Source organism: Citrus sinensis, chromosome 5 (genome assembly GCF_022201045.2).
Source record: "Citrus sinensis cultivar Valencia sweet orange chromosome 5, DVS_A1.0, whole genome shotgun sequence".
NCBI classification, from domain to species: domain Eukaryota; kingdom Viridiplantae; phylum Streptophyta; class Magnoliopsida; order Sapindales; family Rutaceae; genus Citrus; species Citrus sinensis.
The window spans coordinates 1,535,844-1,675,106 of record NC_068560.1 but is presented as its reverse complement, the minus strand read 5'-3'; the positions used below and the strand labels follow the sequence as shown (position 1 = coordinate 1,675,106).

Genomic DNA, 139,263 nt, shown 5'->3' with positions numbered 1-139,263 from the left:
TCAATTCTTGTTCTTTCTTATTAAATCATATTCACATTTTTAATTGGTACTGAATATATGTATATCTCTAATCTAATTTGGATAGTTTATCTTTTCAAAGATTTCAAGTAAAAAATATTCATAAAATTAATTTTCGATATATGGTGGGTGTTGTTACTTTCAATTCTTGATGGCCGCCTATAAAGAAACCAACCGATATTTGCCCAATTTGTGAGGTAAGATGCAAGCATTTGATGACATTCAGCAGCCTTTTACTGCCCTCTTCAACAATGTCAATAATCAAAATAGAGTGAAACCAAATCCTAGGAATAAAAATCTAAAAAAAAAAAAAAGAGTAAACTGCATTCTTAAGCTGATGCTAGTGATCCTTTTACAAATGATTACATGATTAGTTCGCTAATTAATTAACAAAGTGAAAACAAAAACAAATAGACAACCACAGCAATAATTTTGCAAACAACCAAACCCCACCATCCCTTTTAGAAAAGGAAAAAATACTATCAGAGAATTACCATTTTTCTATTTATTTCACTGTTACTTGATTCGACAACATGTTTCAAAAGGAAAGGAAATCATTTTGTATTGCTTTTTTGTAAATAAGTGTAATTTGAAAACTATCTGAAAATTAGTCCCGTTACCTGTACAATTACAAAAAAAAAAAAAAAAAGGTATAGTTTCCATTTTGTTTTGTGAGATTCTTTCATGATCCTTTGGTTAATTCACCGATGGCCGATGTCCAGTTCCTAAAACACGAGGACGGAAGCTTGCTAAACTATCTGTGGTGGGTACTGTTTTTTATTTCATTTAATGTAATAATCGCATTATGTTAATTCTGCTATCAGCTTGTTAAATTTATACCTTTAACAAATGAGTCACATTTGTGTTATCTAATTCTGTAAACGTATAAGCTATTTCTTCTTCCCATCAATTAAACCCCAAAGAATAGAACTCCCACTATAAATATCTCCTTCTTCAAATTGGTTCCTTTTTTTCTTTCCTTAATACCTTTTGAGCAGGTTTCTTCCTTTTTACGATAGCAAACAACTAACATAAACATCTATATCTCTAAGCAAAAAAATATTTGTTCACAAAATAAAAAACCACTGCAGAAAGGAAATGACACATACCCAGTTGAAATAGAGGCTTCATCTCTCGCCTATTCTTGCCACATGGCAGGAGTCAATGGAAAAATCTCATTCATCTATCTCACCCATTTTTCTTAAAACCTTTATGTACTGAAAAAAAAAAACCATTTTTTTCGCAATCCAAGAAAGAACAAGCAAATTGTATCCTCAAAATCACTCAATAAATATGCGTATTGAAATTACTTGGACATGGATGTTGTAATTGGAAGGTTCATTGGATAGCTGATACTCTTAAGGTTTGAAGCTCCATGTTCTATTTTGCTTCGACCTCTGAGTCAGAATCCGAGTCAGCGTCAGAGGCATCGCTCGAGTCCGAAGAGCTGCCCTTTGTTTTTATTTTACAGTTGTTCTTAACGTTAGGCATGGCCGTGCCTTCATCATCATCTTCCTCTTCTTCAGGGATTGTTGCTAGCGTTTCTTCTTCGGGTTCCATCTTTTGAAGTTTGAACTCTTCTTACTCTGTTTCTCTTTCAGTGACTACTGGTTTCTTTATTTTATGCAATTTAGGGACAATTTTGTTTATATCCCTCGATTTTGATTAAAATACAAATAAATTCATATATTTTTGGTCAAATTAATGAATGCCACACATATATTTGAATAAGCACTTGCATGAGTTTTTATCATTGCAACAATCAATCTAATTTTCTTCTTAATTTCTCCTTTCTCCTAGTTTATTATATTCCCATTGAATAATGGAGTAAAGAAGAAGAAAAGTTAACTATATGATTTTTCTCTTTTTTGTTTTTTGGTGACCATTTCGGTGAAATTTATTAGTATCTAAATGAAAGAACTGATAAAGGTAATTTGTGCATCACATGATTAAATTAGACTGAAATTTAGAAATACTTATAATAATCCAGAGTAATGGCAAAACCCAAGGTCGGGCTCCAATATGGCAATGCCTGGATCTAATATGGACATGTTTTGAACACAATGGCCGGGGTTTTTGTTCGGGCTTAAAAAGCTTGGATGCTATATTTTATAATGTCATGTATGTATTTTTTAATTTATGTCATAATTTTATAATTGGGCATGAAAATATAAATATAAATATTTAAAATTTTAAATATATGTAATAGATGAGCTAAATAGATATAATTATTTACTATAATATATATATTTTATAATTTTTTTTAATAAAATTGAGGTTCTTGGCCAGACCACAGACTTATCAGGTGATGCCCGAGATTAGATCGACTCATCCCTGGACTAGGTCTGATCCAGTCCGAATCTAGTTTAGATGGATGATTTTTACATCCTTAAGTTACACCCTATTGATTTTGAGATGGAACTGTTTTAACTTGTTTTAATTTTTTTTTTAACTTCAGCGATTAGTAAAGATTAATGTGAAGCCGAAGTTAGTTATAATCTATTATGAACTTGCTGAGGTGGCAGGTGAGTTGGCATAAGTGGGATCCAAATCGAGAGTTGGTTAGTTAGTTAATAACAGACTGATTCATTGCAAGTGGATACACACGTGAGAAGCATACATATATATAAGCTGTCTCTAAGCTAGTTTCCAATTTACAGAGCAGAGAGAAACACTTAAGCATTACAGAGAGAAAACGCTAAAGATTAGAAAGGTTTTAATCTGTAATTGGTGACTCAGTTCTAATCCATCATCTTCTTGTTCAATAAAGCTTCTGCCCTTGCTAGCTTTTACAGCCGTGGATGTAGGTTCCTTTGTGGAGCTTAACCACATTAGTTTCTTGGTGTGTTGAGAATCTTTGATTGCTCTGTTCTTCTTTGTTCTTTTTCGTAATCTTGTTTTTTATCAATTCTGGTTTCGTGGGTTGCTTAATTCTTGTTTAAGAGAGTAAAATAAACTCGTTTGCCATAACAAACTGGTATAAGAGCTTGGTGTTGGTTGGGATCAGACTCAAAAATGGCAAGCACCAGAGTTGAACTTGAAAAGTTCAATGGAGATAATGATTTCTATCTCTGGAGTTTGAAGATGAGAGCAATTCTGATTCAACAAGGGCTTGACAGTGCCCTCGATGATGGAGAAAATCCGACGGCCAAGAAAGAAAAGGCAGAAGGTTTTTAAAGCTTTGGTGCAGACCAGAGGATCATAAACAATAAGGCCCATAGCACCATTATCTTGCATCTCTTTGATGAAGTCTTGAGAGAAGTATCCAAAGAAAGAACTGCAGCTGGTTTGTGGGCAAAGCTAGAAGAAATGTTTATGAAGAAATCATTAGCAAAGAGGCTGTACATGAAGAGGAGATTATACACATTCTCAATGAAAGATGGAGTAGCCATGAAAGATCATGTGGATGAGTTTAATAAACTCATTCTTGATCTTGAGAATGTCAACATAATTCTTGAAGATGAAGACAGGGCACTCATCCTTCTAAGTTCCCTTCCAGAATCTTATGAACATTTTATAGATACTCTCCTCTATGGCAGACAGATCCTATCTTTGAAAGATGTCAAAGATGCACTAGAATCCAAGGATTTGAAGAAAAGATCAGAGGTGAAAGATCAAACCAATGCAGAAGGTTTAGTTGCCAAAGGAAAGCCATAGAGGAAACACAACAAGCAGAAAAAGAATAATAACCAGAAAGATAAAGCTGAAAAAAAGAAGAAGAAGAGGAAGTGTTACTTCTGTCAGAAAGAGGGACACTACATCAAGGATTGCTTTGAGAAAAAGAAACTAGAAGAGCTACAGAAGAAGTCAAATGAGAAGGCTGCTGTAGCTTCAGAGGATGAAGGTGATTATGATGAAGCTGATGTCCTAGTGGCTGCAGAGAGACATCCAACTGGTGAGTGGATATTAGATTCAGGCTGCTCTTTCCATATGTGTCCAAACAAAAACCTCTTTAAGACCTTTGAAAGTGTGAATGGAGGGAAGGTGTTGTTAAGGAACAATTTTGCTTGCAAGGTTGCTGGAATAGGAACCATTAATTTAAAAATGCATGATGGTTTCATTAGAGATTTGCACCATGTAAGATATGTCCCTGAACTAAAAAGAAATCTAATATCCCTAGGAATGATTGACCAATCAGGGTGTACCATTAAAGCTGAGAATGGAGAAATATAGGTTTCTAATCAAGGTAAAATTGTAATGAAAGGGGCTAGGAAAAATGGGATGTACATACTTTTGGATCCTCACTTGGGCATGGAATCTCAGCAAGTGTTGTCAGAGATAAAACTAAGCTCTGGCATATGAGACTAGCTCATATAAGTGAGAGAGGTCTCAGGGAGCTAAGCCATCAAGGTTTTCTTGGTGATGACAAAGTTACTTCCTTAAAATTCTGTGAGAAATGTGTATTTGGGAAGGCCACAAGATTGAAATTCAGTTTGGGGAGAAAAGAAACCAAGCAGACCTTAGATTACATTCACTCAGACTTTTGGGGGCCTTCACAAGTGCCATCTTTAGGTGGAGTAAGGTACTTTGTGTTCTTCATAGATGACTTCTCTAGGAAAGTTTGAATTTTTGTGTTAAAACACAAAAATGAAACACTAGGAAAGTTTAAAGAGTGGATAACTCTCATTGAGAATCAAACTGAAAAGAAGATAAAGAGGCTTAGATCAGACAATGGGCTGGAGTATTGCAGCAAAGAATTTGAAGACTTCTGTAAATCAAAGGGCATTGCAAGGCATAGAACTGTCACCTACACTCCACAACAAAATGGGCTAGCAGAAAGAATGAACAGAACCATAATAGAAAGGGTAAGATGTATGCTGCTGAATGCAAACTTATCAAAAGGTTTTTGGGCTGAAACAGTTACTACAATTGCCTATTTGATAAATAGAAGTCCATCCTCAACTCTAGGTTTCAAGACACCTCAGGAGCTTTGGTCAGGAAAGCCACCAGACTTGAGCAATCTAAGGATCTTTGGGTGTCCAGCTTATGCACACATAAAACAAGGAAAGCTTGAACCAAGGGCTGTCAAAGGGTATTTTTTAGGTTATCCAGAGGGCATAAAAGGATTCAAAATATGGACCCTCAATGGGAAACCATCCAGAATACTAATCACCAGAGATGTCACCTTTGATGAAGAGCAAATGCTTCAATCAAAGGTAGAAATTGAGATTGAAGCTACTGAAATAGAGGAAGAAGAAAGTGCTGGACAGAAGGTGGAGCATTCTGATAGTTGTAAGACTTCTGAGCAGCCATCAGACCAATCCAAGGAAAGAAAGAATCCATCAGAACTGGAAACATATCAACTTGCTAGGGATAGGGAGAGGAGAGCCATCAAAATGCCAAAGAAGCATAGCACAGCTGACCTCATTTCCTATGCATTGACAGTAGCTGATGAAGTAAATGGTGGAGAGCCTTTGAGCTATAAAGAAGCTATGTGTTGTAGTGATAAGCTGAAATGGTATGCTGCAATGCAGGATGAAATAATCTCTCTAAAGAAGAATAATACCTGGATCTTAGTGAACAAACCACTTAACAAGAAACTAGTTGGCAGCAAGTGGATTTTCAAATTGAAGGCTGGAGCTTCAGAAAATGAACCACCAAGACATAAGGCCATACTTGTGGCAAAGGGATTCACACAAAGAGAAAGAGTTGACTTCAATGAAGTGTTCTCACCTGTAGTTAAATACAGCTCCATTAGGTTGCTGTTGGGCCTCTCTACATATCATGACCTGGACCTGGAGCAGATGGATGTTAAAACTGCCTTCTTACATGGCAGCCTTGATGAAGAAATTTTCATGGCACAGGCAGAAGGGTTAATTGAGAAAGGATCAGAGGACAATGTGTGCTTATTGAAGAAGAGCTTATATGGCCTCAAACAATCCCCAAGGCAATGGTATTTGAAGTTTGATGAGTTCATGATAAGCCATGGGTACTGCAGAAGCAAATTTGATAACTGTGTGTATTATAAACTCTTATCAAGTGGTGGAGGCATCTATTTGCTTCTTTATGTGGATGACATGCTTATTGCATGCAATCAAAAGGAAGAAATAAAGAAACTTAAGGTGGAGCTCAGCACTGAATTTGAAATGAAGGATTTGGGTGCAGCTACAAAAATTCTGGGTATGCAGATAATAAGAGATAGGGAATCCAAAGTTTTGTATCTATCTCAAGCTGATTATGTGAAGAGGGTGTTAACCAGGTTCAATATGGAAGATTCAAAACCTGTTTCAACACCTCTGTCAGCTCACTTCCAGTTATCTAAGTCACTGGAACCTACAACTGATGATGATTTTAACTATATGAGGGAGATACCTTACTCCAGTGCAGTTGGCAGCATCATGTATGCCATGGTATGCACCAGACCTGACATGGCTCATGCAGTTGGAGTCATCAGTAGGTTTATAGGAAATCCAGGGAAGGATCACTGGAATGCAGTGAAATGGGTACTAAGGTATCTTCGAGGAACTGCTGTCACTGCCATCATGTTTGGAAAAATAAGTGGAGCATCACCTGAAGTTGCTGGGTTTGTGGACTCTGACTATGCAGCAGATAAGGATAGAAGAAGGTCTATAACATGCTTTGTGTTTACTATATGTGGAGGTGCTATAAGTTGGAAGTCTTTCCTGCAATCAGTGGTTGCCCTCTCAACAACAGAAGCTGAATATATTGCACTTACAGAAGTTGTCAAGGAGGCAATATGGCTGAGAGGGCTGGTCTCTGAATTGGGGTTTAAACAAGAAGTGGTTATAGTTGGCTGTGATAGCTTAAGTGATATTCAGCTAAGTAAAAATCCAAAGTATCATGAGAGAACTAAACATATTGATGTTAGAATGCATTTCATAAGGGATGAAATCAGCAAAGGAGTAGTGAATGTGGCTAAGGTGCCATCTGAAGTCAATCCAGCCGACATGTTAACCAAGCCTTTGCCATCAGTTAGGTTCAGGGACTTACTGAATCTGATTGGGAGTGTTAGCTTGTGAAACAAGCTTACTGGTGCTGTGTTGTAGTGAAGGGAGAGGCATAAACAGATTAGAACTAAGGTGGAGATTTGTGAAGCCGAAGTTAGTTATAATCTGTTATGAACTTGCTGAGGTGGCAGGTGAGCTGGCATAAGTGGGATCCAAATCGAGAGTTGGTTAGTTAGTTAATAACAGACTAATTCATTGCAAGTGGATACACACGTGAAAAGCATACATATATATAAGCTGTCTCTAAGCTAGTTTCCAATTTACAGAGCAGAGAGAAACACTTAAGCATTACAGAGAGAAAACGCTAAAGATTATAAAGGTTTTAATCTGTAATTGGTGACTCAGTTCTAATCCATCATCTTCTTGTTCAATAAAGCTTCTGCCCTTGCTGGCTTTTACAGCCGTGGATGTAGGTTCCTTTGTGGAGCTGAACCACGTTAGTTTCTTGGTGTGTTGAGAATCTTTGATTGCTCTGTTCTTCTTTATTCTTTTTCGTAATCTTGTTTTTTATCAATTCTTGTTTAAGAGAGTGAAATAAACTCGTTTGCCATAACAATTAATATAAGAGAAAGTAATTTATTTTGGCTAACTCCTTCTCCTACATTTGCTAAGCCATTAACCAAAATGATAAAGAATATTAATAAAGTAAGTTTTATGGATACACAAGTACTATTTCTTTGAATCAACAAATATGCAACATAAAAAAGGAAGTGGCCAATGTGGTACACACCACATAATTAAATTTGCTTAGCCATAAACCATGTGATGATAATGATATTACCATCTTTGGGTCCGGGATTATGACAACTGGTGATTCAAGTGGATTATGTGTTGATGCTAATTTTGATCAGTCTTCATCTGTGGCAGAGAATGTTGGGGGAATACCAGTATATTTGAGTGCAATACAGGAATGGATGATCAAATTTGGATATTCGTTCGTTACCATATCAGTTCGGACAGATATTTCCTGGTATGCATCTATATCCATATACTATCAAGAGGTTTGGTGGTGGTACTAGTGCTTAAGCTTGCCTTTTTGTACTCTTTATCTTCTGTCAGTGTTAGTTCTTATCAAATTTGCGATTTTGTTTTCAGGTATAGGCTTGGAAGGCCATCAAAGCAGTATGCAGCATGGTACAAACCAGTTCTAAAAACTGTGAGGCTTGCTATTGCCCTCATTACAATGTTGAACAATCAGAGTCGAGCATCTCGACTCTCGTTTGCAGATGTAATAAAAAAAGTGTCCAAGTTCAGTAAGACTAATCCTGCTTATATTTCTTCCAATCCCACAGAAGTTGAAAGGTATGTGGTGGTTCATGGACATATCATACTCCAACAATTTGCAGAGCTTCCTAATAAAAGGATCAGCAAGTGTGCATTTGTGTCTGGTCTTTTTGAAAAAATGGAGGAAAGACACCACACCAGGTCTTTGGTGAAGAAAAGGTGGTGCTGAAGAAGGAAATAAATTCAAATCTGAGAGCATCAAAAAACAAGGTAATGCAAGCAACAACCACAAGATTGATAAAGAGGATTTGGGAAGAGTTTTACTCAAATTATTTGCCTGAAGATACAAAGGAGGCATATATCCATGAAGTGAAAGTGGATGAAGAACTCGATGAAGAACATGGAGAAAATAGTGAGGAATATCCCGAAGACATTAAAGTGGAACAGATGCAAGTTGATGAGAATATGGAGAAATTTTGTTTCTCTGCAAAAAGTGTTAAGCCACCTTGCTCTTCGAAGGCTACCAAATGGGATGGGGAGTTAATAAGAAAAACATGTTTCGGTGAGTCTCTTTACAAACGTGCCATTGTTTGTGGCAATGTGGTTAATATTGGTGGTTGCGTGCTGGTTGAAACTGCAGATTCAGATCATTTGCCTTCAATATATTTTGTGGAGTTTATGTTTGAAAAGTCAGATTCAAGAAAGATGGTTCATGGCAGACACATGCTAAGAGGCTCTGAAACATTTCTTGGTAATACTGCAGATGCTAATGAGGTTTTTTTTGACAAATGATTGCCTGGAAATTGAACTGGAAGATGTTAAAGAAGTTGTGGCAGTTGAAATCTTATTGATTCCTTGGGGGCATCAACATCGGAAGTCTAATGCTTGCAAGGACAAGATTGTTCGTGAAAGAGCAGAGGATCAAAGAATTGATCAATTCCCCTTGGAATATTATTGTAAAAGCTTGTACTGGCCTGAGAGAGGTGCTTTCTTTAAGCTTCCAAAAGATACCATGGGACTTGGAACAGGAGTTTGCCATTCTTGTAAAATAGAGGAAACTGAGAGGGAGAAGGATGTTTTCAAGGTAAATTTGAACAGAAATGGTTTCACTCTCAAAGGAACGGAGTTCCATGTTCATGATTATGTCTAAGTAGCTCATCATCATTTTGCTGATAAAGATAGGAACCGAGATACATTTAGAAACGAAGGGATGAAAGCATATGTTGTTTGTCAGTTGCTAGGTATTGAAGTACCAGAGACTTCCACAAAAGCTTGCCCTGAATCCACTAAGGTTAAAGTTCGGAGATTTTTCAGACCCGAGGACATATCAGAGGAGAAAGCATACTACTCTGACATTAGAGAAGTAAGTCTGTTCTAGGAACCGATCTAAACATTTCTTTTTTATTGAATGGAGTAAAATCTAAACATTTTACGTATTCTTTTGTCTTATATTTTCTGTGATACAAAGTTTCTATTTGACTTTTTGGTGTTATTATGTTATTGTGGATCTTATACACAGTGTCTTTGCTATTGAATCTTTAGGTTTATTACAGTAAACTAGTATTCACAGTTCCTGTTACTGGAGTAGAAGGCAAATGCGACATTAGAAAGAAGCATGATCTTGCCCCTTCGGATAGCCCCACCATCTTTGAGCATATTTTCTTCTGCGAACATTTATACGATCCTGATAAAGGAACCATCAAGCCGGTAGTTTATATTTACTCATTTTCCCTTTAATTCATTTCCTTAACTAGATTCATGTGAATTATGTTTATTAAACTGTGGTTTCTTCTTATGCCGACTGTAATGACTGCATAATGGCCAGTTGCCGCCTCACATCAAGACTAGTGTGCTAAAAGAGAGGGTGTCTGATGATACTGCTTATAGAAAGATAAATGGGAAATGTAAAGAGGAAAAGCATGATGGTGCTGTTGACAAACAGACGGATGCTGTGAATAAGAATCGCTTCGCTACCTTAGATATTTTCGCAGGTTGTGGTGGCTTATCTCATGGCCTACAGCAAGCAGGTAACTTTCAAAGTTCCGTGAGCAAGTAAACCGATTTTGGTCTATTGTGACTGACAAATATGCAACTAAAGGTGTGTCGATAACCAACTGGGCAATAGAGTATGAGCAACCAGCAAGAGAAACATTCAAGGTTAATCATCCAGAAGCTTTGGTGTTTATTAACAACTGCAATGTGATCCTGAGGTTGATGTTTGCTTTCATTTAAGTACAATAATTCATGGCTTTATGTTCGATTCGGTGATAATTTCTTTGTAATCAACTCTTATATCTTCAGTAAATCAATGAATCAAATGCAGGGCTATCATGTCAGCATGTGGGGATGCTGATGACTGTATTTCAACTCCTGAAGCTGCTGAGCTAGCAGCAGAACTTGATGAAGAGACAATTAAGAATTTGCCTCGGCCTGGACAAGTGGATTTCATCAGTGGAGGGCCTCCTTGTCAGGTACATCGATCAATCCTCCAGTCTACTTCTAGGATTTATTTTGTAAGCAATTCTAACAGTAATTGTGTACAATAGACCTATAAAGTTTAGCTATTGGTTCTTTGTTATTTCCAGGGATTTTCTGGAATGAATAGGTTTAATCAAGGCTCTTGGAGCAAAGTTCAATGTGAAATGATCTTAGCATCGTTGTCTTCTGCTGATTATTTCCGCCCCAGATTTTTCCTTCTGGAGAATGTAAGGAACTTTACATCATTTAACAAAGGGCAAACATTTCGCTTAACTATGGCTTCTCTCCTCCAGATGGGTTATCAGGTAGATACCATTTTTGATTTACTCACTCATAACTTTATAGAGGGGTACCTATCAAAATTCCCTGAATTTGTTTCTCCATTTAATTAGTCAATTCAATCGGAAAATTGTGAAAGTATCATGTAGCTTATATAAATTATTCATCTAATTTGTTGTTGTAGGTGAGATTTGGTGTCCTGCAAGCAGGAGCATATGGCATGTCTCAGTCTCGTAAACGTGCATTCATATGGGAAGCATCACCTGAGGAAACCCTTCCAGAATGGCCTGAGCCCCCTGAGCTAAAGATTCCCATTATGCTGCTGTTCGAAGCACCGCAAATGGTGCTCCTTTTCGTGCAATAACAGTTAGAGATACAATTGGAGACCTCCCAGCTGTTGGCAATGGGGCTTCTGTAACAACCATGGAAGTGGGATTTTCTTCACCTGTCTGTGATGCTCATTTTATCTTTATTGTTGTTCCTTCTACCAAAGGTCTTGTTTCTTGTATTTTCCTACCGTGCAGTATAAAAGTGAACCTGTGTCATGGTTTCAAAAGAAAATCAGAGCAGATATGCTGGTCTTAAATGATCATATATCAAAGGCAATGAGTGAGCTGAACCTTATTAGGTGTCAAAAGATCCCAAAACAGCCTGGTTCTGATTGGCGTGTTCTTCCTAGTGAGAAGGTGTATAGTTTTTTCTTTTAGATCTAACTGAAATTATCATTTCATAATTGCTTTGGTTTTAAACATTTTCCTTTTCAAATTCCCCCTCCAGGTTCGATTGTCTAACGGACAGGTTGTAGATTTAATACCCTGGTGCTTACCCATTACAGCTGAAAAGCACAATCAATGGAAGGGTCTGTTCGGAAGGTTGGACTGGGAAGGAAATTTTCCAACCTCCGTTACTGATCCTCATCCGATGGGTATGGTCGGAACCTGTTTTCACCCAGATCAGGATAGAATAATCACAGTTCGTGAGTGTGCTCGATCACAAGTAAGTCTTTTTGGCTATATATGTAAATATCTGCAGTTAGTTGGAATGATGAAAAACCAGAATGACCAAAAATAATTTTTGATGCAGCACCGGTGACACTTTTAACTTGACAAGCTAATTATTGAATCAAACAAGATAAATTTTGCCAACTGTTTCTGCTGTCATCTTACCCTGCTCTCTTGATTCCCGCAGGGTTTCTCCGATAGTTATAAATTTGTTGGTGACATCCAACACAAGCATCGGCAGATTGGAAATGCTGTTCCACCTCCTCTGGCGTTTGCACCGGGGAGAAAACTAAAGGAAGCTGTAGAAATGAAAGCATCAACATCACAGAGATATTCATGTGTTCTGTGAAATAACTGTTCTTTGTTAATATGAAAACCTACTGTTTTTATTTTTTATTTTTACTTCGGCCTATTTCTTAGTAACACACCAACACTAACCCATCTGAAGACATTGAGTCACATTTTCTGAAGTAACTAGATTGATGATATGCAACCTCTTCAATTTATCTCCCTAGCTCCTATTTGTAAGAAAAGTTTCATAGTTTAAAAAATATATTTTCTCTTTAAAATATAGTTCATATAATTCTTTATTATAAGTTTTATCCTTTTCATATTCACACTCATATCAACGTGATTAGCCAACAATAAAATTCACCGCAAAATGTATTTGGAAGAGTAAAGGTCTGTGTGTCTTTGCTTGAAGAGTGGAACTAATAGCACCTTATATATATTTTTTCCCAAGCCCCCCCCCCCCCTCAAAACCTATTATAAGTTTTCAAAAACTCTGTTTTAAAATTTCAGTTTCTTTTTTATTAAAAAAATATTTAACTTCTTCCACAAACCTCATATTAGGGATATTGTTTTTACAAAATTTTGAAAGTTTAAATCATATATATGTAATTAAAAAGAAAATTCTATATACTTGAATTGAGTAGAACTAAAAATGGGCTTAAATAGTTATTATGTAATATACAAAGTGTTTGAGAGAAAATAAAAAAATATAAAAGACTTTGGTGTAGTTGTGTGGGAGTAATGAACTAGAAAAAGAAACTTATAGAGAGAGAGAAAAAAAAATATATGAATTAAATAGATTTATTTGTCTTTTAATATAATTAGAGAACTGTTTAAAAGGATTATACAGATCTGCCAACAGCTATAACTCTTGCTTGAATTTGGGGCATTACACTTCTCCATTCACTATTGGGTCTATGAAAACTTAACACTTCTTAAGAACATATGGGCATTTACACTTATGTAAAGCTAATTAAGACTAGGTTTGGGCGAATGGGCTTTTACAATTTTAAATGGTAAAAAAGATGATGTAAATTATAAAATTAAATTTAAATTTATTCACATTTTTATTAGTATAATAAGTTTGAATCAATTTTGTATTTGGAGTAATGTAATAATATTTTTATTTAAAGATCAATTACTCAACTCTACGTATGTTTGATTTTAATTGTAATGTGCACGTATTTAACTCTTAAAATTTATAATAAGTATAAATAATTCTTACAAAAACATAAATGTTAAATAATCATACTTTGGATGTTTTTGATTTATAAAAAAAAAGATGCCACTTATATTTGGATATCGAAAAAGAGAAAAAAATATGTTATTTAAACACATGCAATTTAAAGATATTTATATTTCAGCCAAATTCAGATCCCACTCAGATTTTAGATTAAAAAGTAAACGCTATCTTACATCATGAATTCAAAATTCGTAATTAACTTTATTCAAATGTCTTTATAGAGTTTTTTTATTAGTTCAATAGAAAGATATCTTCCAATATTGAAATTAATAGTTAAAATCAAATAACATAACAAAATAACTATATATTTAAATATTGATTTACTGGCATCAAACAAGGGATTGGATAAACTTTGTAAAAATAATCCAGTCATACAAAATAATGATATTGTCATACATGTGCCTTTGTTTTCCAGATTTTGTCAGATCATACAACGGATTATTCGAGATTTGTATTTGATTTTTTATTAAATAATAAACTTTATTTAATTTCTTTGGATAAAAAGTTGTAAAAATAATCCATAATGATATTGCCATACATGTGCCTCCGTTTTTCAGATTCTGTCAGATTATACAACGGATTTTTCGGGATTTGTATTTGACTTTTTATTAAATAATAAACTTTATTTAGTTTCTTTGGATAAAAATTTATAAAAATAATCCAGTCGTACAAAGTAATGATATTACCATGCATGCGCCTCAGTTTTCTAGATTTTGTCAGTACAACGTATTCTTTGGGATTTGTATTTGACTTTTTATTAAATAATAAACTTTATTTAGTTTCTTTGGATAAAAATTTATAAAAATAATCCAGTCATACAAAGTAATGATATTGCCATGCATGTGCTTCGATTTTCTAGATCCTGTCAGATTATACAGCGGATTCTTCGGGATTTGTATTTGACTTTTTATTAAATAATAAACTTTATTTAGTTTCTTTAGATAAAAATTTATAAAAATAATCCAGTCTTACAAAGTAATGATATTGCCATGCATGTGCCTCCGTTTTCCAAATCATGTCAGATTATACAGCGGATTTTTCGGGATTTATATTTGACTTTTAATTAAATAATAAACTTTATTTAGTTTCTTTAAAACCACCACTAGACTCTTTCAAACCATCACATTGTTTCTTATAAATACTGACATGTACTCTATCCTTCATGTACATATCACATAAGGTCTCATTTCCAAGTTGTAAACTTTAGAAATACTCTTCTCACAATGATATTTCTGTCAAAATCTTCAACGAAAGTTGTTAAAAGAGGAAGAAAATGTGGAGAAACATCAGAAATAGGAACATCGGAAGGCGAAGACCAAGAAGAAGATGATGATCATAAAGAAAGTTTGACCTTATCGAATCAGCGATTTACCAGAAATTATTCGAGGTGAGAAATATAAATTTCAAATTAACTTCATACTGCAACTTCTCCTGTAACTAACAACTATATATTCGTGAAGACCGCGTATATGAATCACTCTCCATATTCAGTAGGATCAGATTTAACATTCTACGATTTAGCTAAAGGCACTATGTTTCCACTCTTATCAGACATGCAGCCATGCAGGCCGAAATTGAGCAAGCCTCGTTAGTGCCGCCATTTGCTCTCAAGACGAGATTTCTAACAGATAAATGGGGTAATTTAGCTTATGTCTTTGCTGAATAATATAATTTCATTCTCAATGATTTAATCACCTTCAGGTAATTACTTAATTAAGCCATGATCTGTTATTTACACTATTGTAGCTTTGTGAACACTGATCAAAATATAATTGTATGTGCCCTGCAGGCGCTGTCAGCTAGTTCTGCTACGACTGATGGATTGCATGTCCATAAAGAAGTTGTGGTATGTTATTGCTGTCTATTATTATAAATCTCACCCACCGATATTAATTTAACTTAACAAAGGGGTGCCTATATCAAGATGCCCTGACTTTTAAAGTGAATATGTTTGAATAAATAGTAAGTTGTGGGGTGGTGCAAAAAGCCTGAATCAATTTCTTAGGTTCATACCACTTACAGGGTTTAAACTTGAGTGACTAGCCAAAGAAAGTTGATTGAAAACACTCGATCAAGTCCTGGCCAAGATCAAATAGAATTTCATCAAACAATTGTGGACGAAAATTATCTTTAACTTCCAAATCATAATTGAGAGTCCTTATGAAACACTTTTTAATTGCGGAACCAGTCTGAAATTGAGCCTTAATCTGGGAATTAGTTGTGCAATTGTGTCATAGTTAAAATAAACCCTATTGTCGGTATATGTACAATCACCTCCGATTAGATTATTCATCTATTTATTATTGTTATTATAGGCGAGGTCTGATGCATTGGAAGCAGCAGCAGACGATGTGTTTCCATGTCGTAAACAAGCATTCATATGGGCAGCTTCACCTGAGGAAAAAATGCCGGAATGGCCAGAACCAATGCACGTCTTTGCCGGTCCTGAGCTTAATGCCAAGTTACCAAATGGCGCTCATTTCCGTGCAATAACAGTTAGAGATACAATCGGTGAAAGTTCGTGAATGTGCGATTGATCTCAAGTAAGTCTTATCGCTATTTTGATATCTGCTATTGAGATTTGGATTTAGTGCTGATATAAGATTTGTGCGTATCTTCTTACAAGATTGTGATCAGCACTGGATCAAGGTTCGTGCAACTGTTTAAATGAAAAATTTGGCTAGAACCAATGCACATTGGAAATGTTGTTCCACCTATCCTGGCATTTGCATTGAGAAGAAACTAAAGGACGAGTAGAAATGAAAGCATCAACATATAATGTGGAGATAAGATGAATACATAAATCCATTTTTGGTTTACAGATCTTTAACTAATTACCCAGTTTATCCATGTATTGTAAACAATGATTTAGAACATTGTTATTCTCTTCTTTTAAAGAGAAAAAAAATTAAAAAAGCTATTTTTTATTTTTTTTTATTTTTTTTTAAAAGAAAGTATACATTTCAATATATTAACTGGAAAGAATAAACATGATGTCTGTTGGAAATTCATCCAACCAAATTACAGTTTCGTTCCTTTGCAGGGCTAACTTAGCCAAAGCATGAGCTATACCATTCCAAGTTCTAAGGACATGCTGAGCTTTGAAATTCTGAAAAGTCTTCTGCTTTTCCAGAATTTCAGAGAGCTCAACAAACTTCAGGCATATTACTTGACTTCTTGTTAATGAGCTCAACAACTTCTAAAGAGTTAGATTCAACAACTCCATTAGTAACTCCAATGCTTGATGTAACCTGCAAACCCCACTCCATGGCTGCAGCTTCAGCCATTACTACACTTTCAAAAAACTTAGAGGTCTTAACAGCGGCAACTTTACACTTGCCCTCCGAGTCTCTAATCACCACCCCAAGGCCTGTCACTTGTTTCTCAGCATCCACTGCAGCATCCACATTAATTTTTAGCCAGTCTCTTGGGGGAGGGCACCACTGTTTCTGCTCCCCTGCCCTCTGTCTTGCAACATAATTTGTTTCAGGCTATTTGACTTTCCTAAACGACTCTACAACAGATTCTGCCCGAGCCACTGCTCTGGTTGGATTCTCTTTTTGGCCCTTAAACAACCATTTGTTTCTCGCATTCCAAATAGCCCAAAGTAATACAGCCACTAAGGTCCCTTCTATATTGGCATTCAGTTGAGGCAAGACTTGTAATAACCCAATTATGTCCTGGTTGTGCTCCAGTTGTGAATCAACTGTTATTTGAGAAGCTTTCCAAATCTTCTTTGCCATTTTGCACTCTAGCAGAGCATGAGAAATGGATTCCATCTTGCAGCAGCAAATTTGGCAAGTTGACTCCTGAAGAATTCTCCTCTTCCATAGGTTTCCAGCAGTTGGTAAAAGGTCATGTGTTGCTCTCCACAAGAAAATTTTAATCTTTTTTGGTATTGCAAGTTTCCAGATAACATTCCATTGGGACCTGGTTGAGCAACTTGGCTTGTCTGGGAACTTAATCTTCATAGCCACTTGGTAGCCACTTTTGACCGAATATTGGCCTCTTTTATCGTAGTGCCATATCAGCTGATCATCATGTGGCCTTCTCGGCAAAGGGATTTGAGAGATAGCTTTTGCATCTTCTGCTCTGAAGTGATCACAAATCAGCTTTTCTTTCCAATGTTGCTCGCTGTCAATTAGCTCTGCCACTGTAGTGTCTGGAGCCATTGTTGGGGCTGAAATTGGCCTGAAGGTTGAGGGTCTGGGTATCCAATTACTTTTGTACACCTTTACATTTTCCCCATTGCCAATTCTCCACCTAGACCCTTTCTGGATCACTTGCCTCCCCCACAACACACTTCTCCAAATAAAGGATGGTTTTGACCCCAACCTTGCATTCATGAAATCATCATGCTTAAAGTACCTAGCTTTCAAGACTTTTGCCACCAGCGAGTTTAGGGACTGCATAATTCTCCACCCTTGTTTAGCAACTAAAGGTTGATTGAAACTTGATAAGTCTCGGAACCCCAATCCACCCCTCACATTTGCATAACTCATTCTCTCCCATTTCGCCCAGTGAATACATTTCTTTTACCGATCAGCTCCCCACCAGAATTTGGCCACTGCTCTTTGGATATCCTCACAAATCCCTATGGGGATTTTAAAAACACTCATGGCATACGATGGGATTGCTTGAGCAACGACTTTAATTAGTACCTCCTTGCCTCCACTTGAGAAATGCTTGTGTTGCCAGCTGCATATTTTGTTCAAAACCTTGAGTTTGGTCTCCTTAAAAAAGCTCTTTGTCATCCTCCCTATCATTGATGGTAGACCTAAGTACTTTTCATGTCGAAACACCACTTGCAGCTGAAAAATATCTTTAATGGCTGAAATTTGCTCATCTTTAGTGCTCTGTCATTCAGAATGTGGAGGCAGGTAGTGATGACCCCTTGTTTTATCGAGCTCCAGTGCTTCTGAAAGAAAGCCGCTGGCAGTCCATCAGGTCCTGGAGCTTTTGTTGGGCACATCTGAGAGAGTGAAGTTGCTACCTCCTCCGCGGTGAAAGGCATATTCAGATGGTTATTAATCTCTGAGTCAACTTTCGGCTTCACTCCTACAAGGGCAGCTTCTATGTGCATCTCCGAAGGGCTGGATGTTGCAAAAAGATCTTCAAAATATTCACAGAAAACCTTTTCGATCTTCTCACTATCTTCAATCCATTCATCCTGCGAATTTTTGATCCCCCATATGCGATTCTTCCTTTCCTGGATGACGCCTTTAAGTGGAAAAACTTCGTGTTTTTATCACTTTCCTTCAACCAGTCGGCTCGAGATCTTTGCTTCCAGTACACTTCCTCATCCAACAGCAGCCTCTCAATCTGTTCTTTCATACTTCTAAGCTCATTCACTTCCTCAAATTGCTTAAATTGGCCTTTCATGCTTGATAGCTTACTCTTCAACTGATTCAGCTTCTCTTTTCTGCCATTAAATTCCTTCTTGCTCCAAACCAGCAGCTGGGCCATTGAATTGTTAGCTGCTTTCTTGAAAGAATTAACAGGGTCTCTGTCCCTCCAGCTTATACAGTTCATCCACTCCTGCTTCACAATGCTTTTACAAGTTTCATATGGACTCCACATATCCTCATAGTGGAATCTTCGGCGTGATTTCTTCTTATGCCAAGTGAGCTGTGTCCTCTTTTGCATCTCCAGCATAACGAGGCTATGGTCTGAGCACCAGGAATTCAAATTGGAAACACTAAGTTCATAAGAGGATTGCTCCCATCCCTTACTCCCTAAAAACCTATCCAGTCATTCTTCGATCAAATGGGGTCCATATCGCTTGTTGGACCACGTAAAAGGGTAACCTTTACATCTTAAATCTACCAAACTACAATCGTTGACTGCTTCTCTAAACTCAGCCACCATATTCAAGCATCTATCGTTGCCCCCCAGCTTTTCCTTCAAGTTCAGAATTTCGTTGAAATCACCAAAGCATAACCAGGGATAGTTGAATAAACCAGCCAGCCTCCTTAGTAACGTCCAGGTATGCCTTTTTTGCATTGATTCCGGGTGGCCATATATGCCAGTGCATCTCCATTTCTTCCCATTTACCTCGTTAACCACAGCATCTATATGATGATTGCTGTACGAAACAATGCTAATATTACTTTCATGATTCCAAAGCAGAGCCAAACCACCCCCCATTCCGTTTCTTCCTACACTTAAACAGTTATCAAACCCTAGAGATTTCCCCATATTAGACATCTGCACCTGTTTCAACTTTGTTTCACAAACAAAAAGAATATGAGGCTTGTGCTCTCGGAGAATGTCCTTAACAGCTAGGAATGTCCGGGTATTTCCCAAGCCCCGGACATTCCAACTTATTATTTTCATTGTTTCCGGCGGGGCTGGTATCCAGCCTCCGCCGATATCTCTTTCATTGTGACCTCCATCATCTCCATCATTTCCATTGCTGCACTATCCCCACTTAGCTTGATCTTAGCTGAGGGAGAATGTTTTGGGGCTCGAATTGATGTGCCTTCAGTTAGACTTTCTAGCTTTGGTCTTTTGTTTTTTGGGTTTGTCATTCTTGTGTCGCAGCTTGTCCGATTGACATTGCTGGGTTCTACTTGGTTACTCCTCATCTTATTCGAAGTTCGGGCTTGATTCTTCCATCGCCTCCATTTACCCTTAGACTTTTTTGGATATGACTCAGCATTCACCACATCTTCATCCGAACTCATTTGGGCCTCCTCTGTGGTATTGGGCTGGTTAATTGTTGGATCCATTTTAGAGAGCCTCTTTAACTCCTTTCCCTCCAAATTTTCTGTTCCTTTTTGGTTTCCCGCTCTTGGACTCGAGTTTTTAGGATCTTCCTTTTCTTCTGCTGCACCAGCCTGACGTTTGCTATCAGTTTGACGCCATTTCGGTTCCTGCCCCTGAATCATTAATATTTCCCCATGCCCCTCTACCACGTGTTTAAATCCCATTTGCAAGCTACCTTCTTCTTCCTGGTTCTGGGTTAACCCTACCCTATTTTCACCTGTCGGGTTTGGATGTTTGGGATTGTGGTTGCTTGTGTTCTCTGATTCCACCACTTCTTGTTGTGATCTTTTTTGCTCCCTGTTTTCTGTCTCTTTATTCCTCTGACTTCTCATTCGGTCTATCAGTGGGGCTGCTTTTAACCAAGCCCCATATGCCATCTCCTCTTTTGGTTGTCCCCCATATTTTGCACACTCTCTGTACTGATGCCCAATGAGGCCGCAACAAAAGCAATAATCTGGTAACTTCTCATAAATCACTCCAATTGGGATTTCTCCCCCATCTTCTTGCTAAATTTTGATAATATTCTTTAGTCGCTTTGTAATATCTATTGAAATTCTGACTCAGACATATTCGCCGAAGCAATCTCCAGTGGCATCCGTTGCTACATCTTCCAGTTTCCCCATTTTAGAGCCAATTTCACGAATTGTACTAGTATCCATACACATCAGAGGTACATTATGCAGCTGTACCCAAAAAGAGACATGTGAAAATGGCTGTTCTGTTACATTGCCTATCCCCTTTGGTTCCTGGAGTACAATAAGGACACGATCATAATGCCATGGTCCTCCTGCTAGCACTCTTCGTTTGTCTTCTTCTAAGGAAAACATGAACATAAAGATTTTATTCCGCAAGCTTTCAACTTTGACTACCCCTGCTGGACGCCAAGCTTGTTGTAATGCTGCCCTTACACCTTCATAACTAGTGCTCCTAGTAGTAAGGATTTTGCCTACTAGGCAGCCTGCCACAATCTTAGCTCTTTTCCCCTTCATTTTACCCCCAAAAATTACCTTGTCTTCGTCTTCTTCTTCAAGCGTTATGGCACTGCACTTCTTAATTAATTCGTCTGTTTCCATTCTTTTAAGAAGTCTATAAAGGCTTTAATGAAGTGCACCCACCCAAACCACTTGATTTCTCTCCCTAGCTTGACTATCCACCCTTATGTCTAGCAAACTCTCCACACCTCTTCGGAAAGAGCTCTCTCCCACCTACCAAACTCTACTTAAGCCTTCAGACCCTACTTAAATTTGGATTTCTATTGGAAGGAAAGAAAAGAAAGATAAAAGGAAAATTACGCCCAACTAGTGAGCAGTTTCTCGGACCATAAAAGTCCAGCGTCCTCCCCTCTGTTAAGAGAGAGAGAGAGAGAGAGGTCCCCTAAGTTTGTTATTAAAAGCTAATTTTTATTGACATAAAAGAAAGTGACAAAATTTTTTTTTGACCATGACAAAGATTTAAAGGTACTATTATTTAATAAAATCATGTCATGTGTTTCGTAATTTTACTCTCGTAATAATATCATTATCACCATTGATTTATTTCAAATTGGATGTATATGGGAGAAAATTTTATTGGATAGAGACATACAGACGCGCGTTACGTTCGTCTCACTTAAAATTATACGTGGGAGATATGTATTTTTATTGAAGGAAAAAAGAGATTTCATATATTATTAAACCTTTAAATATGGGTACTTCACTCTAAACATAAAGTTGTATGTTAGATCATATCATTATTCATGCTTAGCGATTAAACCGCCAATTAAATTTGTAAGGGTAATAATTGCTGTACATACAGTAAAAACTTGTAAAATTCAAACAACAGGGAATGAAACATCTGTTTTAAATTAAATCGGGATAACTTATACATAAAGCAAATGAGATCATCACCTTATTGCATTATTAGGTTAAAATATCAAGGCCACGACAATGCAGTTGGACAAGCCAAACATTGCTTACTCGCCAACCATTTTGAGACATGATTGATGAAAAAAGAGATTTCATATATTATTAAAAGTTCTTTATCAATTCGGCCTAATAATCACTCAATTGATAATTAAACAAACTTAAGTTAATAATAATCACTCAATTGTCAACACATTAAAACGAGTTAATTTTAACATTATTTTTGTCAGCATTCTGACATTATTTTGTCTCTTTAGCAGTTTTTTTTTAATTTTTCTCTGTATTATTTTTTTTAAATAATTTTTTTCTCATAAGTTAGAAAACTGTTGAAGGTATAAAAAATTTACCAGCAAATTTATATTTTATAAAAGTGAGCAAATATCAAGGATAAAGATATTGAAACAATCATTGGAGGAGTAAATGTTTATGTTTGTGTCTGTATTTATTTTCATGTCAAGTCCCATGTCTATCCTTTGGTGGATTAGATGCTTCTATATTTGTCTTGTTTGTCCAGATTTAACTTATTGTGCTGTGACACATCAAATTCAATCCCTTGTTTCCTTGCTTGTTGAAGATATATATAGGTCATGCTTGGTCCCTTGTTATATCTGTTTCATTACGCCCAATCAAACAAAAGGACAAAACAGAAAAAGTGGAAGGGAAAAAGAAAAAAAAAAGCTCTCTAATAATGTTATCATGATTTTCATCAGTAACACGAACAATTTTTAATTTGGTATGAAAGGATAGATCAATGAAGGGATATCTCATATATATCATCATATCTCATCATACTGCATACATAAAATAGTTTTTAAAGGACAAAAGCACCTAAATACATGATCCAAAGCTTCTATGTGCACTCAGACTGGCTCAAAGGCCTCTATCTTATTTGTATCTTGAATCTCTTTTATTATCCTACAGCATGCATAAGCTTCCAAAAGGTAAAAACACTAAAAAAAAACACAACCTATTAACCTCTCTATGTGTTCAGAGGGGTCCCAAAGGGCTCTCATCTAAGTTGTATCATTGTAACTAGAGGGAGAGGGTTTTGTCTCACGATTTTTAATACCAAATTTTTATACACGTACATAACACATTTTTAATCGTACATTAAGTCTTCTTTTCTTTCCATTAACATACTTTAAATTTACTTTTATTTTCTTCAAAATACTATTATACTTTACTCAAAATCGATAGGGAAAACCAATATTCATAAAATTTTAATAATGTACCAATACGTAAATCAAATTTATTCTAGAAATCATTAAATTAGAGCATTAAAATCTTATTTTGCAAATATGGTTTACTACACTCTAAAATCATAATAAAATATGAAAATGAGTTTGCATATTTCACTCATAGTGACAATGCTTAAACTCGACTATCGTTCATATTCGCTGTTTGGTTCTCACTCGCAGTTTCTCCTAATCAAGGAAACGACATAGTTACTTTTCATAAATGTGAAATACGACTAACTGCACGCAATGTAGTTCAAAACGAACATCTATCCACAACACACAACTCTTGTGTCCATAAAATTACCAAAATACCCTCACATTCATAAAAATAAATGTCAATTAGACATGAATAAAATGATCCTACACCATTTTTTTCTAGTCCTCTTTCTTCAAAAGAATTTCATCAATTAACATTTATTTTTTATGCATCAAATATCCAACATATTATTTTTTTGTAAGAATAATATATTAATTCTCGGTAGGCTTATAACATTCAAGAATATTCATGTTTGCTTTCATTGATATACAACGTAAACAAACAAATTATCGCTTTATTGTATCCTAGATGAATATTTGCTTAATCCATAAGCATAACTTAATCGGTGGGAGCAAATAACGTATTAAGAAAAGTGATATTTAAAACGTACTTTGAAATAAACATTAATTTACTGCAGTTTATACTTTTTTATTATATTAGATTTGTACCATTTTTACCGCCATTTTCTATAACCATAAATATATGTCCCCCACATAATTATCGCATCTTAGAAATTTATAAATATCAATAATATCATTATTCAATCATTTAGAAACATCTAAGTATTTATGTTTAATTTATCTCTCAATTAAAATTAGACACACACACGTGCGTGTGTTTGTGTGAACTCTAGTTAAATATTGATACGTGTATTGCATATGAGCCATAAAGTGAGTTCCAATTTCTACTTCTATTTTCTAAATGTTAGACAGATGTGCGTATCAATGGATTCTCTTTGCTGGGCACTGATTTTCTTTTTTAATTTTTTTCGAATTGCTCAATGATGCTTGGTCCACCCATGCGCAGTTCGTCAAGCAGACAAGCACAAGCATTTGAAGCTTGCTAAATTATTGATGGTGGTAGCTGTTGTTTTTGTTTTCACTTGTAGTGTAATAAAGTGAAGCTTGCTAAATTGTTGGTGGTGGGACAGTTTTTGTTTTCACATTAGAGTTTTTATTTGATTGATAACATATTAATTGTGTTATTATTTTATTATATATATATATATATATATTTAATAAATAAGTGGAATTTACTATATTCGGCTAAAATTTTATTATAATTTATTTTGACATGACATTAATATAACATGATAATTGAAATTATCATTGTGTGATTATAAAAATATTGTAGGACTTTGAAGACAGAGAGAGAAACGTTTTGATAGTTTATGACTTTGAAGACTTGTAAAGCGAAGGTTCGTAGTAGATACATTCCATTTTCCTCTTTATTCAGTATTTACCCGGACACTGGATTAATGTTGCTTGACCCTACAAATATCAACTTGCGATTTTATATTTATTGAATCTGGCAACGAGTGGTGGTGACTGGTGACTGGTGATTGGTGATTGGTGAATTGCTAAATTATTAATGGGTGGTGGGCTCTATTCTGGAATAAACAGCAAGTGGAAGACTTGTTACCTGCATTTTGCTTGACCCTTCACACTTTCTGTTCAATTTTCTCATTTTGCTTTTCAAAACTCAAAATTCTGCTTCTTTCTTTGCGAAAAAAAAAGAGAGAAGAAAGAAAAAAAAATGTCAATCATCGGAGAGGCAATCCTTACGGCGTCCGTTGATTTGCTGGTCAATAAGTTAGCTTCAGAGGGGATTCTGTTTTTTGCACGCCAAGAGCAAATCAAGGCCGATCTGATGAAGTGGGTGAATATGTTGGAGATGATCAAGGCGGTGCTTGATGATGCTGAGGAGAAGAAGACGACTAATCAGTTTGTGAAGAAGTGGCTTGGCAAGCTTCAGGACTTGGCATATGATGTTGAAGACTTGTTGGATGAGTTTCAAACTGAGGCTTTCCGGAGGAAGTTGCTGCTTGGAAATGGAGATCCAGCTGCGGCTCAGGATCAACCCAGTAGCAGTCGTACAAGAACAAGTAAGTTGCGGAAGCTCATTCCTACTTGCTGCACCACTTTTACTCCACAATCGATTCAGTTCGATTATGCCTTGATGTCCAAAATCAAAGAGATCAACGACAGATTTCAAGAAATTGTGACACAGAAAGACTCGCTGGGTTTGAACGTAAGTTCAGCTGGAGGGTCCAAAAAAGCCAGTCAAAGGCTAGAGACAACCTCTTTAGTGACTGGAGCCAACGTCTATGGCAGGGAAACAGAAAAGAAGGATGTTGTTGAACTGCTGTTGAGGGATGATTTAAGCAACGATGGTGGATTCTCTGTTATTCCTATTATAGGTATGGGCGGGCTGGGCAAAACTACTCTTGCTCAGCTTGTCTACAATGATAAGCGAGTGCAGGATCATTTTGATCCCAAGGCATGGACTTGTGTCTCTGAGGATTTCGATGTTAAGGGGCTAACAAAAACAATTCTAAGATCCGTTACCAAGCAGACTATTGATGACAGTGATTTAAATTTGCTTCAAGAGGAGCTGAAGAAGAAGTTATCTGGAAAGAAATTTTTGCTTGTTTTAGACGACGTTTGGAATGAGAATTACAATGATTGGGTTCGCCTCAGCCGTCCGTTTGAAGCTGGAGCGAAGGGAAGTAAGATTATTGTCACAACTCGTAATCAAGAGGTTGCAGACATCATGGGAACTGCCTCAGCTTATCAATTAAAAAAGTTGTCAATTGATGATTGTCTAGCTGTATTTGCTCAACATTCTTTGGCGTCAGATAAGTTATTGGAGGAAATTGGCAAGAAGATAGTGGCCAAATGCGATGGCTTGCCCTTGGCAGCGCAAACACTTGGAGGACTTTTGCGAGGAAAAGATGATAGGTGTGATTGGGAGAGAGTGCTTAGTACCAAGATATGGGAATTGCAAGAAGAGAGATGTGACATTATGCCGGCGCTTAGAGTGAGCTACTATTATCTTTCGGCACCTTTGAAACAATGCTTTGCGTATTGCTCATTGTTTCCAAAGGATTATGAATTTGAAGAGGGGGAGATAATTTTATTATGGAGTGCTGTGGGTTTCTTGGATCACGGAGAGAGTGGGAATCCTAGTGAAGATCTCGGTCGAAAGTTCTTTCAAGAGCTACGTGGAAGATCTTTTTTCCAGCAATCGAGCAACAGTATATCACGATTTGTTATGCACGATCTTATCAACGACCTTGCCCGTTGGGCTGCAGGGGAGACATACTTCACACTGGAGTATACCTCGGAGGTTAACAAGCAACAATGTTTTTCTAGAAATCTTCGTCATCTATCATACATTCGTGGAGATTTTGATGGTGTTCAAAGGTTTGAGAAATTGTATGATATCCAACATTTGAGAACTTTTTTACCAGTGATGTTACATAGTCGGCATGGAGTCTTGGCTCGTAGCATTCTTCCTATGTTGTTCAAACTCCAAAGCTTAAGGGTCTTCTCTCTGCGTGGATATTGCATCGCCGAGCTGCCGGATTCAGTTGGTGATTTGAGGTATTTAAGGCACCTTAACCTGTCTGGAACTGAGATTAAAACTCTGCCTGAATCAGTCAGCAAGCTTTACAACTTGCACACCCTTCTGTTGGAGGGCTGTCGACGACTGAAGAAATTGTGTGCAGACATGGGAAATCTCATCAAATTGCATCATCTCAATAATTCAAATACAGATTCCTTGGAGGAAATGCCACTGGGAATTGGTAAGCTGACTTGTCTTCAAACGCTGGGTAATTTTGCTGTGGGAAAAGACAATGGTTCTGGGTTACGAGAGCTAAAGTCATTGATACATCTTCACGGGACACTTAAAATTTCAAAATTAGAGAATGTAAAAGACGTTGGTGATGCAAAGGAGGCTCGGTTGGATGGAAAGAAGAATCTTAGAGAATTATCGCTTAATTGGACTTGCAGCACCGATGGTTCATCTTCAAGGGAGGCAGAAACTGAAATGGGTGTGCTTGACATGCTCAAACCCCATAAAAATCTGGAACAATTTGGTATCTGTGGCTATGGAGGTACAAAATTTCCAACATGGTTAGGAGATTCCTCATTCTTAAATTTAGTAACACTTAAATTTGAAGATTGCGGCATGTGCACTGCCCTGCCGTCAGTCGGGCAACTGCCCTCTCTAAAGCATCTTACAGTTCATGGAATGAGTAGAGTAAAGAGATTGGGTTTAGAGTTCTATGGGGATGACTCTCCAATTCCATTTCCATGCTTGGAGACTCTTCGTTTTGAAGACCTGCAAGAGTGGGAAGAGTGGATTCCTCATGGATCCAGTCAGGGAGTTGAACGGTTTCCTAAATTAAGAGAGCTTCACATTTTAAGATGTTCTAAACTGCAAGGAACATTTCCAGAGCACCTTCCTGCATTGGAGATGCTTGTTATTGGAGAATGTGAAGAATTGTCAATTTCAATGACGAGTCTTCCAGCTCTTTGCAAAATGGAAATTGGTGGATGTAAAAAGGTTGTGTGGAGAAGTGCAACTGATCATCTCGGCTCACAGAATTCAGTGGTTTGTAGAGATACATCAAATCAAGTGTTTCTCGCAGGGCCATTGAAGCCGCGAATACCAAAACTGGAAGAATTGGAGATAAAAGATATTAAAAATGAAACATATATATGGAAGAGTCATAACGAATTACTGCAAGACATTTGCTCTCTCAAAAGACTGACGATTAGACGGTGTCCCAAAATTCAATCCTTGGTGGCGGAGGAAGAGAAAGACCAACAACAGCAGCTCTGCGAGTTGTCATGCAGACTTGAATATCTAAAATTGAGTAATTGCGAAGGCCTTGTGAAGCTGCCACAATCATCGCTCAGCCTGAGTTCCTTGAGAGAGATAGAAATCTGCAAGTGCAGTTCCCTTGTTTCCTTTCCTGAGGTTGCTCTGCCTTCCAAGTTGAGGAGAATTAAGATTAGAGAATGTGATGCACTGAAATCGTTACCAGAGGCATGGATGTGCGACACCAATTCGTCTCTCGAGATCTTGAAGATTGAGGATTGCCGATCGTTGACATATATTGCTGCTGTCCAGCTACCATCGAGCCTTAAGAAGTTGCAGATCCGCCGTTGCGATAATATAAGGACTTTGACAGTGGAAGAGGGCATCCAGAGTAGCAGCAGCAGAAGTTACACATCATCTCTTCTTGAGAAGTTAGAAATTGAGAGTTGTCCATCTCTGACATGTATATTTTCAAAAAACGAGTTACGTGCCACGCTTGAGTCCGTTGAAGTTGGCAATCTAACTCAGTCTCTTAAGTCCCTTTATGTTTGGGATTGTCCAAAGCTGGAGTCAATAGCAGAAAGGTTGGACAACACATCTCTTGAAACAATCAGTATTTCTAATTGTGAAAATCTGAAAATTTTACCGAGTGGTTTACATAATCTCCGCCAGCTTCGAGAGATTAGCATAGAGGAATGTGGAAATCTGGTGTCCTTTCCCGAAGGGGGATTGCCTTGTGCGAAACTCACGGGGCTGGTGATATTTAATTGTGAGAGACTAGAGGCCTTACCCAAGGGATTGCACAATCTGACCTCTCTTCAAGAATTAAGAATAAAAGGAGGTGACCTTCCAAGCCTTGAAGAAGATGATGGCCTTCCCACCAACCTTCATTCACTTCATATTCGGGGTAATATGGAGATTTGGAAGTCAATGATTGAGCGGGGACGGGGATTTCACAGATTCTCCTCTCTGCGAGAACTCATAATCGACGGATGCGATGACGACATGGTGTCATTTCCACTAGAGGACAAAAGATTAGGGACCGTGCTTCCTCTTCCTGCCACTCTAACATCTCTGCGGATTGAAGATTTTCCAAATCTGGAACGCCTATCTTCTTCAATTGTTGATCTTCGAAACCTCACTGAATTGGTTCTCCGGGGATGTCCCAAGCTCAAATACTTTCCGGAGAAGGGCCTGCCTTCCTCACTTTTGCAATTATACATCTGGAGTTGTCCGTTGATAACAGAGAAGTGCAGAAAGGATGGAGGACAATATTGGGACTTGTTAACCCATATACCTTTTGTTGCTATTAGATGACAAATGAGTTTTTGGTGATTGAACAGAGGACGGCTGAAATATTTTATTGTTAGAGTTATTATTATTTTTTTAAATCGGGTGTGTATGTGTATGTAATTTTAAAATTCAAATCTCAATTGAAAACTATTTTAAATTAATATGGTTTGGTGTCGGTGGGCTTTTTGTATTGTATATAATGGGTTTTTGAATTTTTTTATTAAATGGTGGAATGCTTTAAATTTAAGAAACGGTAGAATAACGTAACGGGTTTGCATTATTCAGCAGAGGAGGACTGTATTAATGTATGAATTAATTAGCCGAGGAGGAGAGGACTTTGGCAAAAATTGTTTTGAAATAGATGACAAATTGGTTTTTGGTGAAATTTTTGATTTGTGAAAGGATGGACGACTGGAATATTTTATTATTATTAGTATTTTCTTTTTTCAAATTAGGCGTTGAAATGGATGGTAAATTGGTTTTTGGTGACTGAACAGTGGACGACTGAAATGGATGGTAAAAGGAGTTTTTGATAATTGAACAGAGGATGACTGCCTTCCTCACTTTTGCGATTATGGATCTGGAGTTGTCCGTTGATAGCAGAGAAGTGCAGAAAGGCTGGAGGACAATATTGGGACTTGTTAAATGAAATATTTTTCACTTTTGCGATTAATATTTTTCACTGTTGTAATAGATGAAAAATGTAACTTGTGAATTGTTGTTTGGTGATTATTTTAAATATTGTGCATATGAAAGTTAATTATTTACACCAAAGGAATTACTAGCTGCCTCATCAGCAACAATATTAACGCACGAGGACTGGACTGTATTACAAAATTGTTTAATTTAACTTAATAGTTTCTGTGCCATTGCTATTAATATTTATAAATATAATTTAATAGTTTTAATTTTTGTTAATAAAAACCAAGCTCATTAATTCTTTTACTATTGTAGGATCAAGATTTATAAAACGCACTTTATTGTTGTTAGCATTATTTCGTCTGCGTATAATCTAAATTGTAAATTGTTAATATGCTGACTATTTTAATATTTGAAAATTATTTTCATTTTGTGTATGCGAGCGTGTGTCTATATACACACACATATTGACATATACAAACGATGAAATTGAAATTATTTTGATCGTGTACAAGAGTAATCTCATTAATTTGCTGGAAGATCTTGGGATGTTGGGTGCTCTTTCTATTGTTATACAGGGTCAGCTTATAATAACAATGATGCACTTTATTACAGCCAAAGTAAATTAAATTTGATTAATTAATAGTAAACCGACCATGATTTACTAAAAGCACTTTATTACTTTATATGAGAAAACAAAAAATGAAAAGAGAAAATAGTACCCCGCTACAAAGCCAATTAAATATGAAAAACAAAAAGCAATCTAAGTAAAGCATTGGCCATACAAATATGGAAAAGGAAAAGGAAAAGCAAACTAAGCAAACACATTATATTTCTCTCATTACGTTTCAGCTTTAGTGGCCTTAATGTCTGCACCAAAAGAATTACCAGCTGTCTCGTCAGCAACAACGTTATTATGTTATGCAGTTTTCAATTGCTAATTAAACACATAAGGACTGGACTGCATTAAAAAATTATTTTAAATTAATGCACTGTAGGCGAGTTCTTGAATTAATTGTTTCTGTGCCATTACTATTAATTTTAATAAATACAATTGATCAGTTATTGAATATCCAGATTCATCAAAACTGTTATAATTCCAAAAGACCTTCGTATTAACACATTAATATGACACGAGGATTATCCTTATGAATTGGAGTGTGATTATTATTATTTTTTTAATGCATAACATATGCCAAAGAAAAAGACTTTATATATATATATATATATATATTTATTAACAATAAACTAAGGATGGCAAAAATCCCTACGGGGACGGGTACTCTCGGAGATTTTTCCCATTCGGGGAGGGTACGGGGAAAATTTTTTACCCAATTTTTTATTCGGGGAGGGGACGGGGATGAGGTGGAATCCCCATCCCCTACCCATTTCCCCATTTTAATTTTTAATTTTAATTTTAATTTTAAAATTACTAATAAATAAATAACAAAATTATAAATATTGTTAAAAATAATAAATATTAAAATAGTTATATTATTAAACTTTTAAACTTAATAAACTAATTAAAGTCTTAAATTTTTAATCCAAACCACAATAATACAGGAGAGAGCTGCCTAATTATAATTTACAGTAGTTCTAATCCTAATTTGTATCCTACATTAGCTCGAATTGCTAGAGATATTTTGGCAATTCCAATTACAATAGTTGCTTCTGAATCAGCTTTTAACACCAGTGGTAGAATTGTGAACCCACACCGTAACAAACTTCATCCAAGCACATTGGAGGCCTTAAGGTGCTGTCAAAGTTGGTTACGAGCTTACAATAGCAGTATGAGTTTATTTTATATTGTAATTATATTATACAGTTATTAATATTTGCGTTTATAAGTTACGTTACTTATATCATTTTCATTGTTTTAGGTTTGAAATCTGAGGCTAGCTCTCAATTTGCCACATTTCTCGAGGAAGAACAGGAAGAGTAGGAGGTAAATAGTTTTATTAAAAATATTAATTAAGTATCTACATTTATTTTATTGCCGATATAAAAATAATTTTTTTTCTTTTTATTGTAGGATTATGAAGATTGAGTCATTGACAAAGATAATTATTTTAATAATTTATATTTTGAATGTGACTTTGAAATGGATCATTATTAATGCAAGGTATATTTTGAACTTTATTTTTATCTGAATTTTTTATTTTAATATGATTAATTTAAAATCGAAAATAAAAAAAATGTATTAGACTATTAATTATTCGGGGACCGGAGACCCTCAGGGATCCCCTGTTATTATTCGGGGAGGGAATGGGGATTCACTTAAACAATTCTGACGGGGACGGGGAGGGGACGGGGACGGGGAGATAACAAAATATCGGGGATGGGTATGGGGAGATTGGTCCCCTCCCCTCCCCTCCCGTCCCCATTGCCATCCTACAATAAACCAAGCGTATTAATTTCTTTTAGTGCTGTAGGACTAGGGATTTATAAAAAGCACTTTATTGTTGTTAATACATACAAGCCATCCTCACAAAAACCCATCAAAGTACAATAAACAGAACATCCAAAGAGAAACGTCTCAAAACAAAACGAGGAAAAATCATAAACGAATAGCACATCAAGCAAAGCAAGCACTTCTTCCTTTAATCAATTACATTTGAGCTTTCAGGGCGTTAATATCTTCACCGGAAGAATTACTAGCCTCTTCTTCAATGTTGATGACCTTAGGCTGCAAGCTTTGGCACTGTGATCCTCAGAACCCCATTTTCCAAATGAGCATTAACATGTTCCAACTCAGCACTCATTGTATTACTTCGACTTTTGTCCATCTCCCCCTTCAATGTCAACACAAAAGTCTGGCTGCCCAGTAATTTTCATTAAATATATCATCTACTGCAGATGCAGATCTCAAAAAGTTCTTCATTTTACATGTACATCAATAAGTAGGTCAGGTGCAAATATCTCGGGTCCAGTATATATACGAGTACATCCAAACACGTATGTTTACATAAAAGGACTAGATGAATAACAAGCACGTGCAGCGTAACTCACATCAACAACACATTCCATGGTCAAGTTGGATAAACAGATAGATAACATGAGAATCAAGATTTCATCAAATCAAATAAATTGACAAATCCAAAAATACATTTAACTACTAGCGGGGACAGGATGCAAAATGAATAAAGGACAGCATTAGATAAAATTTCATATTACAGTATTTGTCCAACAGACAAAAGAAAGACCACAAAAACAATACAACTTATCACAAATAGCATGAAGTGGAAGTAGTCTAAAGAAATTCTAATGAGGATAACAGAAGACAAGCAATTGGTCCATAGATCTCTACATATTGAGAACAAAAAATAACAAGATTGTTTCATACGTTATTTGTTACAAACAAGTAAATGACCAATAAATTCACTCCTAAAATAATATGAATGCTCCAAGTTCACATGCAAAGAAATTGAAATAATGCATCAGGGGAAACAGATCCTAGGACTTCACGTGCAAAGAAATTGAAATAATGCATCAAGGAAAACAGAATCTAGGACAGACAATACAAAAATTACTTGTCTAGAGAAGTAAAAAAACAGATGAGTGGTGAAGGTTTTCTCACATGAGCATTTAGTGGAATATGGTGGTACATTTTCATGAAGTCAGCAATCAGATTCCTGAATCTTTTGCTTCCAGCTGGTGGCTCATATGGGAAAAAGGAATGCTCCTTTAGAACACTGGCAAGATAAGCTAGGAATGGAATTTTCTCATCAGCAACCAAATCATATTCGAAAGATAAATCCAAAGAACTGCTGATCTCATGGAAGCCATTTTTCAGGAACTCAAAAATTTTCTTAACCTGTCCATAAATAAAAGTTGATATCATTTTAGCTCACTTCCCTCGTCAAAGCAATTACCAAGAACAAGCTACAAACATTAAGGAGTTACAAGCTTTTCATATGGCTCAACTATAGCCTCTAAGACTATATATACAGATCATGAAGAAGCTAGAAACATCTCCCACTCACCAGCTGCCTTCTGGGTTTGTTGTAAGAAACCCAGAATTTTCCCGCCTTACAACGGTCAGTCAATAAGTGACCAAAACAACTGCTAAATCCGTATTAAGTATGTCAAATCATGTGAAGAACATGTGATTCACTTACTGCAAGTAAAAGACAATACACAGATGTCATATTCTCCTGTTTCATCCAGAAACCAACAGGGCATGCACAATCAAGGATACAAACCGACATGTCAGAAACTTCTAAAACTCATTTTTAAGCTCACAATTCAACACATCTCTTTTAGGATCCTTTTCGATAATTTTCAGTTTTCTGACAAATGCAACATAATATGGTCATGTCCTACAGTAACACAAAGCAAAAATGCAGCTTTTATATTTTTCATACTCAGCCAAAGTTGTTGAACATATAAATACTCATGTATTCCGTGTTCTTTATTAAATTAGCATGATTGGACATAATTAAAATGAAAATCGGATAATTATGATGATTGTATTAGTTAGCCAGATTGGTGTTATTTTGACCAATTATCAAGGAGAACATTCAATTATATATAATATGTCCTTTGCATTTTCTCTTTTAATTAAAATCATAAAAAGACTTGCAATATAGACCATGTATCTATTATGTTGTTTATGGGAGTGAATTGTTGTTGTTTTCGTGATTGTCAAATATTTTCTCTCTCACAAATGAAAGTGCACATGCATTACCTAGATGATAATTAAAAGACCAAGATTATATTGCCATCATAATTAACAACTAACAATCCAATTTGATCCAGTGTCAATTAATTTTCAGTTTCTTATATTAATTTCTTTTTCAATATATATAATGGCAATCTCATGAGCTGAATATGTTAATTTCACTGTATTAGGCACCTTTGTGATATTTTATTAGGCACATTCTCGTATAGATGGATCATATTCTTGCGCAAATTTCAAATAAACACACCAAAGAGGGACAGACTGCATCAGAAAAAGCAATACTCAGCTGTCTTCACTTTCAATGAACTACTATGATGAAAATCTCCAGATATGAAATTAACAACTTCTTCTGTGATTCTTATTGTCATCATCAAGGACTTTATTTACCACAAAGGAGATGGAAACAGATGATATAAGATGCAATTGAACTTTGATATAAACGAAAATGCTGCTCTTCAGCACATTTCTTTGGTTGAAAATGATTCAACTATTAAATTTATGTATCTAGCAAGAAGATTTCTTTTTTTCCCCACCTCTTTTTGTGCATGATGAACTGTTAACACCTCTTGGTAGTAAATCAAAACAAGGTGAATCCAGTGAACTCAAATTCTGTAGGCATAAAGAGAACAAACCAGCTAATCAGAAACTCCTCTTTCGTAAATCTTCCCAACTCCCAAAAGAGCCTCAGGTCTACAAATTAAAGCCAAATATAAGCAAGAAGCCGATTATGTAATTATCAAAGTATACATTAAGTTTTAGGTCACGGTTATGAAAAACCAGAAAAAAGTATGAAATCTTAACAATTAGCTGAGGCCAACAGAAACAACATCAAACATTGTGTTAGAGTGCAATTTATGCACTAGTTTTGCATTATTTACTTCCCTTAATATCAATGTTTTGCACTTAATAATAGTGATTTACTTGTGTTTTACTTTTGTAGGTGCAATTCTATTGATTGATGATAAAATTGAGCTATAAGATGATGTTTAAGGATGATTGTTCTCTTGGAGAAATTATGAGCGTCAGAAGAACTTTGTTGATAAGGCGTGGGCGCGTGCTGTCAACTGCGGACCTGCAGTTTTTAGTTTAACGTGTTTTGTATTTTTGGTTATTTTTGTAATTACGAATTTAATATTTCAGATATTAGGATTTTATTTTAAATAGAATTCTAAAAGAGAAGAGAGAGAAAGTATTTAAGGGAGGAATCTATTGTGAAAAAGAGGGAATTTTGGATTGGAGAAAAAGAAAGAAACCCTAGATCTAATTTTTCTCTTCTCTCTATGAAGAGCTAAACCTATTTTTCTGGTTGAAGGAATATGTAGACTTGGAGGTAAATTTTGAATTAAAGTCTGGTCTTATTCACTTATTACCCAAGTTTCATGGTTTTGCAGGTGAAGATCCTCATAAACATCTTAAGGAGTTTCATGTTGTGTGCTCAAGTATGAGGCCACAAGGCGTGACTGAAGAGCAGATTAAGCTGCGTGCTTTTCCGTTCTCTGTAGATGGGCTAGCTAAAGATTGGTTGTACTACTTGCCTCCTGGATCGATTACAACGTGGAATGGTTTGAAGAAGCAGTTCCTCGAGAAGTACTTTCCTGCTTCAAGAGCTGCCAACATCAGAAAAGATATTTGTGGGATCAGACAACTTCCTGGGGAGACTTTGTATGAGTATTGGGAGCGATTCAAACAATTGTGTGCCAGTTGTCCTCAGCATCAGATTTCTGATCAACTTCTTATTCAATATTTTTACGAAGGACTATCATTGATTGCTAGGAGTATGATAGATGCTGCTAGTGGAGGTGTGTTGGTGAACAAGACTCCTACTCAAGCAAGGGAGTTGATATCAAATATGGCTGCCAATGCACAACAATTTGGCAGCAGACAAGATGCCACCTTAAGGAATGTGAATGAGGTAAATATTTCTTCTGTTGAACAACGTTTAGATAAACTCACTTCTCTTGTGGAAAAGTTTGTTGTAGGTAATGTGCAACAGGTGAAGACTTGTGGTATTTGTTACAATATGGGTCATTCAACTGATATGTGTCCTACACTTCAAGAAGAACCCGTTGAACAAGCCAATGCAGTTGGAGGATTTCCAGGCATGCCTCAGAGGAGGTATGATCCTTATGCACAAACATACAATCCGGGATGGAAGGATCATCCGAACTTCAGCTATGGCGTTAGGCCGCCAGGATTCCCACAACAGCATCCACCAAGACAACCAACACCTCCACAGTCAAACTCTAAGTCAGGTATATCTCTTGAAGAAATTGTTAAATCACTTGCAACTAACACTCAACAATTTCAGCAGGCAACTACAGTAAGCATTCAGAACTTGGAGAACCAAATGAGTCAATTGGCGACTACAGTGAGCCGTCTGGAGTCTCAAGTATTAGGGAGATTGCCTTCACAATCTGAGGTGAATCCAAAGCAAAACGTTAGTGCTGTCATCGTTAGAAGTGGGACGGAGTTGCAAGAGCCTAGTAAGAAAGTGACAAAGCATGTAGAGGATGAGCTTGAGAAGAATGAATTGATGCCTAAATCTCAAGATGCACAACCCACCAGAGCGAAACCCCTACCTATTGTGATACCTCCTCCTTTTCCAAGCCGGTTTACAAAATCCAAGAAGGAGGAACAAGAGAAAGACATCCTTGAGACATTTCGCAAGGTTGAGGTAAATATTCCTTTATTAGATGCTATAAAACAAATACCTCGATATGCTAAAGTCCTTAAGGAACTGTGCACCTCCAAAAGAAAATTAAGAGGAGATGAAAAAGTTCACATGGGGGAGAATGTTTCAGCAGTTCTCCAAAAGAAACTACCTCCTAAGTGCAAGGATCCAGGTATGTTTACTATCCCTTGTAAAATTGGTAGTGTTAGAGTTGAAAAGGCTATGTTAGATCTAGGAGCTTCTATTAATGTCATGCCTCGTTCCATTTATTCATCTTTGAATATTGGTCCATTAAAAGAAACTGGTGTGATAATTCAACTAGCTGACAGGTCTAATGCATATCCTGATGGGGTATTAGAAGATGTCTTAGTACAAGTTAATGAGTTGGTTTTTCCTGCTGATTTTTATGTACTTGATATGGAAGATGATAACTCCTCTAATTCTGTCCCAATTTTACTAGGAAGACCTTTTCTTAAGACTGCTAGGACTAAAATGGATATACATAAAGGGACTCTCACTATGGAGTTTGATGGAGAGGTTATAGAATTCAATATGAATGATGCCATGAAATATCCTAGTGAGGAACATTCGGTATTTTCTGTGGATGTTATTAACCTTATAGCGCAGGAAATTTTTTACAAGGAAAAGACGAAGACATTTCATGATAGAATGATTTTGAGAAAGGAGTTCTCTGTTGGTCAAAAAGTTCTTCTTTTTCATTCTAAACTTAAACTTTTTCCGGGTAAATTACGTTCTTGTTGGGTTGGACCTTTTATTGTTACTAATGTTTTTCCTCATGGTGCAGTTGAGATTCGGAGCCCGACCTCTGACAGAGTTCTTAAGGTTAATGGTCATCGCTTAAAACCTTTTTATGAAGGTTTTTCGGTGAATATTGTGGAGGATGTGGCTCTCGAAAGTCCAAATTATGGAGATTGATGCATAAATGTGTCTAGCCAAAGACATAAAACAAAGGCGCTTTTTGGGAGGCAACCCAAGTGATTTATTTATTTTGGTTTTTGTTATATCTTCTTTTAATTTTGATTCAAATTTTTTTAAATAATGTGTTTGCTTATTTTGGTCAGAAGAAAATTTTTGATAAGGCGTGCCCACGTCTTAACTAATAAGTACTTCTGTAATTTTTAAAGTAAAATAGTTTTAAGGCGTGCCCACGTGCTTATTAGAAAAGTACTTCTGAAATTTTTAGTGTCTCAAAGTGATTCATCACTAAAAAAAAAAAAAAAAAAAATTTAATTTTAATTGATTTTATTTCATTTTATTTTATTTATTTATTTCTTTTGTTCTTTCTTTTATATATATATATATATATATATATATATATATATATATATATTTAAAAAAAATCAAAAAAAAAATCATTGTTAAAAAAAAAAAAATTTATTGTTCACAAAATCCCTAATTTTCCAGAAATTGTTTTCTTCTCCAGCCGTTTGCAGCACGCCAGCAGCAAACCAGCCAGCCGGAGAATGCAGCATCAGTCGCGCGCAACGCAAGCACCAGCAACGAGCACGCCCCGCAACGCAACTCAGAACCAGCTCTCGCGCGCAACAGTCCCGCAGCAACACAGCCACGCAGCAGCTCTCGCGCGCAACGCAGCCACGCAGACAGCATCCTGCACGCAACCAGCAGTGCGCAACCAGCCCCAAGCCGCGTAGCAAGCTCCAGTCGAGCAGCAATAGTCCGCAACCAGCCTACGACCTACATTCCAGCCGCGTGAATCGAAATCCGTGACAAGATGGAGCATAATTTGGCCGCATACTTCAAGAGTGTGGGATTTATCCCACCATTCCCGCCAAGCCCATAGACGTTATGAGGATCAAAGCTCACAATTCAGGGAAGTTTTTGCCTTTAATCTTTTATCCTTACGCTTTAATTTTTATGTGAGCTTTGATTATCTTACATTGGGGACAATGTAAGTTATTGGTGTGGGGGAGGGATTTTTGCATTATTGATGCCTGGAATTATTATTTTCACTCTACTCATCTATTTTCATTCTACTCATCCTTAAATGATTTTGGAGTTAGTATGCTTCATATATTATTATTTTTCTTTTCTTTTCTTTCTCATTACTTTTTTCCCATCTATCTCAAATTATTTACATCTATTTTTATTCTATCATACTCTCTCATCACTCACATTTTATCTTTCACTTTTCATATTACTACATACATCTTTCTCACTTCTTATCATTTTTACCTTTCCTTCACTCATACCTTCTTCCCATTCTACACCACTATTGATGGTTGATTCATTTGAAGAGTGTACATGATTTGATGGCAAATTTACCAACCTTGTGAGGATTTGAGCCTATGAGCAACCACTTTGCTCTAATTATTTTTATTATGTGAATATCAATCTTAGTTTGTTTATTCTAGAACTTGCTTTGTTATGCATGTTGAAGCCACATTACGGGATTTTTTTCATTAAAATGATAAGGGCAAACCATTTACCATTTTTCTATTCTTGCATTTTCTTTTTTTTTTCTCTACCCGAAGACCTTGATTTACTATCTTTGTTTGAGCCTTAACCATTACCCATCTAATTCTCTCCGTCTACTTAACCATTTTTCTTCTTTTTGAGCCTCAATTTAAGGAGATTTTTGGACTCATTGTGTGGATATATTTTGTATATATTTTGTTGCTCTTTCTACCTTGTATTAAAGTTTCTCAATTAGATCAACAAGCATTATGCTTGAATTAAATTGTGCAAGGTTCATTTCTTTTGTTTGATTCAAAAAAAAAAAAAGGAAAAAGAGAAAAAAAAATAGAAAAAGAAAAATCAAAAAAAAAAAATCAAAAAAAAAGAGAAAAAGAAGAAAAAAAAATGTTTACATTCGTGGTGACTTGAGTAGAAATAAGCATTTTGATATCATAAGTTCATTCAATGAGTTCATTCTTCTCATTTTGATCTTTTTTTCTTTCATAGACCTTTCTTTTTCATTTAACCTATTTAACCCCATTACAACCCTTTTAAGACCCTTAGATTTTTGCATTTTATTCATGTTTTGTGGATTGAGATGTGATATATGAGCAAGCTTATGGTAATAGCATTCTTTGATTTGATTTGAGTGCATAAATGATACCCTAAACACTTTGAGTGCATGGAGTGAAGTCATTGAGAGGGTTATTAAATCTTGTTGCACTTGAATTTTGAATGGATCTTCTTGGTCGTTGAATGTTCTTATTCTATCTTATGAGATTCTATGCTTTAAAAATCCTTGTCTCTCGAATGTTGATCGACTTAATTTCTTGAGGTATGCTTGCTTAAAATTGTTTTTGGATGAGTTGAGATGAGAATTTAGTGGAGATTTGAGATTAGTCTTGAGTTATATGCTTGAGGACAAGCATCATCTTGGTGTGGGGGAATTTGTTAGAGTGCAATTTATGCACTAGTTTTGCATTATTTACTTCCCTTAATATCAATGTTTTGCACTTAATAATAGTGATTTACTTGTGTTTTACTTTTGTAGGTGCAATTCTATTGATTGATGATAAAATTGAGCTATAAGATGATGTTTAAGGATGATTGTTCTCTTGGAGAAATTATGAGCGTCAGAAGAACTTTGTTGATAAGGCGTGGGCGCGTGCTGTCAACTGCGGACCTGCAGTTTTTAGTTTAACGTGTTTTGTATTTTTGGTTATTTTTGTAATTACGAATTTAATATTTCAGATATTAGGATTTTATTTTAAATAGAATTCTAAAAGAGAAGAGAGAGAAAGTATTTAAGGGAGGAATCTATTGTGAAAAAGAGGGAATTTTGGATTGGAGAAAAAGAAAGAAACCCTAGATCTAATTTTTCTCTTCTCTCTATGAAGAGCTAAACCTATTTTTCTGGTTGAAGGATAACGAAGCTTTGATTCATCACTACTGTGAGATCTTTCTTATGCTTTAATTGTTTTATTACTTTTTGGGTATTTGTTTATTCTCTGAATTAGTTTTATGATTATATTTGTTAATTAGGTAATTGGCCACTATTTAATTATCAACTTAATCTATTGTCAATTAAAGGATTCATCGTATGAAGAATTTAATGTTTGTGACAAATAACATAGCAGAGAGTTGTGTTGTGAGAATAAACAATCTAATTTAAATGAATCATCATATGTGTTGATTAGGATTTGGGTCTCTCTGGTTTTTCAGGCTGTCAATTGATTAAATCCTATGATCGTATCTAGGGTTGTCTATTGATTAGGGAAATATCCAACGGTCGTACCTTGGTTATCAACTAATTAAGGAGAGATTGGCTATTAGAGGGTCTCAGTAGCTATAACCGGTCTATTCATAAGTAATAATAATATATATTTGAATCAATGATCAGTAGTCGAATCAAGCTGAGTTAATTCCTTCAACCAGAGCTTTCTCCAATTTGAATTAAAACTTTAATTTGCATTCTTGTTATTTTAATTTGATTTTTATTATTGTCAACAATTCCCCCATTTTACGTTTTACGTTTCAAAAGGATTTAAATAATTACCGATCTCTGTGGACACGACCCTGCTCAATCACTATACACAATTTATTTAGAGTAGGAATTTATTTTTGTTGGCTTCGACACCCATCACATTGTGAATAATTATCTTCCTCAGCTAACTCAGCAATCAAATGTCTATGTCTGTAAACATATAAGCTGTTTCTTCTCCCATCAATTAAACCCCAAAGAATAGAACTCCCACTATAAGGATTCCCTTCTCCAAATTGGTTCTCTTTATCTTTCTTTAATACCTTTAAGCAGGTTTTCTTCCTTTTCACATTAGCAAATCTTAACATCAATTATTAAAATACTCCAAAGTACAGAGCAAGATTAGTGTTTCTTACAGAACTCGAATTAACTAAGAGAAGTTCATCCATTGAACTTTGTCCATGCACTGATGACAAATTTTCAGGAAACAAAACCATTAAAATCTTCGACTTATTATCGAATGATGTACGAACTTATTGAAATAAATTAACAGCGGTAATTATTTGTCTTACCTAAAATGCAAATTCTATCTACCATAATAGCATATTTTTACTAACACACATTCCACTCCCAAGTTAGCTTCAGATATTAATTCACTTCCTATTTTGATAGCACTAAAACTATGTATTATTCGAGTTAGGGTGAATAATTACACCAAAAGTAAACACTTAATCCTGATCTGCTTGATTGTCAAGAAACAACAGGAAAAGGAGGGAAAGAAGCAAAAGAGAACAAAGTGAAAACAAAAGCTCACTGGGCTCACAGAAAAAGACAAAAACATAAATTAATTTAAACTACGACTCCGACTTCGTTTTTGCTTTCTTGGAAACTGAATCCTGAAAATGATCCACACTCCACCCAAGTTTTCTCAAGACACTCATTGGTTCCTCAGAACACCCAACTAAGGTGGACCCAACCAAAGTCTATTGCATTGTTGAATGAAAGTATGAAATCTTAACAATTAGCTGAGGCCAACACAAACAACATCATACATTGTGATTAAATATCTTCCTCAACTAACTCAACGATCGAATGTCTAATTCTGTAAACATATAAAGGTGTTTCTTCTCCCATCAATTAAACCCCAAAGAATAGAACTCCCACTATAAGTATCCCCTTCTTCAAATTGGTTCTCTTTTTCTTTCTTTAATACCTTTTAAGCAGGTTTTGTTCCTTTTTACATTAGCAAATAATGAACATAAACATCTATATCTCTAAGCGAAAAAAATATTTGTTCAAAAAATCGAAAACCACTGCAAAAAGGAAATGACAGATACCCAGTTGAAATAGAGGCTTCATCTCTCGCCCATTCTTGCCACCTAGCAGGAGTCAATGGAAAAAATCTCTTTCATCGCTTCCCTAGCTTGTCTCAGCTTCTCTATCTCACCCAGTTTTCTCAAAACCTTTATATACTGAAGAAAAAAAAGCCATTTTTATCGCAACCCAATTAAGAAACAACAAGCAAATGAGTATCCACAAAATCACTGAATAAGTATGCGAATTGAAGTTACTTGAACATGGGTGTCGTAATTGGAAGGTTCATTGGACAGCTGATACTCTAGTTTTGAAGCTCAATGTTCTGTTTTGCTTCGTCTTCTGAGTTAGAATCCGAGTCGGAGTCAGAGGCATCGCTCGGGTCCAAAGAGTTGTCTTTTGTTTTTGTTTTAGGGTTGTGCTTAACGTTGGGCATGGCCGTATCTTCATCATCATATTCTTCTTCTTCTAGGATTGTTGCTAGGGTTTCTTCTTCACTCTGTTTCTCCCGTTCAGTGACTACTGGTTTCTTAATTTTATGCAATTTTTTTTTCTTAACGAGAAAATGATAAATACCTGGAGTGGAAAAATTTTGTTGATGTCCCTCAATTTTGATTAAAATACAAATAAATTCATTTATTTTTGGTCAAATTAATGAATGCCACGCATGTATCTGAAATAAGCACTTGCCTGAGTTCTTTTCATTGCAGTAATCACCCTAATTTTCTCCTTAATTTCTCTTTTCTCCTAGTTTATTATACTCCTATTGAATAATGGAGTAAAGAAGAAGAAAAATTAACTATATGATTTTTTTCTTCTTTTTTTTTTGATAATTTAGGTAAAATTTATGAGTATTTATATGAAAGAAGTGATAAAGGTAATTTGTGCATCATATGAAAGAATGCTATTGATGTTACCAATAGCATTCCTTTTATTATCTTTATTTTTCTTAGTACACCCATAAAAATATTCGTCGCACCAATATTAACCGCCTTTGCTTTCCCTATTTGTTGATAATATCATTTTCCTAATCTTATTTTCCATAGTTATCCAACATAAAAAATTTATATTCGTTAAAATTTGAAAAAAAAAAATTGGACAATTGAGATTGCTTCTACATATTCGTAGAGCAGTTATTTGTGTATATATGCAGGCCATGTTTGTGCAAAAAATTAAAATTTAATGAGAATATTCTACACATGTATTTGGTTTTTTTATTTGTTTTTCAGCAGTTGGTTATTCTCATAGAACCTCCTCGAAATCTAAGTCAAAGAAATAGGCTTTTAAATGAATTTTGATGAAGAGTGTTCTATACATTAAGGTTTAAGAATTTTACATGAATGTGTGCGCTCTACATGAATGTCAAAAGTATTATTGTCCTATTTACTTATATTGAATCGTCCTTATTATTATTTTTTTTTGAAAGGAATTTCATTAAGCAAAAATCGAATTACAAATTATTTAGCAACCATGGAGGTGGAACAAAACTCCACACTCGAGAATCTGTCATAGAATATCCTGCCCTCAGAACAGAGTGAGCAGCAACATTCGCAGATCTACGAACAAACGAGAATTTCACTTCTCCTATAGCTCGAGATAACTCTCTGCAATCCTCAATGATGAGGTCAAAGCCATTGGGTCCATAAAAACCCTCTGTCGGAGTTTGAAAAACTTGAAGGCAGTTCATCTCAACAATAACACATGGAAGCTGGTACTCCTTTAGCCAGCTAAGAGCCTCCCGGATACCAAGAGCTTCAGCCTCCCTCGGACCAAATGTTCCAAACCTGCCAACACATCTTGCAGCCAAAAATCCACCATCTGATTTGTGAATGACACAGCCAAGCCTAATCCTTCCCTGAGATGCAAAGACAGCAGTGTCTACATTGCCAATTTGTGAGATGAGATACAAGCCTTTGATGAAATTTAACTAGCTTTTATTGCCCTCTTCAACAACATCAATAATCGAAACTGAGCAAAATGAAATCCTAAGAATTAAAATCTTAAAAAGTAAATATATATATATATATATATATATTCCATAAATTGATTGCATTCATTCTAAATTGATTGCACTTCATTCTTAATTGAAGACTATGACAAGTTAAATAAATTAATCATCATCATTAGTAAATATTAATACCTCAAGTTAATGAATTCATAACTTAATAACGCTACATTTTCATCTAAATTAATATGTCTAAGCTGGTGCTAGTGATCCTTTTTCAAATGATTACATGTTTGCTTCGCTAATTAATTGATAAAGTGAAACAAAAAGAAGTAGACCCCCGCACCAATAATTTTGCAAACAAAGCAATCAGACCATCCCTTTTTTTTCTCTTTGTATCACTGTTATTCTGATTCCATATTCTTGCAATGCCATTCCCTAAGTTTTCTTTTTGAATGAGTCCTAAAAAGACTTGCAATATAGAGACCATGTATTTATTACGAGATTTATTGGAGTGAGTTGTTGTGTTTGTCATTATCAAATAACATATTTGAGAGCTGTTTATTTTTGTATATATAAAACTGAAATTATTATAATTGCGTAGAAGAGTTTGAGGGTCACTAGGAGGATTTGCTGATTAATGGTTAGTGAAGTAGTAAACCGACGAGGCGAATTTATCAAAAGCACTTTATTACATCATCTCCAAATGTAAGCCATTAGATACAAGTTTTGTATATTAAAGTCATTCTTTCCATTGAACTTCTCGAGATCAATCTTTGATGTAGCCATACTTGGATCTTGATCTGAAGAACTAGTTCTGATACCAATTGTACTGTCAAGATAGCCGCTAATCAAGCCATCAAAACACTGCCCAAGACCCTGTTCAAGATCAAACCAGCTACATATGAACAATTGAATGACCTCGATGAACTCAATAGATGACTTGAGAACTTAAAGCAAGATTTCAGCCATTAGGAAAAAAGAAATAAGCAAGATTAACAAACAATCACACACAGAAACCAGCACTGTTTACGTGGTTCAACTGTGCAATGAGGCACAACTTACATCCAAGGGAGAATCGACCAAAATGAGTTTTATTTATGATTCAAAGTAATTTTACAGAGCTCACACGGAGAAACTAACAAGGAATAAGATGATACTTTCTCTCTCTCGTTATTTTCAGAACTACTCATGCGTTACAGAGAACAAAGAGAAAAAAATCACAAAACCAATTTGATGCAATGGGCTCAGATAGTAGCCGAACATCACTTCATTATTCATTTACAAATCCCAACCGTTAGATTAGCGTAATTAAAACCTAACAGCTGAGCAGCATAACGGCAAAAAAAAAAGGGGAATGGAGCTGGATACAGGAGTGAAGAAGAAGAAAAATTAACTACTGTATATGATTTTTTTTTTAAAACATTTTGAGACAATTTGAATATTCTTTTTGTTAAGTTAGATTGTGCATCAACATAAAATAAGGTTGAAATTTATGGGTATCAATATAAAAGAAGTGATAAAGCTAGTTTGTGCATACACAATTAAACAATTCAACTTAGACTGAAATTCAGAAATATTTAAAACAACCCAATTGCGTACTATTGATTTTGAGTTGGAACTGCTTTTACTTGTTCAAAAATTTTTTTAACTTCGACGGCTAGCAAAGGTTAATACAAGAGAAGGTGTTTTATTTTGGGTGACCCTTACTCATGTATTTGCTAAGCCATTAACCATAATGCTGAAGAATATTAATGAAGTAAGTTTGATTGACACAAAAGTTCTATTTCTTTGAATTAACAGATGCAACGTAATTCCGAAGTGCCCAATGTGGTGCACGACACAAAATTAAAAAAAAAGGAAGGAGTGGAATTAATTAATTAATTTTCAGCAACAAAAAATTAATATTAACATATGATATGCCTGCATGCATGCAGATTTTTATAATCTAATTTTCTCTCTTTGGGACACTCTCAATTCTTGTTCTCTCTTATTAAATTAATCATACTCGCGTTTTAAACGGGTACCAAATTTATGTATATCTCTAATCTAATCTGGTTAATTTTTCTTTTCTAAGATTTCAAGTAAAAAAGATTCGTAAAATTAATTCTTGAAGAAAGATTTGAAGAAACATTTTGCAGAATGCTCTGCAGGAAAATGGAAACTTTTCTATTTGAGTTAAAAGTCTGTATTGAAGCGCACTACGATAGAATATGTCACATGTTAAAATAGTTTTGTATTAATATTGAGCCAATTACTCATTATAAAACACTACAATGATTGTTCAGAGAAAACAAAATTTCATCATCATTATATATATCTAAAGTGGAACTGTTTACACTTAGGTTGCGTTTACTTTTTAGATTAGAGTGGGAATCCTCAGGAGTGGGAGTGTGGAGTGGGATTGAGAGTAGATTGTTTATTTGCACTGGAATGGAAGCATGAAATGAAGATCAGAATTCAATTTATGTGTTTATTTTGTCTTGGATTGGGAGTAAATAGTTTCAAATTACAATTTTATCTTTATTTTAAAGAATTATAGTTTTTAATTACAAAGTTAATAAAAAATATATTTTAATGAATAAACATTTATTTTATTATATTTGTAAATTTATAATAACTATTAATATTCTTAATTATGAACATCACAATTTTTTATTAATTTTAATTTTAATTATATAAATTAAAAATTGTTGATAAGGGCAATATAAATGAAATATTTTTACTATTAACATAGTATGAAATTAATATTTTCTTAGAATAAATTATTTATTAGTATTAATTATTAATATTAAATAAATATAATACTATTATTTTTAAATAAATATAATAATATTATATTTTCAAATAAAGATGGTATATAGTAATATTATTAATTCTCTATTAATATAATAATATTATTTTTAAGTAAATTAAACTTAGAGTCAAACCCAATTATTATTTAGTTAAATATAATAATATTATTTAAATATTTGTTAAATATAATTATAGTAAATTTAATAAAAAGAAGGGTAAATATAAAATGAAACATTATTTTATTTTATTTAATATAATTATATTAAATTTATTATTTATTTATATAATATTATTTAGTGCAAAATTAATATTTTCTTAGAATAAACTATTTATTATTATTAATTATTAATATTAAATAAATATGGTACCATTATTTTTAAAATAAATATAATAATATTATATTATTAAATAAAGATAGCATATAGTAATTTTTATTAATTCTCTATTAATATAATAATATTATTTTTAAGTAATTTTAACTTATGATTAATGCAAATTATTATTTAGTTAAATATAATAATATTATTTATTTTATTTTATTTAATATAAAATATTAAATTAAATTTAAAAAGAATTGCAATATAGAATGTAATATGATTTACTGGAGTGAATTGTTATTTTTGTGATTATCAAATAGTATATTTGAGAGTTTCTTATTTTTGTATATATAAAATTGAAATTATTTTAATTGTGCACAAGAGTTTGAGGGTCATTGGGAGAATTTGCTTGTTGAGGTTAGTGAAGTAAACCGACCAGGGAAATTTATCAAAAGCACTTTATTACATCATCTTCATACATATCCCATAGAATCTTGGTTGCATTCATTCTAGCAAAAATACTTAATGTCTGATTTCAGTTTGGACTAAAAGCAAACATGCAGCTCAATCTGATTGATTAAAAATATAAAACAGTACCCAAAAGAAAGAAAGAAGAAAGTGTCAAGCAGCTCTAACGAACGCAGGGGGATGCATGCATATTAATATTTCTCATCAAATCATCACGCATTGTGCTCCAAGACTAAGAAAATCTAAGTTAATTGATTTATATTGATTTTTCAAAACAGAACTATCTTATATCATTTAGTGATTAGTGATGCTAATATTTGATAGAATGAATCAGGTGTCTGCTGAAATTTCTCGAGGAAGAACCCTTGAGTATTCATCATCTCAATAAGCAACTCAGCATAAGAGAATGAAATTTATATTGCGGAACTTTTATTGCTGAGATTAATAATCAAACCATTGTTGGGATATTGGTTTGGTAATTGTTGAATTAATGGCCCTGAACTTATTCTATGGTGAACGGAAATTATAATATAAGGTGTTTCCATGCTCAATAAGGCACGTATAAGAGGTAGCTGGTATTGACAGTTGGCAATCATGAAAATTTTGTCATAGTAGTAGTATTATGTATTTGCTTCATTTTCATTAGGAGCATTTATAATATGGAAATACCATACGACTATATACAATTGGCCATTGCAAAATCATACCTTGTGTCAAATTAACCGTAGATTAATGGATTTCTTGTTGGGGTGGATGGCTGCAATATGTAAGTAATGGCTAGCTTTCTCAGGTGCTGAAACTTCATATTCAAAGTACATACGATATTTATTTTGTGTAGATGAAATCATTGGGAGTTTCACTCTAATGGACGGATGTTGCCGGGTACTAAGAACTGATATTCGTATTGATTAATTAGTATAAGTTAGATGAATGGTCAATGTTCATGCACTTTTGAGCTACATGTGGCAATGAAAATCGAGTGAGTTTAATTTTGTGATGTAATATGACACTATTCAACCAAGCAACATTACTCTTCAGTGATAGACATAAATGAAACTAGTGCACATGCATTAGTTAGATGATAATTAAAAGACCCAGATTATAACAGAGTAAAGGATTTTGAGTTTGAATGAGTAAATTAGATATGTCTGCAGATTCTCCTCCTAATATATGGGAACTATCTAGTTTATCACTCAAATTCATTCAAATGTAAAATATATTTTTCTGTTATCTAATCTCTTAAAATAGGCAAGGTTGTTATGTATATTGCTGTATATAAAGTCTTACAATCAATGGAAAAGTATTCACTCAAAATCCTTTACTCTGTTGTGGTATCAGGGCATTAAAGCTCTCCATTTTTCTTTTCTCTTCTCCCTCTTTCTACTGAATTCTTGCAATGGCAAGCAATCATTCAAACACTACTATCTGAAACACCAATGATTCCAACAACACACTCATCACCATCAATGTCGCAGCTCAAACTCCTCTCAAATTAACTACCACCAATTACCTATCTTGGAAGTTACAGTTCCAAACACTTTTCGTTGGCTATGATCTCCTCGGATATATAGATGGCTCTAAACCATGCCCTTCTACAACTGTAATAGCCAACAACAGCACATCCCCAAATCTTGCATATACTCTCTGGATCCGACAAGACCAATTGATTTTAAATGCAATCATTGGATCAATCTCTCCCTCTATAATCCCGTTTATTGCTAATACCAAAACATCACAAGAAGCTTGGACCACACTTGCCAACACATATGCCAAACCCTCACGTGGTCGAATCAAGCAAGTCAAAAATCAAATCAAACAAATGACTGAAGGACCTGAATCAATCACTGAATTTCTGCAAAATGTAAAGGCACGAGCTGATGAGTTAGCTCTACTTGGGTCACCATTTGATAATGATGACCTCATCGATGAGATCCTAGAGACACTTGGTGATGACTACAAAAAGTTAGTCAGAGTTGTTCAAGCAAGAGATACTCCAATCTCCTTTGAAGAACTCCATGAGAAACTCCTCAACTTTGAAGCCACGCTCAACATCACGAGACCACAAACTGCCTTCCCCATCACTGCTCATGTTTCAACTCGCACCAATAACAACTGGCGCAATAGTAACAACTATGCCAATCAAAGTTCAACCAACACCAATCAGAATCCAGGACAATCTCAAAACAACAATTTGAATCGACAGCAACGTCCCTACCTTGGCTTTTGCCAACTCTGCAGGATTCAAGGACACACTGCCAAAAAGTGTACATCTTACAAGTTGCAACCAATCCAACCTACCAACACCAGCACAACCACTCTATGGCAGCCCAAAGCCAATTATGCAGCAGCAACAAACAACAGTCAACTTCATGAGCCAAAAAAAAGGCGATGACACTTTTGTAAATACCAAAATACTTCTCAATAACTTTCCTTCTATTATCTTTGTTTTTTTTCTTAGTACACCCATGAAAATATTTTTTTTTTTTTTTGGTTTTGACCACGAGGTATCCTGGGGAGGGCCCCAACTGTGGGAGACACCTTTAAGCCCGTACCACAACCCAGACTAGAAGTCCCTGCTCGAACCGAGAGGCACAGGTTCTCCCAACAAAGGCGACTTCCCTACGACTCGAACTGGGGAGCAAACCCAATCAACCCACTTAAGGGGACTCCATTGCCAGTGGAGCCAACACTTTGTTGGTCCCATGAAAATATTTTCACACCAAGATTAATTACCTTTGTGCTCCTTATTTGTTAATAATATCATTTTGCTAAGTTTATTTTTCGAAACTGTCCAACATTTAAAATCTATGTTCATTAAAATTTAAAAAACATTGGATGGTTGAGATTGCTTCTACAGATCCGCAGAACATTACTTGTGTATATACGCAACTCAAGATATACTTATTTGTGTATATTCTACGCCTGTATCAGATTTTTTATTTGTTTTTCTGCTGTTGTTAGTTTCCCTAGGACCTCCTTGGCAGAGAAGTGAAAAGTGCATTAACTCTTTATTTGGAATAGATATATGTTCAGCGAAAATTGAAATCAAAGTCGAAATTAGAATCATATATTTAGCTAGGCACGGTCTCACTAGTTATGCATGCACTTTAGTTACCTAATTATCTAGGTTAAATAATAATAAAATTCAAAATTTGTATTTATTAGATGAGATTTCCCATCTCCCAAAATTTTATTTAAAGAAAAAAAATCAATCTCACATAAAAGAATACAAATCGCAGGACCACAGCAAATATCCTAGAGTGAGAGGAAACTCTATTTATAGTAAACTCTATTTAAATTCAACTCTATTTATAGTAAATTCAGCAAATATCCTAGAGTGTGCTTCTATACAATAGCTGACATTCTAGATTAGTAATGGCAACATTCGTTTTTGGAAAAATAAAAAATAAAAAATGTACGTATAATGGTAAATATTTGCCCTGTTTTACTTTGTTTATTTACTTTATTTTCATTATTTGTCTATTTTCCCGACTTTTTAAAAATCTCAAGATTGTCAAATATTATGATGATTGCTTTATATTTCCTCCAATTGCATTGCTTTCAATTACTTTGGCATTCACAAACTAAACTTGTTCCTTAGCAAATCTCTTTTAAAAACTTCTTATTGTCCTACAAGACCCTCTTACTATACAAATTAATAATTACTTAATCTTAAACTAAATTTATATTATATGTATTTATGGCTTTTACAACATATATTCTTATTGTTGTTCTTGTAATTTATTTTGACTAATTTCATTTCTAATTTTTTTTATATGAAAAATCAAATCTCTTCTCGACATTCTCTAAATTAAAATTTAGAGTTGAGGTTAATTTATCAAAAATGTATTCTTAATAGCATAAAATGTATTCTTAATAGCATAAAATATATTCTTAATCTCGGAAAGCTACTAAATGCATCAACTAAATGACGTTGGTTTGGAACCAGAAATCCAAATGTGAGGGCTCCAGTAAGTAAGCATCTTCGGAGACAGCCCTCCGAGCAGAGAGACAGAGAGACAGACGATACAGCTTCGATAAACAGCCTTCCAGATTCCAGCCACCCCAACCCTCGTAGTTGAATTGCAATCCCGATAATGAAGTATCAATCACAACTCTTGCCCCATATTTTGCACAAACACATCTCTTTGTTGATGTAAAGCAAGCCAGTTGGATTGACGGTTGGACCAGAAATGTTTACCCACGGCTTCTTTACAGTCTCGAGTATTGTCACAAGTGTCTTCTCTGTCACCTTAAAGCCCACTTCATATTCAGTAGGGATATTCACAATGTTCGCTTTCAAAAATTTTGCAGCAGAAACATAGTTCCCATTGGAAGCATTATGGTCCACCTTCTAGGATACAGCAGAGGACTAGCCTATTAAACAGAGATTGAGAGCAACCTGCATAAGTGAATTCTGTATCTGAATCGACTGAGAAACCAAAATTGCTCTTGATATATATGTCTTACGCTAGGGGTGACGTCAATATCTGACTCAGACATGTTTTGTCCTGCAAAACTTTCAAAGATAGCAGCTTTGACCAGACATGGTGCAGGCAAGAAGCTTTGGTCTACATCCATATGAATCAGGTCAGAGTTTGGTGTCTGAGTAATTGACTGTTCAGCACCGTTGAGGACAGAGATGGCTGATCTAGAAAACCCGATCATCTCAGTTGATTTGGCCTTTTCACAATCCCTCTGAAGAACATTTATTAAAAAGCAATTTCATAAGCTAACTTACTTCAATGAACAAAAGCAAATGGCAGAAAATGCCAATGTAGCGGCTAAAAGTGCCATGAAATGAACAAGTGAGAAATATTAAGAAAAATCAGAGGTTGGATAAATATCGCAGTTAATCGATGGGTAAGGTTTCTTATCCTTGAAATTTTGTTCAAAGAAAAAACCAATCCCACATAAAGGAATACAAATTGCAGGACCATTCAAGAGTAAGGGGAAATTCTGTAATTAGCTTCCCAGCAGTTTGCGAGGTAACAATGAAATTAGCTTTTATAATTTGTTTTAAAAAAAAAATGTAGAGCTTTGGACGATCTAATTAACTCGTCAAACCGAAGACTCTGCCCAATATCTTGAATGACAAGCACAGAACCGAATCTGAATCAACTCAATATTCGACAAACCAGACTTAAACTTCCAAGAAATAGAATTAAGAAGAAAGAAAGAAATGAATCAGAGACAAAATCACAGAGAAAACAGAGATAACGCAAGGCTGAGCCTCGTTTTACTTACGGAGATCACGAGCTTACTCACGTGGCTTCATAACGAATCTTAACCCTTGCTCTAAACGCCGTCGTTTTGTTCTGGTTTGTGTTTGGATTCACTTGCTCTACAAACAGAAATCGCAACATTCGTTATATATATACATACATATATAATGTGGTAAATATTTGCTCTGTTTTTCTCTGATTATTTGCACTACCAACTTGCAGGGATTTTATTATTTGTCTATTTTCCCAGATTTTTTAAAATCTCAAACTTGTCGAATATTTTAGTGAATACTTTGTAAAAGTTAGAAGTTTATGTTTCCTTCGCTTGTATTGCTTTCAATTGTCAAGGCTCCACCAAAAAGGGCAAAGAAAAGAAGAAAGAAGACAAAAGAGGAAGAAGAAAAAAAAATGAAGAAAAATGGGTGCCGTCATTGACATTTTGATTTGGTAATTGCCGACTATGGACAAAATGAAATGGAGGTGGTTGAGTTAGGTGGCTATCAAACCTAATTTGTGGAATTTGTTAGCCAACAATTGGCTATATAAATGGAGCCATGCAAATGAGTTTTGCATCTCATTTGGAGTGCATCCAATAGCTTATAAAAGAGAGAAAAATAAGTATTTGTTTTCAATATTTATATATGAGAGTGTGGGTGTAATAAATTGGGTTTTGGGTAGTGAGGAATTTATCTCAAATTACTTGAAATTCTCCCTATATAGTGAAAAATTATCCTTTTGTCTTTGCCCGTGGATGTAGGCTAAAAGCCGAACCACGTAATTTTCTTGTGTCCTCTTTGTGCTTCTTCTTTATTCTCTTCCAATTTCACTTTAGCTGCGTGTCTGCTTCACCCATCAATTTCCTAACATCAATTACTTGAGCCTTCACAAGCTAAACCAAACTAAACTCTTTCCTTCAGCAAATTTCTTTTAAAAAATTCTTATTTTTCTGTAAGACTCGCTTACTATATAAATTAATAATTACGTAATTCAAAACTAAATTTATATTATGTATCTGTTCCTTTTATAAAATATACTTTTATTGATTTTGCCTTATTTCATTTCTAATTTTTTTTCTTTTCGACTTGCTCTGGAGTCTTTGGTCGAAATTAATTGAACTTCTAATCAATATGTAGTTACAAAATGGTTAGGGAAGTGATAAAATAAACTTGAAGCATTGCATATGTATATGTTAATCTTATTTGCCAATTTATTTTCTTGCAACTAATATTAAACTTTTATAGCATCATTTTATTGCCAAATATTTTTCTGTAAATACATATTTCATTATTGCATGATTAATATTTGTTGTCTATCATTACTCATCACATGCCGCATTGATAACATTTCTTTATTCCTCTTTCTTTATATGTTAAACTAACTCAAAATCAATTATATCTTTTATAGGAAATTACATAAAATTATGAAGTCAATGTTTTTAATATCATATCATCGCAATTGATTGATGATGAAATTTTAATGTAATGTTGCATGGAGATGCTACCATGCCATTAGGATTAATGTAGTCTTGTAGATATATTTAATCTGTTGTTGTGGCCATTGAACAAAGAATTGATCAGTTATTTCCTTTGTTTAATTGATCTGCTAACTTGCAATGTCTTCATTGATTATTTGTCTGTTTTCCCAATATTCTACAAATCTAAAACTTGCCAAACATTTTGATGCTTAATTTATAAAATTGTAAGTTTATATTTCTTTGATTGATCCTTGCCACAAGCGATGTTCTGTTGGTCAGACGCATGCATGTGTGGAAATTTCTTATTTTTCGTTTTGATCTTTGTCCTATATCTTCTTTGAAAACGTTACTAAAATCACCCTTATGTTACGGTCTGCCCAATTCGCTAGCCCAATTGCCCACAATTTCGGGCTAGAGAGCCAACACAAGGCCAAGAGTGCTAGCTTGGCCCACTTCCGGAAACTTCTAGCCAACTCTAGTACAAATGAGCTTGTAAATATTCTAGAATTCTCCATAGAATTCCAGCACATGTAAATAGCTAGGAAATGGTAGAATTCTCTAGAATCTCTAGAGCTTGGCAAGCCTCCCCTATAAATATGGGATGGCATTAGGCATTTGCATCCACAAAACACAACAAGCATTGTAAGCAACTCAAGCATTGTAATCTCTCTTTGTGCAATACAATCTCTCTTATTCGGCTTAATTGCTCTCTTCTCTAATTCGAGAAGCTCTAGGCTTACTTAGCAACATTCGGCAAAGTTGTCTAAGTGCCGCACAGGTTAGCTGCGCACAATACTCATCCCGCGACAAGTGGTATCAGAGCTAAGGTTTGCACACACGCAAGTTAGCTCACGAGCAATGGCCAACCCTTCGAACGTAGCACAAGAGGGTGTTGTTGGTGTGGATGTTCCACTGGAACCAAGCGCCGGCCATGAGGGAGAACGAGCCCAAGGCAAGACTCGCGGCTAGTCCAAGGCCCCATCCGTGGATGCGTTGGAGCCTCGTGTGACTACTCTCAAAATCGCATTGTCCGCCGCTCAAGATAGCCTCGAGGGATTGGAGGAAAGAGTGGACGGTCTCGAGGGAGAATACGCCGAGTTCACGGTGGCAACAAAAGCTCTCATCCAAGAGCAAGCGAACACTCTCCGAGGTGAGTTTCATTCTTTCCATGATGAGTTGCTAAAACTTCGTAGTTTTGTTCAGGACGAACTACGCGCTGTCCGTGCGGAAGTGGATGAAGTCCGCTCGGATTGAGCATGGCACAAGCGCACACTCTCCGCAAGTCCAGCTTTTGCAAACTCGAGTGATGTGCGGCGCGCCACATTGATGTGCCAAAGCCCGACACCTACAATGGCACACGCACTGCCACAATCGTGGACAACTTCCTATTTGGGCTCGATCAATACTTTGATGCCATGGGTGTTCGAGATGAGGCATCGAAAGTGGGCACTGCACCCACCTATCTTAGAGGCACTGCACAATTATGGTGGCGTCGCAAGCATGACGAGATGGGTAAGGGCATTTGCACCATCAACACTTGGGCCGACTTCAAGCAAGAACTCCGAAAGCAGTTCGCCCCAAGCAATGCGGAGAAGGAAGCGCGAATGCGCTTATGTCACCTCAAGCAATCGGGTAGCATTCGGGACTACATCAACGAGTTCACTACCCTTATGTTGGAGATAAGCGACATGTCCAACAAGGATTCGCTCTTCTACTTCCAAGATGGCCTTAGGGATTGGGCCAAGACCGAGCTTGATAGGCCTGGTGTTCAAACACTTGACGACGCCATCGCCGTTGTGGAGTCGCTCACTGAATACTCTGCCCAGCTCAAGGACAAGAGGTCTAGCTACGACCAAGGTGGGGGAGAGAGCCATGAGGACAACGACCGCAATTGCAAGGAGTGGAGCAAGAAAAAGCCTCCAAGTGGCAAGGGCGGGCAAAGTAAGTCTGAGAAGCCACCCAAGCCTCAAAGCCCATGCTTCATTTGCAATGGCCCTCATTGGGTGCGCGACTGCTCGGAGAAAAAGTCACTTAATGTCCTCATGGCACAACTCAAGGGCCAACACACACCGGCTGCGAAGGAACCCCAACACAACTTGGGCTCACTCCAACGCCTTAGCACACTCATGAACCAACCGCCAGCACCTATAAGGAAAGGGCTTATGTTCGTAAGTGTGCTCATCAATGGCCGAACCATTCGTGCGCTCCTTGACACCGGAGCAACGCACAACTTCATCTCCGAAGAAGAGGCTAAGTGTCTAGGCCTCAAGGTAACGCAACACGGAGGCACCATCAAGGCTGTAAACTCACCCATCAAGCAATTTGCGGGAACCACACGAGGCATACACGTTACGATTGGGACATGGAATGGGAAGCTCGACTTCTCAATTGTGCCGATGGATGACTTCGCAATAATCTTTGGCATGGAATTCTTCGACAAGGTATATGCCTTCCCACTCCTCGCAACGAACTCCCTTAGCATCTTCGATGGGAGTAAGGCTGCGTGGTACCAGTCGAGCGCGCACAACCTACAGAAAAGGCGCTCTCGGTCATGCAATGCAGACGAGGATTCAAGAAGAATCAGGACCATTTGGTCTCCATCCGGCAACACCACAAGGGAAAGAATTTCGAAAGCCCTCCAAGCCAAGTCCCACAACAAGTACGAGTCGTCCATGACAAAGGTAAGGATGCTATGCCTCCGAAGCTCCCACCGAGATGAGTGGCTAAGCAACGTACAAAGCCATCCGAGCATAAGGGTTTGCAGAAACACAAGAGGGGACGCCGCAACACCAGCCAAAAGAAGGAAACGACCACATGCGGAGCAAGTGGCGGAACCTCCCCAAGAGAGAAGCACAAGAAGACTAACGGAAAATCGCAGAACAAGTCTCTCAAGGACCAAGGATGAGATTGCGACGAGGATGCCACGAGCTTAGGTGGGGGAGGATGTTACGGTCCGCCCAATTTGCTAGCCCAATTGCCCACAATTTCGGGCTAGAGAGCCAACACAAGGCCAAGAGTGCTAGCTTGGCCCAATTCTGGAAACTTCTAGCCAACTCTAGTACAAATGAGCTTGTAAATATTCTAGAATTCTTCATAGAATTCTAGCACATGTAAATAGCTAGGAAATGGTAGAATTCTCTAGAATCTCTAGAGCTTGGCAAGCCTCCCCTATAAATATGGGATGGCATTAGGCATTTGCATCCAAAAAACACAACAACAAGCATTGTAAGCAACTCAAGCATTGTAATCTCTCTTTGTGCAATACAATCTCTCTTATTCGGCTTAATTGCTCTCTTCTCTAATTTGATAAGCTCTAGGCTTACTCAGCAACATTCGGCAAAGTTGTCTAAGTGCCACACGGGTTAGCTGCGCACAATACTCATCCTGTGACACTTAGCCAATAATCAAATGAACAGGCTCTCATTTCACTTGTATTAGTTTCTTTACAATTTCTCAAAAATTAATCTTTTGCTTTAGCAACGTGGAGTTGGTCGGACGTGAATCCTGCCAATTCCTTAAGATTTGTCATTTGTGTTCTCTTTTTCATATTTCATATTTCAAGCTTGCTCTCTTCTTGAGCAATTAAGAAATTGTAAATTGTCAATCTCTCATACCTATGTTTTTTAAAAATTAGTTAAGCAATTGTACTGTGCTTTTATTGAAATGACCCTTCCTGACGGAGGGTTGCCTTCTGCGGAACTGACTAAGCTCCGAATAACGTGGTGTGATAAACTAGAGGCCTCACGCAAGGACAAGCACAATCTTCAAGATTTGAACAGAGCAGGCCTGGCAAGCGTATAGGGTATTGCTTCCCAGTTGAGGCAGATGATGGTATGTTTCCCATCAACATTCGGTCACTTTATATTCATGATATGAAGATTTGGAAGCCATCGATGGGGTGGGGGGAAGGGGGATTGAGCAGATTCTCATCTCTACAACGACTGTCAATCGGAGGACTTCATTACTTGGTGTCATTTCGCCACAGGAGTTAGGAACCCGTTTGTGGATTTATGATTTCCAAAACCTGGAATGCCCGTCTTCAGTTGGTCAAAATCTCACGTCGTTGGTGTATCTTTGGCTTTATATTCGTCCGAAGCTAAAATACTTTTTGGACAAGAGCGTGCCTACCTCACTCTTGCAACTGTATATCAAGAATTGTCCGCTGATAGAAGAAAGATACAGAAAGGATTAAATCGATCGTCTTATGTGGCAAGATCTCAGTTGAAATTTCACTCTCTTCTATCTTTAGTTTTCTTTTAACTGAGACACTTTGAAAAAATTAATACAACAATTTCTGCTTTTGAGAACTACAAGGTTAACACTTAACGATTGTTGGATTCCAGTGAAAAGAATTTATTTGTTGAGGTTGAATGATAGAATATATGCAATTTTCCTGCAGGTGTTGACGGTCTAAAATTTTGAGTGATACTTGAAAATTGCAACATATACAAGAAAAGCTAAAGCCAATAACTTGATGGGTTAATAAAATTTTAGTGAAGTGATAAAATACACTCAAAGTAAGATTTTTCTATTATCTTTTAAAAGATAACAATTGAAACTAAAAAACTGACTGACCGGCTTATAAATGAAGCCAATAGCTTGATGGGTTTAATAAAGTAATAATTTTTGCTAGTAGAAAAAAGTAAATTAAATCATTTTATTCATGAAAAAAAATCATATTACATTTTATTTCTCCAAACTTTAAAATTAGAATTTCACTCTGATTCCTAATGTAACCAAGAATCTTGCATTAGAAAAGAATGAAAACATGATGAACACGTACCAAAGAATAGATACAACAAAACCCAAAAGATTAGTAAATGTCATAAATTTACAATAGACACAAACACAATGAGTTTTTTCAGAGAATTGCATGCTCAATGATCAAAAAAGTAAACTCAAACTTGTCTATTATATTTTATGCTTTATATTATAAAATCAGGAGTGTGGCGATGTCTTAGTAAATTAAGAAAGGAAAAAATTGGTTATGTAAGACAATTATTTAATTAGGGTTAATTATTTCAAACCTTCAAGGCTTTTTTTTTTGTCAACTAAATTTTTATTAAGGTAGTATTCGATATGTTAATAGAGTATTTCTATTCCTATTTAGGAAGGTTTCTACTTAATGTAAATTAACATAACTTCATTCATTGTCATTCATGTAAAAGTTGTGCAATTGGGTTTCAATATCAGGGGTATGAAGAGGCTGGTTGTTGAAAAAAATTTGCATAGGATTTTGAGAGCTTTCCGGAGAGATCTTAGAAAGAGAGAAAGAGTCTTCTTGTTCCTTGTAATCTCCTCTGTATTAGCTCTGTAAAATTCATTTTGAATCATCAAAAAAACTTTTTTTCTGTGGCTTCTCCCTGTTAGGAAATTGGTGGGTGAAGCAGACACGCAGCTAAAGTAAAATTGTAAGAAAATAAAGAACAAGCACAAAAGAATGGACACCAGAAATTACGTGGTTCGGCTTTTAGCCTACGTCCACGGGCGAAAACAGAAGGAAATATTTTACTAGTGAAATAAGGATTACAAGTATTGTAATATTTTGGCTCACAACCCAAAACCCCAATACACCCAATCTCTCACTCACTAGACTCTCTGCTCTGCAAGAATTATTTCTCACAACTCTCGACTCTCTCTAAATTACTCTCTGAATAATGGAATTGGATGCTCAATGAAATGGGAAGCTCTCCCTTTTATAGCCAAAAAATGGCTATTAAATTAATAATAATTTTTCCTTGTCAAAACCGTGTTCTTCATTTTCTTCTTTAAACTGCTTCTTTTTCCATTTCCTTTTCAAGCATTTCGGCCAGCCCATTTTTTTCTTCTTCAAACCTTCTAGATGCTGCAGCTTCTTCAAACCTTCTAGATGCTGCAGCCAATAATTTTGACATTCTCCCACTTGGAGATTAGATTGAAAAACAATCAATCTCCACACCATCCTATCTGCTTCGCCATAATCATGTTGCCTACGTTTCTGCTAGGCCACAGGAGGATCTACTCCAGACAAACTTATCAGTATTTATCGGCTTGGTCAAAACATCTGCTAGGTTCTCCTTCGTATGGATTTTCTGTAAATCCACACTTCCATCTTCCACTACTTCTCGAACGAAGTGATACTGAACTCCTATGTGCTTTGTCCTGGAATGAAAAGCTGGATTCCTTGCAATGTGCAAGGCACTCTGACTGTCACAAAACACAGGAATTTTCTGTTGTTTGTGCCCGAGCTCCTCCAATAATCTTTGTATCCAGATAGCTTCCTTGCAAGCTTGTGTAGCTGCCATGTATTCTGCTTCTGTTGTAGATAAAGCCACAACGGTCTGCAGTTTCGAAACCCAGCTTACAGCTGCTCCCGCAAGTGTAAACACATAACCAGTAGTGGATTTCCTTTTATCAAGGTCTCCTGCAAAATCTGAATCCACATAGCCTCTGACAGTAAACTCTGATCCTTCATAACATAATGCAACATTTGAGGTTCCTCTGATGTATCTCAGAATCCTCTTTATAGCTATCCAATGCTCTCCACCAGGATTCGCCATGTATCGACTGACTGCTCCCACTGCTTGTGCAATGTCCGGTCTTGTGCATATCATAGCGAACATCAAACTTCCCACTGCTGATGCATACGGTACTCGAGACATCTCCTTTCTCTCTGCTTCATTGCTAGGACACATACATGAGGATAATTTGAAATTAACAGGAAGTGGGGTAGAAATTGACTTACAATCTTGCATGTTGAAGCGTCGCAAGATTTTCTTCAAGTAATTCTTCTGCGAAAGCCAAATCTTCCTGTTATTTCTGTCTCGGTGAATTTGCATCCCTAGAATCTTGTTTGCTGGTCCCAAGTCCTTCATTTCAAACTCCCTAGCCAACTGTGCCTTCAATTCTTGGATTCGATCTTTGTTGGGACCTGCTACCAACATGTCATCCACATACAACAGTAAAATGATGAAATCATTATCTTCAAACCTCTTGTAATATGTACAATGATCTGAACTGAGTCTGTTGTATCCAAGGCTCATGATGAAGGAATCAAATCTCTTATACCAACACCTCGGCGCCTGTTTGAGACCGTATAGAGATTTGTTCAACCTGCAAACCAAGTTCTCCTTTCCTTTTTCTGCAAAACCTTCTGGTTGGAGCATATAAATTTCTTCTTCAAGTTCTCCATGAAGAAATGCAGTTTTAACATCTAACTGCTCTAGATGTAGGTCAAATGTAGCACACATTGCCAAGACTATTCTGACTGTTGTGAGTCGAACCACCAGAGAAAATATCTCGTTGAAGTCAATACCTTCTTTCTGAGCATATCCTTTCACTACCAGTCTCGCACGATACCGCTCCACTTGGTCATTGCCATCACGTTTGATCTTGTAGACCCATTTGTTTCCAATGGCTTTTCTTCCACGTGGTAGTGGTACAAGTTCCCATGTCTTGTTCTTGTGTAGAGCTTCAATTTCTTCTTGCATTGCTGTCATCCACAAAGCAACATCTGAGCTGTTTAAAGCTTCATGGAAAGTTGAAGGCTCTCCATCCTCTATTAGAAGACAGTATGCAACGTTGATCTCTGTGACATACTCCGAGTGCCACGTTGGCGGTCGTCTCTCACGAGTTGACCGACGAACTTCTGGAGCCTCGGACTCAACTGGTTCTTGTTCCTCGTGCTCTGATGCTACTTCAGAAGAATCTGAATCTTCTGGATTATTTTCGACATATACCGGCACAGTCTCTGACTTTTCTTTTACAGTGCCATCATCTTCATCTTTTCTTTGCAGTTGATCTTCTACAAAAATAACATCTCTGCTGATGACGATCTTGTGGGCAGTGGGGTCCCACAGACGATACCCCTTTACTCCATCAGCATACCCCAAGAAGATACATCTTCTAGATTTTGCATCCAGCTTTGTTCTTTCTTGGGCATTGTACATCACGTACACAGGACATCCAAATGCATGTAGGTAGGAATAATCAGCTGGCTTTCCAGTCCACATCTCCATCGCTGTCTTCAACCCAATAGCTGTAGATGGCGACCGATTTACTATATAACAGGCAGTTTTGGCTGCTTCTGCCCAGAATGAATTGGGTAGACCAGCAGTCCTCAACATAGCTCTTATTCTTTCTGTAAGAGTTCTGTTCATCCGTTCTGCCACTCCATTTTGTTGAGGAGTGTATGCCACCGTGAACTGTCTCTGAATACCTTTTTGCTTACAGAAAGCAAGAAACTCGCCGTCTGTATATTCTCCACCATTATCTGTCCTCAAGCACTTGATCTTTTTACCAGATTCAAGTTCCACCCGCGCTTTGTATTCTTTAAACACTGGAAATACATCTGACTTTTTCTTAATTGGATACACCCAACATCTTCTGGAATAATCATCAATGAAAGTCACCATGTACTTTGCACCTCCCATGGATATATCCGGTGATTCCCAAACATCAGAATGAATCAAGTCTAGAATGCATTTACTTCTAGCAATAGATCTACTGAATTTTAATCTATGCTGCTTACTTATAACACAATGCTCGCAAAATGGTAAACTTACCGATTTGAGCCCCGGAAGCAATTTTCGCTCAGAGAGAATCTTCAAGCCTTGTTCTGACATGTGGCCGAGTTTGAGATGCCACATCATCGTTGATTCTTCTCCATTTGACGCGACACACGCATCAGCCTCCTGTAGTGTTTCTCCTTTAAGCATGAATAAATTAGCACCAATCTTTTCTGCCTTCATCAATACAAGCGCGCATTTAATGATCTTCATTATTCCATTCTCCACATGAGTTTTGTACCCATGACTATCCATTTGTCCCAAAGACAATAGATTTTTCTTCAGGCCATTGACATGTCTTACCTCTCCAATTGTGCGAATTGTACCATCAAACATTTTTATTTTGATAGTACCAATACCAGCGATCTCCAAGGCATGATCGTTACCCATATATACAGATCCTCCTGAGATAGGTTCATATGTGTGGAACCATTCTCTCCTAGAGGTCATGTGCCAGGTAGCTCCCGAGTCTATAAGCCAGACATCAGAAAGTCGTTTTCTGCCTTCTGAAACAGTTGTTGCCTCACTGTAGAGAATTTCGCCATCATCCGAGGTACTTGCTACACACCCCTGAGCATTTGATGACTCAGGTTCTTTGCCCTCTCTTTTCTTCTGGTTACTCCAACACTCCTTCTTGACGTGCCCTTTCTTGCCACATTTGTAGCATTTAACATTCTTCTTACTTCTGGATTTTGATCTACCCTGATTTTGACTCCCACTGGGGCCACGTTCCGTTGATCTCCCTCTCGTCACTGATAGCGCCTCCGCTTGCTGCGAACTTGCTTGTCTGTTTTCCTTATTTTTCCGTCTGCTCTCCTCATTTAATACGGAGGCTGCAACATCGTCGAAAACTAGACTCTCCACTGGATTGTTGTTTGTCAAGTTGATGATGAGTTGATCATACGAATCTGGTAGACTTTGAAGTAGAAGCTCTGCAAGTTCATTTTCCTCTATATTATGACCCAACGTTGTGAGTTGTGAAAATAGAGTCTTCAATGTGTTGATGTGGTCGGTCACCATTGTAGATTCCGCCATTCGAAGAGTATAGAGTTTCCTCTTCAAGAAGATTTTATTGTGTAGTGACTTGGCCTCGTACAATTTTGTGAGAGTATCCCATATTTCCTTCGCCGTATTTTTCTCTGCCACACTGGATAATACTCCATCCGCAAGTGCCAAGTGTAGATCAGAAATGGCATTGCCGTCTACCTCGTTCCACTTGTCATCAGTTATCTCCATGGGCCTTTCTTCAATTGCTGCCAAGCAATTATTTTTTCTCAATACAGCTTTCATCTTCATTTTCCACAACGAAAAATTATTTCCGTTAAATTTCTCAATTTCATACTTTGCTGCCATTTTATTGATAAATACTGTACACAAGCTAGTGTACCACCTTGAATAGTTGTGAGTATGTGTGAGAATGCACACCAGGAAAGTTCCCAGGAAAGACTGGAGGGGTCACAATGGTCCCACTTAAAACCCAGACTCCTTAAGCTCTTATCGCCTTTGTGACAGAACTTTCCTAGACATGTACAGAATCACACAGTTGCTTTACTCACACCACTATTCCCTGCTTTGCACCGCAAAATTCTTGGATCGCTTCCACCGTTTCACGTGAATAGTACCATATACATGAATAGTGCCGTACTCCGTATACATGAATAGTATCGTATGCCGTATACGTGAATAGTGCCGTACACCGTATACGTGAATACGTGAACAATTCCTGACTCCAAAAATACAACCAATAGCTCTGATACCACTGTTAGGAAATTGGTGGGTGAAGCAGACACGCAGCTAAAGTAAAATTGTAAGAAAATAAAGAACAAGCACAAAAGAATGGACACCAGAAATTACGTGGTTCGGCTTTTAGCCTACGTCCACGGGCGAAAACAGAAGGAAATATTTTACTAGTGAAATAAGGATTACAAGTATTGTAATATTTTGGCTCACAACCCAAAACCCCAATACACCCAATCTCTCACTCACTAGACTCTCTGCTCTGCAAGAATTATTTCTCACAACTCTCGACTCTCTCTAAATTACTCTCTGAATAATGGAATTGGATGCTCAATGAAATGGGAAGCTCTCCCTTTTATAGCCAAAAAATGGCTATTAAATTAATAATAATTTTTCCTTGTCAAAACCGTGTTCTTCATTTTCTTCTTTAAACTGCTTCTTTTTCCATTTCCTTTTCAAGCATTTCGGCCAGCCCATTTTTTTCTTCTTCAAACCTTCTAGATGCTGCAGCTTCTTCAAACCTTCTAGATGCTGCAGCCAATAATTTTGACACTCCCGTGGATGTAGATTGTGCATTTATGCATAATCAAACCACGTTAAATCTTGTTCTCTGTGTGAGTGTGTTTTGCTTCTAGTTCAATTTAGTCCTCTGCTTTCAATCTCCATTAACCTAGAGCTAAGGTGTGAATCAGCATTGAAGCCTCATATTGGTGTTGATTTAATTGCAACTTGAACAGATCTTGACAAAGGTTCTTGGACAGTGATTTATTTCTAATCAGAGAACAAAGCAATCAAGTCACTACAATATCATTATTCAATCATTTAGAAACATCTGAGTATTTATGATTAGTTTATCTATCAATTAGAATTAGACACATGTATATATGTAAACTCTAATTAAATCTTGACACGTGCATTGTATATGAGCCATATCTAAAAAAGTGAGCTCTAATTTCTACTACAATTTTTTAAAAGTTAGATAGATGTACATATCTATGCATGTACCAAATTGGAGGCAGCACGTAAATATTGATTCTTTCTGGTGGATACTGATTTTAATTTTGTTTTGTTTTGTTTTTCATTTATTCAATGATGCTAGGTCCACCCATGTCCAGTTCGTCAAAATTATATATTGATGGTGATGGGGCTGTTTTTGTTTTCAGTTTTCACATTAGATTTATTTCTATTGTGTCTATTTGTTTGATAACATATTAATTGTGTTTGGGTGGGTGTAGTATGCGAGTAATGGCTTGCTTTCTCAGCTGCTGAAAAACCATTGATCTTTTTATTACATATGTATTTGTTGCAACTGCATATGTATGCAATCTGTAGCTTGCAGGGTTTTGTATTAATATTCATAATTAAACTTAGCCAAAGTTGTTGAAACATATAAAGACTCAAGCATTTAGTGTTCTTTATTAAGTTAGCATATGATTGGACATATCAAATAAATAATGAAAATCAGATTATTATGATGATTGGATTAGTTAGCTAGATTAGTATTATTTTGCCTAATTATCAACGATAACATTCAATTATGTATAATATGTCCTTCGTACTTTCTCTTTCGATTAAAATCATAAAAAGACTTTCAATGTAGACCATGTATTTGTTATGTTGTTTATTGGAGTGAATTGTTGTTGTTCTTGTGATTGTCAAAGATTGTTTTTGCGAGTTATTTATTTTTTATTTATGAAATCAATGGGGTTTCACTCCTCATGGATGGATGTTGCTGGGTACTAGGGATGACAAGTAAATATCCTCTTCCGGATCCAGAAAAAAATCTAAATCCAGATATTAAAAAATGCAGATCCGGATGTGAAAGGTGGGGATCCGCACGAATCCGGATGATTATGTTTAAATATCACGATAAAAAAAGTAACTGAATTGAGTCTATTCCCAAGCACGTCCAACAGCTACTGTTAGAAATTCGGGTTATTGTGTCTAAAGAGCTTTCTACATCATACAAATTACATTGGTTCTTCACAATTATTAACACATTAATATTACTAGTTAGAAAGTAATAAATAGATGGATTTTTTATTTTGAAAAAAACACATTGATTGAAGAATATTAAAGGATGGGACTATTTGTAATCGAAAATTTTCTCAAAATGCCTTTTTACTATGTGCATTAGTTAATAGATTTTAGGAAATCACTTTTCACTTAGAACACTTTCATAAATACCAAAATACTCCTCGATAACATTGCTTCTATTATCTTTATCTTTTTCCGTACACCCATAAAAATATTTAGCACACCAACATATAATTACCTTTTGCTCTCCCTATTTGTTAATAATATCATTTTGCTAATTTTATTTTTCATAGTTGTCCAACATATAAAATTGATATTCATTAAAATTCAAAAAAAAAAGTTGGATGGTTGAAATTGCTTCTATATATTCGCAGAACAGTTATATGTGTATATATATACACGCAGCTCATGATTGTGCAGAAAATTGAAATCTTTATATGGAATAGATATATCTTCAACAAAATTGAAATTTAAGTCAAAGAAATTTGAATCATGGAGTCTCTTTGTGCAAATTTGTTAAATATACTTTTAAACAATGCACGAGTTTTAATGCTGAGGAAGAACGTTCTAAATTTAAGGTTTAATAATTTTACATGGGCGTGTAAGCGCTAGGTTGGTGTCAAAAGTATTATTATTCTATTTATTTATATTGAATTGGTCTTAATGAGGGTTTTGTTGTAGTAAAAAATAAGAATGTTCAAAATAAATTTTAAGTGTAAATAATCTCACACTTATTAAAAATGATATAAATTTAATTTATTATTTTATAAATCATCATGTGCGCTGGTTCATCTTTTTGACTTTCTACATTATTTCTATTCACTCCCTTTGATATGGACAATAAACCAATTATTATTAGGCATACCATAAAATTGAATGCTTATGTTTAAATATCTTTGTTCAGTATGTACCTATATGGGTCATTCTATAATGCCGTAGCTAAATTTACGGCATTGATGTCGTAATGGACGTGGACCGTTAGATTTGAATAAAAAATCTCTACCATTAATTCTAAATAAATAAGTAACCTGTTACCTAAATAGCAGGTAATTACTCTTTTTTGTTCAAGTTTCAGGTTACATTTACTAATTTTATGTGTGATTTACAAGTTTTATGAAACTTTTACAAGTTAATGTTGATTTACAAGTTATATGTAACATTTACAAGTTTTTGTTTTGTTTACAAATTCTTCTTACAATTTACAACTCTAACATTAATTTACCTATTTTTCCATTAATTTACTAGTTGTATGTGTGGTTTACAAATTTTTTGTTTTATTTAACACTTAATGTCAATTTACAAGTTCTATGTAATTTTTCTAAATTTTGATTTTGTTTACAAGTTCTTCTTACAATTTACAACTCCAACATTAATTTATTCATTTTTCCATCAATTTACTAATTTTATGTGTGATTTACACATTTTTTGTTTCATTTCACAATTAATGTCAATTTACTAGTTGTATGTCATTTTTATAAGTTTTTGTTTTGTTTACAAGTTCTTCTTACAATTTACAACTCTAACATTAATTTACCAATTTTTCCATTAATTTACTAGTTTTATGTGTGATTTACACATTTTTTGTTTCATTTCACAATTAATGTCAATTTACTAGTTGTATGTCATTTTTCTAAGTTTTTGTTTTGTTTACAAATTCTTCTTGCATTTTACAACTCCAACATTAATTTACTCATTTTTCCATCAATTTACTAGTTTTATGTGTGATTTACACATTTTTTGTTTCATTTCACAATTAATGTCAATTTACTAGTTGTATGTCATTTTTCTAAGTTTTTGTTTTGTTTACAATTTTTTCTTGCATTTTACAACTCCAACATTAATTTACTCAGTTGTCCATCAATTTACTAGTTTTATGTGTGATTTACACACCTTTTGTTTCATTTCACACTTAATGTCAATTTACTAGTTGTATGTCATTTTTCTAAGTTTTTATTTTGTTTACAAGTTCTTCTTACAATTTACAACTCCAACATTAATTTACCAATTTTTTTCATTAATTTACTAGTTTTATGTGTGATTTACATATTTTTTGTTTCATTTCACACTTAATGTCAATTTACTAGTTGTATGTCATTTTTCTAAGTTTTTGTTTTGTTTACAAGTTCTTCTTGCAATTTACAACTCCAACATTAATTTACCAATTTTTTCATTAATTTACTAGTTTTATGTGTGATTTACATATTTTTTTGTTTCATTTCACACTTAATGTCAATTTACAAGTTCTATGTCATTTTTCTAAGTTTTTGTTTTGTTTACAAGTTCTTCTTCCAATTTACAACTCTAACATTAATTTACTCAATTTTCCATCAATTTACTAGTTTTATGTGTGATTTACATATTTTTTGTTTCATTTCACACTTAATGTCAATTTATTAGCTCTATGTCATTTTTCTAATTTTGTTTTGTTTACAAGTTCTTCTTACAATTTACAACTCCAATATTAATTTACTCATTTTTCCATTAATTTACTAGTTTTATGTGTGATTTACAAATTAATTGTTTCATTTCACACTTAATGTCAATTTACAAGTTCTATGTCATTTTTCTAAGTTTTTGTTTTGTTTACAAGTTCTTCTTGCAATTTACAACTCCAACATTAATTTACTCATTTTTCCATCAATTTACTAGTTTTATGTGTGATTTACATATTTATTGTTTCATTTCACACTTAATGTCAATTTACTAGTTCTATGTCATTTTTCTAAGTTTGTTTTGTTTACAAGTTCTTCTTACAATTTACAACTCCAACATTAATTTACTCATTTTTTCATTAATTTACCGGTTTTATGTGTGATTTACAAATTTATTGTTTCATTTCACACTTAATGTCAATTTGCGAGTTCTATGTCATTTTTCTAAGTTTTTGTTTTGTTTACAAGTTCTTCTTGCAATTTACAACTCCAACATTAATTTACTCATTTTTTCATTAATTTACTGGTTTTATGTGTGATTTACAAATTTATTGTTTCATTTCACACTTAATGTCAATTTACAAGTTCTATGTCATTTTTCTAAGTTTTTGTTTTGTTTACAAGTTCTTCTTGCAATTTACAACTCCAACATTAATTTACTCATTTTTCCATCAATTTACTAGTTTTATGTGTGATTTACACATTTATTGTTTCATTTCACACTTAATGTCAATTTACAAGTTCTATGTCATTTTTCTAAGTTTTTGTTTTGTATACAAGTTCTTCTTGCAATTTACAACTACAACATTAATTTACCAATTTTTCCATCAATTTACTAGTTTTAGGTGTCATTTACATATTTTTTGTTTCATTTCACACTTAATGTCAATTTACAAGTTCTATGTCATTTTTCTAAGTTTTTGTTTTGTTTACAAGTTCTTCTTACAATTTACAACTCCAACATTAATTTACCAATTTTTCCATCAATTTACTAGTTTTAGGTGTGATTTACATGTTTTTTTGTTTCATTTCACAATTAATGTCAATTTACTAGTTGTATGTCATTTTTCTAAGTTTTTGTTTTGTTTACAAGTTCTTCTTGCAATTTACAACTCCAACATTAATTTACTCATTTTTCCATTAATTTACTAGTTTTATGTGTGATTTACAAATTTAATTTTTTATTTCACACTTAATGTCAATTGGCAAGTTCTATGTCATTTTTCTAATTTTTTTTTTGTTTACAAGTTTTTCTTGCAATTTACAACTCTAACATTAATTTACCAATTTTTCCATTAATTTACTAGTTTTATGTGTGATTTACAAATTTATTGTTTTATTTCACACTTAATGTCAATTTACAAGTTCTATGTCATTTTTTTAAGTTTTTGTTTTGTTTACAAGTTCTTCTTGCAATTTACAACTCCAACATTAATTTACTCATTTTTCCATTAATTTACTAGTTTTATGTGTGATTTACAAATTTATTGTTTCATTTCACACTTAATGTCAATTTACAAGTTCTATGTCATTTTTCTAAATTTTTATTTTGTTTACAAGTTCTTCTTGCAATTTACAACTTCAACATTAATTTACTCATTTTTTCATTAATTTACTAATTTTATGTGTGATTTACATATTTTTTGTTTCATTTCACAATTAATGTCAATTTACTAGTTATATGTCATTTTTCTAAGTTTTTGTTTTGTTTACAAGTTCTTCTTACAATTTTCAACTCTAATATTAATTTACCAAATTTTTCATTAATTTACTAGTTTTATGTATGATTTACATATTTTTTGTTTCATTTCACACTTAATGTCAATTTACAAGTTTTATGTCATTTTTCTAAGTTTTTGTTTTGTTTACAATTTCTTCTTATAATTTACAACTCCAACATTAATTTACTAGTTTTTTTTCTATTTTTTATTTTTTTTTAAATTTTGTAGACCAATTTACCACTCTAACGTTGATTATTGGCATTTTATGATTTAGATAGAATGATATAAGGGTGGGCATGAGTTGGGTTTGATAGGGTTAGTGAAATTCTAACCTGATCTACTTTTTAATGAGTTGAGATAAAATCCATCCAACTTAACTAAATAAACTTGTTTAACGCAATTCTACCCAAACCTTATATCGTCTGGTTAAGTTGATTAGGTTGAAGGTCAAATCAAAATTTTAATTTGAACAATGAAAATGATATGAAACTTGAAATGAAACTTATTAAAATCCAATATAAATCTTTTATAACATGAAATTTTCATTCACTATCTAGTGAACGTAAAGAAAGTTAATAAATTAACTATCTTTAAATTAAGAAAATTTCCACAAAAAGCATATAGACTTTATTTCTCCTACATCTCCTTTTCCAATTCCAAATTCAGACTTTTTAGATAATTAGCTAGCATCATATACAAAAATAAAATGAAAGTGATATATAATTATGTGCCGTTAAGTATTCACTAAAAAAATAAAAAGAAATTAAAACCAACTTACTTTTATATTAATCTTATAAAATAATAAATTTACTTATAAGAGAGTGTGATTTTGGTTTTGGAATTGTAGTCTAGAGCAACATGTAGGTCCCGAACCCTGATTTCAATTTAATTGGGCTCTAATATTTAGGCCCGAGCCTAACCATTAAATTCGAGTCAAATGATAGAAAATTTAGGTCAAGTCAATTAGACTAAAAGTCGATCCGAGTCTTCCTTGCATGTATATATGTTTGCATCTTGATTTTTTATTTTTATATATCATATAAACTCTTCTATAAATTTATAGGTATATATAGAATGTTGCGTTTACTTGTCATTAATTGGAATAGGTAATGAGAATCAGAATAAGTTGTTTACTTGATCTATAAGAATCGAAATCGGAATGGACTGGAACCCCATTAATGTGTTTATTTTATCTTGGAATTGGCTTCGGAATGAGTTAAATTGTAACAAATTACTAAAAAGTACTTAATGGATTATTATCATAATTATTATTTTATATTTTAATTATAGTGATTATTTATTCAAAAATTATTATTATTATTAATTATAATATATATTAATATATTAATAAAATCATAAATCTATCATTTTTCTTTAAATTAGTTTATAAAAATCGACATTGTCCCTTTCCCGAATGAGAAATTGGGTACAAAATCATAAATTTAAAATTTAACTAAAAATCATAAATCTAAACCCCAAAAAAGTCATAACATAAGTGGTTCTATATATATTTTAGGTATATATATAAATGTTTGTGTGTGTGTGTGTGTGTGTGTCTCTCTCTCTCTCTCTCTCTATATATATATATATGTATATATATATATCTTATTTTTAATGAATTTGTCATATTACTGGAATTACTTAGTATGATGTCATAATTATAGAATTAAGTCACTTTTATGGCATAAACAATATAATTTTCTCAAAAAAAATTAGGTTCAACTAAAGATTGATATGTTACTAATTTTTATTTTTTTTGGATGGACCTCTTTACTAGTTTAAAATCGAATCATTGGCATGTTTAATTTAAACCTTATGGTCCTTTTTAGTTACAAATTTTTTTTAAATATCAAGGTATTTTTTAATCTGCTATCAAATTTCACTTAACACTTTTACACTCTTTTTATTTCAATTTTTTTTAAATAAATATTACAGTACTTTTTTCTTACATTCACGACAAATTATGTAATCTCAATAGCTCCAACTAAAGATTGTAATCTCACGACAAATTATGTCATATTTATAGAATTAAGTCAGTTTTTTCCTTGTTCCCGTAATATTTTTGCTTCTTGCTTGCTGCAGTCAATTAAATATTTTGAAAAAAAAATATAATCAGTGCACTGTCACATTATTATGCTTGACTTTACTAAATATTCATAAATTTACCAACAATCAAATACGTAATATTTAATGTAATTAGACTTACAAATACTTAACGAAAGACCGATTATTTCTTAAAATTTCAATTTCTTGGTTCACGTTATCCTTGAAATCATTCTCGTTACCCTTATCTACATTTTCAGCCATTTTCGAGTTTATAACAAGAACCCGTACATGAAGATATTAGGCACAAAAAGAAATGTCAAAGATCACAAGTTTTGGATCCTGTAAAAATATTTTACAGATAAACATTTCAATTCAAAATTCAATCGCCCGAGCAATAATTAGGAACACCTGGAAAGTTAAACTGGTATTTGCTTCCATAACAGTGACAAACAATAACCATTTACAACATTAGTTATAATCCTTAAAAAGAAATAACAAACTTCAAAAAAAAATATATAGACGTTTTACAATATAACTGTTGGCTTGGCACATCAATCTAAAGCTCACAAACATTTTGCATTTCTCATCATCTCTTTCTTCTTCCCTCTATTATCAATGGATTGTAGAAGCTCAAATGAAGCAAGTAGCAGCAGGAACAACACAAGCAACTTTTACTATCAATCCCCATCCTTCTCCATTCAAAATGCATCATGACCATTTTCCGGCCAGCTCCATACACAAAAACAACAGCAAATATATCCGGAAACAGCAAAAAAATTAACCCAAAAGTAGTAGTAAATTTATCCAAAAACAGAAAAAAAATTTAACTGAAATACGGCAGCAAATTAACCCAAAACCAGCAGAATTTTAACACAGAAATAGCAGCAACTGAAGCCCAAAACACTCAAAAATTTTACCCAAAAACAGCAGTAAATTTATCCAGAAACAGCAGAAAAATTAATTGAAAAACAGCAGCAAATTTACCCAGAAGCAGCAGAAAATTTAACCCAAAAATAGCAGTAAATTTATCTAGAAACAGCAGAAAATTTAATTGAAAAAAAGCAGCAAATTTACCCAGAAGTAGCAGAAAATTTAACACAAAAACAGCAGCAAATGAAGCCCAAAACAGCAGAAAATTTAACCACAAAACAGCAGAAAATTTAACCCAAAAACAGCAGTAAATTTATCCAGAAACAGCAAAAAATTTAACTGAAAAACAGCAGCAAATTTACCGAGAAACAGCGGAAAATTTAAAACAAAAACAGCAGCAAATGAAGCCCAAAACACCAGAAAAATTTACCTCCAAACAGCAGAAAATATAACCCAAAAATAGCAGTAAATTGATCCAAAAACAGCAAAAAATTAGACTAAAAACAGCAGCTAATTTACCCAGAAACAGCAAAAAATTTAACCCAAAATCAGCAGCAAATGAAGCCCAAAACACCAGAAAAATTTAACCCAAGAACAACAGCAAATCATCCCAAATACAGCAGCAAATCATCCCTACGTTTCAAACATGCTTCTCTAGGCTAACTCTAGACTTAATTTTCCCTTCATTACCACAGTGGAACTCATTCTAACTGGTAAATTTATTTGTATAAACAATAATTCACTTTCTATTGAACTAAGAGTTGATGAAATTCATTGATATTGAAATTATTTGCAGTTGATGAACCTCGTATTCTATTAAACTTCCAACCAAAATCAATGCACATGAGAATACAAAATCAAGGGCACAACAATTAACGAAATTTACTTTTAATTTCGTCCAAACCTATACATCGCACCAAATTAAGGTTCAGTTTCTATTTCTTCATTAACCCAAGTGACACAAAACAATTCTATTAAATTTTATGTTGAAATTATTTGTAGCAAACAAACAAATATACCAAAAATAGGCTTACTTGGTGGAATTAACAACAATGCAAACGCGGTGGAGGGGAATCAGTGGCTGGAACTTGCCTTGCCTTCTCTTCCAATCAATAAGATTGAGGGCAGCAGCAACAACTTATGATCAACACCTGGTACTCCGCTTCAGGCACTGTCAAATCTCATCAAAATTTCTTTATCCCTTAATTCTCTTGGAAACCAAACAAAATACCACAACCAATCCAGATGCCCAGTATCCAAAAATTATAAAAAAATCCACTTAAAAAACTTAAAAAAGGGTTAAAAAAAGTCTTAAGAAGAGTTTACCTCCTGAATCACTGATGCCCAGCCGGTATCGTTGTTCCGAAACCCCTTCACGAATACGAACACAGCCTGGTTCTCCTCAACCAAGTTGTTGTAGAGCTTCTTCTTGTCCGATTAAATAATCTATTGGTATTTAGTGATGGATTTAAAGAGGAACGCCTTGGCGATGGGCAAATTTCAAATCCGCTTCTGTTTTGCTGCAAGCAGATTTCAAATCGGTGATGGGCAGGAACACAAACTCAGCCCCTTCACCAACATGAACCGTTGTAGAGCTTCTTATTTCTCGCTTCTTTTTGGCTTCAGGCAGTTTTCAAAGCGATGATTGGCAGGAAAAGAGGAACGATTGAGGAAAACAAAATTTGGGTTAGCCAGCAAGCCCAATCGCTTCGAAAATACAAGATCCGGCGTGCTGCAATTTCTTAGACTCGATGTTGTGCCCTTCGAATTATGAGATTCTATTTGGATTTTTGTAGATTCGGTTTTAATATATATATATATATATATATATATATATATATATATATATATATATATGTATATATAATTTTGAAAATTTTAACCAGTTAATTTTTTTAAATAAATGTTTAGCCGGTTAACAACCGGTTAATGAAAAAAATTTACAAATTTTTTTATTATGTTATAGTTATTGCATACTGTTGATTTAATCCAACGGTGTACAGTAATTACGGCATTAATACCGTAATTTTTATTACGGTATTATAGAATTTTCCGTACCTATATATATGAATCATCTCTTAATTTAGATTTGAATTAAATTTATCACATCACAGCATACCACGAATTAATAATATATCATTTTGTTAATAACAACGAAAATTAAATTAAATCGTTTTATTCCAAATGTATTGCTACCAGGACTCTTGCGTCATAAAATAATAAAAAAAGATAAATCACCAAAGAATTGATGCAACAAAACCCAAAAGACTGTTGCATGTGACATGAATTCACAAAAATGTACGTAGAAAATTGAGATTATTAGAGAATGCGCTCGAGGACAGCAATTCACTTTCCCCTGTTTATTGGATCTGCTTAACTTGTGTCTTGATCATTAACTATTCTCCCATCTTTTTTCTTAAACAAAAAGGAAAAAAAAATCAAACCTATTGAATCATGACTATTATAGTGATATTAAATTTTTAAAAAATAATTTTGAAATCAAATAGTATATTTTGAAGGAAATATATTATTACATAGATTAATAATTATCTAGTATAAAACAAATCCATGTGATATGTCTATATGGCTTGTGTGAAATATATTCTCAACATCGTTTATTTCTTTTTAAATTAATTTCAACTTGGATCTCATTTTTAACTTTTGTAATGTGAAACGAAATTCTAGTTGGTATTGTCATTTTGCGACAAAAAGTTATTCAATGTCAATATCATCTAATACTTTGTTCAAAATAGTTTGTATAGCATACTATCATCTTTAACGTGGAAAAATAAAAACCATAAAATAGTCTTATTATTTTAAAGCAGTTAACTATTAAAAAACTTCTTAAAAGAAAACTAGTATTCAAATAAAACATAATAGATTCTAATTCAAGGTAAATCAATACCATAAACGTAATCATATTTTTCCAAAATAATAAATGTTTTCATAAATTAATAATTTATTAACTTATCGATTAATTGATATTCGTTAAATTTGAACAAATTTTTCATTGGTCCCAGAGCTATTAATTTATCGAGATTTTATTATATTTGTTATAGGAAACAATGCAATTTATAACAATATATGGTTGCAATGGGAATAACAACCATTTGATTTCGATGACGTTAACCATGTAAATGTTAACTACATATGATTACACATGATTAAAAAAAAAACAAAAACAAAAGCAGTTTTTCTAATGATTAATCAAAGGAAAATTCAAAGAAGAAAATTAAAGGAAAAAAGCCATAGGTATTCGTACTGAGAATGACCATTTGCAATTTTTGCTATCCTGCCACAAATGGCAAAACGTAAATCCAATAGACCTATTACGTTTAATATTTGAATGAATGTTGTCCCTGCTCCCGTTACGTTTGCCCACAACTACAAAAATAACACCTACGGCCGATATTTCTGGAATTGTCATCACAAAACCAACTGTTAGATTAACGTAATTAAAATCTAACGATTGGACAGAATAACGACCCAAAAAAAAAACAGTGCGGAGCTGGATTCTGAAGTAAAGAAGAAGTAATAACTACTGCATAATTTTTTAAAAAAAAATTGTGACAATTTGAATATTATTTTTGTTAAGTTAGATTGTGCATCAACATAAAATAAGGTTCAAATTTATTAGTATTAATATGATAGAAGTGATAAAGTTATTTTGTACATGTACAATTAAATTAGACTGAAATTTACAAATATTTATTACAACCAAATTGCACCCTGCTGATTTTGAGTTGGAACTGTTTTAACTTGTTTTAAAAACTCTTTAAACTTCAACATTTGCTAAGCCATTAACCATAATGATGAAGAATATTACTAAAGTTTGATTGATACAAAAGATCGATTTCTTTGAATTAATTCTGTAAACGTATAAGCTATTTCTTCTTCCATCAATTAAACCCCAAAGAATAGAACTCCCAATATAAATATCTCCTTCTTCAAATTGGTTCCTTTTTTTTCTTTCCTTAATACCTTTTGAGCAGGTTTTCTTCCTTTTTACGATAGCAAACAACTAACATAAACAACTATATCTCTAAGCAAAAAAATATTTGTTCACAAAATCAAAAACCACTGCAGAAAGGAAATGACACATACCGAGTTGAAATAGAGGCTTCATCCCTCGCCTATTCTTGCCACATGGCAGGAGTCAATGGAAAAATCTCATTCATGGCTTCCCTAGCTTGTCTTAACTTCTCTATCTCACCCATTTTTCTTAAAACCTTTTATGTACTGAAAAAAAAAAAAAAAAACCATTTTTTTCGCAATCCAAGAAAGAACAAGCAAATGGTATCCACAAAATCACTCAATAATATGCGTATTTAAGTTACTTGGAAGGTTCATTGGATAGCTGATACTCTTAAGATTTGAAGCTCCATTTCCTGTTTTGCTTCGACTTCTCAGTCAGAATCCGAGTCGGCGTCAGAGGCATCGCTCGAGTTCGAAGAGCTGCCCTTTGTTTTTATTTTACAGTTGTTCTTAACGTCGGGCATGGCCGTGCCTTCATCATCATCTTCCTCTTCTTCAGGGATTGTTGCTAGCGTTTCTTCTTCGGGTTCCATCTTTTGAAGTTTGAACTCTTCTTACTCTGTTTCTCTTTCAGTGACTACTGGTTTCTTAATTTTATGCAATTTAGGGATAATTTTGTTTATATCCCTCGATTTTGATTAAAATACAAATAAATTCATATATTTTTGGTCAAATTAATGAATGCCACACATATATTTGAATAAGCACTTGCATGAGTTTTTATCATTGCAACAATCAATCTAATTTTCTCCTTAATTTCTCCTTTCTCCTAGTTTATTATATTCCCATTGAATAATGGAGTAAAGAAGAAGAAAAGTTAACTATATGATTTTTCTCTTTTTTTTGTTTTTTGGTGACCATTTCGGTGACATTTATTAGTATCTAAATGAAAGAAGTGATAAAGGTAATTTGTGTATCACATAATTAAATTAGACGGAAATTTAGAAATACTTATAATAATCCAGAGTAATGGCAAAACCCAAGGTCGGGCTCGAATATGGCAATGCTTGGATCTAATTTGGACATATGTTTTGAACACAATGGCCGGGGTTTTTGTTCGGGCTTAAAAAGCTTGGATGCTATATTTTTATAATGTCATGTATGTATTTTTTTAATTTATTTCATAATTTTATAATTGGGCATGAAAATATAAATATTTAAAATTTTAAATATATGTAATAGATGAGCTAAATAGATATAATTATTTACTATAATATATATATTTTATAATTTTTTTTAATAAAATTCAGGTTCTTGCCCAGACCACAGACTTATCAAGTGATGCTCGAGATCAGATCGACTTATCCCTGGACTAGGTCGGATCCAGTCCGAATCTAGTTCAAATGGTTGTTTTTTACATGTCTAAGTTACACCCTACTAATTTTGAGTTGGAACTGTTTTAACTTGTTTTAATTTTTTTTTTAAACTTCAGCAATTAGTAAAGGTTAATGTAAGAGAAAGTAATTTATTTTGGCTAACTCCTTCTCCTACATTTGTTAAGCCATTAACCAAAATGATGAAGAATATTAATAAAGTTTGATGGTTACAAAAGTACTATTTCTTTGAATCAACAAATATGCAACATAAAAAAGGAAGTGGCGAATGTGGTACACACCACAGAATTAAAAAAGGAAGTAGTGGGAATTAATTAATTTTCAGCAACAAAAAGTTAAGATTAACATATGAAATGCCTGCATGCAAATTTGTATAACCTAATTTTCTCATTTTTGAGACATGATCAATTCTTGTTCTCTCTTATTAAATCATATTCTTGTTCTCTCTTATTAAATCATACTCACATTTTAAATTGGTACCTAATTTATGTATATTTCTATAATAATCTGGTTAATTTTTCTTTTCAAAGATTTCAAGTAAAAAATGATTCTTAAAATTAAATTTCGATGGTCTGTGTTGTTACTCTCAATTCGTGATGGCCGCCTATTAAGAAACCAAACAAATATAGCCAATTTGTGAGATGAGATAGAAGCATTTGATGACAGCTTGGATGCTGTGTTTACTTGAAATCTTTGAAATCTACAAAAAAGAAAAGGTATCTTTGTTTTTTCCCTATAAATTGATTGAACATCATTCTTGATTGAAAAATAATGACAACTTAAGTAAATTAATCAGCACCACAATTAGTGAATATTAATACCTCGAGTAAATTAATTAAATAATAGCTTAATATCGATACATTTTCATCGAAATCAATAAGTCTTCCTCGCTTTCCGGAGAAGGGCCTGCAAATCCAAAAATACATTTAACTACTAGAGGGGACAGGTTGCAAAAGGAATAAAGGACACCATTAGATAAAATTTCATATTACAGTATTTGTCCAACAGACATAACAAAGACCACAAAAAAATTACAACTTATCACAAATAGCATGAAGTGGAAGTAGTATGAAGAAATTCTAATGAGGATAACAGAAGACAAGCAATTGGTCCATAGAGCTCTACATATTGAGAATAAAAAATAACAAGATTGTTTCATACGTTATTTGTTACAAACAAGTAAATGACCAATAGATTCACTCCTAACTAATATGAATGCTCCAAGTTCACATGCAAAGAAATTGAAATAATGCATCAGGGGAAACAGCTCCTAGGACTTCACGTGCAAAGAAATTGAAATAATGCATCAGGGAAAACATAATCTAGGACAGACAATACAAAAATTACTTGTCCAGAGAAGTAAAAAAACAGATGAGTGGTGAAGGTTTTCTCACATCAGCATTTAGTGGAATATGGTGGTACATTTCATGAAGTCAGCAATCAGATTCCTGAATCTTTTGCTTCCAGCTGGTGGCTCATATGGGAAAAAGGAATGCTCATTTAGAACACTGACAAGATAAGCTAGGAATGGAATTTTCTCATCAGCAACCAAATCATATTCGAAAGATAAATCCAAAGAACTGCTGATCCCATGGAAGCCATTTTTCAGAAACTCAAAAATTTTCTTAACCTGCCCATAAATAAAAGTTGATATCATTTTAGCTCACTTCCCTGGTCATAGCAATTACCAAGAACAAGCTACAAACATTAAGAAGTTACAAGCTTTTCATATGGCTCAGCTATAGCCTCGAAGACTATATATACAGATCATGAAGAATCTAGAAACATCTCCCACTCACCAGCTGCCTTCTGGGTTTGTTGTAAGAAACCCAGAATTTTCCTACCTTATAACGGTCGGTTAACAACCTCGGATCACGTGCTTAACTCGTGCTTCAATAAGTGACCAAAACAACTGCTAAATACGTATAAAGCATGTCAAATCACGTGAAGAACATGTGATTCACTTACTGGAAGTAAAAGACAATACACAGATGTCATATTCTCTTGTTTCATCCAGAAACAGACAGGGCATGCACAATCAAGGATACAAACCGACATGTCAGAAACTTCTAAAACTCATTTTTAAGCTCACAATTCAACACATCTCTTTTAAGATCCTTATCAATAATTTTTAGTTTTCTGACAAATGCAACATAATATGGTCATGTCCTACTTAATAACACAAAGCATAAATGCAGCTCTTATATTTTTCATACTCGGCCAAAGTTGTGAACATATAAATAATCATATATTCAGTGTTCTTTATTAAATTAGCATGATTGGACATAATTAAAATGAAAATCAGATAATTATGATGACTGTATTAGTTAGCCAGATTGGTGTTATTTTGACTAATTATCAAGGAGAACATTCAATTATATATAATAGGTCTTTTGCATTTTCTCTTTTAATTAAAATCATAAAAAGACTTGCAATATAGACCATGTATCTATTATGTTGTTTATGGGAGTGAATTGTTGTTGTTTTGGTGATTGTTGGTGAAGTAAACCGACCAGGCGAATTTATCAAAATACTAGAACTAACCAAAAATAACCATGAAATAACAAATGAACAATAAATAAATAAATAAATAAGCATACAACATCAAGAAAGCAACAACTAAATTATGAAACATATAATTCAAAGTTGATAGTTTTGGAAATCATGCATACCCCAAAGATATAAACAGCCCCATGAGAATCACAAGCTGAGTTGGTGCCAAAGAGAGCTGCTGCATGTTCAGATTTTAAAGAGAAATCTCTTCGCTTGTCCCGAAAGGCATCTCTTGTTGAAAACAGATGGGAAGATGTTGTGAAAGATGAGAAGGCTGCTATATACTTGACTGCTGGGAAGGATGACATTCGACCGAATCGAAGGCTAACAGACTTTGCCTTTCATGATGCTTGTGGAAACCTAAAGTCTGTTGAAATGTTGGAAGTTGGAAACTTGTTCGTTTCAGGTCTTATATTGCCTCTTGAAAAATGTTGTGGAAGACAGAAAGAAAGAGGTGTTAGATGTGAAGATATCGGACGAGTTGAATCTTGGGCAATATCTGGATATGAGGAAGGCTCACCGGTATTTTAGATTTCAACTGTCACTGCAGACTATGATTGTGTTAAACCTGCTAATAGTTATAAAATGCTATATAACCTTTTCTATGAAAAGGCTCGTGCCTCTGTGGAGGTCTATAAAAAACTTTCAAGGACTTGTGGAGGGAACCCTGATCAGACTGTCGATGAATTGCTTGCAGGAGTTTTTTGTTCCAGGAGTGATAGCAAGAATTTTCCTCACAGGACATCAACGAGGGAATTTATAATCTCACAGGGTGGATTCATATATAATCAACTCATCGGTTTAGATGAGACATCCAAGAAAAATGATCAGATCTTTGAGAACTTGCCTCTGCTCCTTGCACTGATGGATGAAACTAAGAAGCAAGGGAGTTCAATTATTCTGGAAACCAGTACATCCAGCAGTCTCATAAATACAGGTATGAGAATTGGTGAAGAAGAGCAAAACTATCAGTCTAGTTCATCTGCTTCTGGAGGCGAAGAAGATAAAGATATGAAATTGTCAAGGCTGTTGCAGGAAGAGGAGAATTGGCAATCAACGAAACATAATAAAACTCAGAGGAGAGTTGCTTCATCAAGCAAGTTCTGCAGTAAAATCAATGAGGATGAAATTGTTGATGACTATCCTCTGCCTGCGAGGAGGAAAATGATGAGTATTTAATCTTTGATTCAATTAATCCTGATGAGCTTCCTCGAAGAGTGCTTCACAATTGGTCACTTTACAACTCAGATTCGCGGTTGATTTCTTTGGAGCTCCTCCCAATGAAACCGTGTGATGATAATGATATTACCATCTTTGGGTCCGGGATTATGACAACTGGTGATTCAAGTGGATTATGTGCTGATGCTAATTTTGATCAGTCTTCATCTGTGGCAGAGAATGTTGGGGGAATACCAGTATATCTGAGTGCAATACAGGAATGGATGATCGAATTTGGATACTCGTTCGTTTCCATATCAGTTCGGACAGATATTTCCTGGTATGCATCTACATCCATATACTATCAAGAGGTTTGGTGGTGGTACTAGTGCTTAAGCTTGCCTTTTTGTACTCTTTATCTTCTGTCAGTGTTAGTTCTTATCAAATTTGCGATTTTGTTTTCAGGTATAGGCTTGGAAGGCCATCAAAGCAGTATACAGCTTGGTACAAACCAGTTCTAAAAACTGCGAGGCTTGCTATTGCCCTCATTACAATGTTGAACAATCAGAGTCGAGTTCAGTAAGACTAATCCTGCTTATATTTCTTCCAATCCCACAGAATTTGAAAGGTATTTGGTGGTTCATGGACATATAATACTCCAACAATTTGCAGAGCTTCCTAATAAAAGGATCAGCAAGTGTGCATTTGTAGATGGAAGGCATGAGCACGCTCTGCTCATCGCTGTCTCTGCTAATTTCATGCGCATTAGAATAGTCTTCCCTAGCTTGAATAGCCCGTTCCTTCAGTACAGTTATTGCTGCGCCGAGGATTTCATTTTGGTTTAATTTCAACATCGGGTTTTAAAGAGAGCTTCGCGCTAACTGAGGCAACACAGTTGGCTCCGAATGGAACGTCGCTACAATTTTGGTCAACCAGAAGTTGATAATTGTAAACGTTCTATACTATTGACAATAATAATGCCACAGCAATGTTGCCAAGGTGAACTTCATTTTGATGTATAAGAGGAAAGAAAATGTAAGCATTGATTGATATATTGATAGATAGATGCTTGTAACGAGTGAGAGCTAACAAGGGGTGAGTGAGCTTTATAAAGGGCTTGATTTGAGACGACTCGCCTCGAACTGCATGAGGGTCTATCTTATATTGTCTATCTTGACTGATAATAATTTAATTAGTAATGATTCTACCAAAAATTCGGCAGTTATTTCCCTTATAAATATAACAATCCCAAAATTGTAAATTTATACAAGCACTCCTAACATAGTTTAATATATAACCAGTTCCATCAATCAACCTTCTCATCCAAAATACCAAATAACACCCAAACATCTCCAATATCAAAAGATTATAATATCTGATTTCAACATATATTAAACATCTATAATCATCACATCATAATACAATATATTATACATTCCAAAATGAGATGATCAACATGCATAATACCATCTATTTCTCCTAGCGCCATCACGTGGCCAAAAATTCAAAATAACTACAATCGGTCGGTCGATTGGTGTACCTGCATACTTTACTCAAAATCGATAGGGAAAACAAATATTCATAAAATTTTAATAATGTACCAATACGTAAATCAAATTTATTCTAGAAATCATTAAATTAGAGCATTAAAATCTTATTTTGCAAATATGGTTTACTACACTCTAAAATCATAATAAAATATGAAAATGAGTTTGCATATTTCACTCATAGTGACAATGCCTAAACTTGACTTTCGTTCATATTTGCGGTTTGGTTCTCACTCGCAATTTCTCTTAATCAAGGAAACAACATAGTTACTTTTCATAAATGTGAAATACGACTAACTGCACGCAATGTAGTTTAAAACGAACATCTATCCACAACACACGACTCTTGTGTCCATAAAATTACCAAAATACCCTCACATTCATAAAAATAAATGTCAATTAGACATGAATAAAATGATCCTACACCATTTTTTTGTAGTCCTCTTTCTTCAAAAGAATTTCATCAATTAACATTTATTTTTTATGCATCAAATATCCAACATATTATTTTTTTGTAAGAATAATATATTAATTCTCGGTAGGCTTATAATATTCAAGAATATTCATGTTTGCTTTCATTGATGTACAACGTAAACAAACAAATCAGCGCTTTATTGTATCCTAGATGCATATTTGCTTAATCCATATGCATAACTCAATTGGTGAGAGAAAATAACGTATTAAGGAAAGCGATATTTATAACGTACTTTAAAGTAAACATTAATTTACTTCAGTTTATACCTTTTTATTATATTAGATTTGTACCATTTTTACCGTCATTTTCTATAACCATAAATATATGTCCCCCACATAATTATCGCTTCTTAGAAATTTATAAATACCAATAATATCATTATTCAATCATTTAGAAACATCTAAGTATTTATGTTTAATTTATCTCTCAATTAAAACTAGACTCACACACACGTGTGTGTGTGTGTGAACTCTAATTAAATGTTGATACGTGTATTGCATACGAGCCATAAAGTGAGTTCCAATTTCTACTTCCATTTTCTAAATGTTAGGTAGATGTGCGTATCAATAGATGTACTAAGTAGGAAGCAACACATAAAGGTGGTAGCGGCTGTTTTTGTTTTCATTAGTGTAATAAAGTGAAGCTTGCTAAATTATTGATGGTGGTGGGGGCCGATTTTGTTTTCACATTAGAGTTTTTATTTGATTGATAACATATTAATTGTGTTATTATTTTATTAAATATATATTTAATAAATAAATAGAATTTATTATTGTCGGCTAAAACTTTGTTATAATTTATTTTAACACGACATTAATATAACATTATAAAACATTGCAGCGTACTTTTAAGTCTTCGTTTTAGCATTAAAATTAAATCAATAAATAAAGTAATTATATGACTTTGAACACCCAGGGAGAGACGTTTTGATTTAACTTGGTTTGTTATGACTTTGAAGACTTGTAAAGCGAAGGTTCGTAGCAGATACATTCCACCTTCCTCTTCATTCAGCATTACTGGATTAATATTGCTTGGCCCTACAAATATCAACTGGTGGTGACTGGTGATTGGTGAATTGCTAAATTATTAATGGGTGGTGACTGGTGACTTGGTACGCACATTTTGCTTGACCCTTCACACTTTCTATTCAATTTTCTCATTTTGCCTTTCAAAACTCAAAATTCTGTTTCTTTCTTTGCAAAACAAAAAGGAAAAAGGCAAAAAAGAAAAAAAAATGTCAATCATCGGAGAGGCAATCCTTAGGGCGTCCGTTGATTTGCTGGTCAATAAGTTAGCTTCAGAGGGCATTCGGTTGTTTGCACGCCAACAGCAAATTCGGGCCAATCTGAAGAAGTGGGCGAATATGTTGGAGATGATCAAGGCGGTGCTTGATGATGCTGAGGAGAAGAAGACGACTAATCAGTCTGTGAAGAAGTGGCTTGGCGAGCTTCAGAACTTGGCTTATGATGTTGAAGACTTGTTGGATGATTTTCAAACTGAGGCTTTCCGGAGGAAGTTGCTGCTTGGAAATGGAGATCCAGCTGCGGCTCAGGATCAACCCAGTCGCTGTCGCACAAGAACAAGTAAGTTTCGGAAGCTCATTCCTACTTGCTGCACCACTTTTACTCCACAATCGATTCAGTTCGATTATGCCTTGATGTCCAAAATCAAAGAGATCAACAACAGATTTCAAGATATTGTAACACAGAAAGACTTGCTAGATTTGAAAGAAAGTTCAGCTGGAGGGTCCAAAAAAGCAAGTCAAAGGCTAGAGACAACCTCTTTAGTGATTGAAGCCAAAGTATATGGCAGGGAAACAGAAAAGAAGGATGTTGTTGAACTGCTGTTGAGGGATGATTTAAGCAACGATGGTGGATTCTCTGTTATTCCTATTATAGGTATGGGCGGGCTGGGCAAAACTACTCTTGCTCAGCTTGTCTACAATGATAAGCGAGTGCAGGATCATTTTGATCTCAAGGCATGGACTTGTGTCTCTGAGGATTTCGGCGTTAAGGGGCTAACAAAAACAATTCTAAGATCCGTTACCAAGCAGACTATTGATGACAGTGATTTAAATTTGCTTCAAGAGGAGCTGAAGAAGAAGTTATCTCAAAAGAAATTTTTGCTTGTTTTAGACGACGTTTGGAATGAGAATTACAATGATTGGGTTCGCCTCAGCCGTCCGTTTGAAGCTGGAGCGAAGGGAAGTAAGATTATTGTCACAACTCGTAATCAAGAGGTTGGAGACATCATGGGAACTGCCTCAGCTTATCAATTAAAAAAGTTGTCAATTGATGATTGTCTAGCTGTATTTGCTCAACATTCTTTGGGGTCAAATAAGTTATTGGAGGAAATTGGCAAGAAGATAGTGGCCAAATGCGATGGCTTGCCCCTGGCAGCGCAAACACTTGGAGGACTTTTGCGAGGAAAAGATGACAGATGTGATTGGGAGAGAGTGCTCAGTACCAAGATATGGGAATTGCAAGAAGAGAGATGTGACATTATGCCAGCGCTTCGAGTGAGCTACTATTATCTTTCGGCACCTTTGAAACAATGCTTTGCGTATTGCTCATTGTTTCCAAAGGATTATGAATTTGAAGAGGGGGAGATAATTTTATTATGGAGTGCTGTGGGTTTCTTGGATCACGGAGAGAGTGGGAATCCTGGTGAAGATCTCGGTCGAAAGTTCTTTCAAGAGCTACGTGGAAGATCTTTTTTCCAGCAATCGAGCAACAGTATATCACGATTTGTGATGCACGACCTCGTCAATGACCTTGCTCAATGGGCTGCTGGGGAAATGTACTTCAGAATGGAGTATATCTCGGAGGTTAACAAGCAACGAAGTTTTTCAAGAAATCTTCGTCATTTGTCGTACATTCGTGGAGATTACGATGGTGTTAAAAGGTTTGAGGACTTGTACGATATCCAACACTTGCGAACTCTTTTACCAGTAACGTTGTTAAGTAGCTGGCCTGGATACTTGGCTCGTAGCATTCTTCCTAGGTTATTCAAACTCCAACGCTTGAGGGTCTTCTCTTTGCGTGGATACGACATCTCGGAGCTACCAGATTCAATTGGTGATTGGAGGTATTTAAGGTACCTTAACCTGTCTGGAACTGAGATTAAAACTTTGCCTGAATCAGTTAACAAGCTTTACAATTTGCACATACTTCTGTTAAAAGACTGTCGGCGACTGAAGAAGTTGTGTGCAGCCATGGGAAACCTCATCAAATTGCATCATCTCAATAATTCAAATACAGATTCCTTGGAGGAAATGCCACTAGGAATTGGTAAGCTGACTCGTCTTCAGACGTTGGGTAATTTTGCTGTGGGAAAAGACAATGGTTCTGGGTTACGAGAGCTAAAGTCATTGATACGTCTTCAGGGGACACTTAAAATTTCAAAGTTAGAGAATGTAAAAGACATTGGTGATGCAAAGGAGGCTCGGTTGGATGGAAAGAAGAATCTTAAAGAATTATCGCTTAATTGGACTTGCAGCACCGATGGTTCATCCTCAAGGGAAGCAGAAACTGAAATGGGCATGCTTGACATGCTTAAACCCCATAAAAATCTGGAACAATTTTGTGTCTGTGGCTATGGAGGTACAAAATTTCCAACATGGTTAGGAGATTCCTCATTCTCAAATTTAGTAACACTTAAATTTGAAGATTGCAGCATGTGTACTGCCCTGCCGTCTGTTGGGCAACTGCCCTCTCTAAAACATCTTACAGTGCGTGGAATGAGTAGAGTAAAGAGATTGGGTGTAGAGTTCTATGGGGATGACTCTCCAATTCCATTTCCATGCTTGGAGACTCTTCGTTTTGAAGACCTGCAAGAGTGGGAAGACTGGATTCCTCATGGATCCAGTCAGGGAGTTGAACGGTTTCCTAAATTGAGAGAGCTTCACATTTTAAGATGTTCTAAACTGCAAGGAACATTTCCAGAGCACCTTCCTGCATTGCAGATGCTTGTTATCCAAGAATGCAAAGAATTGTCAATTTCAATTACGAGTCTTCCAGCTCTTTGCAAATTGGTAATTGGTGGATGTAAAAAGGTTGTGCGGAGAAGTGCAACTGATCATATCGGGTCACAGAATTCAATGGTTTGTAGAGATACATCAAATCAAGTGTTTCTCGCAGGGCCATTGAAGCCGCGAATACCAAAACTGGAAGAATTGGAGATAAATAATATTAAAATTGAAACACATATATGGAAGAGTCATAACGAATTACTGCAAGACATTTGCTCTCTCAAAAGACTGACGATTGACAGCTGTCCCAAAATTCAATCCTTGGTCGCGGAGGAAGAGAAAGACCAACAACAGCAGCTCTGTGAGTTGTCATGCAGACTCGAATATCTAAGATTGAGCGAATGCGAAGGCCTTGTGAAGCTGCCACAATCATCGCTCAGCCTCTGTTCCTTGAGAGAGATAGAAATCTACAACTGCAGTTCCCTTGTTTCCTTTCCTGAGGTTGCTCTACCTTCCAAGTTGAGGAAAATTGAGATTAGGTATTGTGATGTGCTGAAATCGTTACCAGAGGCATGGATGTGCGACACCAATTCGTCTCTCGAGATCTTGAATATTGAGCATTGTCGTTCGTTGACATATATTGCTGCGGTCCAGCTACCATCGAGCCTTAAGAAGTTGCAGATCAGCCGTTGCGATAATATAAGGACTTTGACAGTGGAAGAGGGCATCCAGTGTAGCAGCGGCAGAAGGTACACCTCATCTCTTCTCGAGGAGTTGGAAATTAGGGATTGTCCATCACTGACATGTATATTTTCAAAAAACGAGTTACCTGCCACGCTTGAGTCCCTTGAAGTTGGCAATCTACCTCCGTCTCTTAAGTCCCTTCGTGTTTGTGGATGTTCAAAGCTGGAGTCAATAGCAGAAAGGTTGGACAACAACACATCTCTTGAAGATATCTACATTTCTTATTGTGAAAATCTCAAAATTTTACCGAGTGGTTTACATAATCTCCAGCAGTTTCGAGGGATTACTATACAGAGTTGTGGAAATCTGGTGTCCTTTCCCGAAGGGGGATTGCCTTGTGCGAAACTCAGGAGGCTGGAGATATCTAATTGTAAGAGACTAGAGGCCTTACCCAAGGGATTGCACAAACTGAGTTCTCTTCAATACTTAACAATAGGAGGTGCGCTTCCAAGCCTTGAAGAAGAAGATGGCCTTCCCACCAACCTTCAGTCACTTAATATTTGGGGTAATATGGAGATTTGGAAGTCGATGATTGAGCGGGGACGGGGATTTCACAGATTCTCCTCTCTGCGATATCTTTTAATCAGTGGATGCGATGAAGACATGGTGTCATTTCCACTAGAGGACAAAAGATTAGGGACCGCGCTTCCTCTTCCTGCCTCTCTAACATCTCTGTGGATTGAAGATTTTCCAAATCTGGAACGCCTATCTTCTTCAATTGTTGATCTTCAAAACCTCATTGAATTGGTTCTCTGGGGATGTCCCAAGCTCAAATACTTTCCGGAGAAGGGCCTGCCTTCCTCACTTTTGCAATTACAGATCTGGAGTTGTCCGTTGATAACAGAGAAGTGCAGAAAGGATGGAGGACAATATTGGGACTTGTTAACCCATATACCTTATGTTGTAATAAATGACTGAAATATTTTATAATTACTATTTTTTTTTTTAAATTGGGCGTGTTTGTGTATGTAATTTCAAAATTTAAATCTCAATTGAAAATTAATTTAAATTAATATGGCTCGGCTTCAGTGAGTCTTTATCATGTATATATGGCCAATGGGTTTTCGAATTTTTTAATTAAACAATAAAATGCATTATTCAGCTGTTGAAACTTCATTTTCTTTTATTTATCATTCTGCTGTACGGTTATATATATGTGTGTGCGTGTATATTCTCTTCATCAGACTTTAGCAAATATTGTTTTGAAATTTTACCTGTTGGATATATAAACACTGGAGTGTTCTTTTTAAAAAAAAAATAGCATGATTGGAAATAATTAATATAAATGAAAATCAAATTATTATGATTGAATTTGCTAGATTAGTTTTATTTTGTTTATGTGTAATGTAACTTGTGAATTGTTGTTTGGTGATTATTTTAAATATTGTGCATATGAAAGTTAATTATTTACACCAAAGGGATTACTAGCTGCCTCATTAGTAACAATATTAACATAAAGCAATTGACATGCATGTAGTTTTGTGTTATATATACAGATCATGAAGAATCTAGAAACAGCTTCCACTCACCAGATGCCCTCTGGGTTTGTTGTAAGAAACCCAGAATTTTCCACCTTATAACGGTCAGTTAACAACCTTGAATCACGTGCTTAACTCGTGCTTCAATAAGTGACCAAAACAACTGCTAAATCCGTATAAAGTATGTCAAATCACGTGAAGAACATGTGATTCACTTAAATCACGTGCTTGCTGGAAGTAAAAGACAATACACACATGTCATATTCTTCTGTTTCATCCAGAAACCGACAGGGCATGCACAATCAAGGATACACACCGACATGTCAGGAACTTCTAAAACTCATTTTTAAGCTCACAACTCAACACATCTCTTTTAGGATCCTTTTCGATAATTTTCAGTTTTCTGACAAATGCAACATAATATGGTCATGTCCTACTTAATAACACAAAGCATAAATGTAGCTCTTATATTTTTCATACTCAGCCAAATTTGTTGAACATATAAATGCTCATGTATTCGGTCAGTGTTCTTTATTAAATTAGCATGGTTGGACATAATTAAAATGAAAATCGGATAATTATGATGATTGTATTAGTTATTCATATTGGCGTTATTTTGACTAATTATCAAGGAGAACATTCAATTATATATAATATGTCCGTTGCATTTTCTCTTTTAATTAAAATCATAAAAAGACTTGCAATATAGACCATGTATCTATTATGTTGTTTATGGGAGTGAATTGTTATTGTTCTCGTGATTGTCAAATATTTTCTCTTTTAGTGAATCATAAAGAACTAGCAATCCTATAAATTAATTAGTACGAGCTAGCTAGCTGAACGTTCAATGTTAATTGTACTTTTGAGCCACATATGGCATGGTATGCTCGGGCAATGAAATTGCGTTTTGAGTTTCTGTCATATGATGTTCAATCAAGCAACTTTATTCTTCAGTGATAGACACAAATGAAAGTGCACATGCATTAGCTAGATGATAATTAAAAGACCAAGATTATATTCCCATCATAATTAACAACTAACAATCCATCATGAACCAGTGTCAATTAATTTCAGTTTCTTATATTAATTTCTTTTTCAATATATATAATGGCAATCTCATGAGCTGAATATGTTAATTTCACTGTATTAGGCACCTTTGTGATATTTTATTAGGCACATTCTCGTATAGATGGATCATATTCTTGCGCAAATTTCAAATAATCACACCAAAGAGGGACAGACTGCATCAGAAAAAGGAGTACTCAGCTGCCTTCACTTTCAATGAACTACTATGATGAAAATCTCCAGATAAGAAATTAACTTCTTCTGTGATTCTTATTGTCATCACCAAGGACTTTATTTACCACAAAGGAGATGGAAACAGATGATATAAGATGCAATTGAACTTTGATATAAACGAAAATGGTGCTCTTCAGCACATTTCTTTGGTTGAAAATGATTCAAATATTAAATTTATGTATCTAGCAAGAAGATTTCTTTTTTTCCCCACCTCTTTTTGTGCATCATGAACTGTTGGCACCTCTTGGTAGTAAATGAAAAAAAGTGAATCAAGCTTACCAGTGGTACGCTTTACTATAATGCTTCAATTTCATCAAATCTTTCTCAAGAATAAAATCTTTCTAAAAGAATCATAAATTCATGCATAGAGTGAATTCAACTTCTGTAGGCATAAAGAGAACAAACCAGATAATCAGAAACTCCTCTTTCGTAAATCTTCCCAACTCCCAAAAGAGCCTCAGGTTTATAAATTAAAGCCAAGTATCAGCAAGAAACCGATTATGTAATTATCAAAGTATACATTAAGCTTTAGGTCACAGTTATGAAAAACCAACAAAAGGTATGAAATCTTAACAACTAGCTGAGGCCAACAGAAACAACATCAAACATTAATTAAACCCCAAAGGATAGAACTCCCACTACTAAGTATTCACTTTTCCAAATTGGTTCTCTTTCACTATAATTACATTAGCAAATCTTAACATCAATTATTAAAATACTCCAAAGTACAGAGCAAGATTAGTGTTTCATACAAAACTTGAAGAAGAAAAATTAACTATTGTATATGATTTTTTTTTTAAAAAAAAAACATTTTGTGACAATTTGAATACTATTTTTGTTAAGTTAGATTGTGCATCAAAGATAAAATAAGGTTGAAATTTATGGGTATCAATATGAAAGAAGTGATAAATTCGTGATGGCTTCACCTATAAAGAAGCCAATCGATATTGCCAATTTGTGAGATGAGATACAAGTCTTTGATGAAATTCAACAAGCTTTTATTACCCTCTTCGACAACGTCAATAATTGAAAAAGAGCAAAATGAAATCCTAAGAATTAAAATCTTAAAAAGTAAAAAACTTATTATTTTTTTTCCATAAATTGATTTCACTTCATTGTTAATTGAAGACTATGACAAGTTAAATAAATTAATCACCATCATTAGTAAATATTAATACCTCTAAGTTAATGAATTCATAACTTAATAACACTACATTTTCATCAAAACTAATATGTCTTACAAATTCATCTTTTGTAAGCTAGGGCCAGTGATCCTTTTTTAAATGATTACATGTTTGGTTCGCTAATTAATTAATAAAGTGAATTAAAAGCAAGTAGACCCCCGCATCAATAATTTTGCAAACAAAGCAATCCGACCATCCCCTTTTTTTCTCTTTGTATCACTGTTATTCTGATTCCATATTCTTGCAACGCCATTCCTTATGTTTTCTTTTTGAATGCGTCCTAAAAAGACTTGCAATATAGACCATTTCTTTATTACGAGATTTATTGGAGTGAGTTGTTGTGTTTGTCATTATCAAATAATATATTTAAGAGCTGTTCACTTTTGTATATATAAAACTGAAATTATTATAATTGTGTTGAAGAGTTTGAGGGTCACTGGGAGGATTTGCTCATTAATGGTTGGTGAAGTAAACCGACCAGGTGAATTTATCAAAAGCACATTATTATATCATCGTCATACATATACAATATCTCCGAATCCTATAACAAAAAAAAAAAAAAAAAGAAACAATATCCCACAATGCCAAGAAAATATCAGAGACAAAAGGCAAACTAAGCAAACCAGAGCATGTGCTTGTGATGCCACGATCAAGAATGCTGCTAGCATAACTAGAAATCTCTTCTAAAACAAGATTATCATCATCCGAAATTTTGAATTTTGCATGTAAGGCACTATAAATCAACAACTCAAAGAAAAAAGAAGAATTTAAACCAATTAAAAGGATAGCCATTAGGTAGAATTTCAGATGAAGAAAAACAAATCAACCAAGGTTCTATCTGCCTGAGTTGCTGGAAGCATTCGGCCGGCCGCTTCTGCCTGAACTACAGATCCCACAAAATTTTGGTTGTTTGGTGTAGTTGTGTGGGGGTAATGAATTCGAAAAGGAAAAAGAACATCTACACCCCCAAGATTTGGGGAAATGGTCACCAACACCCCTAAGTTTTCAAGGAGGGACACCATGACCTTCTTTTGGCCATTATATCCCTTATCTCTATTCTTCTAAAAAATTGACTTTAAAATTTTTAGCAAATACAAATACCATATAAATAGTATAATCTATGTAGTAGACTAGAAATATTAAAATATTTAATATTTCAATATGTAATTTATCATATTTATTTTAATAATATATTTTTTATTGTAGAGATTTTAAATAAATATTTGCATTAAATACGTTCTACAATTAAAAACATTCTCACATACTAATATTGTTAAAATTATTATTTTACATAATATTCAATATAATTTAAATTTTTAATACATTTATTTTAATATTATGATTCTATTTATCATAAAATTTACTTTAATATAGTAAAATATATCTAATAAATTATAAAATATTAAAATATTGTTTAAAAATTGAAATTATTTTAAAATGTATGTATTATTACATTTATTTTAATATCATATTTCTATTTATTGTAAAATATTAGAGTTAATTCTTTTGAAATAATAGAGATAAAGAGTATAATCATCAAAGGGAGTCTTGGTGTCCACCTTTGAAAACATAGGGGTGTTGATGATCATTTTTCCAAACCTTAGGGGTGTAGATGTCTTTTTCTCATTAAAAAAAGAAACTTATAGAGAGAGAAATATAAGAATTTAATTAGATTTATTTTGTCTTTTAATATAATTAGAGAACGGTTTTAAAAGGATTACACAGATCTGCCAACAGTTATAACTCTGGCTTGAATTTGAGGGCATTACACATATCCATTCACTTATGGGTCTATGAAAACTCTTAACACTTCTTAAGAACATATGGGCCTTTACACTTATATACAGCTAATTAAGACTAGGTTTGGGCGAATGGGCTTTTACAATCTTAAATGGTAAAAAAGATGATGTAAATTATAAAATTAAATTTAAATTTTAAAGTATAATAAGTTTGATTCAATTTTGTATTTGGAGTAATATAATAATATTTTTATTTAAAGATCAATTACTCAATTCTACATATCTTTGATTTTAATTGTAACGTGCACATAGTTAAATCTTAAAATTTATAATAAGTATAAATAATTCTTACAAGGACATAAATGTTAAATAATCATATTTCAGTTTTTTTTATTTATAAAAAAAAGATGTCACTTATATTCAGACATCAAAAAAGAGAAAAAAAAACATGCCATTTAGACATATGCAATTCAAATCTATTCAGATTTTAGCTAAAGTCAGACTTACTAATATTTCAGATTTAAAAACAAACGCTACCTTACATCATGAATTCAAAATTCATAATTAAGTTTATTCAAATATTTTTATACAGTTATTTTATTAGTTCAATATAAATATATATTCCAATATTGACATTAATAGTTAAAATCAAATAACATAACAAAATAACTATATATTTAAATATTGATTTACTGGCATCAAACAAGGGATTGGATAAAACTTTGTAAACATAATCCAGTCATACAAAATAATGATATTGCCATACATGTGCCTTTGTTTTCCAGATTTTGTCAGATTATACAGCGGATTCTTCGAGATTTGTATTTGACTTTTTACTAAATAATAAACTTTATTTAATTTCTTTGGATAAAAAGTTGTAAAAATAATCCACTCATACAAAGTAATGATATTGCCATACATGTGCCTTCGTTTTTCAGATTCTGTCAGATTATACAGCGGATTTTTTCGGGATTTGTATTTGACTTTTTTTAAATAATAAACTTTATTTAGTTTCTTTGGATAAAAATTTATAAAAATAATCTAGTCGTACAAAGTAATGATATTGCCATGCATGTGCCTCAGTTTTCTAGATTTTGTCTGATTATACAACGTATTTTTCGGGATTTGTATTTGACTTTTTATTAAATAATAAACTTTATTTAGTTTCTTTGGATAAAAAATTATAAAAATAATCCAGTCGTACAAAGTAGTGATATTGCTATGCATGTGCTTCAGTTTTCTAGATCTTGTCAGATTATACAGCAGATTCTTCGGGATTTGTATTTGACTTTTTATTAAATAATAAACTTTATTTAGTTTCTTTGGATAAAAATCTATAAAAATAATCCAGTCTCACAAAGTAAAGATATTGCCATGCATGTGCCTCCGTTTTCCAGATCCTGTTGATTATACAGAGGATTCTTCGGAATTTGTATTTGACTTTTTATTAAATAATAAACTTTATTTAGTTTCTTTAAAACCACCACTAGTCTCTTTAAAACCATCACATTGTTTCTTATAAATACTGATAGGTACTCTATCCTTCATGTACATATCACATAAGGTCTCATTTCCAAGTTGTAAACTTTAGAAATACTCTTCTCACAATGATATGTCTGTCAAAATCTTCAACGAAAGTTGTTAAAAGAGGAAGAAAATGTGGAGAAACATCAGAAATAGGAATATCGGAAGGCGAAGACCAAGAAGAAGATGATGATCATAAAGAAAGTTTAACCTTATCGAATCAGCGATTTACCAGAAATTATTCGAGGTGAGAAATATAAATTTCAAATTAACTTCATATTGCAACTTCTCCTGTAATTAACAACTATATATTCATGAAGACCGTGTATATGAATCACTCTCCATATTCAGTAGCATCAGATTTAACATTCTACGATTTCGCTAAAGGCACTATGTTTCCACTCTTATCAGACATGCAGCCATGCAGGTCGAAATTGAGCAAGCCTCGTCAGTGCCGGCATTTGCTCTCAAGACGAGATTTCAAACAGATAAATGGGGTAATTTAGCTTATGTCTTTGCTTAATAATATAATAGCTTATGTCTTTGCTTAATAATATAATTTCATTCTCAATTATTTAATCACCTTCAGGTAATTACTTAATTAAGCCATGATCTGTTATTTACACTGCTTGAGCTTCGTGAACACTGATCAAATTATAATTGCATGTGCCCTGCAGGCGCTGTCAGCTAGTTCTGCTACGACCGATGGATTGCATGTCCATAAAGACGTTGTGGTATGTTATTGCTGTCTATTATTATAAACCTCACCCACCGATATTCATTTAACCTTAACATAGAGGGGTGCCTATCAAGATGCCCTGATTTTTAAAGTAAATATATTTGAAAAAATAGTAAGTTGTGAGGTGGTGCAAAGAAAGTTGATTGAAAACACTCGGTCAAGTCCTGGCCAAGATCTAATACAATTTCATCAAACAATTGTTGAGTAAAATTATCTTTAACTTCCAAATCATAATTGAAAGTCCTTACAAAACACTTTTTAATTGCCGAACCAGTCCTGAATTGAGCCTTAATTTGGGAATTAGTTGAGTAATTTTGTCATAGTTAAAACAAACCTATTGTCAGTATATATACAATCACCTCCGATTAGATTATTCATCTATTTATTGTTGTTATTATAGGTGAGGTCCGATGCATTGGAAGCAGCAGCATACGATCTGTTTCCATGTCGTAAAGAAGCATTCGTATGGGCAGCCTGACCTGAGGAAACAATGCCGGAATGGCCAGAACCAATGCACGTCTTTGCCGGTCCTGAGCTTAAGGCCAAGTTACCAAATGGCACTCCTTTCCGTGCAATAACAGTTAGAGATACAATCGGTGAAAGCTCGTGAATGTGCGATTGATCTCGAGTAAGTCTTATTGCTATTTTGATATTTGCAATTGAGAGTTGGATTTAGTGCTGAGCTAAGATTTGTGCGTATCTTCTTACAAGATTGTGATCAGCACTGGACCCAAATTCGTGCAATTATTTAAATGAAAAATTAGAATATGCAAAATGAATTTTAAAACCAATGAACAAATCTCCATTCTTAGAAGTTTGACTGTAAAACTTCTTAATTGTTTAGATTTTGTTATTATTTGCATCACTTGTGATTATACTTTTAAATTAATCTTACTTCCTCGTCACGTAGGGTTTTTCGGATGGCTGCAAGATTGCTGATAACATCCAACACAAGCATAGCACATTGGAAATGTTGTTCCACCTATCCAGATGGCATTTGCATTGAGAAGAAACTAAAGGATGAGTAGAAATGAAAGCATCAACATATAATGTGGAGATAAGATGAATACATAAATCCATTTTTGGTCTACAGGTCTTTAACTAATTACCCAGCTTATCCATGTATTGTAAACAATGATCTAAAACATTGTTATTCTCTACTTAACATATCAGATTTGAATTAATTTGTATTGATCAAATAATATCTTATAGTAGTGAAGGTAATCAAATTTTGTATGTGATCTAGTTGAATATAGTCATATAAAATGTAAGTCGGGCTCATTGTAATCACTCAATTGTCAACACATTAAAATGAGTTAATTTTAACATTTTTTTTTGTCAGCATTCTACCATTATTAATTTAGTCTCTTTAACAGTTTTTTTTTCTTTTTTTAATTTCTCTGTGCAATATTTAAAAAAAAATAGTTTTTTTTTCCTCATAAGTCAGAAAACTGTTTAAGGTACCAAAAATTCACCAGCAGATTTATATTTTATAAAAGTGAGCAAATATCAAGGGTAAGGATATTGAAACAATCATTGGAGGAGTAAATGTTTGTGTTTGTGTTTGTATTTATTTTCATGTCAAGTCCCATGTCTATCCTTTGGTGGATTAATGTGACGCATCAAATTCAATCCCTTGTTTCCTTGATTGTTGATGAAGATATATATAGGTCATGCATGCTTGGTCCCTAGTTATATCTGTTTCATTACACCCAATCAAACAAAGGACAAAACAGAAAAAGGGGGAAAAACAAGAAAAGAAAAAGCTCTCTAATAATGCTACCATTATTTTCATCGGTAACATGGACGAGTGTTAATTTGGTATGAAATACTACAATCTATTATCTTGTGAGAGAAAGTTGTTGCATAATGATAAAATAATAAACAGAAACGATACCATTGTGATTAGAAAATTTGATTGACAAAAATTAAGTCAACAAATATTTATTCATTGATTAATTGATAATTAGAGCATTAAAATCTTATTTTGCAAATATGGTTTACTACACTCTAAAATCATAATAAAATATGAAAATGAGTTTGCATATTTCACTCATAGTGACAATGCTTAAACTCGACTATCGTTCATATTCGCGGCTTGGTTCTCACTCGCAGTTTCTCCTAATCAAGGAAACGACATAGTTACTTTTTATAAATGTGAAATACGACTAACTGCACGTAATGTAGTTCAAAATGAACATCTATCCACAACACACAACTCTTGTGTCCATAAAATTACCAAAATACCCTCACATTCATAAAAATAAATGTCACTTAGACATGAATAAAATGATCCTACACCATTTTTTTGTAGTCCTCTTTCTTCAAAAGAATTTCATCAATCAACATTTATTTTTTATGCATCAAATATCCAACATATTATTTTTTTGTAAGAATAATCTATTAATTCTTGGTAGGCTTATAACATTCAAGAATATTCATGTTTACTTTCATTGATGTACAACATAAACAAACAAATCAACACTTTATTGTATCCTACATGCATATTTGCTTAACCCATATGCATAACTCAATTGGTGGGAGCAAATAACGTATTAAAGAAAGCGATATTTATAACGTACTTTGAAGTAAACATTAATTTACTATAGTTTACACTTTTTCATTATATTAGATTTGTTCCATTTTTACCGCCATTTTCTATAACCATAAATATATGCCCCCCACATAATTATCGCATCTTAGAAATTTATAAATACCAATAATATCATTATTCAATCATTTAGAAACATAGTATTTATGTTTAATTTATCTCTCAATTAAAACTAGACTCACACACACGTGTGTGTGTGTGAACTCTAATTAAATGTTGATACGTGTATTGCATACGAGCCATAAAGTGAGTTCCAGTTTCTACTTCCATTTTCTAAATGTTAGATAGATGTACATATCAATAGACGTACTAAGTAGGAAGCAACGTATAAAGATGGATTCTCTTTGCTGGACGCTGATTTTTTTATTATTTAATTTTTTCCGAATTGCTCAATGATGCCTGGTCCACCCATGCCCAGTTCGTCAAGCGGACAAGCACCAGCATTTTGAAGCTTGCTAAATTATTGATGGTGGTAGCGGCTGTTTTTGTTTTCACTTTAGTGTAATAAAGTGAAGCTTGCTACATTATTGATGGTCGTGGGGGCCGATTTTGTTTTCACTTTAGAACTTTTATTTGATTGATAACATATTAATTGTGTTATTATTTTATTAAATATATATATTTAATAAATAAGTCGAACTTATTATATTCGACTAAAATTTTATTGTAATTTATTTTAACACGAAATTAATATAACATAATAGTTGAAGTTATCATTCTGTGATTATAAAAAAATTGTAGTGTACTTTTAAGTCTTCGTTTTAGCATGAAAATTAATTCAATAAATGAAGTAATTATATAAGAGAGACACAGAGAGAGAAACGTTTTGATTTAGCTATTATGACTTTGAAGACTTGTAAAGCGAAGGTCCGTAGTAGATACATTCCATTTTGCTCTTTATTCCGCATTTACCCGGACACTTGATTAATGTTGCTTGGCCCTACAAATATCAACGTGCGATTTTATATTTATTGAATCTGGCAACGATTGGTGAATTGCTAAATTATTAATGGGTGGTGGGCTCTGTTTTCAATTTCACTTTCCTGGAATAAACAAGAAGTGGAAGACTTGTTACCTGCGTTTTTCTTGACCCTTCACACTTTCTGTTCAATTTTCTCATTTTGCTTTTCAAAACTCAAAATTCTGCTTCTTTCTTTGCCCCCCAAAAAAAAAGGAGAAGAAAGAAAAAAAAAAATGTAAATCATCGGAGAGGCAATCCTTACGGCGTCCGTTGATTTGCTGGTCAATAAGTTAGCTTCAGAGGGGATTCTATTTTTTGCACGCCAAGAGCAAATCAAGGCCGATCTGATGAAGTGGGCGAATATGTTGGAGATGATCAAGGCGGTGCTTGATGATGCTGAGGAGAAGAAGACGACTAATCAGTTTGTGAAGAAGTGGCTTGGCAAGCTTCAGGACTTGGCTTATGATGTTGAAGACTTGTTGGATGAGTTTCAAACTGAGGCTTTCCGGAGGAAGTTGCTGCTTGAAAATGGAGATCCAGCTGCGGCTCAGGATCAGCCCAGTAGCAGTCGTACAAGAACAAGTAAGTTTCGGAAGCTCATTCCTACTTGCTGCACCACTTTTACACCACAATTGATTCAGTTCGATTACGCCATGATGTCCAAAATCAAAGAGATCAACGACAGATTTCAAGAAATTGTGACACAGAAAGACTCGCTGGGTTTGAACGTAAGTTCAGCTGGAGGGTCCAAAAAAGCCAGTCAAAGGCTAGAGACAACCTCTGTAGTGACTGGAGCCAACGTCTATGGCAGGGAAACAGATAAGAAGGAAATTGTTGAATTGTTGTTGAGGGATGATTTGAGAAATGATGGTGGATTCTCGGTTATACCTATTGTAGGTTTTGGTGGGCTGGGCAAAACTACTCTTGCTCGGCTTGCCTATAATGATGATCGAGTGCAGAATCATTTCGATCTCAAGACATGGACTTGTGTCTCAGATGATTTCGATGTTATCAGGCTAACAAAAACAATCTTGACATCCATCGTGACTCACCAGAATGTGGATAATCTAAACTTGAATAAGCTTCAAGAGGAACTGAATAAGCAACTATCTGGAAAGAAATTTTTGCTTGTTTTAGATGATGTGTGGAACCGGAATTACGATGATTGGGTTGACTTTAGCCGTCCGCTTGGAGCAAGTGCACGGGGAAGTAAGATTATTGTTAGTACTCGCAATCATGAGGTTGCAAAAATCATGGGGACTCTTCCAGCTTATCAATTAAAAAAGCTGTCATATAATGATTGTCTAGCTATATTCGCTCAACATTCTTTGGGGACGCGAGATTTCAGTTCACATATGTCATTAGAGGAAATCGGCAGGAAGATAGTGACCAAATGCGATGGCTTGCCCTTGGCAGCACAAACGCTTGGAGGACTTTTACGTGGAGAGCATGACAGACGTGAGTGGGAACGTGTGCTCATTAGCAAGATATGGGAATTGCCAGAAGAAAGATGCCGCATTATACCAGCCCTTGCGGTGAGCTATTATTATCTTCCTCCAACTTTGAAACAATGCTTTGCATACTGCTCATTGTTACCAAAGGATTATGAATTTGAAGAGGAGGAGATAATTTTATTATGGTGTGCCTCCGGTTTTTTGGATCACAAAGAAGGTCAGAATCCTAGTGAAGATTTAGGTCGTGATTTCTTTAAGGAGCTATGTTCAAGATCTTTTTTCCAGCAATCGGCCACCGATGCATCACGATTTGTTATGCACGATCTTATCAACGACCTTGCCCGTTGGGCTGCAGGGGAGACATACTTCACACTGGAGTATACCTCGGAGGTTAACCAGCAGCAAAGATTTTCCAGAAATCTTCGTCATCTATCATACATTTGTGGAGAATATGATGGCGTTGAAAGGTTTGAGAAATTGTATGATATCCAACATTTGAGAACTTTTTTACCACTGATGTTGTTAAATAGTCGGCATGGATACTTGGCTCATAGCATTCTCCCTAGGTTGTTCAAACTCCAAAGCTTAAGGGTCTTCTCTCTGCGTGGATATTGCATCTCCGAGCTGCCGGATTCAGTTGGTGATTTGAGGTATTTAAGGCACCTTAACCTGTCTGGAACTGAGATTAGAACTCTGCCTGAATCAGTCAACAAGCTTTACAACTTGCACACCCTTCTGTTGGTGGGTTGTCGACGACTGAAGAAGTTGTGTGCAGACATGGGAAATCTCATCAAATTGCATCATCTCAATAATTCAAATACAGATTTGTTGAAGGAAATGCCAGTAGGAATTGGCAAGTTGACTTGTCTTCAGACGTGTAATTTTGTTGTGGGAAAAGACAGCTGTTCGGGGTTACCAGAGCTAAAGTTGTTAATGCATCTTCGTGGGACACTTAAAATTTCAAAATTAGAGAACGTAAAATACGTTGATAATGCGAAGGAGGCTCAAATGGATGGAAAGAAGAATCTTAGAGAATTATTGCTTCGATGGACATGCTGTACCGATGGTTCATCTTCAAGGGAGGCAGAAACTGAAATGGGCGTGCTCGACATGCTCAAACCCCATAAAAATCTGGAACAATTTTATATCTGTGGCTATGGGGGCACAAAATTTCCAACATGGTTAGGAGATTCCTCATTCTCAAATTTAGTGACACTTAAATTTGAAGATTGCGGCATGTGCACTGCCCTGCCGTCTGTCGGGCAACTGCCCTCTCTAAAGCATCTTACAGTGCGTGGAATGAGTAGAGTAAAGAGATTGGGTTCAGAGTTCTATGGGAATGACTCTCCAATTCCATTTCCATGCTTGGAGACTCTTCGTTTTGAAGACATGCAAGAATGGGAAGACTGGATTCCTCATGGATCCAGTCAGGGAGTTGAACGGTTTCCTAAATTGAGAGAGCTTCACATTTTAAGATGTTCTAAACTGCGAGGAACCTTTCCAAAATGCCTTCCTGCATTGCAGATGCTTGTTATTTACAGATGTGAAGAATTTTCGGTTTCAGTTACTAGTCTTCCAGCTCTTTGCAACTTGCAAATTAATGGATGTGAAGAATTGTCAGTTTCACTTACTAGTCTTCCAGCTCTTTGCAACTTGCAAATTGGTAGATGTGAAGAATTGTCAGTTTCAGTTACTAGTCTTCCAGCTCTTTGCAACTTGCAAATTGGTGAATGTAAAAAAGTTGTGGGGAGAAGTGCAACTGATCATCTCGGCTCACAGAATTCAGTGGCTTCTAGAGATACATCAAATCAAGTGTTTCTCGCAGGGCCATTGAAGCCGCGAATACCAAAACTGGAAGAATTGGGGATAAATAATATTAAAAATGAAACATATATATGGAAGAGTCATACCGAATTACTGCAAGACATTTGCTCTCTCAAAAGACTGATGATTACAAGCTGTTCTAAACTTCAATCCTTGGTGGCTGAGGAAGAGGAAGACCAACGACAGAAGCTCTGCGAGTTCTCATGCAGGCTTGAATATCTAAGACTGTACATATGTGAAGGCCTTGTGAAGCTGCCACAATCACTGCTCAGCCTGAGTTCCTTGAGAGAGATATTCATTGGCGGCTGCAATTCCCTTGATTCCTTTCCTGAGGTTGCTCTGCCTTCCAAGTTGAAGAAAATTGAGATTAGTGAATGTGATGCACTGAAATCGTTACCAGAGGCATGGATGTGCGACACAAATTCATCTCTCGAGATCTTGTATATTGAGAGTTGCCATTCGTTGAGATATATTGCTGGAGTCCAGCTACCACCGAGCCTTAAGACGTTGTTCATCGATGAGTGCGGTAATATAAGGACTTTGACAGTGGAAGAGGGCATCCACAGTAGCAGCAGCAACAGCAGAAGGTACAACTCATCTCTTCTTGAGCACTTAGGCATTCGCTATTGTCCATCACTGACATGTATATTTTCAAAAAATGAGTTACCTGCCACGCTTGAGTCCCTTGAAGTTGGCAATCTACCTCCGTCTCTTAAGTCCCTTTGTGTTTATGGATGTTCAAAGCTGGAGTCAATAGCTGAAAGGTTGGACGACAACACATCTCTTGAAATAATCAGAATTGATTTTTGTGAAAAACTGAAGAATTTACCGAGTGGTTTACATAATCTCCGCCAGCTTCAAGAGATTAAAATTTGGTGGTGTGGAAATCTGGTGACCTTTCCCGAAGGGGGATTGCCTTGTGCGAAACTCACGAGGCTGGAGATATATGATTGTAAGAGACTAGAGGCCTTACCCAAGGGATTACACAATCTGAAGTCTCTTCAAGAATTAAGAATAGGAGGTGAGCTTCCAAGCCTTGAAGAAGATGATGGCCTTCCCACCGACCTTCGTTCACTTGAGATTATTTTTAATACAAAGATTTGGAAGTCAATGATTGAGCGGGGCCAGGGATTTCACAGATTTTCCTCTCTGCGACATCTTTCAATCGAAGGATGCGATGACGACATGGTGTCATTTCCACCAGAGGCAGAGGACAAAAGATTGGGGACCGCGCTTCCTCTTCCTGCCTCTCTAACATCTATGTGGATTGGAGATTTTCCAAATCTGGAACGCCTATCTTCTTCAATTGTTGATCTTCAAAACCTCACTGAATTGCGACTCCATGATTGTCCCAAGCTCAAATACTTTCCGGAGAAGGGCCTGCCTTCCTCACTTTTGCAATTACAGATTTGGGGATGTCCGTTGATGAAAGAGAAGTGCAGAAAGGATGGAGGACAGTATTGGGACTTGTTAATCCATATACCTTTTGTCCTATTAGATTATAAATGGGTTTTTGGTGATTGAATAGAGGACGACTGAAATATTTTATAATTACTACTTTTTAAAAAAAAATTGGGCGTGTTTGTGTATATAATTTTTAAATTCAAATATTAGTTGAAAACTATTTTTAATTAATATGGTTTGGTGTCGGTGATTGATGGGTTTTCGAAATAAAAATAAAAATAGTAAATCGAACAAATGGGCTCGCATTATTTAGCAGAGGAGGACTCTATTAATTAATTAATGAATTAATTTCTTATGCCTATCTCTTTCTCAGCTGTTGAAACTTCATTTACGGTTACATATATATAATATTTCTCTTCATTAGACTTTGGAAAAAATTGTTTTGAAATTTTACCTGTTGAAATTTCAAAATTAATTAATCTAATGCCTCTCTCTACTATTTCTATAAAATCTCCTTATGAAACGCTTTTTAAAAAGGCTTCTAATTACAAGCAATTTCTTAATTTTGGATGCAGGTGTTTCCCTTACTTAAGGGATTACAATAAAAATAAATTTGACAAAAAATATCTTCCATACATTTTCCTTAGATACAGCCCCATACACAAGGGCTATCGTTGTTTGGATCCGGACACCAAACATGTCTATACATCTAGACATGTGAAATTTGATGAAAGTGTATTTCCTTTTGCTGAATTATCTCCTTTAATGAATTTGCAGGAAAAACTTAACAATGAACAATATTCTAGCAGTGAAGAAAACAATTTGATGCAAGACAATTTGATGCCATCAACTTCTTCATCTTTACTTCCACGATGTTGCTTAGAGTCATGTGAAAGGCCCACAATTGTTGAAAACCTAGACATTTCAAAAATTGTGATGACACCAAATTTACCCTTTGGAGCTGAAAAAGACAACTCTAAAAGCAATAACAGCTCCGAGGATACTAGAGAAAATGTCTCCAACACTAGCAAAAAAATTGTAATACAACTAGTAGCCATGCCAACTCAACCCCAAAATTTGATTGAAATTACCAACCATGACTTCCCCGATATATCTAATCGACTTTCCATTGAATTACCAATTCAACCTGTGAATTCATTATCCCAAACAAAAGGCATCACAAACAATCAACCTGTGACCTCAACCGAAACAACTACAAATACACACCCAATGGTCACTCGTCAACAAAGTGTGTCAAAAATTCCAACAACCAACAAAGGCTGATCTTCGAGCTGTTAAACGAATATTGCGGTACCTCAAAGGGACACTTAACTTTGGACTTAGCTATTTGAAACAAAGTTCCTCGACACTTTATAGGTTATCAGATTCAGATTGGGTGGGTTGCCCTGTAACTCGTCGAAGTACTAGTGGCTTCTGCATTTACCTTGGATCAAATTGTATCTCATGGAGTTCAAAAAAGCAAACCACCGTTGCTCGTTCTAGTGCAGAAGCTGAATATCGTTGCATGGCATGTTCTAGTGCAGAAGCTGAATATCGTTGCATGGCATGTTCTAGTGCAGAAGCTGAATATCGTTGCATGGCATCTACGACAGTCAAACTCACCTGGCTTATATACATATTCAAAGAGATTGGCATAAACCTGATAAAGCCTCTAGTTCTTATATGTGACAATATCAGCTCCCTTCATATGTCAAAAAATCTTGTTTTCCATGCACTGACCAAGCACATTGAGCTTGATTGTCACTTTCTTCATGAGAAAGTAACAAGTGGATTACTCAAAACAAGATATATTCCATCATTACAGCAAATGGTAGATTTATTCACTAAACCATTGTCCAAAGCATTGTTCTCAAAATTTCGGCACAAACTTGGAATACACCCCATGGCAATCCCTAGTTGGAAGGGGGCTGATAAGAATCAATTTCAAATCAACCACAACCAAGAAAATGACAGCAAGACAATCATGAACTCTACAAAAGGAAGGAGTAAATTTTCCTCAAATAATTTTGAAGTCAATCTAGCATTTTGCTCAGCCTTAGCTAAAAGCTTACCAAGTTCAAGACTTGTCAACAAGGGGTAGTATTAGTTTCAGCCTAAACTTTCTCAAATCACAATCTTCATGGATATAATAGGAAACTCTCGTATGTCAAGTCATAACATAGTCCTAAAATAGCTCCTTCCCTTTGTATAAATTATATAGGATCGTGTAAAGAAAATGTATGAAAAGAAATAATATTTTTCTTCAGCTATTCACTCTATATCCAATTATCTTTTAGAAGATTATATATATATATATATATATATATAGGATTTAGAAAAATGAAAAGAACAGCTACCATTGAATCAATGACCGGTTCCTTTCGAGAAATTTCATTTCATTTTATAGAATTTGAGCAGATAAATCTAAACAAAACTGTAGACTAGCATGAGTTTGAACTTACGTAATAATTTGTACAAGATTATTTTTTTAATTTTTTAGCCAAGATTAAAACTCATTTCCTGTTCCATTTTTCTCCTCAACAATTTTCACTCATAAGTGTCCAAGATGCATGAGAACTGTTGTCGTTAATCCCGGAAGTAAGGGAAAATGTAAATTACCTACATTACGTGTAAATGTGCCGACCAAGACATGTGATAGATTCTGGGAAAATGTTCCTACCTTGACCTACAATATGTGTTATAGTCGCATAGTATGTAGGACGACGAGTCAAGATGGATTTGTTTTATTTCTTTTTGGGGCCTTCATAAAAGACTTATGATTGACTCATGAGAGAAATTTTAATTATTATAAATTTTATGATTGACTCGTGATTAAAATTTTATCTCTTACAAAATTACGTTTAATCTTGACTTAAATTGGAAGTGAGTTTGACCATAATTGCAGAAAGCAAACCACATAGAGGATTTTTACATAGGTCGGAACACAATCCGACATCCAGGAGGCCACAAGCAGACATTAAGCAATTTAGTAAAAAACTAAAGATTAGAACCTCTTAGATTTTTATACAATTTCGAACTCCCTCTTACTCTTGTTGCCACCTTATTGAATTTAACTTAGCTGACCTTCCTTAACGAGCATCATTCGTCCTCAATTGTGTCTGCTGCTTCCTTGAGATCCTCTCAACACAACAAATGACCTCTTCATCTTAAGAGACTAAGGTAATTATAAAGAATGTCTATGAAAAACTTGATACGAAGAAAACTCAAAGACTAAAACTTCACAGAGATATGATCATCATATGCAGCTGTATGAATTCTTCATGCTTTTGCGTTGATTGGCACTTTGACGTAAAGTATGATATCTCTTCTTCAGTTTTCAAAGTGTTAAATACTTCCCTATATATTGGTGTAGTATTTCGCCGAAACCTTAGTAGAGGAGTAATAGGATGTACCTCCTTAAGTGTTCAATATTCCACAAGTACTTATACTTACTAGTGTAGTAATCACCTTGAGTTGGAACTCTTTGATATATAATCCTCGTGTACTAACCGATTTGCTTCTTTGTGTCTCTAAAATTATTCTCCAATATTCCACATCGTCTAATCTAATAAACATCTTAGACTAGATAAATCTATAATACAAGAAATAAATAAATTACAACATTATTAACACAATGATGCCAGTAACAAAAACCGTATTAATTGGAAATAATAACAAAATCAGTTATTGCTAATTAATCAAATTCTCAAAATCAAGATTGTATCATTTCCTTCATTATGTTTTGATTAATATATTAAAATAAATTAAACCTCTGTGCTTATGAATTAGTAAGAGTTTTAAAACCAATAAAAGTTGAAGCATGTAAACCACGATAGATCGATGCTTCACGCTGTAACTATATGCGCGCGTATTACTTTCTGTGATCAAATAAAACTTTTGAATAATCTTATATGTGGTGGAGATTGTTTTGTTTTTTCCTCTTGTATGACTCTCATGAAAAGGTTATTTTGATCAGCTTTTAAAAAAATTAATTATAATAAATGTTAAAAGTCCAGGTAGTTTTCCAGATTTGATCGGGTCAAAACCTATTTAAAGAAAATGAAAATTTCTCAAAGAGTTACCGATCGCTTATTTGATCTAATTCAACGGTAGTTGTTATTTCTCAGAACCTTTGAATATCTATCTATCTACCTATCTCTGTCATCCGCAGTTGCAATTGCAATATTTGCTAAGTTATCCTCTCATTTGCATTTGCAATTGCAACGTTTGCTTTTCCTCCTAATAATCAAAATGAAGTCCGTCACGATCATCTTGCTGGTGGGCATTATGGCTTTGTATAACGTGGAGGCCATCATCAATATTGAAGAGATCCAGAAAGCCTGCGGCGGCTCTCATTTTGAAGAAGACTGCGCAGCCTCGATCAGCTCGAAACTGGGTCCTGAAGTTAATGCAAGTGAAATCTCCCTGGCGTCAATAACCGTCCTGGAGGAAAGGGCTAGGGCATGTCTTGACGAGGCTCGAAAACTGGAATCCCAGACCCCGGAAGTAAGCCAAAGTGGTCCCCTCTGGGATGCCATTCGTGAGTACGAGACTGTGTTAGATTCTTGCAATAAAGCTAGAGAGGCTTTTAAGGCTAGAGACCGTGAGCAAATGCGTTCTGCGCTCAGTGATGCTTATAAAGCTAGTGGGCACGTTACTGATTCTCATGAGCAACAAACCGAACAACTCCAAGTTCTCAATACCAACTTGGCAATGGCCGCTCAGTCTGCATTTACCGTAATCCCAGAGACACTCTATTGATTTGTTTCTTTCGATTTGTCTTATGTGATCACGAGATGATGGATTCACAAACAAAAGATATAAATTAATACAAGTTTCTTGTGATTATATAAATCGTTATTATCGTTTCACTACTTTTAGAATTACGAATAAGTGCAACAAGACGCAATTATTGTTTCACTACTTTAATGAAAATGTAAAACTAAAATCAATAGATACCAAAATCATCAAATAAAAAGGGATAAATAATCAAATACCCTTGTTGATTATACTAATGTGGATGTAAATAAAGTAAAGAGGCACTAAAGGCTAGAGATCCTGCCCAAATGTCATCTTCACTTAGTGATGCCTATGACTTTGTTACTCACGTTAATGAATTTGCTGTTGAGAATAATCCACTCGGAGTTGTTAACACCAACTTGCAAATGGCTGCTTAAACTCCGCTGCGCTTAATCCCAATCGCACTTATCAACAACTTACTCACTGATCAGGATTCAAACAATATGCCACACTAGCTCTCGCTGGTTATTTGTTTAATTATTTTGATTTGTTTTCTTGTTGGGACAATAATGTACGCTATTCGAAGCACAGACTTTTTTTTTTTTGGGGTAATTATTTATGTAATAATTATTTTTATTAGTATTTTGATTAATGAAACCAATGAGGTACTTTTGTTTGTTTGTGTTTAGTAAATAAATAGACTTCGCAATTGAAAGAAAACACATTTTATTTTAATTACTTGACAACTTCAATTGCTGATGCCCGTGACTATATTGTCCAGGTTAATGATCAACAGCTTTACGCTGGTGGACTTGCTCCCACGGATCATCCATTGGAATCTTTTAATGCAAATTGGGTATGGCTTCTAGAACTACACTGCACTTAGTCCCAACCCAGTAACTTGATTTGTTATTGATCAGGCTTCGAATATTATACAATTAAATTCCCATTCATTTTTTGTTTAATTATTGATTATTTTTCCTTGTTATTGATGGGACAATACACAATGTATGCCAAATAGCACAAGAGTGGAGAAATACGAGCAAGTTTTCTCAATTCGTATTTGTAAACTTTCTAATTTCTCCTAGCTAGCCATTCTAACTTTTCATCAATTCCCATGATACAACCTATCGGCAACCGATTATAGAATAGCAAAATAGCTAGAAACAAAAACGTACGGCCTCTAACAAAGAGTAAATGTTTGTTTAGTCTTTCTATTTTGAGTTAAATCTTCATTTTTTAACTCTTATATTTTGAACAATGCCGCAAGATACGCTTTGTAGATATTTATGGTACAATTAAAAGTTACTTTCCTTTACTTTGAGAATGATACTCTTAGGCTATATATGTTCGGGAGTGGGACTATGTGTAGGATTAGACTAATTTTTTGAACAAAATATTTATCCCATGTTTATCATGCTCATTTGAATTGGATTAAGTGGACCAAATTCAATTTTAATTCTAAAATCATAACAATAACTATCTTAATTTTCACATGGTTTTAAGGAGGATTAGACTAGTCAATGTTTTGCCCCTTTATTACATTTTTTTTTTCAATTTATTTATGCATAATTATTAAGTAATTTATATGTACGGACGAAACCAACATTTACTAACGACAAAGGTATCTCGGGTGTCTGAGTTTCTTCTCCGGGGTAAATTTTCAACGATGTGGCATTTATATGTTGGATACGTAAACGTCAGGTCATACATGCACCTGAAATAATTTCGTCATGTCATCTATGATTAAGTTATAAACAGCGTAGGAGCAAAGATTTATTTTCTCTTTTTTTATTTTGCTCTCGCCCAACTTAATTTATAATGCACACTTAAATTATTTAGTGTTGGAATTATATGAATATTTTAAAAATACTAATTTTCCACATTAGAGGGAAGTAAGAGCAATTGTTTTATGTTTGATTTGATATTGGTCATGTATTGAATTTAACTACAAATTAAAGTTGGATAATTGAATCTACAAACGATTTAGATTAAAAAAATTATCTCTGCACCACCTCTATTTGTCATATGTACACTAACCACTATAAAATTTTGACACATTTTTTGCATCACATTTGTTTCTAAACTTCTACCAATTAACTACTTTGACATTAAAAATGACCATTTTATCCCTAATTGAATTAAAAAATCATTTTATTCTATAAAATTTTGTAAAAAAAAAAAATTATAATTAAAAGAATACCCCTGAATTTAATAAAACAAATAAATCTCAAAATCCAAGATTTTTTTATAATCATAATTTCATTTGAAAATTAACATGTTAATTTTTTGTAATTATACTTTCATTTAATTTTTGTAATTAAATAAAGTATTGTGAAGTTTACAAAAATTAACATGAAGAGATAAACTCCCTATAATTATTGTATACTTCCTTATAATTAAAATTAAGAAACTTCGCTATACAAATTAAAAATAGAATTCTCACATAAAATAGAAATAGTTCATTTGAAAAAAATTTTTACTTGAAAATAAGAGGTATTAGGTTTCAACCAAACTAAAATAGTAAAAATAAGTTCTAACAGGTCTTAGGTTTGCTATTAACTACTCATTAACATATGGCTGGTTTTGCGCCCCTGATGAACAGATGTATTTAAATCTTGTACAAATTATTACAAAAGTCTAGTTTTAGATTTTAACGGGTCAAATTCTATAAACAGAAGACGAAAATTTCTCGAAAGGATCCAGTGGTTGATCTAATTCTATAGATGGTTGTCATCTTCTCAAATCCTCTATAAATTCTCTCAACCTTTCGTTAGCTCTCAATTGCTTGCTTTTACTCTTAGCAAGACCAAAAAGAGGAGGGGGGCAAAAAAAATTAAACAAGAGATACATCAAAATGAAGAACTACAACTATTTCATCATCTTGGCCAATATTATGGCTTTGTCTTGTGCCTTCTCGTTGTATAACGTTGAGGCCAACTCTGAGGTCGATAAATTCTGTCACAATGTTGAATTCCAAGCGGATTGCTCCGCCTCCATTCCTGCAAAAATTGGTAACGTGGTAAACGAAAAGGAAGTCTTTTACGCTGCCGTAAAAGTCCTTGAGGACAGGGCTAATGCAGGAATTGATGAGGCTACAAGTAAGAGACCATCAAGCTCAGCAGAGGTCCAAGGCATGCTTATGGCTGCAATTAGTGATTACACTAATGTGGTGGAAGCTTGTGAGAAAGCCAAAGGATCTAAAAACGTAGCTGAAGTTGAGTCTGTACTTAAAGAAGCTGATAATAGTATTAAAAATGTTAATGACATTTTTGCTATCCAAGAAAATCCTGTGCAAGGTATCAATGAAAACATGCATATGGCGGCTAGGACTGCAATTCAATTAATCCCAAAGTCACTTGAGTAAATAAATGATTCGAGGATTCAAAGGATAAGGTGACTGTATTTTGATTTTCAGATTGTTTGGAATCATGTATGCTCTTTGAAAGCAGATAGTTTTGCTTATTATATAAGGTCTTTTTTTTTTGTTTTGTTCAATTAATAAAATGATCAATGTGTTTTTTGGTTTTATGACGGTCGAGATGCATTCATTAACGACATAAATAAAATTTATCTTGCGATTAAATAATTGATGCTTGTAATTGACAGACAAATGGATTCATGACAGGACACTTGATTCTCAGGTCTTCATGCACAGAAAAGGTTAAACATTCCTAGGTCACAGATATTATAGATATTAAGATCTGAGCTTTAACTTTGTTTAGTATTGAAATTATATAACTTTAAAGCTGCAGTTACTATACACAAAAAAAAAACTAAAAATTAATAATGTGTAATAAATTAATACGATTTTTAAGTAACAATTTTTAAAAAAAATTAAAAATACTATAATTTTTTTAATTGTATAAATATAGAATTAAATCATCTTAATTTCTAAGTCAGCAAGAATTGTCTACCAAAATACTCTAGTACTTTTGATACTATGATTGATCATCCAATTTTGGGCAATCACAGCAGATCCACCATCGGTACGTGATTCATAAGGTTATTTAATTTAATTAGTATAATTAGGCTTATTCAGGTAGCATTTCAATTAATTTATTATAAACCGAATTGCAATCTCATTAGTTTCCATTGCTTTCATTCAATAAAGTCCTCTCCTTTTTCCCATCTGATTATTTATCTATCTCAACCTTGTGTTATCAAGTCGTTTGGATCTAACTCAGGTTCGGCTCAAATGGCATATCTTGGGCTTAATCGACAATATAGGTCTGTTAATTAAATTATGCCATAATAATTCTCATAATTTAATACGCATTTATTTTTCTTGTAAGCTTTAACTTACAGGATGTGTTTCACGCATATTAATTGTTCTTTCTTCTTGTCCTTCCACACTGTTTCCAAATGGAAAGCCTCCAAATATGAACCCCTTCGTTCCTCTGTTTTAACTTTTAACATTTTACACTAATTATTAAACGGTGAACGAGTTAAGCATTAACTAACTGAAACAGATTTGAACTCAACAACTAAAATTGCATTGTTCTAATGGTATAAAAACCTTAAATTTCTGATGTCTATCAAAAATATTGTTCCAAAGATATCACAATCCCACGGAAAAATCAAAAAACCAAACAAATTTCACTTTGTTTATTCTGTTTTTCAGTCTACCTTTGTCAGAACTAATAGAAATATGTTGATACCAACCTTAGGTTCTGTTTGTGATTGATGTGCTATAACTATTAAGATACGGTTGTTGCGGAAAAATAAATTGTAATTATAAAAAAAGTTAATAATATGTTGCATGACAAAATTATTAAATATATAATAAATTTTCAATCATATAAGTGAAAAATCATATTAATAGTTAATATTTACTAAATATTTTAGTACTGTACCTTTTAAGTTATACCTACTAATTTCAATCCCAAATGGATCCTTAATTAGCATGGTGCAATCTATGAAACCATCTCAATTAGTACAATGATAACGAGTGTGATTTTTTTTTTTTTCCCTATATCGAAAACGATTATTGAATTTCACCCCATTCCTTCTAATAAGACTCAAAACGTGAACGTAAAATATTGGACCCAAATAAATAGTGGATAACTCCTAATGAGTTCATTCCGACCCCACTCTATCTTACACAAGAATAAATAAAAGTTAAACTTATAATAAAGTTACCCAAAAATTTGCTTTAGTGGGCTTAAGGTGGGACTCATTTGTGGTTCCATGTCATTTTCCTTTTGCATATAGAACACGATTAATCGTTCCACAAATGGGACGGAATAGCAGTGGTGGGCTAGAAGAATCTAAACCACTTGAGGAACACATGAATTAAAACAAGACCATTGACTGTTTACTTCAGATTTAAAGTATACACACAGTTTGCATATTAAGAGCTTGTAAGCATTTCAAAATTTTGATTTTCTTTCAGCAACTATGCAGCTTTTCCCGGAAAAAGTAAGAAGATTTTGGAACGGATGGGAAATTCGGGACACTAGTTTTAGTTCCTCTTTCTTTACAAAGGCTTCTCTGTTTTGAACTAAAACATCTCATAGTAATTATTAAATGGTGATTTAAGTAGAAATGGAGTTTGAAATTGAAAGAGAATGTGCTGTGTCTCAGGCATTTTCTTGTACTTGTTGGTCAAGTTATCATTGGAAGCGTTAAGTACTGCAAGTGGACTTTTGGTTCTCAAGTCTTCAAGCAAAGATAAATTTAAACATTAATTCCAAGGTATCAAATATCTAAGACAGAGTATTTAACTATGTTCAACATTGCCAAAAAAAAAAAAACTATGTTCAACAGCCACCCTATGGGAGTTCGCCACGCTTGAAGCTACGCACCATAAGGTGCTCCACCTTCTCGCACTAGATTTGATGCTCTGTCCTCCATCATCCAATTTTAGGTAATCATGATAGGTGGTGCGATGTAGGTTCATTTAGAAGAATTTTTAGGCCTGTTTGGCAGTAAGGTTCTGTGATAATCCAACTTGTAGGCAATGGAAGCAAACAGGAACTTATTCTAATTTTTTCCGACATATTATTTATCTAAATTTCGTATAATCGAGTAATTTGCATACATGATCTGACTGATGTTCGCCTCAAATGGTACATCTTGGCTTAAATCCACAATTGGTTTGTGAATTAAACTATATGACACAAAAATTTGCATAATTTAATGTGCATTTATTTTCTTGTAATCTTCGACTTGTAGAATGTGCTTCACGCTTCCTTCTTTCTTGTTTTCAAATGAACATTGATTCCTCTATTTTGACTGTAACATTTTAAAGTAGTATAATAAACCGGCGAACGACTTGAGGGTTAAACCAACCATAATAGCTTTAACTCAAACAACTAGAATTGCATTGTTTTAATGGTATAAAAACTTTTAATTTTCTAATTTATATGAAAAACTTGTGCCAGTCAACACACTCCCAAAAGAAAAACCTACAATTTCACTTCCGAAATAATTGAGGCACATCTGAATCGTCATCTTAATTAAACCATACAAGATTTCGTTGTGTACGTGCACATCTAAGACAGCACGAGTTGAGAGTATTCAGTTCCTAAAATGTACTACTATTGGGAATTAACAGTACTAACCTACAGCCACAACAAGCACGCTCTTCCAGTGGTCAGTATCTACTGCCTCAGCCTAAGACCAACATTGCAAATGGAGAAGAATAACTGCTTTCCTGACAATGAGGTGTCATAGAAGTCAGAAAAGATGAATTGAGTTCACTTTGCTCTACTTTTTGATGCAATAAGTGATAAGTGAATATGATTTGATCGGTGAACTGTTACGCTTGCCTAGCTGGATCCCAGCATTTTGAATGTAAAAGCTTCTGTCACACTGTAAGAGATGCACCATTGTCTGCTCCTGTAAGATTGAGTATCGTTGTAGCTGCCTTCAAAGCCCTGGGCAATAGATGGTATGAAAGAAACATCTGTTAGGTAAGCCAATAATGTAAATAATATGAACATATCTACCACATATAAAATTCAAACGACTGAGATTTATTATGCAATAACAGTGGTATGGTCTTTATGAATTTCTGCAGGACTGTTAAATTCAACACAAAAACTGTCTTAAAACTCTCATTCTTCCCCCAGCTTGCAGTATTCTCTTTTCTCTTCATAACTATACATGATGAATGCTTAGCAGGCCATCAAGGCAGTCTAATGATTTTCTATATATATAGCTAATGATTATGACAACAAATATAAATCGGCACAAAGTTCAGTCTTATATTAAAGAATGAACAAACGATGTCATTGTATTAAAATTAAACAGATTTAGAAAGCATCTAATCATTGCCATTGAAGTAAGCTTCCAACACTTTACCAGAAGGTTCCTCCTATGATTTTGTTCAACATTTTGTTGATTTATTTTCAATAGGAACCCAGAACATCCTAACTTCATCAAAGAATCCTTTATACACATTTTTTCAGTTCATTGATTTGCATAAGTGATTACTGATTAGAAGCAAGTTTCCTAAGCAGTCAGTGGCAGAACCAAACAAATATAGAAAGAAGATGGCATTTCTTTTTCCATAAAAAGAAAGAGAGTTACATACCATGCATCAGGTGGCTGGTATGATGCAGCAGAAGTGCCAAAGCAGGACGTAAGCATGTCAGTGTTAATAACACCAGGATTTAAAGCAACAATTGCCATCCCATCAGGCACCTCCTTTGCCACTGATCTGGACAACCCTTCAACTGCCCATTTTGAAGCACAATAAGGTGCTACCTGTTGAAATAAAAAGTGGTTTTAAGCATAGACCATCACAGTTATAAGGGAAGTCAGGAATGCCAACCTCACTTGGACATAGATAATAAACGAAAAAATGAGGTCATTATACAACCCTAAGAATGCAGTCTCACAGACCACATTCTTTTCAACTTGACATAGTAGTTTTGTTTTAAAGCGGTTGATGGTAATGTTACAGACAATCCATAATGTATAAATAAAGAAAAGGCAAAGCCTACTTTTACCAGAGTTCTGGCAGACCAAAAACAAATCTAAAAACAAATTTCGTTTCAGATACCCAGAAATTCCTCGAACTTCGCATGTTCAGAGAGTTCTGATCTGGGGACTACTACAAAACCAATTTCACACCTCAACTGTAATTACCAATGATGGAGTGCCAACTATATCATCTCCATGATTTATTTCCCTAAAGAAATGCCTGCTTCAATGGATAACTTCTCTAAGGTCTACTAACCATAAGGTCTAGCCCCACTGGCTGGTAGGCAGCCTTATCAAGACTTAGGTCTTTGGTTCAATTCTCATGTACTGTGTGTAATTACTTATTCAAAAGAGAGAGAGAGAGGAGAAGGCAAGGTCAGCGGCGAGAAAGGGCAACAGAGAAGAGAGAGGTGACAAATAGGAAACCAAGAGAGAAGCAAGGAGAAAAAGAATTAGCAAGGAGACGATATAAAAAGAAAGAGAAAAAGTAAGGTGTGGAGGAGAGAAAGGATAAGGCTTTTAATTTGATTTTGACAAATAATTTTCATGACATTAGAAATTTCAGCATATCAAGACATTTGACTATTACATTTTAAGATATCTGGTCATTAAACATATTGGTCACGTTCATTTCAACATTTGGCCAAACGTTAGGAATATCAACAAGAAATTGCCTATACAAGTAGACAAATCAGCTAATTTAATGTAATGTAGACAAAACGGAATCAATCACAGAACTTAAGGACCAAACTAGGAGGAAAAGAATTATAGTTTATTCAAGGAAAAATGTTTGATATTTCATTCAAATCTAGCCATGTACTCTGAGTGCACAGTTATAACAATAAAAGCAATATTAAGCTAATTATAAATCAATATAATTCAGAAAATACTAACATGTTTCAGATAAAGTACAATGGACATGTCAAATTACCAGGGCAGCACCAGATCTTCCCCAACCAGAAGACATATTAACGATAATCCCTTGCTTGATTGGAATCATCAAAGGAATGAAGTGACGCAACATATTTGCTATGCCTTTCACATTAGTATCAATAACAGTGTCGAATTCTTCTGGCGAAACATCCCAAATCTTGTTATTTTTATTAATAGTACCTGCATTGTTTACTGAATATACATTCAAGTTAGCTCTATGGGCAAAGCAGTTTCACATTATGAAGGATTAAAAGTAAAAAAAAAAAAAAGGACAGAATCAATACTCTCTAATTGTTGCACAAGCAATCATATTTCTACATCAAAGTGTCCAAGAACATTCAAGAAAATGTCATTTCACAACCAGAACAGACACATGATGTTTTGAATCAACATACAAGCATATTCAGAGGGTAAAATCAAATTGAGAACTAACCACCATATTGATGCATACACAGGCAAGAGTCAAGTACATTCCAAGTCAAAAACTTGTCCTCATCATCCTGAACTCATAAACTGCTAAATACTCATTTCTTTTCATGCTACCAACATATTCGTGCAACATCATCATACGTACCTATAATTTATTGTTCAATCAATGAACATAAATAAAAAAATTGACGGTACACCACTTTTAACTCAGATAATGAATCGGTTGAGTTTAGCCAAAATTCTCAAATCAGCAGAACTAAACCAAACCCAGCTAATCAGTTTAGCAACGGAAATATTTCCAACACCTAAAGTTATGTCGAATGCTAAGAACAACGAATCAAACATTGAAAAAAAAAAAAGGTAAAAAGAAACATAATCATATACCTATAATATCAGGAACGCCTTTCTTCTCCACGACAAGACGTGCTAGTTCTTCAACACTGCTATTTGACCTCTGCAAAAATCATATCAAAACACTCATTATTATTTCCATAAATCACCCGCAAAAATTAAAAACAATTCAGCCAACACACATTGCAACACCCATATCCGATCCTATTACATTTCTCAATGCTTCGCTCAATAGTCAATACTGCTATGTCAATACCAATCACATCATCCAACTCAATTATTACAGATTTTGTTCCATCTTAATTGATAAAAAAATTAATTTTCCCTGCTCAGTAGTAAATAGTAAAATTGAGATGAAGAGGCAATTATAGATAATTAAAAAAATAATTCTTTTTGATAAAAAATTGAAATTTCATTCACTATTATTACTCATAAAGCTTAACGTAATAGCAATTAAACGAATGAATGAGGGAAGAGGCAGACAGAGTACTGACGATGTCGACATTGAGGAAGAGGTGGTGGTCGGGATTAGGGAGTTCTGATTGGAGGGAGGTGAGCTTATCCTGAGTGCGGGAGCAGCCGATCACGGTGTGGCCGCGCTTGGCCAACTCTTGAGCTAGGGCTCGCCCTAATCCTCTGCTCACTCCCGTTATCAGTACTGTTCGCGATACGCTCTTCCCTATCCCGTTAAACGGCGTCGTTGCTGCCATCGTTGTTATTGTTATTTCCCTCCCTCTCGAACTCTCGATTTCGCTCGCTATTCTGTTTTTATTTTGTTTGCGATTTTGTGGGCTTTTATACGATGCGGTCAGTGGCTTCGTTCGTGTACACGTTGTGGATAGACTGATTTTGGTGATTTTTTTTTTTTTTAAAATACGGTGAGTACCAGGTCGGAACGGCGAAAACCAGATCTGTATCCGGATGTAGGTGTATCCGGATCCAGATCTGTATTGGTATTTTAAGATTTGGATTTGCAACTACATTCGTATTATTTATTGCAGATTTGAATATAAGTGATATCTGTACAGATTTTGGATGGATATTTAAAATATTTGGCTATGCACATTTAAAATATTTTTTTGTAAATTTATAATATTTTAACTATTTTAAAAATAAAAATTAATCATCCAATACTAGACAATCTAAAATAATCTAAAATAATGTTTATGGATACTTGGGTGTATTATAGTATTTGTGTGTGTAATATGCTTTTAGCTAAGGGTTTGTGTTTTCTCATATAAATTTTTTTTTATTTAATTTACTTCAAACAAATATGTGGATCTAGATATCCGATTTCTAAATGCAAATGATTTGGATCTACATCCAACTGCATGCGGATCCTAAATTTCTATATCTAAATCTTCAATTCTTATTACGTGGATCCAAATTTTTCTGAATTCGGATTTTTTGGATCTTTGTGGATGCGGGCAACGTCCATATTTATGTGTCACCTCTACTACCATCCAATAGATTGGTTCCCCAATTTTAATAGTAATTATAATTAAAATTCCAATTATAACTACAACTATTACTTACAAATATTGTGGGTCACTCATCTGTTAGATGATAAATTTATAGTTAATAAAGTTGTTTATCTACCATCCAATAGATTGGTTAAAATTAAAATTAAAATTATAATTATAGTAAAATAATAAGATAACAAAATTCGGCTGTAGAAATACACCATTATAGCATAATACCTTGGACATGAAATTAACAAACTTTATTTTTTGTTCTTTCTCATAGTTGTTGTATATGAAATTGGAATAGGTTGTATTCCCATCCATGTGCTTACTACATCTAAGAATCAGAATAGACTATTACGAGTTGCCAAAATATCCTTTGTTAATTACTGTATAGTATTGTTATTATCTATTATAATGGTAGCAATAATAATGATAAAAATAAATAAATATAATAATGATAATTATAATGACAATTGCAATAATAATAAAAAATATTAAAAATATTTTAATCAACACAATTGTATGGGTTGATCCATCACTTATCGTTTTAATAGAAGACAACAAGTCATTAAAACAGATATAATATGAAAGATGCGTTGTCCCTCAAATTTTTACAACTAACATGCACAAATAGTATGCGTCAACGCATGCTATTTCTTCATTTGTGTATTGATTGTAAATGATATGTTATCGCCTTCAAAATGCTGTGGGTGTTAATACTTCTATTTCTTTCCTATGAGAGCGATGCACCATCTTCATCGTTGAATTCCAAATGATTTTATTAAAAGTGATCAATTGTTTGTTTTTAACGGTTACATGGAATAATAATTACAATTGTATTTGGAAAAAAAGAAAAATAAAAAAAAACAAAGAAGTGCGAGTGATCACAACATTTGAGTTCAAATTCCAGTCCCAACTGTTGTGGGTCACTCATATGTTAGATAATGAATTTATAGTTTATAAAAATTACTTATCTATCATCTAATAGATTGGTTTTCCAATTTTAATAGAATTGTGATGACAATTCCAATTACAATTGCAACTATTAGTTACAATTGAAAATATAATTATGATTATAATAAAATAACAAGCTAATGAACTTCGGCTATATAAATACACCATTATAGCATAATATTGTGGATATGAAATCCACAAACTTCATATTTTCTTTTTCTTTTTCATATTTCTTGTATATGAAATTGGAATAGGTTGTATTCTCATTTGTGTGCTTATGCGTCTAAAAGAATCGAAAGGGATTGTTATGAGTTGCTAAAGTATTTTTAGTTAATTATTGTCCTTACTATTGTTATCTATTATAATAGTAAGAATAATAAAGATAAAGATAAAAAAATAATAAATATAATAACAATAACAATGATAATTATATTGACAATAACAATAGTACAAAAAATATTAAAATTATTTAATCGGCAAAATGGTATTGGATGATCCGTCGTTTATCGTTTCACAAGAAAATGACATGTCATGTGCTCACATATATGTCCAGCGATGCATCATCCATCATCGTTTAGTCTTGTCCTATCTAAACCAATCCAACTATAAAATTTTCAAATGTGAATTAATTAGGAATGGCAGAAAAATTGACTTGACTTGAGTTTTGGTGTTTCGGGCTAACTTGGCTCGCCCCAACATGTTTTCTGAACACTAAGGTCAAACTTGAACTTCATCTACGAAGCCTGAGCCCAGCCCAAAAGCCCAAGAAATGTTTAAAATTTTTAAATTTATATATTGCTTTAACTAAAATACACCTTTTAACGTATATTTTAAGTTTTAGATTCTTTGAGCCAACTTTTAAAGCTACTCTAATAAAAAAAATGAAGTTTTATAAACTATAAATTTGTTAAAGATTGGTCTATTTCGTTCTCTAAAATGTATTTTGAATGCTGTTATTTTAATAAAATTTTATATTATTAAAATATCCATAATATAATTTACCATTATGGACAATTAAGAATAATAAATTAAAATACTTTTACTCAACAGCCACTAAATCTTATATACAAAATCTGAGTTTTAAAACATACATCAAAATCTAACTTATCATTCAAATAATATAAATATCTCTGCTTCATTAAAACCTGATCTGCCTAAAGCCGTGCTAGGGTCGGGTTCGGGCTTTCCAGCCTAAGCCCGAATTTCACTATCCCTAAAATTTATTTATACGCAACCCATGAAGTAATGTCAACTAATTTATCAATTTATAGGCAAAAATATTTTCTTTGTTGATAAGTAGTGTTTATCGATGACTAACCATCTATCTTTAGTTACTGGCGTCTTCATTATATAAAAATTTGGATCAAACTCATAATTTCTTAATATTCTAATGATTTCAAATTTTTACTAGTTTGTTATATTTTTAGTATTATTATAGTTTTTGTTATTATTGAGAGAGAAAAGATACCTGTAAGATTGGGAGAGACATGCAGGAAAGAATCAAATGATGAAATTAAATTGTGCTACATGTAAGTGAATAAATGGATGAGACACTTTTGCTATAATCGGAGACCAATTTCATGAGTTCTTTTAATTCTTTGGTCCAACCTGAAGAACCCGGTCTAGTCCTTTTTAGGTAAGCCTCCACATTTAACGTGTGGTTCGGATATATTCTATTATGTATTGAATAATTTAAATACTTTTTACTTTATTAAAAAAATTATTTTAAAATTAATAGAAAATCCAAGTCCGGTCTAGGCCCGACTCGTATAAATTTGGAGGGGCTTTTAAAGGGGAAAGGCTTGGAAAAGTCCGGTCGAAGCTTGCAATTTGCCAATCCTGATTAAAATCCTATTTGGTATCATGATTGACTAATTGTAATTAAAAAGTTAGAGTATACTAGAGTTTTTGATAAATGCTAACTATTGTTACTTAGAAACTAAATTGATTTGATAGAACATTTGTACAATGAAAAATATATAATATATTTATTTGTTAAAATTATTTTTTTAAAATCATATTTACTATATGTCATTAACTTTTATTGTTTAGTTTTTTTTTCCTCCACAACAATGGTAACTTAAAAGCAATAAACCTCAATCCTAATTAGGGCTTAAATCAAAATTCTAAAGACGTGATATAAAAAGAACAATTATTATTATTGTACGAAAGCAATATTTTTCAATCAACTTGCTCGAAATAATAAAAAGGGCAGTTATTACTCTAAAAAATGGTTTCACAATTTTCGCTATTCTCATCATAAGGCTTAAAGAATGGTTTCAATGAGTGCTTGACTAAAGACTGACTAGACTTAGACTTATTTATGTTGAATATTTGCATTCGGAATTGGGAGACTGAGCTTGCTATTGCCTATAAAAGGAAACCAAGATCCTTATATTTTCTTCACACATAAAAATGTTGGGAAAATATGCTCTTTAAAAGCATATGTGTTTATTTAATTGTAATAAATAATTTTTCTGATTAATAAAATAAATGAGGTATTTTATTCAAATATCTTAATTGCATTAATATTTGTATTAAAGTCCATTTAATCATATTATATGTATTTATGTGATCACCATGTGGATTCACAGAAGACATAAATACAAGTTATCTTATGATTAAATAAATTTAGTTCGCAGTTGATAAATAAAGTTGGGCACTTTATTTAGGTATAGACTGTAATAAATTCATTGAATGATTTGTCTTAATCATGTATGAATTTATTGATGTAGTACGACTACATTGAACAGGATCACATATGAGATTTAATTAACTTTGTAATAACTGTCAGACTTATTAAATCTCATAGGCGTTGATTTTACTGTAATATTAATCTTGAGTTAATTATGATTTCATGATTGTGATTGTTATTTCATTTGAGTTACCAATGGGCACGACACATCCTTGTGGTCAAGATTACCCGGTATCTTGGTGGGAGCAATTATGAGTATTGGAGTTATGGATTAACAATATAGAATTTGTACAACACATCTCTTGATAGGTTTTCGGTACTTGATCATAGAATTCTCTGGCCAGAGTGTGTCAACATATTTAGTATGTTGAAAATGATCATTAGAGAAAACCAGTAAGGATCAAGGAATAAGATGTTATTAAATTGATTGGACAGTTGAGATATCAATTTAATTAACGATGTGGTACAAAGGATTGTGCAGTAAAGAAATCAATGTGGCTTGGGGCGAATTATTATTCGAGCATACAATTATGGAAGTCAGTTCCAATCTTTTAGTAGAGTAGATTTGAAATTAAATAATTGGGCTAGTTTAATTACAGGCCTAATTATTGTAGCCACTATTGTATGTTCCCAAATGATCCCCGGGTTAGCTCATTTAATTGACTGCATCACTACTGGACTAATAAGTAAGATAACTAGCTATTTGGGTCAAAAGCCTAAATATATCATTTAGTGGGAGGCTCCATTTAATTAGCTTTTGTATAAGGGGCCTTATGTTATTTTACAAGGTGGGTCCCCTATTGAAAAAGAAAATAACGTGAGTTTTATTTATGGCATTTTTTGGAGCCTAGGGTTTTCACTAAAGGGTGATATAAAAGGCTTATTTTTCCCTAAAGAAAAAAGGGGAAGCCACTTTATACAAATCAGAGAATAAGATTTTTCTCTCCATTATTGAGAGAAAAATTTTCTCGTGCTAGTTGCTTTGGTAGTGATAAAGGCGCCCACACGTCAAGTGCAGATCGAACCTGAGTCATAACCTGGAAGATCATTGGAGACAGTTCGTGATCTAACAAGCGTGGTGGTGACGGATCGTGATCTAACAGGAGTGGTGGTGGCGGATCGTGATCTAGGAGCCTGTTGAGTATTAGAAAATGCATATTTATAAAGGAGAAAACCGTTATTTTACATTTTAAGTCTTACTAACAACCCTTACTTTTATATATTTAACCTTCTTGTGATTTAATTACATGTGTTTTATTTTAATTAAGTATTTTATGTATTTTAGGGGCATTATAGTCATTTCACAATAAAGGAGAGATCAGACGGCAAAACGGACATCACTTTTGAACTCAGGACGGTCGAAAACCTTAGGAGGAGCATAAAAGGAAAAATGACACTATTCACATGTACGGTACTATTCACGTGTACGGTACTGTATACGTTACTGTTCACGACACTGTTCACATAGACGGATGATGACGTGGCATTGACCGATGATGTGGCATTGACTGATGAGGTGTCACGATCCTGTTGGACTAAAATTCTTATGTACTGTTGATGGTGACGTGGCAGCATATCAGTGGACGAAAAATCTCGCGTACGGTGCATGCATCACACAGGATTATTTTCAACCAAACCGCGTTACTGTTCATCCGGGTCAAACCGCGTTACTGTTCAAAGTCGGGTCAAACCGTGTTACTGTTCATCCGCGTGGTCAAACCGTGGACTGTTGACTGATGACGTGGCGCAATCCTGAGCGTCCAAACTATTTTTAATCCGATGGCCATGATTTACTCCATGTATCTATAAAAAGGGGGCCTCCCCCCCCTAATTTGATATCTCTGAATCCATTTTTGGGATCCATTTTCTGTAATTCCTTCTCCATCTTGTATTTTCTTCGTATTTTAATAAATTTCCATTTTGCCCCTAGTTCAATTATGAGTGGCTAATTTTCTTTCAAGCTTGGGTTGAAGGTGAAGTCTCAACATGTGTCATGGGCTTAATTTGGTAAATTTATTTTCTCTTCCCCTCTAATTTTTGTGGATGTTTTGACTTCTCGTCGACAAATAATAATAGTCTTGTCTAGATACCGCCTTGGTTACACCGGCTCTCTAGTATAAGGTTATTATTATTTGGCACGATAAGCCCTTAGCACCATATTGATTAGAGCGTGGTTCATGAGGTGTGGATTCCCCCCTCATGATTTAATTGGCATTAATACGGATTATTTAGCCCATGATGCATGTTGATACGGATCCAGATACCCAAGTACGTCATTTCAATAGAATTCTCTTCAATTCATTCTCGCCATTTCAATTCCAGTTTTAGAATTTATTCTCGCCATTTTAATTTAAGTTTTAGCATATTCCAAATCATTTCCACCATAAATCCAATCACCCATTTACAAAATTAATTCTACACAATTAAAATCCACCTCCTCGTGGGATCGACACTCGTCACCATAGATCTATACTACAATAGATTCGTGCGCTTGCGAGTACATTAAAATTTGCACAACAAGTTTTTGGCGCCGTTGCCGGGGAGGTAAGTAATTTTAATTCATAGAATTAATTTTTGTGAATAATTTCTTTTATTTGTTTTCTTGTATTTTTTTTTTATTATTAAAAAAAAAAAGTGAATCTACATTTAAAGGTTAGTATTTCTTTTCTTTTTCTCTTCTTTAAAATTTTGTAATTTAATTTTCCATTTATTTTTCTTTGTAATTTTTTTTGTTTATCTTATTAATTTAATTTTTAGTTAATTTCTTTCACGTATTTATTTTTGTGTATTTTTATAGAAAGGTTGTAATAGCGCAATAAGGTTAGTATCGTAATTTCTCCCTCTTCTTTATTTTTATTTGTTTTGTTCCCATCTTTATTTTTGTTTTGTTTGCATCTTTATTTTTATTTTATTTATTTTGCATGCATGGTCGTAGGTCATTATTACCTAATCTTGAACCTATAGACCTTGAATTAGAAAAAACACTTCGCACACACAAACACGTTAAAAATAAAATGGATTTACAAGCACCACAGGAGAGGCCATTTAAGGACTATTTTAGTCCCTTAGCTAATTTGAGCACGTCATGCATAAGATACCCAAATGTAGCTGCTAGGAGTTTTGAATTAAAACCTAGTGTGTTAAATTGTCTCCCTACATTTTATGGCCTAGAAAATGAGGATCCATATAATCATTTGAATGATTTTCATGCCATTTGTCAAACATTCAAATATGAGAATTTTTCAGATGATGATGTTAAACTTAGACTATTCCCATTTTCTTTAAAAGATAGAGCTCGTTCATGGCTTAATACATTGCCTGCTAATAGCATTGCATCATGGGAACAAATGGTTACAAAATTTTTAAATAAATATTTCCCAGTGCATAAAACCAATGCTATTCGCAGGGAAATCTCGGAGTTTACCCAGAAAGATGACGAGCAATTTTTCGAAACATGGGAGCGATTCAATGGGCTACTCTTGAAGTGTCCACATCATGGGTACGAGAAATGGCACCAATGCCAATACTTTTTGGAGGGATTATTGCCGAATGTGCAAGAATGGCTAATGGCAACGAGTGGAGGAGAGCTAATGTCAAAAAGTGCATCAGAGATTTGGGAATTCTTCCAGCGACAAGCAGATAATTCCCAACAACGGAGTCGATCACTCAGGACTACTAGAAGAATTAAAGGAGTGAATGAGGTTCAAATTGGCGAATCAAGTTCAGAAATTAAAGAAGTCAAAGCGATAATTGAAGGTCTCTCTCGACAAATAGCATCATTATCGACTGCTAAATCAACAGAGCCACATGACCATGACTCATACTCAGATCAAGCCAATGCCATAGGTGTAATGAGAAAGCCATCAAATTACAACCCATACTCCAACACATATAACCCTGGATGGAGAGACCACCCCAATTTTTCATGGTCTCAAGGATTCCAACAGAATGGACCAACAGCTCCAGCTCCACCAATTCCACAAAATCCTCAAGCCTCTCAGCCCCCATTTAGACCATTCAATCAGAATCAGAACTACTCTCAACCCAGACCATGGGAGGATGCATTCCAAAATTTCAAGAATGTTACTCACTCCACGATTGAGCAACAGAACCGCACCATTGATGGACTACGAAATGAGTTGAGAGCGGGCTTCAACTCACAAGCCCAATCAGTTTCAAGCCTCGAGAAGATGGTGGGACAACTCGCTTCTTCAGTTCAGACCTTGGCAATGACTGTTGAGAAAGGAAAATTTCCAAGTCAACCAGTGCCTAATCCTAAAGGAGTGCATGAAGCGAGTACTAGTTCACCACAGCAACATGGAGAGGTCAAAGCAGTAATGACCTTGCGAAAAGGAAAGGAAGTCGACAACAAAGTGGAGATGCTGGTGACAAAAGAAAATCAAATTGTACCTGTGAATGTTGAAGACTCATCACCGGAGGAGAAAGAAGAAACCAACCCACGAGAATACGTTCCGAAAGCTCCATTTCCTCAAAGGTTAGCGAAAGGAAAGAAGGGAAAATCCACAGGTGAGATTCTCGAAATCTTCAAACAGGTAAGTGTTAATATCCCTTTGCTTGATGCTATTAAACAAGTTCCATCTTATGCCAAGTTTCTTAAAGACCTTTGTACTAAAAAGAGAAATATGCATGTTCAAAAGAAGGCATTTTTAACAGAAAACGTTAGTTCTATACTCCAACATAAAATTCCTTTAAAATGCAAAGACCCTGGCTCCCCCACTATCTCATGTAGTATAGGGAACCACACAATTGAGAATGCTTTGTTGGATTTAGGAGCTAGTGTAAATCTTTTGCCTTACTCTGTATTCGTGAAACTTGGACTGGGAGAATTACACCCAACTCCAGTGGTGTTACAGCTTGCAGATCGGTCCACGAAAATACCTCGTGGTATTGTGGAGGACGTGCTTATCCAGGTAGACAAGTTTTATTTTCCTGTTGATTTCATTGTAATTGACACTCAACCAATACAGGATTCAAGGAAGCACATCCCCATTATTCTAGGCCGACCTTTCTTGGCAACTGCGGATGCTCACATTCAATGCAGGACTGGAAATATGCAGTTGTCCTTCGGCAACATGACTATGGAACTGAACATCTTCAACATTGCCAAACAACCTCACAATGCAGATGATGGAATTGTTGATGTGGATTTAATTGAAGCATTAGTTGATGATACTTTTGTTTCAAACCTTAGTGATGATCCTTTACAAACATGTTTAACTCACTTTGGTTTTGATTTTGATATTGACAGATCGGTTGATGAGGTCAACGCCCTGCTTGACTCAGCACCATCTATGGACACTAATAAATGGAAGTCAAGAGTTGAACAACTAGCACCATCAGAGAAGAAACTCATCCCATCATCAGAATCACCACCGAAACTCGAGCTCAAACCATTACCCAACACATTGGAATATGCATTTTTGGGAGAAGAAAGTACTCTACCGGTAATCATCTCATCATCCCTCAATGACGAACAAAAAGGTAAGTTGTTGGATGTTTTAAAAGAGCACAAAGGAGCATTAGGATGGACCATAGCAGACATCAAAGGTATAAATCCAGTAGACTGCATGCATTACATTCACCTTGATGAAAATGCTAAATCTACTAGGGAAATGCAACGTCGGTTAAATCCTAATATGAAAGAAGTTGTTAGAATTGAAGTCCTTAAGCTATTAGATGCAGGTATCATTTACCCAATTTCTGATAGTTCATGGGTCAGTCCTGTACAAGTTGTCCCCAAAAAGTCAGGAGTCACAGTAGTTACGAATGCAGATAATGAATTGATACCCACTAGAGTAACTACAGGGTGGCGTGTATGCATCGATTATAGGAAATTGAATTCTGTCACACGTAAAGACCATTTTCCTTTACCATTTATTGATCAAATGCTTGATAGATTAGCAGGCCATGAATTTTATTGCTTTCTAGATGGCTACTCAGGATATAATCAGATCCCCATAGCACCAAAAGATCAAGAGAAAACTACTTTCACTTGCCCTTTTGGCACATTTGCATATAGGAGAATGCCATTTGGATTATGTAATGCACCTGCTACATTTCAACGATGTATGTTGAGCATTTTTTCTGATATGGTTGAACGATTCCTTGAAGTCTTTATGGATGACTTTTCTGTCTTTGGTGACTCGTTTGATCAATGTTTACATCATCTAACGCTAGTTCTGCAGAGATGTACCGAGAAGAGCTTAGTCTTAAATTGGGAGAAGTGCCATTTTATGGTAAAACAAGGTATTGTTCTCGGTCACATCATTTCGAGCAAAGGTATTGAGGTTGACAAAGCCAAGGTGGATCTCATTTCTAATCTCCCTCCACCTAAAACAGTCAGAGAAGTAAGATCTTTCCTTGGGCATGCTGGTTTCTATAGACGTTTCATTAAAGATTTTAGCAAAGTTTCTAGACCCTTATGCAATTTACTTGCTAAGGATGTACCTTTTATCTTTAATGATTCATGTCTTATGGCTTTTGAAAAATTAAAGCAATTGTTGACATCATCACCCATCATTCAGGCCCCAAACTGGAGCTTACCATTTGAGCTTATGTGTGATGCATCTGATTATGCAGTAGGAGCAGTTTTAGGACAAAGAGTTGATCGAATTCCTCATGTTATTTACTATGCTAGTATGACATTGAATGATGCACAGTTGAACTATTCAACTACTGAAAAAGAAATGCTAGCAGTAGTGTTTGCATTGGAAAAATTTCGATCTTATCTCATTGGTTGTAAAATAATTATATTCACAGATCATGCTGCTCTTAAATATCTTCTCACAAAGAAAGATGCAAAAGCCAGACTAATTCGTTGGGTGTTACTTTTGCAGGAATTTGACTTGGAATTCAAAGATAAAAAAGGGATAGAAAATGTTGTGGCGGACCACCTCTCTCGTCTCCATTTTGACACAATTATAGAACAATTACCATTAAATGAGTCATTTCCAGATGAACAATTAATGAGTGTGGAAGTATTACCTTGGTATGCTGATATAGTTAATTATCTTGTTACAGGTAAACTTCCAGAGCATTGGACCAAGCAAGACAAGGCTAAATTCTTTGCAGAGATAAAGAATTTCTTTTGGGATGACCCGTATTTGTTCAAGTATTGTGCGGATCAAATTGTTAGACGATGTGTCCCAGAAAGTGAAATTCAGAATATCCTTTCATTCTGCCATGAACAAGCTTGTGGAGGCCATTTCAGTGCTAAGAAGACAGCGACTAAAGTTTTACAATGTGGTTTCTATTGGCCATCTATATTTCGAGACGCTTACACTTTCTGTTCTTCATGTGATAGGTGTCAACGAATGGGAAGCATTACACGAAGGAACATGATGCCACTAAATCCAATTTTAGTGGTTGAGATTTTTGACGTATGGGGTATCGACTTCATGGGACCCTTTCCCCCTTCTTTTGGCCATCAATACATATTGGTTGCTGTTGACTACGTATCAAAATGGGTAGAAGCAATTCCATGTAGGACCAATGATCACAAGGTGGTGATAGCATTTTTGAAAAGCAACATTGTTTCACGCTTTGGATTCCCTCGAGCGATAATCAGTGATGGTGGTGCCCACTTTTGTAACAAAGCATTCAAGGCTCTTTTGACAAAGTATTCAATCACACACAAAGTGGCGACCCCGTATCATCCGCAAACCAGTGGCCAAGTTGAGATCTCCAATCGAGAAATAAAGCACATATTAGAAAAAACGGTGAGGCCAGACAGAAAAGATTGGTCATTAAGACTTGATGATGCATTATGGGCATATAGAACGGCTTTCAAGACCCCAATTGGGATGTCACCCTACAGGCTAGTGTATGGAAAAGCTTGCCACCTACCTGTGGAACTCGAGCATCGTGCATATTGGGCCATCAAGAAATTCAACTTTGACATGCAGCAAGCCAGCTCAGAAAGAAGATTACAGCTGGCAGAACTTGAAGAAATTCGCAATGATGCATACGAAAATGCCAAAATTTACAAGCAACGAATGAAAGTCTTCCATGATAAGCAAATTATGAGAAAATCGTTCACTCCAGGTCAGAAAGTGCTTTTATTCAATTCTCGCTTGCACCTATTCCCAGGTAAGTTACGCTCTCGTTGGTCTGGTCCCTTTATTGTTCATACTGTTTTTCCACATGGGGCAATTGAAATTAAGGACCCAAAGAACGGTGTCACGTTTAAAGTTAATGGTCAAAGATTAAAGCCATATCTAGAATACCAACCACGTGGAGAAGACACCGAAATAAATTTGAGTGACCCACCAGATTTGAATTGATTTTTTTTTTCTTTCTTTTCGTTGATTTGATTTTGTTTTCTTTCTTTATATTATTCTTTTGCTAATTGAAATTGTTTTTGCATAAGTGTGTTTATTTTACCATTAAGTTTTCTCTTATCATTGTTAATCATGAGTCTCATACTTAGGCCGTTCCTCCTGAACATTCTTAAACCACTTCAACGTGTCAAAACTCATCTCAAAAGGCAGATTCAATTTTGTAAAACACAACGCATTTGGGCTCTACAACCACCAGAGTTAGTAGCCTATGTTGAGGGTTTAGAAAGCCAACTCAGAGACATTGAGAGAAGTGTTTACGACATCCAGTTGGAGCTTGAGGTAAATTCAATAAGAGGACGATTTTAATTTTCTTTGTGTGTTTTAATTTGTTTTTCTGTTTGTGTGCTTTAGTTTGTTACCCCGGTGAAGTGGCGGATAACGGTACTCCGTGACAATCAAGTCGGTTACTTCAGTTTCCTATAATAACTGATATTCTGAGGCGAAGGTATGGACAGAAACGAGATTCTAACGAAGCTTCACAAGCGATTCCCTTCACTTCCTCAGAATGCCCTCCTTACGATCTATAAAGCTCGGTCCGAACGCATGCGATTACTCATGAGAAATAACATACCTGCTGACATCCGTTGGTTAATCGAGGCTAAAGTACGATCGGCAGGTGAGTTACCTCCAAAATTTATTGCATACATGCCTGGTTGTGGTAAAGGAAATTATGCAAGAAAACGACGAGCTCGAAGAATTTCTGTTGCTTGTCATAAGTGTGCCAGAATGAGTTGCAATAAAAACCCATGTTCTTTAGGAATGATGTCTGATAACAGGGAAGATAAGATTCAATTCATTAGGGATGGCTTGAATAAGGAGTCATTGGATGATATCCTTTTGTCTCTTGAAACGCATCCCAGTGGATATGTGCAAGGAGCGATTCTCCAGTTATGGCCATTATTCCAGAAAGAGCATGCACGATATAGTCTCGGGAATCTGACTATAAACGACCCTGTTTGCCTGTTTATAAGAAAACTGGATGGGAAGCCTATCCTCGACCCATAGAGGGCGTTCAAGCCGTTTCTGGACGTAAAACCAGAGGAAGATGTGAGCCACAGTCGCAACTACGTGTAAATATCCTTTTACTTTACTGTTATTTTATTTCATTTCACTGTTGTTTTATTGTTTGCATTATTGTCTTTAATAATTTTATTATTGTTTGCTATTTCCTTTTTACTGTTTTCTTTTTGACTCGCGAGCCATGTGCTTCATGCGTTATTTGACACTAACATGTTACCTCATTCACAGCTGTGACCCACTATCACCAAGACTCTTAAATGTGATTTCTTTTGTCAAACACTCACAAATTGTTTTTGAGAAATATTCCAATGGCAGCTACTCCCAATAGACAATTCAAGAACATTTGTGTGCTTTCTGGATTTACCTATGGCAAACATAAAGAGTTCGTTGAGGCAGCCATAGATCTTGGTCGAAGCATAGCAGCGAGAAATTTACATTTGGTGTATGGAGGAGGTAACCGAGGGTTATCAAAAATGGTCTCCGAAGCAGCTTTTATCAGAGGAAGTCAAGTGTTAGGCATCATCCCAAGAGTCCTAAAACCATTGGGCAGTTCGTCTGACTCATCAACTGGAGAAGAGTTAGTCGTCTCAGGTATGCAAGAAAGAATAACTGAAATGCTTAATCATGCTGATGCATTTATTTTCCTTCCAGGAGATCTTGCAACACTAGAGGCACTTATCACGCTAGCATCTTGGGCCCATCTGCACATCCACCAAAAACCCATCGGTTTGTTAAATGTCAATAACTTTTATGATGGCTTTATCGCATTTCTTAACCATGCAATAAAAAACTATTTCATTCCCGCTAATGTGAAAAAACTTTTTATTTGTGCTCACACTGCTAACGAGCTACTTGATCTGTTACAAGCTTATAGACCGGAGCCAGACCCCTGGACCTTCGTGTTGGAGCGTCCAAATAATGATGGTAACAGTAGCAGCAGTAAGAAGTACAAATTAGATTTAACTCTCCGCCTATAAATATTTTCTTCTGTGTTGCACCACCCAGGTGATGTCTTCTAAACTCTACTTCTTTCCTTTCAAACATTGAGGACAATGTTTCGTTCTGGTTGGGGGGAGGGAATAGTCGACAATTGTAGAATTTTGGTTAAGTTTTTACTAATTTTTGTTGTAGAAACTAACTGTTGCTAACTTTTTGTGTTGAAGATGGCTGAATATGGAGTGTAGTGACTCTAGAAACGCATCTTCATCGTTTATAAAAAAAAAAAAAATTCAGACATTTTCTTTTTCTTTATTATGTGTTTATGTTTATTTTTCTTCTTTTTAATTTCTCCTCTATAAATATACATTTTCCAACTTTTGAGTCGAAGATGGCTGAATATGGAGTGTAGTTCCTCTAGAAACGCATCTTCTTTAAAAAAAAAAAAATCATTTTCGTTTTCTATCATTTTACGTGTAACTTTTCTAATTAGTTTTTATGCATCATTTTCACATTTCTGCATGCATATTTTCCTTTCATGTTTAGAATAGGTTGGGGGGTAGAATGTTGTTTAAAAAAAAAAAAAATTTGTGTGATTTGTTTTAACATTGGGTGACATGATTAATTTTAAATTTTAGTATTTGTATTATCTTTGGTCTTAAGTGATGTTACATTATGTTTGCTACTCTACATGTTGATGTCGGAGACATATATGAGTTGCTTGAAGGAATGAACATGTCATAATAAGTACCAAGTGAGTTTTTGAGCCTATTATTTTTCTTGGAGAATAACCCTTTTGCCCACTCTTTATACAGCTTAGCAGTTTATTATTTTATACACGATCTCTAAATTACTTTTGAGTTAACCCTAAAAAAAAAAAAAATTGTAAAAAAAAAAAAAAAGAAAAAAGAAAAAGAAAAAAGAGTGTGTTGCTACATTTGGAGGCCCATCTAACTAGTAGATATGGAAGGTTATTCAGAGCCCTAAAAGACGATGGAAAGGCCATCTTTGATCCGTTTGAGCCTTTCTAGCCATCCCTTTTATTAAATATCCATAGTTAACCCTTTTGAGCCTTTAAAAAAAAAAAAACATTTTCTTTGTCAACTTATCATCTTGACCCACTCCGATTTGGAGTATTACCCGATGTCTTATAAGTTCCATCACCTATTTATGTTTGAGAAAATGTAAATAATTATGTTGTTCAGTGAAGTTATGCCAAAAAACAAAAAAAAACAAAAAAAAAACAAAAACAAAAACAAAAACAAAAGTTGTTGTTTCAAAAGAATAAAAATAGGTGAAATCCACCTTGCAACTTCCAAAAAAAAAAAAAAAATTTCTCTGCATTTTTCTCAAACATACACTTTGTTTTCCTTATTTTCCTTCTTTGTTAGCCATGTCCCTAGCCTACGTTTCATCCTAATAAAAGTCCTTCTTGATTTTAGGGAACTATAGTTTGAAGTAGAAGCTAGTTATATGGGCTAAAAAGATGTAGTGATGCATAATTAAAAAAAAAAAAAAGATAAATAAAGTGGGTTGACTAACATTTTATTTGACTTGAGATCGTATTATTTCTAAGCTGAGGGCATATTTATTTCATCTTGGTGAGAGCATGTGATATCACTTCTTTATTATTTTCTCTCTCAATTACCATTCATTGGAGTGACTATTTTTATTGGGATTAATTTATTTGTGAGAGTGTCACTACTTCCAGTGAGATTTTGGGGTTTGACATGTCATTCTTGAGAGTAGCTAAAACAAAGTCTACTGGGCTAATTCATGTGGATGGTTGATGTGGGTGTGATGTTGCTTTAGACTAGAGATAATGCTTATACTTTTATTTGAGTGTTATCATTAATCTGATGGAATAAATACGAGTGTTTCTATTAAAACAAAAAAAAAATTATTTTGAATTTGAATTTTGTTTTCGCTTTATTTGCTAGGGACTAGCAATAAGCTGGTTGGGGGGTGTGTTGAGTATTAGAAAATGCATATTTATAAAGGAGAAAACCGTTATTTTACATTTTAAGTCTTACTAACAACCCTTACTTTTATATATTTAACCTTCTTGTGATTTAATTACATGTGTTTTATTTTAATTAAGTATTTTATGTATTTTAGGGGCATTATAGTCATTTCACAATAAAGGAGAGATCAGACGGCAAAACGGACATCACTTTTGAACTCAGGACGGTCGAAAACCTTAGGAGGAGCATAAAAGGAAAAATGACACTATTCACATGTACGGTACTATTCACGTGTACGGTACTGTATACGTTACTGTTCACGACACTGTTCACATAGACGGATGATGACGTGGCATTGACCGATGATGTGGCATTGACTGATGAGGTGTCACGATCCTGTTGGACTAAAATTCTTATGTACTGTTGATGGTGACGTGGCAGCATATCAGTGGACGAAAAATCTCGCGTACGGTGCATGCATCACACAGGATTATTTTCAACCAAACCGCGTTACTGTTCATCCGGGTCAAACCGCGTTACTGTTC

The 139,263-nt window shown here is 34.6% G+C and overlaps 2 protein-coding genes, 3 long non-coding RNA genes, 2 other non-coding genes and 1 pseudogene across 10 annotated transcripts; 2 read left to right on the top strand and 6 right to left on the bottom strand.

The window, feature by feature from the left end:
- The first annotated feature begins 3,033 nt into the window (after window positions 1-3,033).
- LOC127902797 (DNA (cytosine-5)-methyltransferase 1B-like) lies at window positions 3,034-12,364 on the top strand (annotated as a pseudogene).
- A 12,694-nt stretch (window positions 12,365-25,058) lies between these two features.
- Window positions 25,059-107,058, top strand: LOC112497238 (putative disease resistance RPP13-like protein 1). Of its 2 annotated transcripts, XM_052442020.1 has the most exons (3): window positions 25,060-26,406; window positions 88,447-90,478; window positions 105,868-107,058. In XM_052442020.1, exons 1-3 carry the CDS (start codon window positions 25,202-25,204, stop codon window positions 107,056-107,058), a joined length of 4,428 nt encoding a protein of 1,475 aa, XP_052297980.1. In that variant the 5' UTR covers window positions 25,060-25,201. The 2 variants fall into 2 exon arrangements, with proteins under 2 accessions (XP_052297979.1, XP_052297980.1); XM_052442019.1 differs by lacking the exon at window positions 88,447-90,478 and having other exon boundaries at window positions 25,059-25,306; window positions 102,595-107,058.
- On the bottom strand, window positions 28,029-106,387 carry LOC127902573 (uncharacterized). The gene is made up of 3 exons (XR_008054988.1): window positions 106,238-106,387; window positions 90,489-90,842; window positions 28,029-28,445 (listed from the first exon to the last, which is right to left on the bottom strand). It is a non-coding gene; the product is annotated as an uncharacterized LOC127902573 (long non-coding RNA).
- Window positions 35,481-43,841, bottom strand: LOC112496449 (uncharacterized). Its single transcript, XR_008054990.1, has 3 exons — window positions 43,549-43,841; window positions 43,315-43,449; window positions 35,481-35,579 (listed from the first exon to the last, which is right to left on the bottom strand). It is a non-coding gene; the product is annotated as an uncharacterized LOC112496449 (long non-coding RNA).
- LOC112496325 (small nucleolar RNA R71) lies at window positions 36,502-36,608 on the bottom strand. Its single transcript, XR_003062860.1, has one exon. It is a non-coding gene; the product is annotated as a small nucleolar RNA R71 (small nucleolar RNA).
- On the bottom strand, window positions 74,449-76,710 carry LOC127902570 (uncharacterized). The gene is made up of 2 exons (XR_008054975.1): window positions 76,232-76,710; window positions 74,449-76,076 (listed from the first exon to the last, which is right to left on the bottom strand). It is a non-coding gene; the product is annotated as an uncharacterized LOC127902570 (long non-coding RNA).
- An 11,020-nt stretch (window positions 107,059-118,078) lies between the features above and the next one.
- LOC102624189 (NADPH-dependent pterin aldehyde reductase) lies at window positions 118,079-122,318 on the bottom strand. 3 transcript variants are annotated; one of them, XM_025095551.2, is made up of 6 exons: window positions 121,818-122,318; window positions 121,357-121,426; window positions 120,542-120,735; window positions 119,219-119,391; window positions 118,452-118,559; window positions 118,079-118,336 (listed from the first exon to the last, which is right to left on the bottom strand). In XM_025095551.2, exons 1-5 carry the CDS (start codon window positions 122,031-122,033, stop codon window positions 118,490-118,492), a joined length of 723 nt encoding a protein of 240 aa, XP_024951319.1. In that variant the 5' UTR covers window positions 122,034-122,318; the 3' UTR covers window positions 118,079-118,336; window positions 118,452-118,489. The 3 variants fall into 3 exon arrangements, with proteins under 3 accessions (XP_024951319.1, XP_052298483.1, XP_006470178.1); XM_052442523.1 differs by having other exon boundaries at window positions 118,079-118,328; XM_006470115.4 differs by having other exon boundaries at window positions 118,079-118,559; window positions 121,818-122,317.
- A 7,518-nt stretch (window positions 122,319-129,836) lies between these two features.
- On the bottom strand, window positions 129,837-129,940 carry LOC127902812 (small nucleolar RNA R71). The gene has a single exon (XR_008055450.1). It is a non-coding gene; the product is annotated as a small nucleolar RNA R71 (small nucleolar RNA).
- Window positions 129,941-139,263: the final 9,323 nt, after the last annotated feature.

Coding starts and splice junctions, on each gene's coding strand:
- LOC102624189 (XM_025095551.2), bottom strand. CDS start 122,033: ATGGCAGCAACGACGCCGTTTAACGGGATAGGGAAGAGCGTATCGCGA. Junction 121,427..121,817: donor TCTTCCTCAATGTCGACATC/GTCAGTACTCTG, acceptor TGATTTTTGCAG/AGGTCAAATAGCAGTGTTGA. Junction 120,736..121,356: donor AGGCGTTCCTGATATTATAG/GTATATGATTAT, acceptor ATGTATATTCAG/TAAACAATGCAGGTACTATT.
- LOC112497238 (XM_052442019.1), top strand. CDS start 25,202: ATGTCAATCATCGGAGAGGCAATCCTTACGGCGTCCGTTGATTTGCTG. Junction 25,307..102,594: donor CACGCCAAGAGCAAATCAAG/GCCGATCTGATG, acceptor GAGCAAATCAAG/GCCGATCTGATGAAGTGGGC.